The following is a 144,179-nucleotide window of genomic DNA, read 5'->3' on the forward strand; positions in this document are numbered from 1 at the left end:
GGGTAAAAAAAAAACATGGTGTTTTATTATATATATATATATATATATATTTGTTAATACTGCTCTACAGACAATACATTTGGAAAGTAGTCAGACCCCTTGACTTTATCCACATTATTTTACATTACAGCCTTATTTTAAAATGTATTAAATAAAAAATTATCCTGAATCTACACGTAATGACAAAGCAAAAGCAGGTTAGACATTTTTACAATTACCTTATCTAACTATTCAGAGGTTTGCTATGAAACTCAGAATTGAGCTCAGGTACATCTTGTTTCCATTGATCATCCTTGTAATGTTGGAGTCCATTTGTGGTAAATTCAATTGATTGGGCATGATTTGGAAAGGCATACACCTGTTTATATAAGGTCTCACAGTTGACAATAGCAGTCAAAAGTTTGTTAAAGGGTCTGTTAAATTGTTAAAAAAAAAAAAAAAATACATTGTGAAGATGTGTTATTTCATATTTGACATGTGAAATCATATAGTAACCAAAAGTGTTAAATCAAAATATATTTTAGTAGCTTCAAAGTAGCCACCATTTGCCTTGATGACAGATTTGCACACTCCTGGAATGAGTAGATGTGTTCAAACTTTTGACTGGTACTTTAATATATAAATAAAATGACATTGCTCGTTCTAATATTGCTTAATTTATTGGAAACCGAACATGCTGTTTTATGGTGTGATATTGTCATCATTATACAATATATGGCTCACATAAGAGCTCAAGTAATAAGAGTTTTTAGCATCACAAAACATATACATCAAACCAAAATAGCAAGCACTAAATGCCATTTTCCTTTGAATATTTAATGGGCTGAGTAATGATTGAAACCTCCACAGTGAAACTACACAATGAAACTTTAAAACAAATGAGATTTTTACATTATTTTTTACTTGCATTTATGAATTATATACACATTACAAAAGCATGCAAAAATACAATTAAGAAAATAATTTATCAAAAAACATTTCTAACTAGCCTATTATTTGAACCATTTGTTTCAACATAGTTTTACTAGACACACCTTTAAAAAGACACCCCTATCAGTGAGTGATACATTGTGTGTACGTGCATGTAGATGACAGCAATGAGTTCACACTTTTCAAAAATACTTCACTTTTTTTTTTCCCCCTCACCGAGCTGACGGTACAATTTAATTGTCATTAACTGAATTTCAGGATCACCACTTTTAATGTCAATTGCTTTCAAAAAGAAGTTCAAGGCATCATCAAGTTTCCCCTCAGAGAAAGATTGTTTTCCATTTTCCACATGGTTTTCATAAATCTTTTCTTCAGTCATAGCTGAGGAATCACAGCTGTTGACACATTCCACAGTCTGTAATGTGGCATCTTTTCCACTGGCACATTGGTCCATTCTTTCACTAGAAACAAGTTCATGATCACCGGTAGATTCCTCCAAAGAACTTTCTTCCTCCTCTCCCATTTCAGATTCTTCAACATGCATTGGCTCACTTCCACCTTCCTCACTTTCCTCTTCATTCTCAGTGTTTAAGGTTTCCCCTGTGGGTTCCTCTTCCATGAGAGACTCATGAAATCCAGTCACCTCACAAGATCCATTCACCTCACTTTCCTCATCAGTGTGCACCAGTAAAACCTCAGCTTCCATGTCCTCATCAAGGTCCTCTACATGCTCAATCACGGAATCCACAAAGGAACGTCTTGAGGCCACAGAGGTGTTCACTCCCAAGCTTTTCCTGGTTTTAAAGGAAATGGATCCAGATTTAACAGATTTTGGTGTGGAGGAACCAACACCATGGAATTCTTCATCCAAGTTCCTGTTCATCAAATGAGGCGTCTCATCTTCGTCAATGTCATCCTCCTCACTATTGTAAATTAAAGCTTCTCTTTTTTTCTTGAAAGTAGTAATGTATGAGTTTTCAGAAACAGGGGAATTGACATGAACATCTGCTCCATTCTGTTCAACAGCTCCAGTCACAGAAGGCTTGTCATCTGCATTGAAGCTGACATCCATCTCTAACTGGAAACCTGAATTTCCCACAATGGACTCGGATTCCTCTTCTGGGAACATATCACTAGCGCTGTCCTCTAACTGTAGATTGAAATTTCCTCCAAAAGACTCAAGTTCATCAACTTTGGAGGATGTTTCTGCATGACTTTCTAGGCTCTTGTTGGACATCTGTAGTAGCATAGAAAGTCTTTGATTCTTCTGGGATTTGACAGGTGAGATCTTCTGGTCCATTGTCAAGTCTTGGTGAAGTGACAAGTTCTGCCATTGTGGGGAACCATTGCCATTTGGCTGGTTGTCTTGTTCCACTTCAGAGGTAACATGTCCTACGGCAACAATATCATCCTTTGCTTCTGATGACACATCCAAAATCTCTTGAGCGGAAATGTAAATTGGCTCACCATCCAACAACACCTCAAGAGACGTGTCTATGGGAGAAAGATGGTTGCGCTTTATGAACTGTTCCTCAGTCGCAAATGCCACAGTGGGCCCTATAATCTCAATGCTTTCATCTACAGCTAGATCAATGAATTTGTTACTCAGATTGTGGATATCTTCCTCGTCACCAGACCCAGAATGGGTAAGATCCACCAACACAGGGGAGTTGAAGTTGTGGTTATGGCTAGAATAGGAGGGGCTGGGTTTTTCATTCTTTGGCTTCTTCTCAGTTGACCCCACTGTATAGTGTTGAGGGCGTTCCCGCAGATGTGCCGGCTCAGTGTTTGACTCAATGCGGTCAGCAAACTGCTGTTGCAACTCAGATTCCACCTTCATCAGCTCCTGAGCTTTCTGCACCCTGTTCTCTATGTACTTGTGAGCTTCCTGATCCCCAGGGTCATCTTCATTGTTTGCTACTTCATGCGAGAACATGAGGTCATGATCAGATATTCCAAACATCTCCATGGAGTGAAGGTGGGCGATGTGTTCATCCAATTTAGGATCTGTGAGTCTTTGTCTCGAGTGCAGTGACTGCAGCTGCAGCTGTGTTGATGAGGATCGAGTGTCTTGTAGTGTGAAGAGTTCTTTCAGGTCTTGTTTGCTGAAGTACCGGAATGGATTTTTCTTGTCCCCGGTGGTCTGTCTGATCAAGGAGTCTTTGAACACCTGCCGTCTGTAGATCTTCTCCTCCACTGTGCCACAAGTGATCAGTCTATAGATGACAACGTTCTCCGTTTGTCCAATGCGGTAGGCCCGGTCAACGGCCTGGGCATCAGTGGCTGGATTCCAGCTGGGGTCAAAAATAACTACTCGGTTTGCTGCTGTCAATGTGATGCCAACTCCTCCCACTTGGGTGGTCAGGAGAAAGACTGAGTGTTGCTTGTTGGTCTGGAACATTTCGATGCGCCGCTCTCTTTCTGCGAGGTGTTTTACTGTGCCATCAAGTCTCACCACCTTGAAACGCTTGTTCACTAGAACCCGTTCAAGAATGTCCAACATCTTCCTTGACTGAGAGAAAACAAGTGTGCAATGGCCTTCTTCCTTAAGCCTTTCCAAAAGTGCAATGAGAAACATCATCTTTCCAGATTCTGATATTAGTGTTTCATCAGATATGTTGTCGATTCTGTGTGCAGCAGATTCATTTTCATCACCATGATAGTTTGCACTTGTTCCTTCTTCTAGGCCTAACTGAGCAACAGCCCTGGCAGAGAGAAGTCTTGGGTGGTCACACAATTTCTTCAGGATATTCAGTTCAGCCAACGGTGACCTGGTGGTCATGAGTAGCTCCTTGATGTTATCTAGGGATAAGAACTGATTGTAGATTTCCTCCTGAACTGAGCTCAGGTACGTCCAGATAATTAGATCATTCTTCCTGGTGAGGTTCGGCATTTCTGCACCACCACCACCACCAGTACTACTACTTGGGACTTCGTTTTCAAGGTCCTTTTCACAGGCTTTCACACGGTTTTGTGTTTTTCTCTGTACTTCTGCCTTTGTCCTCCTTAGGAAGTATGGATTTATGATGGCCATGAGGTTCTCTGACATCTTGAGCCCCAGGGCCTTCTCACCTGGGGTGGCATCCTTCTCTCTTGCACGGGTGATGGGACTTTCATACTGTGTTTTGAAGGTTTTAGAAGTACCAAGAAGTGCCCCTTGACAAGCAAAATCAAAAAGAGCCCACATTTCTCTCAGATTATTCTGTACAGGTGTGCCTGTAAGAAGTACACGATTCCTGGCAGGAATTGCATGTGCACTTTTGGCTGTCTTGGTTGAGGAGGTTTTGATCTTGTGTGCCTCATCTAGGATTACATAATCCCATTTGAATTCTCTACCATTGTAAGACGAGAGAAGTTCCCAGTTAGTGATCAGCATTTGGTATGTAGTGATTATGACACCACCTCTTCTTTGAATCTTCTCCAAGTTCCTGTTGCGTTCCACTTTGTTTGTGCCATGAAACTCTTTGACTCTCATTCCAGGAGTCCATTTGGCAAATTCCTTGGTCCAGTTCTTGATGAGTGAGGTTGGCATGATGAGCAGGGTATGCTTTACCAAGTCAGCATCATACATACCAGAGAGAAACGATATGACCTGAATTGTCTTCCCTAAGCCCATGTCATCAGCTAGGATTCCTCCTTGACGACCATCTCTGTGGAGACCGTACAAAAAAGCAACCCCCTCTTGCTGATGATCATACAGTTTGTCATACATTTCTTTGAAAAGCATTAGACCACTGTTGTTGACATTGACAAAATCTTCATCCTCACTCTCTGAGCCTTGCTGTGTCATCTCTTTTATAGCCTCCTGAAGTTTCTTTATCCTGCTCCAAAGTTTATCACCAGGGTGGATGTCATGGGCCAGCTTGAACAGTTCCAATGATTTTGACATATTTCCTTGTCTGGCAGCATCTTTTCCACCCCTGATGTACCTTTAAAAGAAAGAAAACACTTGTAAATGTTTGTTTTTTAAAGTAATAGAATTAGATAAGTCAGTAATCTATATCATAATAGGATATCGTGTATGATACAGCTGTTGAAAAACAGCACAAAAAGCATTGCGACGCAGCAGTTCAAATCTTGGTATGAAAGAATGTATGACAAAATGTCTGCAGTGCAGACATTTCCATCTTGTCATTAAGACCAGTTTCCACTTCTCAGCCTAGAGCCAGAAGGGTATACCGTAAATTACCGACATTGCCTTCCTCTTACCTAAGCAAAATGGTTCTGATCTGTAATTTTCGTTCATTATGCTATAGAAAGCTCTTGCAGGTTTGTTTGCTCAAAACACATTATTTGGTCACCAGTAGCCTTGTGCATCATATTGATTCCTGCTATGAAATTATCTGCCTGTCGAAGGCTAAATTAGAATTTACATTGAAATCGCAATATTGACATGTAATATCTATATAGCAAGAGATTCAAATTCCATGCAATATTTTGAAACACCACCAAGCAACGTGTGACAGTATAGTTTACTCCGTATGTCAGTCCTCTCCTCTTGAGGCTGCTTCCCACACACACACCAAGCCCCACCCCCTGTCAATCAAGCAGCACAGTTCCTTCTCCTTGCTATTAGATTCACTATAAATGTGCATGCTGTTAGGTCAAATCCAGTCAAAAGATTGTTCCAAACAAGAACAATGCTGCATTCCACCTAGCTTCCTAATATAAATGATTCCAACAGTGCACCCAAGTGTTTTGATCTATATCGCAAATAAAAATCTCAATATATTTTGCCCTTATCATGCCCTAAGCTGGTCCCTGTTCCACTGCTGTGTGGGCGAGGTGCTGTGCGCACAGGGAGGGAGAGATACAACTACTGTTGTTTTTGTTAGAGGTACATATATGCCTTCGGTGAGTATATGATTTATTTCTCAACATTAAGGAAAATGGCACCACCTTACAATCTGAGTAGGCTTGTTTTGCAGGACATTTACGGTGACTACATCTAGTAACACAGGCCTAGCGCTGGAAAGCTTTTGTAGGACATTAGAGATTAATTAATTACATGGTTCATAAAGTTAGCAAAAGTTCCCACTTCCTCAGGCGGTTAATTATGTAGCATAGCCCTACGCCTTATATGCACAAAAAGCAATCTGACCATTCTGGATACTATTTTGACATGTTGACAAACAAAATATGAATCACGCATTCCCTTGATTATGTTAGATGAAATAGCTATATTTTTCAGTTGTTTTACCTAGCAATGGGGGGGCCTTACACTAATGTCCCCCTTCCCCCTATTATATATATATATATTTTTATATACGACTGAAAATGTCCTCCGAAATGCTGCGTTCTTTTTTAATTATAATGCAAAAATATTCTAAGTAGTAAAAAGATATAAATGCATATTCATTTTCAGTATTTGATTACCCTTATTTTATCAGGTAAGTTGACTAAACACATTCTGATTTACATCAATGACCTGGGGAATAGTTAAAGGGGGGGGATAAAAGAGCCATTTGGAAGCTGGGGATGATTAGGTGGCCATGATTGTATGAGGGCCAGATTGGGAATTTAGCCAGGACACCGGGGTTAACACCCCTACTCTTACGATAAGTGCCATGGGATCTTTAGTGACCACAGAGAGTCAAGGCACCCGTTTAACGTCCCATCCAAAAGACTGAACACTACACAGGGCAATGTCCCAATCCCGGGACCAACCAGGAACAACCCTGCTTAGCTTCAGAGGAAAGATAGCAGTGGGATGCAGGGTGGTGTGCTGCTGGCTCACTTGTCTGATTCGCACCTGTGACTAATCCATTACGTAAACCATGACACAGTCAATCATTCTAAGACATGTTATACTGAAATTATATATGGTTATATGTCAAAATAATTATAGCAGTAGCGTAAAAGAGGGGTTGATGGGTGGTGGGACACAATGCAGATAGACCGGTTAGCCAATGTGCGGGAGCACTGGTTGGTCTGTTTAAAAATGCTGATGCTCCAGATACTCAACTAGTCTAAAAAAGGCCAATAGTCCAACTGTTAAATGTGCCTGGCTTTATAAATAATCTATATACAGTACCAGTCAAAAGTTTGGACACACCTACTCATTCAAGGGTTTTTAGTTTTTACATTGTAGAATAATAGTGAAGACATCAAAACTATGAAATAACATTTGGAATCATGTAGTAAGCAATAACAAAAAAAATATGTGTTAAACAAATCAAAACATACACTATCTTTCAAACGTTTGGGGTCACTTAGAAATGACCTTGTTTTTGAAAGCAGCAAATTTTTGGTCCATTAAAATGCAGGGTAGACATAGTTAATGTTGTAAATGACTATTGTAGCTGGAAACAGCTGATTTAAAAAAAATTGAATATCTACATATGAGTGATGGTTGCTGATAATGGGCATGTGTTCCAATGGCAAGTTGTGTTAGCTAATCCAAGTTTATTATTTTAAAAGGCTAATTGATCATTAGAAACCCCTTTTGCAATTATGTTAGCACAGCTGAAAACTGTTGTGCTGATGTTAAAGAAGCAATACAACTGGCCTTCTAGAATGGTTGAGTATCTGGAGCATCAGCATTGGTGGGTTCGATTACAGGCTCAAAATGGCCAGAAACTAAGCATTTTCTTTTGAAACTCGTCAGTCTATTCTTCTTCTGAGAAATGAAGGCTATTCCGTGCGAGAAATTGCTAAGAAACTGAAGATCTCATACAACGCTGTATACTACTCCCGTCACAGAACAGCGCAAACTGTCTCTAACCAGAATTGAAAGAGGAGTGGGAGGCCCCGGTGCACAACTGAGCAAGAGGACAAGTACATTAGTGTCTAGTTGGAGAAACAGACACCTCATAAGTCCTCAACTGACAGCTTCATTAAATAGTGCCCGCAAAACACCAGTCTCAATGTCAACAGTGAAGAGGTGACTCTGGGATGCTGGCCTTCTATTCAGAGTTACAAAGAAAAAGCCACGCACCATTGGAACACAGGAGTGATGGTTGCTGATAGTGGGCCTCTGTACGCCTGTGTAGCTACAATAGTCATGTTCAACATTCGCAGTGTCTACACTGCATTTCTGATCAATTTGATGTTATTTTAAATGAAAATTTTAATGGACATTTCTAAGTGGGACATTTCTAAGTGACCCCAAACTTCTGAACGGCAGTGTATAACCAAAATAAGCCATTCCGCAGATGCTTTCATCCATGCGTGCATACATTTTACCCATTGGTGGTCCCAGGAATTAAACCCACCATCCTGGCCTTGCAAGTGCCATGCTCTTCCAACTGAGCTACAGAGGACCACTATCTTTGTTGCTTAAAAAAAATGTCCGACAGCCATTTTTATCTCAATATCAAATAAATTCTGCTAGGACTGTCTGGGTTTGGTTTGAGTGAGGGGAAAACTGAAACCTAGCCTCGATTGGCAGAGAGGTTTAGAACTTTTTCTTATTGGTCTGTTAACTAATTTACCGCCGGGTGATATCATCAGGCAGACCAGAACTCCATCCCACCACAACAGGCTGAAATGTCAGGTGGTCTATTACTCTAAAATTGCATTATCATATTTTTCAGTATTATTCCAACCTCAGGAAATATATATAAAACACAGGAAACTCACATTTGACTACACTGGGCCTTTAACAATGCTTTTTATGTCTGTACCTGACTTGTTGCCCCTACCCTGGGTGTAGTTTACTTCAAAATCTTCACCACTGAGGAGGTATGAAGAACCCAGATGTGAAATACATCAGTGATTCGTAAAAATAGTGGAATTAGCGGTTTGCCTACAAAATACGCCTGCCACTGAAACTGATGCAAAAAGATACAAATAGTGGAATCATGCCACAATTGGGCTCACTAGAAAATGCTAAACAGGGTCAGAATGGCGTTACATAATTAATGCACTAATTTTACAATAAAGCCATGCAAAATGTATTAACTGTAACCAATTTAAGGGCTCCTGAGTGGTGCAGCGGTCTAAGGCACTGCATCTCAGTGCAAGAGGCATAACTACAGTCCCTGGTTCAAATCCAGGTTGTATCACATCCAGCCGTGAATGGGAGTCCCATAGGGCGGTGCACAATTGGTCCAGCGTCATCCAAGTTTGGTCGTCATTGTAAATAAGAAATTGACCTAAACTGACTTGCCTAGTAAAATAAATGTCATTTTTTTGAGCTGTGGGGCAAGCAAAAATACTAATTATAGCAGAATAAATTAAGTTGGACCCTTTGTAAGAATACTAAACTTTAGTAAAACATCTAGAGACCCCACCAACAAATGTTTGCCTTTTGGTATTGAAGCAAACAGGGAAGGGAATAAAACCCAAGTCACTGGTGCGAAAGGCAAACACCCTCCATATCGCACCAATAGGGTTGACATACTTGGTGGGAATAGTAACGGTGGCTCAGAATGGTACCATTACCCCAACTGATACACCAAGAAGATTTAACGAAAGCTAGTTAAGTAACCTGTCATTTTCATCCTCATGCTAACATGTGTTGAGCAACAAAGGAGCTGATTGGAATTGCAGTTTCAGTCAAAATGGCTGCTGTGGCTTCTGCTACCTAGCATGATGACAGTTTTTCGGAGAAACAGACAGCTGTGGTTTGAGATGTACACAAAACGAACCAGCAAGACGGACATAATTTCACTTGTGTTGCCTGGATGTTGCATTGGGATTTCCTGTTCGTCTGTGCTTTGAATGCGTAACAGTTCTCTACGCCACATATTTCAAACAAGTCACGTTTCGATTTTGAACATGCGCTGTGTATTGTCAAATGGAAAGAACAACCTGCCAATGGAGAAGAACTTCCCCAAAAATCAGCCAAGAGACAAAGAAGAGGCAAAGCAAACTCCCACTACCATACAAAGGCTTCGACAGGTGAAGCAAGCCCACATTTTCTCCAGGAAATGTGCATATTCTATTTTAGCCAATTATAGGGCCCAATATATTATCACCCAAATTCAGTTTGATTGGCATTTTTCGTAGTGTTTTCAGATTCACTTAATTTCATTTAACAATAACAGAAGTGGATGTTCTAAGTACACAATAAGTATTTAACCACATCAGGAGACCAGTTAAAGTATGGGAAAAATATTTGGGGAAATTATGGAGGGTGTAGTTCCCTTTAATTCAACTGTGCACCTAGCAAGAGACCATTGCGTTACTAGCAGTGTTTCTGTACTGCACATGCAATGCCATTGTTTGCTAAACAAATGTGCACCCAACTGATAGACATCATGATATCATTCTGCCAGGTAGGCCTATTTTGCAGTCAACATTTAATTGGGAAGTTCTTGGTAGACAACCTTTAGAAATTACTGTTTCAGCATGAGTTTCTGCATCACAGATTTGTATAGGTCCCTATTTGTCTTACTTTAGAAGTGTTTACTTTAGGCTGACTATTAGCATATATTTAGTTGCAGTGTCCAATCAATTTAATGTCCCAATCAACTTAAAATATCTACAAAATAAGTTTTGCGATGACACACTCCAAAAGGCTACAGCTAACATTTTTTCCTTTTACTGTTTGCAATTCATAAATTATTATTTTGATTCCCATGATTTGATTTGATTTGGGCCCTACACCCAAACAAGGGCACTGCGTTCATTCACCTCTGGCCTGCTCGCCTCCCTACCACTGAGGAAGTACAGTTCCCGCTCAGCCCAGTCAAAACTGTTCGCTGCTCTGGCCCCCCAATGGTGGAACAAACTCCCCCACGACGCCAGGACAGCAGAGTCAATCACCACCTTCCGGAGACACCTGAAACCCCACCTCTTTAAGGAATACCTAGGATAGGATAAAGTAATCCTTCTCACCCCCCCTTAAAAGATTTAGATGCACTATTGTAAAGTGGCTGTTCCACTGGATGTCATAAGGTGAATGCACCAATTTGTAAGTCGCTCTGGATAAGAGCGTCTGCTAAATGACTTAAATGTAATGTAAATGTTGATTCACCACGATTGAACCGAACCCCAACTACTACAATGGCAAAGTGAATCATTCGGTTTGTAAAAAAGAACCGATTCACATTAATTAAATCATTGTTTTACAATTTTCAGAAATGTGAAGCGGGGCATCTGTTTTACAGTAAATTCAATGTATATAGTCTAAACTGTTAAATGTATTGAATTCTCACTGTGGACATATTGGAGGACTGCATAATTGCAAATGGAAGATTCATTCAATGCGTATAAAAGGCTCACGAGAGAGGTGATTTCCCATAGACAAAGTAAGAGCTACAACACGAATACGTGTAAACTCTTCAGAATTGTGTTCTGTGGGTGTCACTGAGTAGACTGACTCAATTCAATGTATACACAATCCATAGGTAATGCTGTACAGTGCAATATGAATGTTCAATGCATATAAATTAAGACTAATAAGAGGTGATTTTCCACTAATAGTCCCAAAATAAAGCACTACTACTAGACTAACATTATTTAGCTTTTCAGAATTGTGTTCTGCGGGTGTAATGGAGACAGTGATACCCCATTTCATAGATCCACGATCCATAGGTAAGGCCATGTGTGTACAGTGCAATATGAATGTTCAATAATTAATAGGCTGACTAGTGAGGTGATTTCCCCACACTCAAAGTCCTGCAATAAAAGCTACCACAGTAATATTTGTGTATTTTTCAGAATTGTGTTCTTAAGAGATTAACATGATAATCTTCCTCCCACATACCTCTGGTAGGTCTCCGTCTCCTCAGTGTCCATTGACAATGACCTATAAAATAAGCATAATATTAGCACCTTAGTAGGGATGTGCATCTTTCCATTTAAAAACGATTGGATACTTATCTAGATACATGGACCCCGATACAGGAACAATACGTTTTATTGCGATATGGTTTTATTTGAATATGAATTGATGTGATTCGATGCACTAACATTTATTTCAGAAACATTTACTTTGTTTACGCTACCTAACTAATTCTACTAGGAATACAAAATGCCGCTCACATTTCCACATTTTTATTAGCTTTGTAAAGCGAATTCATGTTCAGGTTTGAAATCGCGAAAATCTGTCGAATATCCAACTTAAAACTGTCTTTACCTCGGTTAGTGAATCGGCGATTCGTAACATTTGAATGTATTTTCTGACCAATGTATGCTACATTTGGGTCGGTTTGGGGTCCGCGGACAGATGCAGTATCTCAAACGTTTGAATCCGGGACCGATGCACGTCGCTGAAACATTACATCCCAACACCTTACTCTGGATTTAGCCAGCACATCTGTCCTGCTTGCTTAAAACTGCACTAGGTTTCTACAGGCCTTATTTGTAGATTAAGACAGTCTGGAAAACGTACCTCAATTCGGGAATAAGAAATGTGTTGTACTCGAATTGTGCCATTATCCCAACTGTTACACAGAGAATATGTAATTACTTTTTTTGTTGTAAACTATAGTTTTCGTCCTCATGCTAGCTAGCAGTAGCCATTAAGGAAAGGCACCTGGTGTTGAACAACAAATGATTCAAAACGGCTGCTGTGGCTTCTACCTATAAGATGACAGCGAGGTCAATTTTCGAGAATAAACTAGCAGTCGTTCAATCTTCCCAAATGGCACAGTTGGGATAAATGGGAAAATTCGGAGTACAACACATTGCTTATCCCTGGATTGACGCCTCAGTTGTGCCGGGTTAGCAGTGATGTAGTTAAGCTACACAGGAAGCCTGTCTGATCCTAGTGCAGCTGTAAACATTTTTAAAAAACTTTCAAAAATGTAAATGTAAACAAGTGGTCGGCCATGCTGGCAAATAGGTGGGTTGGTCAGCTTTACAGTACTATCCGGATATTTGACTTCATGTGGCTATAGTGTAAAAAAATATGATTTATACTGGTTTCGCCTCTTCCTCCCTGGCTAACGTATATAGCTAGCTAAGCAGCTAAAATTTACGTTACAAAACCATTTGGCCGTATTGAATTATTCAATACTTAGGTTAAACCAAAACAGTTAATTATCTAGTAACAACTACAGTAGCTAGCAAGTTAGCAACATAATTGCTAGTGAGGGTGAACTTCTCTAGCTATAGCTAACATTGTATTGGACAGGATGCTAAACGTGCAGTAGTTAGCATTCAGCAGGCTTTTTTCTTTAGAAACTTACTTCTCCAATTTCTCCGACATCTTCGCAATTAGGTGATTTGAGTTGTCCATTGTTTTTGTTGGGATTATTTCATTTGTGATGCATTGGGACTCGCCTGTGCTTCGCTTTGCCTGTGCTTCGCTTTGACTGCGCAACGCCAACGGATCTCCCCGCCAAATATTTCAAACGAATCGCATGTTTCGATTTTGCACATGCGCAGTGTATTATCAAATGGAAAATATTTTAAGTGGGAGGAACCAGCCAATATAAAGGAATTTCTCTATGAAAAATCAGTCAAAAGGTAGGTTTCCATTCAGTTGGCGAATTGATTTCCATGCGAATATTCTAGAAGCTGCATATAGAAAATATGCCAATATTCCCTTTAGTGGCCAGGTCGCAATTGTAAATGAGAACTTGTTCTCAACTTGCCTACCTGGTTAAATAAAGGTGAAATAAAATAAAATAAATAAAAAGTGGTGTTTCCACCAAATAAAAACCAGTGCCTGATGACGTAGTGCACACAACTTTAACATTTTCGCTTAAATGTTAATTTACCAAATACAAATCTAAAGTTCGTGTTTCCATCGCATTTTCAACCCTACTGATTGTTTTGTCACAAAAACTGTTGCATTAAATAGCAGTGGTGCCTAATCTTGTCTTTGCATGTGAGCTAAAATATCTTAATAGCCAACAACTCACAGACACAGTGCTGGTATGGCAATGCTGGTGGGCTAGTCTACATGATCAGATTATTATGGATAAGAGCGATAATTATTATTATTATATATTATTATATTATAATATTTTTATTTGTCAAAGGTGCACTTTACCACCCTGTGAAAAGTATTTGGTTTTAAATATACCAAAGTATCAAAAGTAAATGTAATTGCTAAAATATACTTAACTTTCAAAAGTAAAAAAGTATAAATTATTTCAAATTACTTATATTAAGTAAACCAGGCGGCATAATGTTTATGCATTTTTAATTTACATTTACATTTACATTTAAGTCATTTAGCAGACGCTCTTATCCAGAGCGACTTACAAATTGGTGCATACACCTTATGACAACCAGTGGAACAGCCACTTGCATCTAAATCTTGTTGGGGGAGAAGGGGGGTGAGAAGGATTACTTACCCTTACTTACCCTATCCTAGGTATTCCTTGAAGAGGTGGGGTTTCAGGTGTCTCCGGAAGGTGGTGATTGACTCCGCTGTCCTGGCGTCGTGAGGGAGTTTGTTCCACCATTGGGGGCCAGAGCAGCGAACAGTTTTGACTGGGCTGAGCGGGAACTGTACTTCCTCAGTGGTAGGGAGGCAAGCAGGCCAGAGGTGGATGAACGCAGTGCCCTTGTTTGGGTGTAGGGCCTGATCAGAGCCTGGAGGTACTGAGGTGCCGTTCCCCTCACAGCTCCGTGGCGAGCACCATGGTCTTGTAGCGGATGCGAGCTTCAACTGGAAGCCAGTGGAGAGAGCGGAGGAGCGGGGTGACGTGAGAGAACTTGGGAAGGTTGAACACCAGACGGGCTGCGGCGTTCTGGATGAGTTGTAGGGGTTTAATGGCACAGGCAGGGAGCCCAGCCAACAGCGAGTTGCAGTAATCAAGACGGGAGATGACAAGTGCCTGGATTAGGACCTGCGCCGCTTCCTGTGTGAGGCAGGGTCGTACTCTGCGGATGTTGTAGAGCATGAACCTACAGGAACGGGACACCGCCTTGATGTTAGTTGAGAACGTCAGGGTGTTGTCCAGGATCACGCCAAGGTTCTTAGCGCTCTGGGAGGAGGACACAATGGAGTTGTCAACCGTGATGGCGAGATCATGGAACGGGCAGTCCTTCCCCGGGAGGAAGAGGAGCTCCGTCTTGCTGAGGTTCAGCTTGAGGTGGTGATCCGTCATCCACACTGATATGTCTGCCAGACATGCAGAGATGCGATTCGCCACCTGGTCATCAGAAGGGGGAAAGGAGAAGATTAATTGTGTGTCGTCTGCATAGCAATGATAGGAGAGACCATGTGAGGTTATGACAGAGCCAAGTGACTTGGTGTATAGCGAGAATAAGAGAGGGCCTAGAACAGAGCCCTGGGGGACACCAGTGGTGAGAGCGCGTGGTGAGGAGACAGATTCTCGCCACGCCACCTGGTAGGAGCGACCTGTCAGGTAGGACGCAATCCAAGCGTGGGCCGCGCCGGAGATGCCCAACTCGGAGAGGGTGGAGAGGAGGATCTGATGGTTCACAGTATCGAAGGCAGCCGATAGGTCTAGAAGGATGAGAGCAGAGGAGAGAGAGTTAGCTTTAGCAGTGCGGAGCGCCTCCGTGATACAGAGAAGAGCAGTCTCAGTTGAATGACTAGTCTTGAAACCTGACTGATTTGGATCAAGAAGGTCATTCTGAGAGAGATAGCGGTAGAGCTGGCCAAGGACGGCACGCTCAAGAGTTTTGGAGAGAAAAGAGAGAAGGGATACTGGTCTGTAGTTGTTGACATCGGAGGGATCGAGTGTAGGTTTTTTCAGAAGGGGTGCAACTCTCGCTCTCTTGAAGACGGGAGGGACGTAGCCAGCGGTCAGGGATGAGTTGATGAGCGAGGTAAGGTAAGGGAGAAGGTCTCCGGAAATGGTCTGGAGAAGAGAGGAGGGGATAGGGTCAAGCGGGCAGGTTGTTGGGCGGCCGGCCGTCACAAGACGCGAGATTTCATCTGGAGAGAGAGGGGAGAAAGAGGTCAGAGCATAGGGTAGGGCAGTGTGAGCAGAACCAGCGGTGTCGTTTGACTTAGCAAACGAGGATCGGATGTCATCGACCTTCTTTTCAAAATGGTTGACGAAGTCATCTGCAGAGAGGGAGGAGGGAGGGGGGAGGATTCAGGAGGGAGGAGAAGGTGGCAAAGAGCTTCCTAGGGTTAGAGGCAGATGCTTGGAATTTAGAATGGTAGAAAGTGGCTTTAGCAGCAGAGACAGAGGAGGAAAATGTAGAGAGGAGGGAGTGAAAGGATGCCAGGTCCGCAGGGAGGCGAGTTTTCCTCCATTTCCGCTCGGCTGCCCGGAGCCCTGTTCTGTGAGCTCGCAATGAGTCGTCGAGCCACGGAGCGGGAGGGGAGGACCGAGCCGGCCTGGAGGATAGGGGACATAGGGAGTCAAAGGATGCAGTAAGGGAGGAGAGGAGGGTTGAGGAGGCAGAATCAGGAGATAGGTTGGAGAAAGTTTGAGCAGAGGGAAGAGAAGATAGGATGGAAGAGGAGAGAGTAGCGGGGGAGAGAGAGCGAAGATTGGGACGGCGCGATACCATCCGAGTAGGGGCAGTGTGGGAAGTGTTGGATGAGAGCGAGAGGGAAAAGGATACAAGGTAGTGGTCGGAGACTTGGAGGAGTTGCAATGAGGTTAGTGGAAGAACAGCATCTAGTAAAGATGAGGTCAAGCGTATTGCCTGCCTTGTGAGTAGGGGGAGGGTGAGAGGGTGAGGTCAAAAGAGGAGAGGAGTGGAAAGAAGGAGGCAGAGAGGAATGAGTCAAAGGTAGACGTGGGGAGGTTAAAGTCGCCCAGAACTGTGAGAGGTGAGCCGTCCTCAGGAAAGGAGCTTATCAAGGCATCAAGCTCATTGATGAACTCTCCGAGGAACCTGGAGGGCGATAAATGATAAGGATGTTAAGCTTGAAAGGGCTGGTAACTGTGACAGCATGGAATTCAAAGGAGGCAATAGACAGATGGGTAAGGGGAGAAAGAGAGAAAGACCACTTGGGAGAGATGAGGATCCCGGTGCCACCACCCCGCTGACCAGAAGCTCTCGGGGTGTGCGAGAACACGTGGGCGGACGAGGAGAGAGCAGTAGGAGTAGCAGTGTTATCTGTGGTGATCCATGTTTCCGTCAGTGCCAAGAAGTCAAGGGACTGGAGGGAGGCATAGGCTGAGATGAACTCTGCCTTGTTGGCCGCAGATTGGCAGTTCCAGAGGCTACCAGAGACCTGGAACTCCACGTGGGTCGTACGCGCTGGGACCACCAGGTTAGGGTGGTCGCGGCCACGCGGTGTGGAGCGTTTGTATGGTCTGTGCAGAGAGGAGAGAGCAGGGATAGACAGACACATAGTTGACAGGCTACAGAAAAGGCTACGCTAATGCAAGGAAATTGGAATGACAAGCGGACTACACGTCTCGAATGTTCAGAAAGTTAAGCTTACGTAGCAAGAATCTTATTGACTAAAATGATTAAAATGATACAGTACTGCTAAAGTAGGCTAGCTGGCAGTAGCTGCGTTGTTGACACTACACTAATCAAGTCGTTCCGTTGAGTGTAATAATTCTACAGTGCTGCTATTCGGGGCTAGCTGGCTAGCTAGCAGTGTTGTTTACGTTACGTTGAGTTAAAAGAACGACAATAGCTGGCTAGCTAACCTAGGGAATCGGTCTAGACTACACAATTATCTTTGAAACAAAGACGGCTATGCAGCTAGCCACGATCAAACAAATCAACCGCTGCACTGCAATGAAACGAAAATGTGAAACCACCTGACCGGGTTGTTGAATTCAAAACAGCAGACGTTGGCTAGCTGTTAGCAGTTAGCTAGCTAGCAGAGTCTCCTACGTTAAGGACGACAAATAGCTGGCTAGCGAACCTCAGTGAATTAAGATAATCACTCCAAGGCTACACACACTAAACTACACAATTATCTTGGAAACAAAGACAGCTATGTAGCTAGTTAACACTGAACTAATCAAGTCGTACTGATAGCCAGGGGGACACTCATTAAGTATTTGTGCTTAGTGAGTCCACCAGATCAGAGGCAGTAGGGATGACCAGGGTTGTTTTCATTTTAATTTATTATTTCACCTTTATTTAACCAGGAAGGCTAGTTGAGAACAAGTTCTCATTTAAAACTGTGACCTGGCCAAGATAAAGCAAAGCAGTGTGACACAGGCAACAACACAGAGTTACACATGGAGTAAACAATAAACAAGCCAATAACACAATAAACAAGTCAATGACACAGTAGAAAAGAAAGAAAGTCTATATACAGTGTGTGCAAAAGGCATGAGGAGGTAGGCAATAAATAGGTCATAGGAGCGAATAATTACAATTTAGCAGATTAACACTGGAGTGATAAATGAGCAGATGATGATGTGCAAGTAGAGATACTGGTGTGCAAAAGAGCAGAAAAGTAAATAAAATAAAAACAGTATGAGGATGAGGTAGGTAGATTGGGTGGGCTATTTACAGATGGACTATGTACAGCTGCAGCGATCGGTTAACTGCTCAGATAGTTGATGTATAAAGTTGGTGAGTGAAATAAAAGTCTCCAACTTCAGCTATTTTTGCAATTCGTTCCAGTCACTGGCAGCAGAGAACTGGAAGGAAAGGCGGCCAAATGAGGTGTTGGCTTTGGGGATGATCAGTGAGATATACCTGCTGGAACGGGTGCTACGGGTGGGTGTTGTTATCGTGACCAGTGAACTGAGATAAGGCGGAGCTTTACCTAGCATAGACTTATAGATGACCTGGAGCCAATGGGTCTGGCGACGAATATGTAGCGAGGGCCAGCCGACTAGAGCATACAGGTCACAGTGGTGGGTGTTGTTCTCTTGATAAGCGAGTGAATTGGACCATTTTACATTCGAAATGTAACAAGTACTTTTAGGTGTCAGGGAAAATGTATGGAGTAAAAAGTACATTATTTTCTTTAGGAATATAGTGAAGTAAAAGTAAAAGTAGTCAAAAATATAAATAGTTAAGTAAAGTACAGATACCCAAGAAAATGACTTATGTAGTACTTTAAAGTATTTTTACTTAAGTACTTTACACAACCGCAAATTAAGCATGTGTTTAGTGACTCCGCCAGAGCAGAGGCAGTAGGGATGACCAGGGATGTTCTCTTGATAAGTGTGTGAATTAGGCAATTTTCCTGTCCTGCTAAGCATTCAAAATGTAACGAGTACTTTTGGGCTTCAGGGAAAATGCATGAGGTAAAGAGTACACCATTTTCTTTAGGAATGTAGTGAAGTAAAAGTAGTCAAAAATATCAATTGTAAAGTACAGATACTCAAAAAAAACGACAAGTAATACTTAAGTATTTATTTATACTTAAGTACTTTACACAACTGGTAAAATACTACTGGGGGAAAAGTCTAAAAGTATCTGGTTTTAGATTTACTGAAGTACAATGATGAAAAGTACTAAATTGACATACTTGAGTAAAAGTAAATGGTATACATCAAATTCCTTATATTATTTTTTATTTATTTTATTTCACCTTTATTTAACCAGGTAGGCTAGTTGAGAACAAGTTCTCATTTACAACTGCGACCTGGCCAAGATAAAGCACATTAAGCAAACCAGATTAAACAATTTTCTTGTTTTTTTATTTACAGACAGATGGATCACTCTAACACTTTGACATAATTTACAAATTCAGTATTGTGTGTTTATTGAGTCCGCCAGATCAGACCCAGTAGGGATGAAGATGCATTATATTGGTATGTGCGTGAATTGGACCAAATTGCTGTCCTGCCTGAGCCTTCGAAATGTAATGAGTACTTTTCTGTGTCAGGGAAAATGTAATGGAGTAATAAGTACATATTTTCTTTAGGAATGTAGCAGAGTAAAAGTAGTTAAAAATATAAATATTAAAGTACAGATACCACCCCCAAATAGTCAAGTAGTACTTCAAAGTATTTTTACTTAAGTACTTCACACCACTGATTTCATCTGTAGCCTAATAAACTGAATGGTTTCCCAATCCGACCACACACACCATATCATCATGTGACTCCAAGTTTACTTGGATATGATGGTTATTATATCAATTTCTGTGCATAAAAGCATTTCCACCGCTATTTCTAGGATTTGCACAAGTTGATTGAGGTGCTTAAAGTACTTGCATTTGGCACTCTGAAATGTAAATATAGGAATACCTATATTTGAAAAGTACTTACTTGAAAAGTACTTGAATTAAAACGAGGAGAACAGAAAATAATCAAATATGTTAATTTGAAAAATATTAGAATAATGGTCCAGGTTGGGTGGTGTAACACGTAATGATGTCATTTATTTGGAACCGTTTTCCTGTGTGTGGGTGGCAGAAATATTCACAATTCATCATATTGTTGCACTGTGCGCTTCCTCTGCATTTATAGCTACCATTTGGTAGAGGGCGTAAAAGAGCTGGCAGTTGGCAGTTGGCATGAACCAATTTATCGCGTAAATTGCGACCTCTCCTATACACAATACGTGGTGGATATTTACATTCAGCCGGCAAAACTGGGTCCGATGATAAGATATGCCAGTGTTTCTTGACCACACCTCCCACTTCAAAAATAACCATATAGAGGTTAGCATAGCTCGGAGCAAATGTAGAGCATCGATGTTCCATTCGTTTGGAGGTAGTTTTCATCATCAAAACAGAAATAGTTATACGTCAAAACATATTCAGCCAACTCTAGAATTAAGTTTGTTGGTGGATATTCATTAGCATCTCTGTCTCCCAAATAGTGTGCTAGTGCTGCCAGCCCCCCCTAGCACTGTTGTTTGGTTAGCAGTGTTTCTGTAGCACACGAGTTGGGAGTTTGAAAAATAAATGGCTACTGGATTGATGCAAATAATTCTGATATCATTCTGACAGGTTGCTAGGCTGCTTTGTAGCTACTGTAGCTAACATTTAACAGAGAAGATTTTTGGGAAAGCCTTTCCATCTACCAGAAGATGGTTAGGCCTACCATTATCATAGCTGTATTTTTTATATTGCTTAATTATTTGAAACCTGGACGTTTTACTTCATATTATGAGGCATGTCTTTCTTTACTTGAATGCAGCCTATAGCAAGAATCTCACCATAGAAGCAAGGATTTTTTTATAAAGACTTACTCATATGCTTTCTCCTGGTCTATTGATTTTCTTTCAACTTTCTTTCATTGTCTAGCAGCCAAAGTTATTATCGTAGTCATATTAGCAACCCATGATAGTTGTTGCATATTTAAATCTCCCCTCTTCCTAAATTTCTAACGGATATTTCCATCTCTGTTCATGAAACCGCTCGCATGTGCAGTGCACATTTTAAAACAGCGTTTTCCCGCAAATTGCATTTTGGAACATTCCCTCGAAGTTCTACCGCCGCTGCTACATTGCTGCGCGGAATAGTTTATAGAAATGACAAGCTAAACATTCTGATCTGTTCCAACAGCCTTATTAATTGAAACTGCGTATACCTCCACTACACTACTTTGGTACGTATCAGTGGGTATTAAGAAGTGAGTATACGCAATGCCCACGGAAAAATATGCCCTGATAGTTATAATGTCGGGAAAATATATATATTTTTGTTTTTGTTTATTTGTGTTTAATAAACAAAAATAAACAAATATTTGTGTGTGTGTGTATATATATGTATATATTTTTTTGTTGTTTTTGTTTATTTGTGTTTAATAAACAAATATTTATATATATATATATAAGTAAATGGCGTTTACTCGCCTTTTTGTTTTGTTAATGATCGTTTAGACAGTTATTGTGGCGTTCCCAGCGTTGTTCAACGTTCGGAAGGCTTCTTGAGCTGAGTTCTAATCGCGCCTACATCTGCGAACGAGTGGAATCATGAACAATTCATGTGTGATCGTTATGTTCGCCTGTTACAGCGGATTTGCACTTTTAGCAGCGCGTTCATTACAACACTGGGAAACTCCGACCACGACAAAGACGGAGAGGTGAAACGAACTAAGTCTAGAATAATGTCTAGGACATTTTAGATTCAACTAAGGGCCTTTTACACTGTCAGAATTTACTTTAATGTGTTGGGACAGACTGTGGGACCTAAAATGTTGTGAAATATAAATACAATTTAATAATATTACCATGTACACTGAACAAAAAGATAAACACAACAATAAAACAAATGTTACTGAGTTACAGTTCATAAAGGAAATCAGTCAACATCACATGTATTATTGACTATAACTTGTAAGGTATTGATGAATATAAACTCAGCAAGAAAAGAAACGTCCTCTCACTGTCAATTGCGTTTATTTTCAGCAAACTTAACATGTGTAAATATTTGTATGAACATAACAAGATTCAACAACTGAGACATAAACTGAACAAGTTCCACAGACATGTGACTAATGGAAATTGAATACTGTGTCCCTGAACAAAGGGGTGGTCAAAATCAAAAGTAACAGTCAGTATCTGGAGTGGCCACCAGCTGCATTAAGTACTGCAGTGCATCTCCTCCTCATGGATTGCACCAGATTTACCAGTTCTTGCTGTGAGATGTTACCCCACACTTCCACCAAGGAACCTGCAAGTTCACAGACATTTCTGGGGGGGATGGCCTTAGCCCTCACTCTCTGATCCAACAGGTCCCAGACGTGCTCAATGGGATTGAGATCCGGGCTCTTTGCTGGCCATGGCAGAACACTGACATTCCTGTCTTGCAGGAAATCACATACAGAACGAGCAGTATGGCTGGTGGCATTGTCATGCTGGAGGGTCATGTCAGAATGAGCCTGCAGGAAGGGTACCACAGGAGGGAGGAGGATGTCTTCCCTATAACGCGCAGCATTGAGATTGCCTGCAATGACAACAAGCTCAGTCCGATGATGCTGTGACACACCGCCCTAGACCATGACGGACCCTCCACCTCCAAATCGATCCCGCTCAAGAGTACCGTCCTTGGTGTCACGCTCATTCCTTTTACGATAAACGCACATCCAATCATCACCCCAGGTGAGCTAAAACTCGTCAGTGAAGAGCACTTTTTGCCAGTCCTGTCTGGCCCAGCGACGGTGGGTTTAGGCCTACAAGCCCTCAGTCCAGCCTCACTCAGCTGATTGTGGACAGTCTGAGCACTGATGGAGGGATTATGCGTTCCTGGTGTAACAACAGTTGTTGTTGCCATCCTTTACCTGTCCCGCAGGTGTGATGTTGGGATGTACCGATCCTGTGCAGGTGTTGTTACATGTCGTCTGCCACTGCGAGGACGATCAGCTGTCCGTCCTGACTCCCTGTAGCACTGTCTTAGGCGTCTAACAGTACGGACATTGCAATTTATTGCTCTGGCCACATCTATATTCCTCATGCCTCCTTGCAGCATGCCTAAGGCACATTCACGCAGATGAGCAGGGACTCTGGGCATCTTCCTTTTTGTGTTTTTCAGAGTCAGTAGAAAGGCCTCTTTAGTCTCCTACGTTTTCATAACTGTGACCTTAATTGCCTACCATCTGTAAGCTGTTAGTGTCTTAAGTACCGTTCCATAGGTGCATGTTCATTCATTGTTTATGGTTCATTGAACAAGCATGGGAAACAGTGTTTAAACCCTTTACAATGAAGATCTGGGAAGTTATCTACATTTTTACAAATTATCTTTGGAAGACAGGGTCCTGAAAAAGGTTTAGTATTTGTTTTTTTCTTCTCATGAGTTTGTGGCGATGTTCTACCATCTGGTGGCGACTAGAAACACTTGCATTATAGGAACTAAAGTATTACAAATTCATGGTCCTTGAAAATAAATATTAGTGCTTAAACATGTACTTGAAGCTCCTTGAATTTGATTGCGAACCCTGGATTTTGTGCCTAATTATTTTTACCGACACAGAAAGATCCCACTATGTCGAACAAACAAATGATCAGTCGGCATTTATAAAATTGTACTGAAACTTCTTGTTTCCATCACAGCTGTAGTGATTTTTAAAAAGACTTTACTCGCATACAAACTGGATGGAAATGTGGTTAGTGACCCACTCAACAAGAAATCTAACAAACATTTGACAAAGTCTTTGTTACACAGTACACAGTCCGCCTCTTGGCTAACATCCGAGACGATACTTCCCATATAGGTATTAATTATAGTACTTCCAGGAATCTCTGGCTAATCTAGCCAACTGCTTACTGGTAAACACAATGTTTTGACTTTGGAACATCTGGCCAGCTATCCCAACTGACTGCAAGATGACTCTATTATTTATTGTTATGGTATGACATTGATTTCTCTTTCTCTCTGTCTCTCTGTCTCTCTGTCTCTCTCTGTCTCTCTCTCTCTTACTCCTATACCCGTGGTCCTGTGCCATGACATGAATTAGGAGTCATGGAGAAGCTGCTGTAAATGTCAAATAAAGTCTGTTTGTTCAGGGTTATTGCAGTTTCATGAGGAAGATTAGTCTCTCTGATGCCAGTTTCTTAAGCACACTTCCTGTTATAGCTGCTGTGATGAGAGGGCCATTGTCACAGGGATGAGGCTCACCATCCCAAGCAGGTGGCCAGATTACAGTACCCATTTCTTACTCGAACCTGTTAGTTCATCTATTTGAACTATTCTCAGACTTTGGGAATAATTATTGAGTTATTGTATAAAGTTACTGTATTAATTTACTTCCTTACCAGCAGTTGTGAGGTTACAACACTTGTTCATAGTTCTGACTTTATGTTTGATTATTTGGTTAGAGTCAACATGCAGGAGTAATACGTGTCAAACAGCCATTGTCTTTCGTAAAATGTAAACAATTGACTCTAGCTGACATGTGATGTATGTAATACAGTTTATTCAGTATCATCAGGTAAACCTGTCCGGGCACATTTTTTCATTGGGACCTGTGACGCGGCATAACAGAGAAACGATTCCTTTACTGTAATCCTTTGGCTTCAGTTGTTTGTCTCCACCTCTTTGTCACAGCTAACCTGTATAGCTGTTCTGGAGTTAAGAGAGGCCAGACACAGATGTCATGGCAGACAATGTAAGTTATACTGTACATGTATGTGTGGGTGTGTATGTACTACTTGAATGTACTATTTGCCTCTTCTTGTGTGTGATTACAGATGTGTAGAGCGATTGAGTGTTGGGCGTTTATGTTAGCGATTGTACACATGCCAGAGTTATTTTTGTACACAAGTTATTAAAGTGTGAAGGATGATATTTTTATCCATTGTTTGCATTTTGTATTCTGCACCATAGGAGGATGCATTGCGGGCCATGCAGAACTGTTTCCACAGTCAGTTTAGTGTGGATGAGGCTGAGTACGAGGACATTGAGGAAAACAGGTGTGTTTCTGTTGAACTGTTTTACATGCGAGTTTGTGTGGGAAGCCTTCGTCGACATGTTTTTGTTATTGCAAACATGATGAGACAAGGGGAACATTCATGTCCTTGCTGCTTATGTGGGTGTCTAATATCTCAGGAGAACATCTGTTGATGAAGACAGTATCTATCTTGGCTGCACACTGTCACAATCCTTCAACCCTGATTTTCACCACTCACCTGTTATCAAGATGGGCTGGCTGCACAAGACTCCGCCTCAGGGGTAAGAGAGAAGGGTTTGTGTGCTTGTACATGCATGTGTGCATTTGTGTGTTGGTTCATGCATGTGTGTGTGTATGCATGAGAGTGTAAGTAATCTCTGTTTTATCTGCAGGACCCTTGTTTTCCAGAAGCGTTGGGTGATGTTGGATGCACAATACCTTCGATACTTTCAAAATGAGAAGGTCCAGATGTCTTCCATAGAGCCACACATAGGTTCACAGATCACACTGTCTACTGTTTAATACCTTACTTATTACAGCCCCTCCTCTTCTTCCTCGTCCTCTCTTCTTTTCATCAGGAGGTCTACTCAAAGCGGATCATAGCCATACTGTCTGTCACTAAAGTGCTTAATGTTGGAGGACAGAAGTTTGAGGTGGTGACAAGGAACAGGACTTTCTTGTTCCGTGCTGAGAACAACAGTAAGTGTTCAGCCTAAAGTAACAATGGTCACAATGAGGAAATATGAGTCATTTGTGGGCGTTATTGATGTGAAGTCTACACCAGTTGTATTCGGTGCATGTGATAAATACAATTTGATTTGATGTGTGTGTTTTCAGCCGTCAGGGAGGAATGGGTGTCAGTACTGAAAGAGACTATTCAGCAGCAGTGTAACAGCATGGAGAAGTCCCTTATGAACTTCAGTGATACATGTGGACAGCGTGCTAGTAGAGTCCCGCTCATTAGTAAGCAAGGATACCTGGAGATGAGTGGACTGCGCTCCAAGCTCTATGTAGTCATCTGTGCCGACAGTGTTTTCCTCTATAGGAACGCTGAGGTGTGTATCCATGGTGCATGTGTGCATGCATTTGTTCTGAAATATATATTTTTTAAACGTGCATGAAAGTCCTTTATGTATTCTTAAAGGTGACAGGCAAAGGTATCCATATAAATCATAACACTTAATAATAATGCTAATTTAGGTTTAATTTAATTAGTAATTAAGCCTCAACAACATTTTTGTTTATCACAACATTTTGTCTGTCATTTCTACTTTTTGATGAAGATGTGATCTCTTGTCTGTACAATTCAAGGATGACATAGCTACAGATATGGCTTTTATGAGTAATTTTCTGGATCAGAAATGAAACAAATTATACTGTGAGGAAACACTTATATATTTGGGGAATAAACATTGATATCAATAATGATTACTCATGCAGATAAGGATATAGATGATCTAGCTATAGCCAGTCAGTGAATTCACAATTTATATGATGAGGCTGCCATTCAAACAGCTAAGACTAGCTACATTTTTGAGTTGATAAGACATTTTTAAAAACTGTGATGTTCATGTCATCAGGAGCACAGCCAGGGTGTTGGCATCACCTCCATTGAGATGAATTTGGGTACTGTGAAGGGCACAGACAAACGGTCCTTCAACCTCACCACCATCTACAGGACATTCAGGTGAGTGAGACTGACCTATGACCCTTTAATGGCATCCCACAGTGAAACCCCTGTGAACTCTTTTCTGTGTGGTTAGTTTTGTGGCCGAGTCGGAGCAGCAGAGGGAGCAGTGGGTTGAGGCCCTGCAGGCCTGTGTCAGTCACTCTCTGTCCAGCAACGCGGTGGCCCAGAAGATCTGGTCTGAGGAGGCCAACCAGCGCTGTGCAGATTGTGGCGCCCCCCACCCAGACTGGGCCTCTGTCAACCTGTGTGTGGTCCTCTGCAAATGCTGTGCAGGTACAGAACCATTTCCAGAGGTCAGTCCAGCCTCGGAAACTAATGGATCAAGACTCAAAAGCTTTGATTAGATTCTATAATGATCATATTCAAATATGTCAGGTTAACAAAAATTGTATCACATTGGTATGTTAGATAACAGTGCCTGGTAGAGGATATTGACATCTAACTCTCTTTAATCCATTTCTCTGTGGTTTAGGGGTGCACAGGGGCCTGGGCCAGAGTGTGTCCAAAGTCCGCAGTCTGAAGATGGATGAAAATGCGTGGACTGAAAATCAGGTAGGTACAGTTTCTCATTTGTATTCTATTATATTATTACATGGATTAGTAACATTGCATTCTCACCACCCATATGACTGGCTTCCTCTGTTTATGTTCCTCACACTATGCTTTCTATCTTATTTGTATAATTGTATTATACACGTATGTTGTCTTTGAAAATTAGATTTTGTCATTGTTCACCCTGTTAATAAAATTACTAGTGTTTCAGGTCAAGGTTCTAATGTCACTCCCTGTTCACCAGCTGTTCCTGTTGCTAGGTAACGACAAAGTAAACCTTTTCTGGGCAGCTAACATTCCACCAAGTGAGATGCTCTGTCCATCAAGTGACAGTGAGGAGCGCCAGCGCTTTGTTACTGCCAAGTACTGCCAGGGGAAATACCGCTGCTACCATGCACTGTTTGGCCAACAGGAAGCCCTCAACAAAGTGAGGCACTCAGATTTTCTCTAATTTGCTCTCTCTCTCTCCATCTGTTGCTCTCAAAAGTTCAGACTTGTCTTCTCTGCTCCTTGATTCTCTCTCTACCTCCCCCTCTATCTCTCGCTCTCTCTCGCTTCCTCCTCTCTCTCCCCTCTCTGTCCTTTTCCCTATCTCTCAGGCTCTGTGCAACACCATTCAGACAGGTGATGTATTGGAGACTCTGTCGCTGGTGTTCTGTGGAGCAGATGTGAACTGTTATACAGGTGATCCAGAGCTACCCAGCCCTGTGTCCGTGGCCCAGCACTATGGACAGACACTTCAGGTGGAGTTCCTCACTCACAACCACAACACAGGTAGGAGCAATGAAACCAGCCTCATTCATCAAATTCTCTGTAATCCATGCCTGCAATGTTACATCAATCATATAGTTGTGTGGAACACAAATGTATGGGTTGTATTTCATTGTTCAGTAGAGGTGACATCATCAGTATTATATGTTTTTCCTCTCTCCAGAGCTCCCAGGGTCAAGGACTGGAGATCACACAATCTTAGAGGCTGCTCTCCCCATCTCACACACTGGTTATCTGTTCAAGACTGCCTCCTCAACACGAGCCGTTACAGAGCGCAAATCTAAAGGAGGTGGGTCATTCTTGATATTCTGTTTGTAAACTACATTTTTTGTGAATTGTTTGGACATGCTTTAGATCTGAATTTCAGATGAACTAGTGCGCAACTTGCATATTTCGAACTTGATATTCCTTTTTGGTAAGTGACATTGTTTTAATGTAAATTCAGTTACCGTAAGCTAATTGTAGCATTTTGGAACATGTAGATTTTAGTCGTCGCTGGTGCTCTTTGAACCAAGGTAACTTCAGCTACTATGAGAGTGAGAAGAGCTCCAGCCAGAGTGGACAGATGAAGATGAGTGATGTCCTTTGTCTGGTGGTCAATCCCCAAGGGAAACATGGGTAAGACAACACGATAGATAGTGTTTTAATCCAAAACATTGTGAGCTTCAGAAGAATGTTTATATTTGTACAGTATATATTCTATTTGTGTTTCCTGCTGAGTCAGTTATGGTCATTCCTTTGAGCTGTACCATGACTCTGGGAGAGTCTACCTGTTTGGAGAGGATTCCCCTGACACGGTGAGGGAGTGGATCAAGGTCATTGTCAAGGTAACCACACCTTTTTAAAACTAGATTTCAATTCGTATTATGATAGATTGGTAAATGGTAGTTTTATGTATAGCTGCTGCCTTGTCTTGTTGTGTGTCAGGCCCTGGTCCCCCCTGTAGCAGAGGACCTGGTGGGCTGGTCCTTTGAGCGGGTGGGCCGGCTGCACTACACTGTGGGCCAGAGCTTCCATTGTCCTTGCCTGGGCTGGTTCTCCCTGGGGGGCTCCAGACTGCTCCTCCTCCTCCACGGAGAAGACCAAGTGGATAACATCGACCTGCGAAAACTACAGGAGCTCTGTGAGTGACACCTGAACCTGGCACAGTGAAGCATACGGTGCATTCAGAAAGTATTCAGACTCCTTGACTTTTTCCACATTTTGTTACTTTACAGCCTTATTCTAAAATGGACTGAATAGTTTCCCCCCTCATCAATCAATATCCCATAATGACAAAGCAAAAACAGTTTTTTAGACATTTTCTTAACCAGCTTCACCTGGAATGCTTTTCCAACAGTCTTGAAAGAGTTCCCACATATGCTGAGCACTTGTTGGCTGCTTTTCCTTCACTTTGCGGTCCAACTCATCCCAAACCATCTCAACATTTTTTGGTTGACACTTTTTTTGGTTACTACGTGATTCCATATGTGTTATTTCTTAGTTTTGATGTCTTCACAATTTTTTTACAATGTAGAAAAAAGTTAAAATAAAGAAAAACCCTTAAGTGAGTAGGTGTGTGTAGGTGTGTCCAAACTTTTGACTGTTACTGTAAGTATTCAGACCCTGTACTCAGTACTTTGCTGAAGCACCTTTGGCAGCAATTACAGCCTCGAGTCTTCTTGGGTATCACGCTACAAGCTTGGCACACCTGTATTTGGTGAGTTTCTCCCATTCTTCTTTGCAGATCCTCTCAAGCTTTGTCAGGTTGAATGGGGATCATCGGTGCACAGCTATTTTCAGGTCTCTCCAGAGAAGTTTGATCGGGTTCAAGTCCGGGCTCTGGCGCAGTCACTCAAGGATATTCAGAGACTTGTCCCGAAGCCACTCCTGCGTTGTCTTGGTTGTGTGCTTAGGGTCGTTTTCCTGTTGGAAGGTGAACCTTTGCCCCAGCCTGAGGTCCTGAGCGCTCTGGAGCAGGTTTTCATCAAGGATCTCTCTGAGAGTGTTTAGGTGCCTTTTGGCAAACTCCAAGCGGGCTGTCATGTACTGAGGGGTGGCTTCCATCTGCCCACTCTATCATAAAGACCTGATTGATGGAGTGCTGCAGAGATGGTTGTCCTTCTGGAAGGCTCCCATCTCCACAGAGGAACTCTGGACTCTGTCAGAGTGACCATTGATTTCTTGTCACCTCTCTGACCAAGGCCCTTTTTCCCCGATTGCTCAGTTTGGCCCGGGCGGCCAGCTCTAGGAAGAGTCTTGGTGGTTCCAAACTTCATCCATTTAAGAATGATGGAGGCCACTTGTCAGGACCCGGTTACGAACCCGGGTCTCCGGAGTGAGAAACAGTCACTTAACCAACTGAGCCACGAATAGTCGGCAGAACCCAGAAGATGAGGCAGACACAGCAGTACTTGAGACGGTATATTTAATGAAGTAAAAAGTGAAGTTCTTCAGGAAAACATGTAACTCCACAACCTCAAAAGGAATTCCACAAGAACAAAGGTAATCCTCCAAGACAAAAAAAGGTAAATCCACAAGGTGGAAGGTATAGCACAAAAAGCCTCAAAAGATACTCAAAAACAAACAAACAAGAACAAAAAACAGAATTCCACAAGAGAGTCCACCGGGAACAACAAGAGTTCACAGAGTACTAGGGCTGGGTGCTAACATACAAACACAGAGCAAAGAACTGAGGAAAACAAAGGGTTTAAATACAATCAGGGGAAACGAGGCACAGGTGCAAATAATAATGGGGATCAAGGGAAAACAAAAGGTCAAAAGGCACAATGGGGGCATCTAGTGACCAAAAACCGGAACAACCCTGGCCAAATCCTGACACCACTGTGTTCTTGGGGACCTTCAAAGCTGCAGAAATGTTTTGGTACCCTTCCACAGATCTGTGCCTTGACACAATCCTGTCTCAGAGCTCAACGGACAATTCCTTCGACCTCATTGCTTGGTTTTTGCTCTGAGATGCACTGTCAACTGTGGGACCTTATATAGACAGGTGTGTGCCTTTCCAAATCATATCCAATCGATTTAATTTACCACAGGTCGACTTTTATCAAGCTGTAGAAACATTTCAAGGATGATCAATGGAAACCGGATGCATCTGAGCTCCATTTAAAAATAAAAAAAATAGCTATAAAAAATGTAACGATTTTTGCTTTGTCATTATGGGTTATTGTGTGTAGATTGAGAGAAAAATGTTTATTTAATACATTTTAGAATAAGGCTGTAACATAAGAAAATATGGAAAAAGTCAAAAGGTCTGAATACTTTCCCTAAATGTAGGTTAAGGAAGTACTGCAGAGGGAGAAGTGTTTTTATTTTGGTGGACCAATAATGTTAGTGACATATACATAACTTTTTAATAGAGCTACTTTGGTTGACAATTGATGTAGACAGTGTGTGATGTAATGTGATGTGCTGTCCCAGCCGTGGAGCAAGAAGCTGCTGCTGTGGTGCTGGTGGACAGAGGCAGGAGGCTGCGTTTGGAGGGGGACAGGAGGCCTGACTACCAGGGCTGGCTGAGTGGCATCCAGCAGGGCTTAGGGAGAGGAGACGGCCCCCTGGACCAGCAGCAGCTTACTGAGACAGAAGTCCCTGTCATCGTGGACCGCTGCATTAGCTACATCACACAACATGGTACTGGACCTAGCATGGCATCGGTTGGGACAGATACCTAACAAAAGATGTGCTCTTACCAGCTCCATTATTCGATTCTATCAGTGTCTTTGTAAGCCTGTGTTAATGATATTGTGGTTATGTGTTTGTTTATGGGGGGGGGGGGGTTCCTCCCCCTTTCCAGGTTTGAAGTCAGAGGGCATCTATCGGAGGTGTGGTGTGAACTCTAAGATTGCCGCCCTGCTGCTCTCTCTCCGCCATGACGCCCGTCAGGTTCGTCTGAGTGAAGGGGTGTGCCAGGTGGATAATGTGGCCAACGTCCTGAAGAGATTCCTCAGGGAAGTGGGAGAGGGGGTTTTCAATGGCCATCAGGCCTCTCTGCCATGGCTCCATACCACTAGTGAGTCTGGCCTACCCTCATTCTAATACAGGTGGACCACAATGACCACAACACTGCTTTTCACTGCTCGTCTTGGTAGTCGTGTCATTGGTAGCCCCATGACAAGGAGTTTTGTGCTGTAATGTGTAGGTGTTTTTCTATTTTGTCCACCAGCTGTCAGTGAGGGAAGAGAGAGAGTGTCCCAGTACAAGGCCCTCCTCCACAGCCTCCCCCCAGTCAACAGAGCCACTCTGGGGGCTGTCATCAACCACCTCTACTGGTTAGCCTCAACACTCCACCTCTGTCCGCCTGTCCTCTTCTCTTTTCTCTCTTTTTCTTCCCTCCATTCTGGTTTGTCTCTTTTGTAGAATTTTTATTGTTTATATATAGATAATTGGCTAATTTGTCTTTGAAAGTTCAAGACATGCATCGCTGTTGAGAAATCTCTTGTACAAATCTGTCGATTCTGTTCCCAAAGCGTTCAGTGCTTTGCAGATGAGAATCAGATGAACATGCACAACCTGGCCATTGTGTTTGGTCCCACGCTCTTCCAGACGGACGGCACTGATAACAGCGCAGGACAGGTGGTAGAGGAGCTCATCCAGAACTACCAGGATATCTTCAATGTGAGTGGGTCTGTCTCACACTGATGTCATCACTGATTTATAGAAGATAAATGGAGGGAAATGTACTGTGTTGTCACAAGAAGCTAAATGAAATGTTCTGATCAATTGGATGGATGTGTATGTCTGTGTGGCAGGTGAATGCTGAGCAGCTTCAGAGGCAGCTGGACATGATCTCTCATGTCATCAAAGCACAGGAGGAACACGCCGAGGAGGTGAGCATACACCTATGGCATGATGACATTTTCAGAACCCCTTGCAGCAGTTGTTTCCCACCCAACTGAAATTATTAAATCCTTCCATGACCTGTCTATCTCTTACTATTTGCTGGATTGAGGATGGCTGTTAGCCTGATGTGTCTTTCTCTTCAATCTGCTCTGTAGGGGACCCCCTCACCTCTCACCATCTGTGGGATTTACCTGGAGAGGAAGGAGGAGGGCTCTGAGCTGCTGGTTCAGGTCAGCTCCATGTGCACTCTCACCTTTCACCTTAGAATCCAAATGCGACAGTATGGGGTGTTCTTCTGCAATGCTTTGTGCCCAGATGATCATATAAGTTCACTTGCTTGCTAACGCTAACCCTGTCCCCTCCTAACGCTAACCCTGTCCGCTCCTAACGCTAACCCTGCCCGCTCCTAACGCTAACCCTGCCCGCTCCTAACGCTAACCCTGCCCGCTCCTAACGCTAACCCTGCCCGCTCCTAACGCTAACCCTGCCCGCCCCTAACGCTAACCCTGCCCGCCCCTAACGCTAACCCTGCCCGCCCCTAACGCTAACCCTGCCCGCTCCTAACGCCAACCCTGTCCGCTCCTAACGCCAACCTTGTCCGCTCCTAACGCCAACCCTGTCCCCTCCTAACGCTAACCCTGTCCCCTCCTAACGCTAACCCTGTCCCCTCCTAACGCTAACCCTGTCCGCTCCTAACGCTAACCCTGCCCGCTCCTAACGCTAACCCTGCCCGCTCCTAACGCTAACCCTGCCCGCTCCTAACGCTAACCCTGCCCGCCCCTAACGCTAACCCTGCCCGCCCCTAACGCTAACCCTGCCCGCCCCTAACGCTAACCCTGCCCGCTCCTAACGCCAACCCTGTCCGCTCCTAACGCCAACCCTGTCCGCTCCTAACGCCAACCCTGTCCGCTCCTAACGCCAACCCTGTCCGCTCCTTACGCCAACCCTGTCCGCTCCTAACGCCAACCCTGTCCGCTCCTTACGCCAACCCTGTCCGCTCCTAACGCCAACCCTGTCCGCTCCTTACGCCAACCCTGTCCGCTCCTAACGCCAACCCTGTCCGCTCCTAACGCCAACCCTGTCCGCTCCTAACGCTAACCCTGCCCTCTCCTAACGCTAACCCTGCCCTCTCCTAACGCTAACCCTGCCCTCTCCTAACGCTAACCCTGCCCTCTCCTAACGCTAAACCTGCCCGCTCCTAACGCTAACCCTGCCTGTTCTTCTCCCTCAGATCTCCCAGGCAGTGAGTGCTGAGGAGCTAGTGTGTGAGGTCCTGAGACGCGGGAACATCCCTCCACAGCAGGGGGACTATTGGAGCTGCTTCCTGGTCAACGACAACCAGGAGATGGGTAATTATAACACCTCAGTTACAGTTGCCAAGTCCCTTTTTAAATGTATAAGCTGAAGTAGGACAGCGGTTGTTAATGAAGTGTGATATCTTTATATTGATGATGAACGCTAATGCTCAACTGCAAACTCGTGGTAAAATACAATGTGTCTTCTCTGATTCCCCCAACAGAGCGTCCATTGCACTACCAGGAACGAGCGCTGGCCATCTATTTCTCTCTGGGTAAAGACTGTCACCTGGTGGTCAAGCGGAACTGCTACATGGAGGCCATGTTAATCTGCATAGGTAAATGGATGATTACCGATGTATATATTATTATTCCAGTCCAGTCAAGAGCACTTTTGAATAAATTACATATTGTAGATACTTTCTGTGAATAATAGAATTGACAACAGAAAAGGAATCCGAAGGGAGGGAAGGGGGAAGGCAACGTGTTAATTAATGATAGGGTTGAAAATCAACACAGTGAAGTGAATTAGAGTTGTATGTCCCCTCTCACAGCTGCCATGGTAGACGTGTCCAGAAACAGCATGATTAAGTTCAGTGATGAGAAGGGTCAGAGGGGGAAGAGAACCTTCAGCAGACGCCTCTGTGTACTCGATGGCACCTCTCTCAGGCTCTACAAAGAAGTAAAGGTAACAGAGGATGGAAGGAGGATGTGTGGGCCTATTCTGTGACTGTATGAAGTACCTACAGTATGTGTCCATTTTTACTCTTTACTAGAGTACTCAGCCTGAGAGGGAATGTCAAGTCCATGCTCTGAAAGTCTACTATGGCATCAAGAAGAGGCTACAGCCACCATCATGGTGAGAGTCAACCAGCAACCCTCCAATGACTCCTGGTCTATTTTCTTAACCATTTGGCTATTTGTTGTTCCATATCAGCTGTCAATACAATGTAAGTTCCCTCCTCTTCTTCTAGCTGGGGGATGACTGTAGTGTGTGAGCAGGCAGAACGAGACAAACAGCAGTGGTGAGTATCTTTAGTAGCAACTAAAGATGGGTAAACCGTAGGTACTAGTGCACTGAGGATCATGGTAAAGGTATAGCCTCTCTAACCCCGCCGTCTTCCCTCTCGCAATCTTCTTAGGTACCTGTGCTGTGAATCAAAGAACGAATTGATCAAGTGGCTGGCCACTTTTATGAACCTCCAGGTAGTGTCCTTTTGTGTGACTGAAACATATTCTACTTTCCTCAGCTCTTTATTTGATTTATTTTTTCATTTTCTTTTTTCATATAGCACAATAGTGACCTGTGTCCTGCAGCTTCCAGGCCAGATTCCTGATCTAAGGCAGAAGGGGAAATAACCTAATCCTGGTTTTCCATCACAGAAGTATCTTCCAGATACTTTTTCGCATCTTCAATTCTTCTCAAAAATATTTTTGAACGTGTTATTTTAAGTTAATAACCACAAATAATGTCTTTCTCTGTTATAATGGTTGATTTGACCCTATTTCTAACCCACAGCTACAGTATAGCCCTCACACACACTCATTATACCTAGCAAGAGCAGAGACAGTTTCATTCTACAGTATAGCCCTCACCCACACCCATTATACCCAACAAGAGCAGAGACAGTTTCATTCTACAGTATATTGAAATGAAAACATACAGACCTTAGGGTAATAGTAGGGGAAGCAGTATAGAACTACACTACAACAACAACAAACTCAAACAATATTAGAGGCACGTGAGAAAAATAATCTAAATGTCATGTTGACTTTGAAGCTCCTTTGATTGGGACATAATGACAAGGTTGGAGAGCTGCAGTCGTAAAACCATCTAAGTTTAGACACCGAGCATTCTGTTCATGTCATTATGGTAACAGTGGTGGTCAGTAATTATTGGAGAGCAGGATTTCAACCCTGTCATTACTCAAGACCACAGCTTGTTGCATTACAGTGATGCGCAGTTTATCACTTTTATTAATGGACTAATCCTTTAACAGTACCTTAACATAAAAAATGAATCTGAGGGAAGGTTAGCTAGAGCAGGGAAAGAAGACTGAGCAGGGAAAGAAGACTGATCTTGTTGCTGTTATCCAGTGCCTGGCTGGTCAAAGCCCAAGAGGTTTCTCTCTCTAGGCTGATTATGAATTGGTATCTGAAAACCTTATTGTGATTAAGCAATGTTGATATCATTGTATGTCATTCAACATTTAAACTGTGTCTTTTGAATACAATGTGTATAGTTTTTATATTTCTTAAAATCATTATCCTACCATTCCTTTGATGTCTGAAGTCAGGATGCTTTGGCACTTCAAACCTGCTCGACTTGTTTGGTTGATTTTTCTATTGTGTTATTGACTGTACGTTTGTTTATTCCATGTGTAACTCTGTTGTTTTTGTCGCACTTATTTGCTTTATCTTGGCCAGGTTGCAATTGTAAATGAGAACTTGTTCTCAACTGGCCTACCTGGTGAAATAATAAAAAGCCAAAGCATTGACGATTTAATATATCCAGTCCTACTGTAGAAGATGCTCAGAAATAAAAGGGCTGTCAGATAGTTTTTGAGGATTTCTCCTTCAGAGCTGTATCACCATAGAAACACAAAATTAGATTATTGGCACACCCGAGATCTCTGTTGGCAAATTGTTTGTTTTAGCCTTTGATATGTCTATGTGTGGAAATATGGCTTGCCTAAAACACTGTACTAGATAGTCATTATAATATTATTCTCCTAGGTTATATTGTAATGTTAATGTACCTTAAAGGGTTTAAGACTGGATCTCTGGCATGTTGCCCCCCCCCACCACCACCACCACCACCACCACCATTCTCAATCACCCATAAAGTTTTATTGGTGCTCTTGTGGGGCTAAGTGCCTCTCGCTCAGTAAAAGGGCTTTCTAATATCCTTTTATTTTTCAGCTGTATGTCGTTAGACATGAGGCTGTGTGGGTAATGGCTTTACATTAGGAACTCAGGGCTGGTGAAGTGGCTCAGTCACCCCTGGTAACAACCATGCACTCCCATTCACCCCCAGTTCTTACATCACCACCCCCATTAAGCTTCAACGTTACCATAACCTGCACATACTTGACACACAAATGCTACGTTCATTATGGAATCTTAGATTTTAGAGCAACTTTTCTCACTTCCTCATCCTGCAGACATGTAGATCTTGCTGACTGGTCTGTCATTTAATTACCTGACATTGATTTAAAAATGTCAATGTTTAATAGAAGCCCCGCATGCCAATTGCAGGTCCAAAATGTTTTAGAATAACTTTTTCAGTGGTCATTCATGGGGCTAGATTAGAAACCAAGAAGGAATATATTTCTCTGGTGGTGTTCTGGTGTCATGAATCTTTAAAGGCTATCTGAAGGACAAAATACGAGTGAGGTGTTTACCTAATGACATGCTAACCATTTCCGTTACAATACTGACATATTCCACTCAGTTTCCACTCATAACAACGTACTGTCCAGAATAGAGAGACAGTTAAATGTAATACTGGTAGATGAAGAAAAACATTTATAAAATGTTTTCTTAGCTTTAATAATAATTTGTATTGCTTGTCTAAATCTCATGTTTGGTCATGTCAATAAATTGCTTATTGCTCAAGTGAATATTTGTATTAACTCTCTGCTAGTCAGCTCTCATTCAGGGGTAGTTGGTTTATTTTATTCATGCACATAATTTTCACTAAACCATTTAGAGATATGGGCCTTTCTATAAACAATGGGGCTAATGTGTGACATTGAGATAAACATTTCAAAATGGTTTGAAATCAAAATAAAAATGATTTTCATGCAGTTCCACATGTGTACCCAGAGGAATAAATGTGAGTATATGCAAACTGGCCTCACCTATATAACAAACATATACAGTGACTTGCTGCAAGTCTCTTGGAGTATGTCTGTAAGCTTGGCACATCAAGCCACTGGGATTTTTGCACATTCTTCAAGGCAAAACTGCTCCAGCTCCCTCAAGTTGGATTGGTTCCTGCTGGTGTACAGCAATCTTTAAGTCATACCACAGATTCTGAATTGGATTGAGGTCTGGGCTTTGACCTGGCCATTCCAAGACATTTTTTTCTGGCCACTCTTCCATAAAGCCCAGCTCTGTGGAGTGATTTATTTGCCTGTCATCCAGGCAAAGGGTGGCTACTTTGAAGAATCTCAAATATAAAATACATTTTGATTTGTTTAACACTTCTTTGGTTACTACAAAAATTGTTTTATGTCACACGATTTTGGACAAATCCGCCAAGACACCAACCATGATAAATTGTTAAACAGGTTTTAAATCAACTTGTGAATTTAATTGAATATAGCTATGATCCCCCCTTATGTCTTAATGTAATGACGTGAAAGAAATTGTCAGATTGTTATCAATTACTTATCAACAGCCATAAAAAGTTGTCCAGTGTAGGAAATCCTCACTGGTACACTAGTTTATAGAAAGACCCATATACTGTAATTCAGTTTTTATGCTTGATGGGAGATTGAGTTTATTTTATTCAGAGCTAATAGAATCACACGAGCCTATAAAGTTTTATTTGTCTTATTATTATTCCCCCTTTTTCTCACAATTTCAATTATGATCTTGTCTCATCACTAAAACTTCCAAAAGGGCTCGGCGAAGCGTCAAGCTTACCCGCCAAACCATGCTCCTTAACACCTGCCCACTTAACCAGGAAGCCAGGTGGACTAATGTGTCAGGGGAAAACTGTTCTACTGACAACTGAAGTCAGCCTGCACCCGCCCGGCCCACCACAAGGAGTTGCTTGAGCTCAATGAGCTACATAATGCCCCCCCGGCCAAACCCTCCCCTAACCCAGACGACGCTGGGCCAATTGTGGACCATCCTATAGAACTCCTGGTCATGGCCGGTTGTGACACAGCATGGGATCGAACACAGGTCTGTAGTTACGCCTCAAGCACTGCAATACAGTGCTTTAGAACGTTGAGCCACTCAGGAGGCCCTTCTTTGTCTTATTATCTGTGTCTCATTTCAAAGTTATGCCAATTGCACATGCTGGTGGATTTACTGTGCTTTTCAGTAGGTAAGTGAAAATCTTTTCAGTAACTCTTGACAGGGGACAGGCCCGTTATGATATCAGGGTCTTTGTTATTTGCCCTCATTATCATATAAAAGGACATTGTGTTGCATATTATTCCCCCAATGTTCTGTGTTCAGCCTTTGCCTATCATTAACCAAACCTTTTATCTGGAAAGTCAAATGATGCTACCTACCACCTCTTGACTGTTTTGTTGCTAATATGACTCAGAGTCAATTGGATCTTGTGTCAATAGAGATGCCTCATCATGGGACCAAACATCATCATTGATGTCACATTGATGTAACAATCATCCTCCTTAATTTAATGACATTTAAAACCAACTAGTTATCATAGGCTACCTACGGTACTCTACAGACCAACCTGACAGTGCTATTGTAAGCTAATAGACTTGTGTGTGTGTGATAGAATGTTGCTCCATGAAGCCTTCTGTTACAGGAGCTTGCACAAAGGCAACCCCCACTGAGCCAGCAAGCCTCTCTGACCCTGGTCTGAAACAATATCTCTCTCACTCACCGGCACTTAAAGATCAATATCACTGTGTGTGTGTGTGTGTGTGTGTGTGTGTGTGTGTGTGTGTGTGTGTGTGTGTGTGTGTGTGTGTGTGTGTGTGTGTGTGTGTGTGTGTGTGTGTGTGTGTGTGTGTGTGTGTGTGTGTGTGTGTGTGTGTGTGTGTGTGTGTGTGAGCGTGCATGTGAGTGAGAGAAAGAGTGAGCGAAAGAGAGGGGAGAGAGAGAGATACTTCTGAAGGTATTTCCTCTTTGCTCCTCTGTCTGTTTTTGGAACCCTGCAGTTGTTCTGGAGCAGGTGGGGATGACATTGGGGATATTCACAGACATTCACACAAACATGCAGTTTCCATACAAGTGTGCACATACGGATTGCCTAAACCCCACACACACACACAACATAATAACCCCACTCACAGTATTATTATGACAGACAAGGGGGGTGGGGCTGAGTGGAGAGAATGTTGGAGGGGAGGAGATTTGAAGAGAGTCTTGAGAGAGAGACAGAGAGAGTGTTAGACCGAGAGAGAAGCCTGGAGCATGCACAGAAATGTGTAGGCTTGTTTATGTACTGAGACTGTATCCACTTACTCTGACAACCAGGAGAGTAATAGATGAAGAGAGACAAAGAGACTGATAAAAAGATATTATTAGTGGCTGAAGGACAGAGACAAATAGAAAACGAAACACAGAGATAAAGAAAAAGAGACAGAGAGATAGGAGGAAGCAATAGAAACACAGGCATTATGCTGCGGTGGGTTCTTATTGCCCTGTTTCGCTTCTTCAGGAGAGCAGGACGGCAGGTGTTCCCGCCAGTGGAGGAGAGAGGGGCGTACTCAAACTCCGTACAGGTAAGACTCCTTATCTGTCCCAGCCTCACACCGTCTGTCTCCTGCCACAAGTATCTGTACTCCACAAACTTAAGGACTGGCTTATGTCAGTCTCTTAGAGATATGATCACTCACCATAGTGACAGATGTCAGTCAAGAGCAGTGTGCTGATTTCTTCTTTTTTATAATGTTTCAACTAAAATCCGTTGCATGCAGTAGTGAGTAAATCTATGTTAGAGAAAGATGATTCCCACCAGCTCAGAGTTGGAAGTGTTTATAATTTCCATGCTCAGCTGACTGGTAGAGGCCTCTGGTATGGCTGTGCTGTTTAAACTTGTCAAATGCAGGTGGACTTTCCGATTCAACCAAATGGTTCATGTGTTACTGGTGGCAATGTGGAGTGTTTGTGTATCTGTGTCTTAGTCTGTGTGTCAGAGGTACGATAGCCACCTGTTAGCCCCCCACATTTTGCCATCGGGTAAGGATAACAATTTGCAGTTTTATAGTTAATCTCATGCTATTCTACATGTTTTGCAATGATTGTAAAAGAGTCGTGCATTTTTAAGCTAATTTCCTGCAATTCTACACATATTGCCATGGGGCACTGAGGAACATGTGCAGTTTTATAGCTAATCCCATGCTATTCTACACATTTTGCAATGAGGCAGAGATAATTGAGCATTTCTAAAGCTATTTTCCTGCTATTCTACACGTTGCCATGATGCTGAGAGAACATTTTGCAGTGTTACAGCAATTGTTATTATATTTTTACAACTGTTCGGGGAGGGGGCCTACCATAGAAGTCCTATTCAAATACTAGAGAGGCTATGTCATAAACCCTTAAAATTCCAGAATGGGGTGAAAATGGCAGCCATATTGGTCAGGGAGAAATCCAACCCAGTCTAATTGGAATAAATGGCAGTAGAGGCATAATCCGGATTTGACTTATGCAGGAAAGTAAAACAAAGACCATAAATGTCCACATTTTTATATTCTTGGAAAGCTGAGAGTTATTATATGATACAATATCAGTACTTGTCTAAGTCCTGTCATCTACTGATTCCAGCCAGTGTATGGCTGTGGATTGACTGCATTGTTTTAATGGAATGTTGTCATAATGGCACAATATCTTATCACAGCACTGGCAAACCATGGTTGAACAACTACCTGACCAAAATGGCTGACCTTTATCCCATCATTAGAAGTTTCATTGCCATTCTAGTATTCTAATTCCTAATTCTATGGGGGAGACCTTCAGGGGGCCCCCAACCCCAAATGTACAGAACCAATCAAAAGTTTGGACAGACCTAATCATTGCAGGGGTTTTCTTTATATTCTACATTGTAGAATAATAATGAAGACATCAAACTATGAAATAACACATATGAAATCATGCAGTAACCCAAAAAAGTGTTAAACAAGTCAAAATATATTTTATATTTGAGATTGTTCAAAGTAGCCACCCTTTGCCTTGATGACAGCTTTGCACACTCTTGGCATTCTCTCAACCAGCTTCACCTGGAATGCTTTTCCAACCGTCTTGAAGGAGTTCCCACATATGCTGAGCAATTGTTGACTGCTTTTCCTTCACTCTGTGGTCCGACTCTTCCCAAACCATCTTAATTGGGTTGAGGTCGGGTGATGCAAAACCATCATTCTCCTTTTTGGTCAAATAGCTCTTACACAGCCTGGAGGTGTGTTTTTGTTCATTGTCCTGTTGACAAACAAATGAGTCCCACGAAGCGCAAATCAGATGGGATGGCGTATCGCTGCAGTATGCAGCAGTAGCCATGCTGGTTAAGTGTGCCTTGAATTCTAAATAAATTACTGACAGTGTTACCAGCAAAGCACCCCAACACTATCACACCTCCTCCTCCATGAATCACGGTGGGAACCACACATGCGGAGATCATCCGTTCACCTACTCCGCGTCTCACAAAGACACGGTGGTTGGAAACAAAAATCTCACATTTGCACTCATCAGACCAAAGGACAGATTTCCACCAGTCTAATGTCGATTGCTCGTGTTTCTTGGCCCAAGCAAGTATCTTCTTCTTATTGCTGTCCTTTCGTAGTTGTTTCTTTGCAGCAATTCGACCATGAAGGCCTGATTCACTCAGTCTCCTCTGAAGAGTTGATGTTGAGATGTGTCTGTTACTTGAACTCTGAAGCATTTATTTGGGCTGCAATTTCTGAGGCTGGTAACTCTAATGAACTTATCCTCTGCAGCAGAGGTAACTCTGGGTCTTCCTTTCCTATGGCAGGCCTCATAAGAGCCAGTTTCATCATAGCTCTTCATGGTTTTTGCGACTGCACTTGAAGAAACTTCCAAGTTCTTTACATTTCCGTATTGACTGGCCTTCATGTTTTAAAGCAATGATAGACTGTCAATTATTTTTGCTTATTTGAGCTGTTCTTGCCATAGTATGGACTTGGTCTTTTACCAAACAGGGGTAACTTCGGTATGCCACCCTTTCCTTGTCACAACACAACTGATTGGCTCAAATGTATTAAAAAGGAACGAAATTCCACACATTTCCTTTTAACATCGCACACCTGTTAATTGAAATGCATTCCAGGTAACTACATCATGAAGCTGGTTAAGAGAATGCCAAGAGTGTGCAAAGCTGTCATCAAGGTATTGGGTGGCTACATTGAAGAATCTCATATATGAAAGGTGTGTTCAAACTTTTGACTGGTACTGTATCTATTTTTTTTCTTCTTTTAACCCCAAAGCCTAGATCCAGCTCTTTTACAGCCACAGAAGAGTATTAAAAAAAAGTTTAATTTCTGTTAACTTTCAGTGTTGGTAATGTTTTTCGTCATTTATTTCAGCTTTTTAAAACTTGTTTAATGTCGTCCTTCTCTCTTTCTGGTACATTTAGTGTAGAAGCTGCCCCTCCTCTTCCATATTGACTGTCTGCATCATTAGCCTGGTCCTTATTGCTGTGCTGAGGAAACTTGTTTGGCTAGAGGGCGTTCATAGCGGTCAGATAAGAAAGTGTTTATGTGTGTCTGCATGGGCGATTGTGTTTATTTTAGCTTTATTCATGGTAAACAGTGGCTGGTTGAAATGCAGCGGTCAGTGTGATGAGGGATATTATTTGTTTTATAAACAGTGATAGTCAGGCGGTGATAGCAGCCTCAGTCCCTGGGGTCCCACCAGGCAAGGTGAAATCAACACTTAATTATCCATGACTGGCTGACAGGCTGTTATTATGACTCTCCCTACAGGATAGAGCTCATTGTCTAGGGAAGGACCATTTGTATAGCACAGAAGCAAGGATATTAGCATGAGAACCACTTACACATGAGATATCTATCTGTGATTGAACTGGGTATCAAACCCTGAGAGCAAATATGTATTTACTCATGAAAGGGCTTACTATATATTGATTCTGTTTTGAAGTATCCTAGTAAGTCAACAGAGCAATGGATTCATCTGTTCCCAGCCTCATTTCTAGCCTCGCAAGCCTCTCAATCTCACAAGCTTACATGAATGTTCACTGCACAGTCTTGTAATTACAAGGCTACCTCATTTGGGCAATTATAATCATAACCTTTCCAACCCACCCCTGTATTACAATCTTTTAACTGGTCTGTCTGTTTTCTTGTTTTGGGAGTGTACACTGTTAAAATAGAAAGACTCACAACACCGTCATTGTGTAGTAAAACCATAAAAAGTAGTGTGCCTATGGTGAGATCTGCTGTTTTAATGTAAACCCAATGTAAATGTTATGATACACTGAATGTATTTAAAAATAGACTGGAAGTACTCTGAAACACCCAAATTGGTTCTTTAATCTGAATATTATTATTATTATTATTATATATTATAATTGTGTTCTTAAGTGAGTGTTGGGAAAACACTTTTGGTGTTTCAGTGCATTTAAAAGGCAACATTAAAACATTAAAATTATGTTTTGGCAGACTGTCTCCCATACAATCAAATGGTTTTCAATTGTAAATGGTTTATAGCATAAATATTGATTGAGTATTTTCATTAAATATTTTGATTAACATGTTAAAGACACTAGGAATTGAATAATTTTTCCAGGGTAGACTTTAGCACTAATTATAGGCTACAGTTGCCAAGCCCATTGTGAGATTATAAATAATGTTACAATCAAAATGTTTAGGGCTATGCAAGTTATAGCAGAGATCACATGTGTATAGTGGGCCTTCATCAATGGCATTCATGGAAGAAGGTGGATGTGAAACCGGGTCTCCCACTTGTCAAAACACTGCCTTAGTGCACTCAGCCAGTCTTCAATACTAAACTGGTGTGCTAAACCACCCTTGTTACACTGAGCACTGGAGCCCCTTCCAGACTTGAGATGAGTAGACTTAACATGGACTCAAGTCATGTTAAATCATCTTATCTCAAGTCTAGGGCCTAGAGATAATATATTTTTGTGAAATTCCACCTTTATTATGGAGTGAAATGTAACCCCTGAATGCTGGGGCAGTAAGATGGCAAATGTATTTGAAATTTTACCCACAACCACACAGCCACATACCGTATGAGAAACTTGGTCCACCATATCAGAATACAAATGTTTAGATTAAGGGAACATGTCAATTTCAACCATTGTGCTGCCATGCTGTTCAGAATTCAACACACAACAGTTTATTGTGAAAAAGACACAAATTACTTTTTGAAATTCATGACAAGCACACAAAAAAGTCCATTGTGTATTACACAATTGTCTTTCTTCATGACGTATGTGTACATTACACAAATTCCAATTAGTTGAAGCTAACATTAGCTAAGCTAGCTAGGTGGCTAACGTTAGCTAGGCTAAGGGTTAATATTAGGGTTAGGGGTGAAAATTAGGGTTAGGTTTAGGGATTAGGGTTAATGGTTAAAGTTAGGGTTAGGTAACATGCAACAGTAGCTAAGTAGTTAAAGGGTTAGGGTTAGGAGTTAGGTTAAATGGTTAAGGTTAGGTGTTAGGTTAAATGGTTAAAGGTTTAGGGAAAGGGTTAGCTAACATGCTAAGTCGTTGCAAAGTAGATTTTTTAAAATGTTTAAATTTTATTTCACTTCACCTTTATTTAACCAGGTAGGCAAGTTGAGAACAAGTTCTCATTTACAATTGCGACCTGGCCAAGATAAAGCAAAGCAGTTCGACAGATACAACGACACAGAGTTACACCTGGAGTAAAACAAACATTCAGTCAATAATACAGTATAAACAAGTCTATATACGATGTGAGCAAATGAGGTGAGATAAGGGAGGTAAAGGCAAAAAAAAGACCATGGTGGCAAAGTAAATACAATATAGCAAGCAAAGTAGAAATAAAAATAATGGGGTGCAAAGGAGCCAAATAAATTAAATAAATACAGTAGGGAAAGAGGTAGTTGTTTGGGCTAAATTATAGGTGGGCTATGTACAGTACAGTAATCTGTGAGCTGCTCTGACAGTTGGTGCTTAACGCTAGTGAGGGAGATAAGTGTTTCCAGTTTCAGAGATTTTTGTAGTTTGTTCCAGTCATTGGAGGCAGAGAACTGGAAGGAGAGGCGGCCAAAGAAAGAATTGGTTTTGGGGGTGACTAGAGAGATATACCTGCTGGAGCGTGTGCTACAGGTGGGTGATGCTATGGTGACCAGCGAGCTGAGATAAGGGGGGACTTTACCGAGCAGGGTCTTGTAGATGACATGGAGCCAGTGGGTTTGGCGACGAGTATGAAGCGAGGGCCAGCCAATGAGAGCGTACAGGTCGCAATGGTGGGTAGTATATGGGTTCTTTGGTGACAAAACGGATTGCACTGTGATAGACTGCATCCAATTTGCTGAGTAGGGTATTGGAGGCTATTTTGTAAATGGCGTCGCCGAAGTCGAGGATTGGTAGGATGGTCAGTTTTACAAGGGTATGTTTGGCAGCATGAGTAAAGGATGCTTTGTTGCGAAATAGGAAGCCAATTCTAGATTTAACTTGGGATTGGAGATGTTTGATGTGGGTCTGGAACGAGAGTTTGTAGTTGTCCACGTATTCTAAGTCAGAGCTGTCCAGAGTAGTGATGTTGGACAGGCGGGCAGGAGCAGGCAGCGATCGGTTGAAGAGCATGCATTTAGTTTTACTTGTATTTAAGAGCAATTGGAGGCCACGGAAGGAGAGTTGTATAGATTTGTTTTAAAATAGTTGCAAAGTTGCTAAATCTGCCCATGATGATATTCGAACACCCAACCTTTGGGTTGCTAGACATTCACGTTATGCGCTCGACCAACCTCCCTCCCTCCAAAATCTGTCCACGAAAATAAGCCCACGAAGTGAGGAATTTTTGTATGGAGGTCAATGAGAGAGTGTTTTAGTCCGTTTAGGGGGGACTTGCTGACTTGCTTCGGGATGCTTATTTCATCGAATATATACGTTTTGTAATGGTTAGGTTGTTACAAATGCACTGACATAAGAGGACGCATGTAGCATTTTCTCAACTTACCCCAAAGCAACTTTATATCGGAATTGTGCTTGTTGTCATAGATAGACTCATCATTGCTCATTTTAGCATGGACATGGCTTCACAGTTTTAAAGTAGTCAACTGGGTGGGGATTCCTATGAGTTGGGAGCAATCAGCCAATGAAGGAATTGACTACTTTAAAATAGAGATAGCCTCAATGACACAGACATAAAGATGAGTCCTCTATCTATTTCAATTGCCTGTTGTTGACACACATATCTGCACTCTCATTGACTAGAATGGTCCCACCTGATCTTGCCTCCTCCCGCCTGCCTTCCATCTTCGAGGACATGTTTTTCCATTGTTAATAGTAACACGACTATCTTGTCAATATAATAGAAAATCTTCGATGCTCAGATAAAACTGTCCACAACAATCCATGTATGTGTCAATGAAAACGTGAGTACAATGTTTCAAATTGAGAAAGGAAACGGTAAAGGAATTCACATAAAGGCATTTCAGCCACCAATGCTAATAATCCAAGTCAAACAGCCATTTTAATTCATTGATCAGTTTTCATGATGCTACATGTAGTTGTTAATTGCCAAATCCTTGCTTGCACCTTTTGTGCACCTGTTTTAAATTAAGGCCTGCTTTTTAGTTAATACTGCCGGCTTGTTTGCCTACTAACTTTATGAGCTGTATCTATTGTTTGATGTATGTATGTAAATAACCACTGCCAATTTAGCCTGCTCTAGCATTGGCCTACCATACCACACCATGTTATTGCATCATACTATTGACAATTCATATTGTTATCTTGTTTCTATATTTGCATAGCTTAATAATGTATGCATTTTGCATATTGCTATTGATATGTTTCATAATTGTAAATTCATATTGCAATTGATTAATATTACAATATTGAGAACCTAATTATGTATTTATGTCCTATCATTATTATTTGTTATTGTTAGTAATTTATGTCTCCCTGCAGAAAAACATACTGAGTGCTGATTTACAACGATGTGGTTTAATATTCATAAACCACCATCAACAGAACAATACAATAAATGGGTCAAACAAAACCCGGTAAATACCAGCATACCGTTGCATAAGCACTACAAGAAACAATTACCAACAAACCGCGGCCCCAGCTTCCGGCAGGGCAGGCGGAGGGGAAAGTTTTGGGTTGAGAGCCAGACCCGGTCCCCCGGTGTGAACACCAGGGCCTCACTGCGGTGGCGATCTGCGTTCTCCTTTTGGCGCGTCACGGCCTGCTGAAGGTGAACATGGACAGCTTCCCATGTCTTCTCCGCACGCCTGAACCAGTCGTTCACCGCAGGAACCTCGGTCTGACTCACATCCTGGTTCACTCTCCACCTGCCCATTACTCTCGGGGTGAAACCCTGAAGTAAGGCTGATCGAGAGCCCCAGACATTCCATGAACGCCTTCCAGACCCGAGACGTGAACTGGGGACCCCGATCAGACATTATATCCTCAGGCACCCCGTAGTGCCGGAAGACGTGTGTAAACAAGGCCTCCGTGTAGGGAGACCGGGCATTGGGAGGAGATGACAGGACTTAGAGTGTGGAATATCAGTCAGAAAATCCACCGACAGGTGCGACCAAGGCCGCAGTGGAACGGGTAAGGGGTGTAGCTTACCTCTGGGCAGGTGCCTAGGAGCCTTACACTGGGCACACACCGAGCAGGAGGAAACATAAACCCTCACGTCCTTAGCCAAGTTGGGCCACCAGTACCTCCCGCTCAAACAGCGCACTTTCTGACCGATCCCAGGATGACCAGAGGAGGGTGACTTGTGGGCCCAATAGATCAACCGGTCACGAACAGCAGACGGGACGTACAGACGCCCAGCAGGACACTGAACGGGAGCTGGCTCTGCACGTAAAGCCTGCTCAATGTCCGTGTCCAGCTCCCACACTACCAGTGCCACCAGGCAGGAGGCGGGGAGTAATGAGAGTGGGATCCATGGGCCGCTCCTCTGTGTCATACAGCCGGGACATTGCGTCTTCCTTCACGTTCTGGGAGTCTGGTCTGTAGGAAAGGTTAAACACAAAACGGGTGAAAAACATGGCCCACCTTGCCTGGCGAGGGTTCAGTCTCATCACTGCTCGGATGTACTCCAGATTGCGGTGGTCAGTCCAGATGAGAAAAGGGTGTCTAGCCCCCTCAAGCCAAAGTCTCCACGCCTTCAAGGCCTTGACGACAGCCAACAGCTCCCGGTCCCCCACGTCATAGTTTCGCTGAGCTTCTTCGAGATGTAGGCACAGGGGCGGAGCTTCGGTGGCGTACCCGAGTGCTGAGAGAGCACGGCTCCTATCTCAGCCTTGGACGTGTCCACCTCCACTATGAATGCCAAAGAGAGATCCGATGGGCCAGCACGGGAGCCGAGGTAAACAGAGCCCTCAGGTGACTAAAAGCCCTGTCCGCCTCAGCTGACCACTGCAAGCGTACCGGGCCCCCCTTCAGCAGTGAAGTAATGGGAGCCGCTACCTGACCAAAACCCCGGATAAACCTCCGGTAGTAGTTGGCAAACCCTAAGAACCACTGCACCTCCTTTACCGTGGTGAGAGTCGGCCAATTACACACGGCTGAAATGCGGTCACTCTCCATCTCCACCCCTGAGGTGGAAATGCGATACCCTAGGAAGGACATGGACTGTTGGAAGAACAGGCATTTCTCAGCCTTGACCTACAGGTCATGCTCCAACAGGCAACCAAGCACCCTGCGCACCAGGGACACATGCTCGTTGCATGCAACGGAGTATATCAAAATGCAGGTCCCTGAACATCTCGTCTACAAAGGCTTGGAAGACTGATGGCGCATTCATCAACCCGTACGGCATGATGAGGTACTCATAGTGCCCTGAGGTGGTACTAAAAGCCGTCCTCCCGGATACGCACCAGGTTGTAAGCACGCCTGAGATCTAGTTTAGCGAAGAAGCGTGCCACGTGCATTGACTCAATCGCTGTGGCGATGAGTGGTAGTGGGTAACTATACATCACAGTGATCTGATTAAGACCCTGATAGTCAATACACGGGCGCAGACCTCCCTCCTTCTTCTTCACAAAAAATAAACTCAAGGAGGCGGGTGAAGTGGAGGACTGAATGTTCCCCTGACGCAGGCAGACATATGTTTCCATAGCCTCCGTCTGTGAGAGGGGATACACGTGACTCCTGGAAAGTCACCTTCTTTTTGGAGAAGGCTAGAGCCAAATCTGCATATTCAGGGGAAATGCGCACGGTGGTGACCTCGTCTGGACTCTCCACCATTGTAGCACCAACGGAAACCCCTAAACGCCTACCTGAGAACTCTCGCGACCACCCTGTGAGAGCCCTCTGTGGCTAAGAAACAGTGGGGTTATGATAAGCTAGGCCCAGCACCACGGGAAACACAGGAGTCAATAAGGAAGAGACTAATTCTCTCCTTGTGACCCCCCGGGGTCACCATGCCCAAAGGAGCGGTGACCTCCCTAATCAACCCTGACCCTAATGGTCGACTATCTAAGTTGTGAACGGGGAAGGGCACAGCCTCGGGAACAATGGGGATCCCTAAACTATGAGCTAACGCTCTATCAATAAAATTCCCAGCCGAGCCAGAATCGACGAGCGCCTTATGCTGGGAATGCGGGGAAAACTCAGGGAAAGTGACATACACAAACATATGTGCAACAGAGGGCTCTGGGTGAGAATGGTGCCGGCTCACCTGGGGTGACGCCAGAGCGCCCTACCTGTTGCCTCGATCCCCAGAGGAACCTCCCAGCTCCATGGGTATTGGAGAGGGGGTGCGGGAGGATGGAACCACCAGACCCCGATCTGATCGTCCGCGGGTAGCCAGCAGGTTGTCCAGCCGGATGGACAGGTCCACCAGCTGGTCGAATGTGAGGGTGGTGTTTCTGCAGGCCAACTTCCTAAGGACGTCCTCGCACAGACTGCAGCGGTAATGGTCGATCAGGGCCCTGTTCAATCCTGGACATCATCTGAATATCTGAATACATTAGCATAAAGTGTCACTGGCCACTTTAAGAAATGGAACACTAGTCACTTTAATAATGTTTACATATTTTGCATTACTCATCTCATATGTACAGTATATACTGTATTCTATTCTATTAAACTGTATCTTAGTCTATGCCACTCTGACATTGCTCATCCACATATTTATATATTCTCAATTCTCTTTACTTAGATTTGTGTGTATTGGGTATATGTTATGAAGGTGTTAGATATTACTTGTTAGATATTACTGCACTGTCGGAGCTAGAAACACAAGCATTTCGCTACACAATAACATCTGCTCAACATGTGTATGTGACCAATACAATTTGATTTGATTTGGTGGATTGTATTGAGCGATCGTATTGAGCCCTGGGTTGAAGTTATGTACAAGTTTTGTATAAGTGTTACTTCTAGCAGTCTTTGCCTGTATTTTTTTAAGGATGTTAATATGATAAATACATCACAGATCTTTGAACTGTCTTACTTCATCAATATAAATATTTTAGACTTGTTAATGTTTTCATTTGATAATTTGTCAATGAAATATAAAGCATTTGAAGCTTCAAAATGATTTATTGAAAAGTAATTTTGTACTCATTAGTTATTATTCTGGACAAACTGAGTTTTGTGAAAACCAATTAATACATTTTCTGGTGTCCTTTGTTTGAGCATAATAATTAACATTTTTGACCTTTTGGAATTACTGATGAGTTTGTAAATGCACCATATAAGGTCAGGGAATATACACTGAGAAAGGGACTCCCATTTACAGTATTTGGAAACTCCAGAAGACAGGATCTAACTCTGCACTAGACAGGATGTAAAACACCACAATAGTGTTTAGAAGCTTTAGAAAAAGGAAACAGCACCAAAAGAGAAGGGATCTAATTCTGCACTTAACAGAACTCAAAACTCAAATAGTGTTTTCAACCTTCTCAGTGTTCGTGCTCCCAGTCTCTGACAAGGTGCTGCACATGTTTTGATTATTTGGTGTTACAAAACACCATGTCATGTTTCAGAACACCTCAGGATGAATGTTTCAGTACACCTTAAATCTGTCCCAATACCCTCACAACCATATGTTTAAATACTCCAGTAAAGTTCATGTTTAAGGTGGTGGTAGCTCATTTGCCACTCGTTGAAGTGTTACGAAACACTTCATTTTATTTGTGTAGAACTTATATCAGCGACTTCTCTTCTTTCCACTCAGCACTGTAATTGCTGAATATGTCCACAGCATCCTCCCATGAGTCCTCTGACAGTTTCAGTTGATCTTCTATGCAAACTGACAGACAGACAGACAGACAGACAGGCAGGCAGGCAGGCAGGCAGGCAGGCCTGTGTCTGTGCAAGGCATCAAGGCAGCTCAGCTTCAGAGATAGTCAGGGATGTTGTTGACCACAGAGCCCCATGATGTCTCTGCCCATTAGTGATGCCACAGTGGACTCTTATCTCTGTGATGCGTAGCTGTCTCTCCACAGAACTTGTCAGTGGGGTGCCTTTCTACGTGGGTGATGCTCAGCTCTAACTATGATCCTCCAGAGCCTTGTTTGCTGATGGAGACAGGCCTGCTGGGAGGCTGGCGTTGGCATTTGAGCTGCTCGTCAAAGCACAGTTAGGGTGAGGACAGCGCTCTGTGTTTTTGACTGTCACTGTCAGTTCTCTGACGTACTGTGTGCGCATGCAATGGGATAAAAATAGGGAAGGTATTTCTGGGTCACAACTAGCATGCTGCAAATCAATATGGACCAATTTACATCAGCAACCATCTGTCAGATCCCTGGTCTTTACCCTCAAACCCCTCTGCTGTTTACAGACAGCAACAAACAATGTTTCTCTGACCACAGTGGAGGCTGGAAGCACTCTAATGTCCTGTCTCACTGTGTACATGTCACACCCTGACCATAGAGAGCCGTTTTATTTCTCTATTTGGTTAGGTCAGGGTGTGATGTGGGGTGGGCATTCTACGTTTTGTAGTTCTGCGTGTTTGGCCGAGTGTGGTTCCCAATCAGAGGCAGCTGTCTATCTTTGTCTCCGATTGGGAATCATACTTAGGCAGCCTGTTTTGCCACCTTAGTTGTGGGTAGTTGACTTTGTTAGTGGCCTGTATAGCCCTAGTAAGCTTCATGGTTGTTTTTGTTGGCGACATTCAAAATAAAAAGAAATGTACGCTTACCACGCTGCACCTTCGTCCAGTAATTTCCCTGACGACGTTCGTGACAGTACACCTCTCTTCTGTCTTCCCATTAAGCCCTCTACAACGTTGTTTACATACATTCAGACTTCCCTGTTAAGATAAAGTTCCTAACTCTGCATCGCTCGAGCACTGATATTTACAGTATACTGTACCAGTCAAAGGTCAGGACACACTGAAACATTCCAGGGTTTTTATTTATTTTTTACTATTTTCTACATTGTAGAATAATAGTGAAGACATCAAAACTATGAAATAACACATATGGAATCATGTAGCACCCCAAAAAGTGTTAAACAAATCAAAATATGCTTTATATTTCAGATTCTTCAAAGTAGTCACCTTTTGCCTTGATGACAGCATGGCACACACGTGGCACACTCTTCTCTCAACCAGCTTCACAAGGTAGTCACCTGGAATCCATTTGAATTAACAGGTGTGCCTTGTTAAAAGGTAATTTGTGGTATTTCTTTACTTATTAATGTGTTTGAGCCAATCACTTATGTTGTGATAAGGTAGGGGTGGTATAAAGAAGATAGCCCTATTTGGTAAAAGACCAAGTCCATATATTGGAAAAGAAACAGCTCAAATAAGCAAAGAGAAATAACAGTCCATCATTACACTAAGACAAAGGTCAATCAATCCGGAAAATTTCAAGAACTTTTAAAGTTTCTTCAAGTGCAGTCGCAAAAACCATCAAGCGTTATGATGAAACTTGTTGTCATGAGGACCGTCACAGGAGAGGAAGACCCAGAGTTACCTCTGCTGCAGAGGATAAGATCATTACAGTTACCAGCCTCAGAAATTGCAGCCCAAATAAATGCTTCATAGAGTTCAAGTAACAGACACATCTCAACATCAACTGTTCGGAGGAGACTGAGGGAATTAAGCCTTCATGGTCGAATTGCTGCAAAGAAACTACTACTAAAGGATACCAATAAGGAGAAAAGACTTGATGGGGCCAAGAAACACGAGCAATGGACATTAGACTGGTGGAAATCTGTCCTTTGGTCTGAAGAGTCCAAACTTGAGATTTTTGTTTCCAACCACCATGTCTTTGTGAGACGCGGAGTAGGTGAATTTATGTTCTCTGCAGATGTGGTTCCCACTGTAAAGAATGGAGGAGGGGGTGTGATGGTGTGGGGGTGCTTTGCTGGTGACACTGTCAGTGATTTATTTAGAATTCAAGACACACTTAACCAGCATGGCTACTGCTGCATACTGCAGCGATACGCCATCCCATCTGTTTTGCGCTTAGTGGGACTATCATTTGTTTTTCAACAGGACAATGACCCAACACACCTTCAGGCTGTGTAAGGGCTATTTGACCAAGAAGGAGAGTGATGGAGTGCTGCATCAGATTACCTGGTCTCCACAATCACCCGACCTCAACCCAAATGAGATGGTTTGGGATGAGTTGGACCGCAGAATGAAGGAAAAGCAGCCAACAAGTGCTCAGCATATGTGGGAACTCCTTTAAGACTATTAGAAAAGCATTCCTGGTGAAGCTGGTTGAGAGAATGCCAAGAGTGTGCAAAGCTGTCATCAAGGCAAAGGGTGGCTACTTTGAAGAATCAAAATGTATTTTATTTGTTTAACACTTTTTGGTTACTACATGATTCCATATGTGTTATTTCATAGTTTTGATATCTCCACTATTATTCTACAATGTAGAAATTAGTAAAAATATAGAAAAATCCTTGAAGGAGTAGGTGTGTCCAAACTTTTGACTGGTTCTGTATGTATCCACAGTACATTCTCTCACAATTATATTTTATTCACATGGAATGAGGCTGAAAACCATTCAAATGAGCTACTTATGCTTTTACTACTATGCTATTTCTATAGGAACACCCTCAGATTACTCAGTCCCAGTGCTTTCAAGCAGTCCTCCAATGGCAAAATGCTGAACCAAAGGTCTCAACACCCCATATTAACACTAACATTTTAGCAGCAGATAACACTATGTGTAATAAACTGTGGCTGATGAAAAGCAGTTTGTGAGTGTAAGCTACCTGTCAAAGGGTAAAATACAAGTGTTGATGTCCAGGGATGAGTGCATCTGGCAAGCAAATGAATACAGGCCAGAGTCATAGTGTTGACATTCCCAATGAGGATGGTGGCGAGGTTTTGGCATGTCTGTGTGCCACTGTTATTGTCTGTATGTGATGGAAGAGGTCTTTCACCATGTATACACTATACATCTGGTTTACAACTTCCCAGTGGATTAAGCTAGTATCCTACGTAGGCAGACTGTGGTATGGTGAATTTCCCCTCGTTTATCCTCCTGATGGCGTATTTAGATATAGGTGTAATGCACTCAAATAACTATAAAATTATATTATCATAGCCATGTATATAATACTGGACAGTGTCGTGTCTTTGGCTATGCCGGATTAAGTGATATGACATGCTATTCTATAAAATAATTTATCCGTAATTAATATTACCTGATTGAGCTAATCATGTAAATATAATTAACTAGAGAGTCGGGGCACCACAAAATAATATTTATAGAGCTGTTATCTTCCGAATAAACTCTTAAAGACCTAGTCTACCTAGTTTACCTAATATTTTACATCAATAGCAGTCAATATTAATCATCACCTTAATTCAGTCTCATCTGAAAGTTGTAAATTCTTCGTTATCTTCACGAACCCTGGCTATCAATTTGAATCAGCAATACAAAAATTGGGTTTAATTATTTATTTAGTGAATACCTAACTAATCACACAGAATTACACATACACATAATTAATCATAACTTGATTACAAATTACGTCATAAAGGAAAACGTCCCTAGCGGGCGGAACAGACATGACAGCTTGTTACACAAAATAACAGGGTCTGGGTTTGAGTGAAAGAGCGGGAAGACTGAGGAACAAAGGGCGAAGCCGTGCTATCGTAAATACAGTATCTTATGCATTCTAAATTACCACCCATTTGGAAAAGGAAAATGCAATAAATATTTACTCTGAGCTGCGCTTCGGTAGGTTGGTGGTAGATGGAAGACTGTGGTGCCAAACCGAGTCCTTTGTCCTTTGAAGAATGTCTCTGGTGGTCAATTGAATACTTGTAGTAACGTCGTTGTGTGATAGACGGGATACTCTGTCTGTTCCTTCCTAACCCTCGTTTGCAGCTGCTGTTGCTAACTCAACGGCTAGGAGGTATCACTGTAGTGAATAAGAGTTCAAAGTTCATACCATTCGCATCCAAAGCTCACGCTGATGTTAGCCTCGTTCTGTAGTTATTATCTGAAGCATTCTGACATTGGACCGTCGTCCTCACATCCTCGGAACAGGAGGTTATATTGTCGTCAAGGCTTTTATATAGGAAGGGAGAGGAGGGCATGTTTGAAAAGTTTTATAGCCCATGTCCCTTCACAGGGGCCACTGATTGAGCATCTTATGAAAACCCAAATCTCACATTTTAGAAGCTAAAAATCACATTTCATCCCATCACGAATAATTTCATATTCAAACATTTAAATTGAACAACAATTCCATGTGAATCTGATAACTCTGATGTGTCGACTTTTCACTGTAGAGTTTATGCCATCTTATCATTGATGAGAATGTCTCAGATGACAACCGAACTGACATCGTATTCATTAAGTACCACCGCATATGTTCAATTGGTCGGATTACCAGAATATAGTTCATTTCCCCCCACCTTCTGATGTTCCCAGAATCTCTGTTAACCAAGGGGTTTGCAAATGTAACATCAGTAGGGTAGAGTGAGGAAAAAGGGGGAAAGAGGTATTTATGACTGTCATAAACCTACCCCCAGGCCAACGTCATGACAACAGTCTTTCTCTCTCATCCTAACGTAGTCTTTTTTAACAAATTTACATTTACATTACATTTAAGTCATTTAGCAGACGCTCTTATCCAGAGCGACTTACAAATTGGTGCATTCACCTTATGACATCCAGTGGAACAGCCACTATACAATAGTGCATCTAAATCTTTTAAGGGGGGAGGGGGGGTGAGAAGTATTACTTTATCCTATCCTAGGTATTCCTTAAAGAGGTGGGGTTTCAGGTGTCTCCGGAAGGTGGTGATTGACTCCGCTGTCCTGGCGTCATGAGGGAGTGTGTTCCACCATTGGGGAGCCAGAGCAGCGAACAGTTTTGACTGGGCTGAGCGGGAACTGTACTTCCTCAGTGGTAGGGAGGCGAGCAGGCCAGAGGTGGATGAACGCAGTGCCCTTGTTTGGGTGTAGGGCCTGATCAGAGCCTGGAGATACTGAGGTGCCGTTCCCCTCACAGCTCCGTAGGCAAGCACCATGGTCTTGTAGCGGATGCGAGCTTCAACTGGAAGCCAGTGGAGAGAGCGGAGGAGCGGGGTGACGTGAGAGAACTTGGGAAGGTTGAACACCAGACGGGCTGCGGCGTTCTGGATGAGTTGTAGGGGTTTAATGGCACAGGCAGGGAGCCCAGCCAACAGCGAGTTGCAGTAATCCAGACGGGAGATGACAAGTGCCTGGATTAGGACCTGCGCCGCTTCCTGTGTGAGGCAGGGTCGTACTCTGCGGATGTTGTAGAGCATGAACCTACAGGAACGGGCCACCGCCTTGAGAACGACAGGGTGTTGTCCAGGATCACGCCAAGGTTCTTAGCGCTCTGGGAGGAGGACACAATGGAGTTGTCAACCGTGATGGCGAGATCATGGAACGGGCAGTCCTTCCCCGGGAGGAAGAGCAGCTCCGTCTTGCCGAGGTTCAGCTTGAGGTGGTGATCCGTCATCCACACTGATATGTCTGCCAGACATGCAGAGATGCGATTCGCCACCTGGTCATCAGAAGGGGGAAAGGAGAAGATTAATTGTGTGTCGTCTGCATAGCAATGATAGGAGAGACCATGTGAGGTTATGACAGAGCCAATTGACTTGGTGTATAGCGAGAATAGGAGAGGGCCTAGAACAGAGCCCTGGGGGACACCAGTGGTGAGAGCGCGTGGTGAGGAGACAGATTCTCGCCACGCCACCTGGTAGGAGCGACCTGTCAGGTAGGACGCAATCCAAGCGTGGGCCGCGCCGGAGATGCCCAACTCGGAGAGGGTGGAGAGGAGGATCTGATGGTTCACAGTATCGAAGGCAGCCGATAGGTCTAGAAGGATGAGAGCAGAGGAGAGAAAGTTAGCTTTAGCAGTGCGGAGCGCCTCCGTGATACAGAGAAGAGCAGTCTCAGTTGAATGACTAGTCTTGAAACCTGACTGATTTGGATCAAGAAGGTCATTCTGAGAGAGATAGCGGGAGAGCTGGCCAAGGACGGCGCGTTCAAGAGTTTTGGAGAGAAAAGAAAGAAGGGATACTGGTCTGTAGTTGTTGACATCGGAGGGATCGAGTGTAGGTTTTTTCAGAAGGGTGCAACTCTCGCTCTCTTGAAGACGGAAGGGACGTAGCCAGCGGTCAGGGATGAGTTGATGAGCGAGGTGAGGTAAGGGAGAAGGTCTCCGGAAATGGTCTGGAGAAGAGAGGAGGGGATAGGGTCGAGCGGGCAGGTTGTTGGGCGGCCGGCCGTCACAAGACGCGAGATTTCATCTGGAGAGAGAGGGGAGAAAGAGGTCAGAGCACAGGGTAGGGCAGTGTGAGCAGAACCAGCGGTGTCGTTTGACTTAGCAAACGAGGATCGGATGTCGTCGACCTTCTTTTCAAAATGGTTGACGAAGTCATCTGCAGAGAGGGAGGAGGGGGGAGGGGGAGGAGGATTCAGGAGGGAGGAGAAGGTGGCAAAGAGCTTCCTAGGGTTAGAGGCAGATGCTTGGAATTTAGAGTGGTAGAAAGTGGCTTTAGCAGCAGAGACAGAGGAGGAAAATGTAGAGAGGAGGGAGCGAAAGGATGCCAGGTCCGCAGGGAGGCGAGTTTTCCTCCATTTCCGCTCGGCTGCCCGGAGCCCTGTTCTGTGAGCTCGCAATGAGTCGTCGAGCCACGGAGCGGGAGGGGAGGACCGAGCCGGCCTGGAAGATAGGGGACATAGAGAGTCAAAGGATGCAGAAAGGGAGGAGAGGAGGGTTGAGGAGGCAGAATCAGGAGATAGGTTGGAGAAGGTTTGAGCAGAGGGAAGAGATGATAGGATGGAAGAGGAGAGAGTAGCGGGGGAGAGAGAGCGAAGGTTGGGACGGCGCGATACCATCCGAGTAGGGGCAGTGTGGGAAGTGTTGGATGAGAGCGAGAGGGAAAAGGATACAAGGTAGTGGTCGGAGACTTGGAGAGGAGTTGCAATGAGGTTAGTGGAAGAACAGCATCTAGTAAAGATGAGGTCGAGCGTATTGCCTGCCTTGTGAGTAGGGGGGGAAGGTGAGAGGGTGAGGTCAAAAGAGGAAAGAAGGAGGCAGAGAGGAATGAGTCAAAGGTAGACGTGGGGAGGTTAAAGTCGCCCAGAACTGTGAGAGGTGAGCCGTCCTCAGGAAAGGAGCTTATCAAGACATCAAGCTCATTGATGAACTCTCCGAGGGGACCTGGAGGGCGATAAATGATAAGGATGTTAAGCTTGAAAGGGCTGGTAACTGTGACAGCATGAAATTCAAAGGAGGCGATAGACAGATGGGTAAGGGGAGAAAGAGAGAATGACCACTTGGGAGAGATGAGGATCCCAGTGCCACCACCCCGCTGACCAGAAGCTCTCGGGGTGTGCGAGAACACGTGGGCGGACGAAGAGAGAGCAGTAGGAGTAGCAGTGTTATCTGTGGTGATCCATGTTTCCGTCAGTGCCAAGAAGTCGAGGGACTGGAGGGAGGCATAGGCTGAGATGAACTCTGCCTTGTTGGCCGCAGATCGGCAGTTCCAGAGGCTACCGGAGAATGGGAACAAATGGGATCCCTCTGTCACCGCATGGTCGTGTTAAAATGGTTTCATCCGACACCTCTACCATCCAACTCAGTCTCTAGTAGCAGCAGTCAATAAATATGATTAGGCTTTGATGTGAATGTGTTGAGATGGAGTTTTTTTATTCGCTCTACCTCTTTCATGAATGATTTGAAATTTGTTTTCCAGCAATGATAGTGTTTATGCTACCTATGAGAGACTTCAATTCTGCTCAAACTCGGACAGAGGTAACCTCCAGGCTGGCCTGCCGTAGCCACAGGTTGAAAGTCAGACGTCAATTACCTCAGATGAGGCAGCTCAGGAGTTGAAGCAGGACTGTATTGTAAAGAAGAGAGGCCTGCCATATAGTGTAGGTGGAGTCCTATTCTTTCCAGGTGATGTGATTACTCAGTGCTTATATTCTCCATAAGGTTACTGTGACCTTTAGCATAGATAAATTCACCCAGCAGACACATGACTCCAGATGCAATGGGTGCTCCGCTCCACATCCTCCCTCCCTCCACACACCCACCCTACTGGGGTAGCTCTAGGAAGAGTCTGGGTGGTTCCAAACTTCTTCCATTTAAGAATGATGCAGGCCACTGTGTTCTTGGGGACCTTCAATGCTGCAGACATTCTTTGGTACCCTTCCCAAGATCTGTGCCTCGACACAATCCTGTCTCGGAGCTCTACGGACAATTCCTTTGACCTCATGGCTTGGTTATTGCTCTGACATGCAATTTCAACTGTGGGACCTTATATAGATAGGTGTGTGCCTTTTCAAATCATGTCCAATCAATTGAATTTACCACAGGTGGGCTCCAATAAAGTTGTAGAAACAGGATGCACCTGAGCTCAATTTCGAGTCTCATAGTAAAGGGTCTGAATACTTATGTAAATAATGTTTTTGCTTTGTCATTATGGGGTATTGTGTGTAGATTGATGAGGAAATGTTTTTACTTAATCCATTTTAGAATAAGGATGTAACATAATAAAATGTGGACAAAGTCAAGGGGTCTGAATAGTGCACTGTGCCTTAACTCACTCTGGTTTAGGGTTGCAAAGCTACCGGTCATTTACTAAAGTTACTGGAATCTTCAGTCATTTTGGTAATTAACAGGTAATCTATGGTAACTTTGGAAATGTATACTTGAATAACTTTTAAAAAGTGTATTATGGTTCAAGAGAAAATAACCTAATGAATGAAAATAGCATCTAATTAACAATGGCATTATTTTCAATTAACTTTGCCAAATATAGACTTTTTTCACAAATGCCACCAGTTTGGCGCCAAAACATTTACAACAAAGAAATATTGAGTGTGTCAAAATGTATTATATATACACTACCAGTCAAAGGTTTGGATACACCTACTCAAGGGTTTTTCTTTATTTTTACTATTTTCTACATTGTAGAATAATAGGGTGTCTGTGGAGGCCAGGTCATTTGATGCAACACTCCATCACTCTCCTTCTTGGTCAAATAGCCCTTACACAGCCTGAAGGTGTGTTGGGTCATTGCCCTGTTGAAAAACAAATGATAGTCCCACGAAACGCAAAACAGATGGGATGATGTAATGCTGCAGAATGCTGTGATAGCCATGCTGGTTAAGTGTGCCTTGAATTCTAAATAAATCACTGACAGTGTCCCCAGCAAAGCACCCCACACCATCACACCTCCTCACGGTGGGAACCACACATGCAGAGATCATCCATTCACCTACTCTGCGTCTCACAAAGACACAGTGGTTGGAACCAAAAATCGCAAATTTTGACTCATCAGTCCAAAAGGACAGATTTCCACCAGTCTATTGTCCATTGCTCATGTTTCTTGGCCCAAGAAAGTATATTCTTATTATTGGTGTCCTCTAGTAGTGGTTCCTTTGCAGCAATTTGACCTTGAAGGCCTGATTCACTCAGTCTCCTCCGAACAGTTGATGTTGAGATATGTCTGTTACTTGAACTCTGTGAAGCATTTATTTAGGCTGCAATCTGAAGTGCAGTTAACTGTAATGAACGTATCCTCTGTTAGGTGATAGACTAGGAATGTCTTGGAGATCCGGATTGACCGGTTGGTGACCACTGTTTTACATCTTTCTCCTTCTATTATTGTAAAATAATCATTGTCATGGTGGAACAGCAGTTCAAGACAAGTTGAAGTTGCCATCTAGTGAAAGATTTAATCACATACGGGTTAGTTATATATATTTGATGTATTAATGTGCTTATTTTCACACTGTATTGTTGAGTTCATTTTATATTGGTTTAAAAAAATGAAGTGATATTTTCATTTAGATCGTTCTTATTTAGATTTCCCATCTGCTCCTGTTTTGGCCTTGGAAAGATATGTCTTTAAGTAGGTACATGTTGTTTAAGTGTTTAGCACATGCTTTCCTTAATACAAACTGTGATTTCTGTCAGCTTCATGTATTCACATCTTTGTTAAAGCTTTTAAGTTCGCAAATGTGCTAAGCGAACTGAGCTAACAAATCGCCATACACTTTATAAAAAAAATCTAAAATTGTATTGGTCACATACACGTGGTTAGTAGGCATTATTGCGAGTGTAGCGAAATGCTTATGCTTCTAGACCCGACAGACAGTGCAGCAGTATCTAACAGGTAATATCTAACAAATTCCACAACAAAACCTAATACACACAATCTAGTAAAGGAATGGGATGAGAATTATTACAATGTAAGTATTAAATATATGGGTGAGCAGTGACAGAGCAGCTAAGATGCAATAGATAGTAAAGAATAGATAGTGAATGATACAGTATACAGTATATACATATGAGATGAGTAATGTGAGATATGTAAACATTCTTAAAGTGGAATTAATAAAGTGACCAGTGTTCCATTTATTAAAGTGGCCAATGATATCAAGTCTGTAGGTAGGCTGCCGCCTCTCTGTGCTAGTGGTGGCTGTTTAACAGTCTGATGGCCTTGAGATAGAAGCTGTTTTTCAGTCTCTCGGCCCCCGCTTTGATGCACCTGTTCTGACCTCGCCTTCTGGATGATAGCGGGGTGAACAGGCAGTGGCTCGGGTGGTTGTTGTCCTTGATGATCTTTTTGGCCTTCCTGTGACATCGGGTGGTGTAGGTGTCCTGGAGGGCAGGTAGTTTGCCCCCGGTGATGCATTGTGCAGACCTCACTACCCTCTGGAGAGCCTTACGGTTGTGGGCGGAGTAGTTGCCGTACCAGGCGGTGATACAGCTTGACAGGATGCTCTCGATTCTGCATCTGTAGAAGTTGGTTAATGTTTTTGGTGACAAGCCAGAGTTTCTTCAGCCTTCTGAGGTTAAAGAGGCACTGCTGCGCCTTCTTCACCACACAGTCTGTGTGAGTTGACCATTTCAGTTTGTCAGTGATGTGTACGCCGAGGAACTTAAAACTTTCCACCTTCTCCACTACTGTCACGTCAATGTGGATAGGGGGCTGCTCCCTCTGCTGTTTCCTGCAGTCCATGATCATCTCCTTTGTTTTGTTGACATTGAGTGTGAGGTTGTTTTCCTGGCACCACACCCCGAGGGCCCTCACCTCCTCCCTGAAGGCAGTCTCGTCGTTGTTGGTAATCAAACCTACCACTGTAGTGTCGTCTGCAAACTTGATGATTGAGTTGGAGGCGTGCATGGCCATGCAGTCATGGGTGAACAGGGAGTACAGGAGAGGGCTGAGAAAGCACCCTTGTGGGGCCCCAGTGTTGAGGATCAGCGGGGTGGAGATGTTGTTTCCTACCCTCACCACCTGGGGGCGGTCCATCAGGAAGTCCAGGATCCAGTTGCACAGTGCGGGGTCGAGACCCAGGGTCTTGAGCTTAATGACGAGTTTGGAGGGTACTATGGTGTTAAATGCTGTAGTCGATGAACAGCATTCTTACATAGGTATTCCTCTTGTCCAGATGGGTTAGGGAAGTGTGCAGTGTGACTGCGATTGCGTCGTCTGTGGACCTATTGGGGCGGTATGCAAATTGGAGTGGGTCTAGGGTGTCAGGTAGGGTGGAGGTGATATGGTCCTTGACTAGTCTCTCAAAGCACTTCATGATGACGGAAGTGAGTGCTACGGGGCGATAGTCATTTAGCTCAGTTAGCTTTCTTGGGAACAGGAACAATGGTGGCCCTCTTGAAGCATGTGGGAACAGCAGACTGGGATAAGGATTTATAGAATATGTCCATAAACACACCAGCCAGCTGGTCTGCGCATGCTCTGAGGACGCGGCTGGGGATGCCGTCTGGGCCGGCAGCCTTGCGAGGTTTAACACGTTTAAATGTTTTACTCACGTTAGCTGTGAAGGAGAACCCGCAGGTTTTGGTAGCGGGCAGTAGTCAGTGGCACTGTGTTGTCCTCAAAGCGAGCAAAGAAGTTGTTTAGTTTGTCTGGGAGCAAGAAATCGTTGTCCGCGATGGGGCTGGTTTTCCTTTTGTAGTCCGTGATTGACTGTAGACCCTGCCACATACCTCTCGTGTCTGAGCATGGGTGCTTCCTGTTTTAGTTTCTGCCTATAGGAGTGGAGCAACAAGATGGAGTCATGGTCAGATTTGCCAAAAGGAGGGCGTGGGAGGGCCTTGTATGCATCGCAGAAGTTAGAGTAGCAGTGTTCGAATGTGTTACTCGCTCGTGTACTGAAATCAATATGCTGATAGAATTTAGGTAGCCTTGTTCTCAGATTAGCTTTGTTAAAATCCCCAGCTACAATAAATGCAGCCTCAGGATAGATGGTTTCCAGTTTGCATAAAGTCCAGTGAAGTTCCCTGATGGCCGTCTTGGTATACACTTGCGGGGGAATATACACAGCTGTGACGATAACCACTTAACATTGTGTGTTAGCATGCTAGCTCCCATTCCGTGATGAAATGTTGCTAGCTTCTTGTCTTTGTATGTATCTGGCTAATTTCAGTGCTTAGTATGTTACGAGATTGTATTATTTTAATTACATTGTATGTGTACATAGTTGTGTGTACTGGGTTTCAGTCATTTTATGCATATGTTCCTGTCATTAGAATTGTCATACTTTCTGCAAGTCATTTTATCCTTGCTAGCTAAGCTAGGCCCTATTCCTTGTTAGCTCGGGATGGTAAGTTCACGGATTCATTGGTTTATTTCTAAATCATTATTTGTATGCCTTTGTGTTTGCTTGATGTGAATGGATGCAGAACATGTTGTGATACATATTTTCTCGTATTGCAGTTTTACTATCATCCTTACTAAAGAACCCAAATGGTATTCCTGCCTCCTGGATCTTCATTATTATTAGAGTTGTTAGCTATCTGTCGATTTTGTGGTGGAGACACACACATTACTTTCCAGTAATATACCCTCCATTTGCAACGCTACTCTGGTTTCTGGGATTAAGGATGATCACTGTGTATGATGAAGTTGTTTCTCCAGACCTGTTTGTAACTTAGACTAACGCAAGTGAAGGTTTCCTGTGTGGCAAGTATGTTTGTACCACAGGCGGCTGGTTGCACCTTATTTGGGGAGGACGGGCTCATAGTAATGGCTCGAACGGAATTAATGGAATGGTATCCAGCACATCAAACACATAGTTTCCATGTGTTTGCTACCATTCCATTCACTCCATTCCAGACATTATTATGAGCCTTCCTCCCCTCAGCAGCCTCCTGTGGTGTGTATGTATGTGTGGAAGATTGAAATTAATTATCACTTAACTATAAATGTTAATCATCCTTGGTGTTCTATATTCATCTGGCCCAGAGAGCTGATAAAAGTCCAAGTTTATGAACTTCAATAAATGATCATGCATTATAAAAAACAGGGACCCTCTCCAGGTGCATTCCCCATGCGTGTGAACATTAAAGTGTTGTTGATATTGCTAAAAACACAGCTATAAAACAATATTAAAACTAGCTTCCATTTTAATTGTGCAAAATTATGAAGGCACGGATAAAGCCACATGTTCTTTGATAATGCAATGAAAAGGAAAATACAGCCACAACAGAAATGATTTGTCACACTTGTCGTAGTGAGGAGACCAAAGCGCAGTGTGATGTGAATACATACTTTTAATGTAAGACGAAATAACACGAAACAAACAATAACAACACGACCGTGACCGCTATCAACACTGAGTGCAAAACATGCAACATCCATTAGACATAGATAATCACCCATGAAATACTCAAGTAATATGGCTGCCTAAATATGGTTCCCAATCAGAGAGATTGATAAACAGCTGCCACCTAATTGAGAACCAATCTAGACAACCATAGACATACAAAACCCCTAGACTGGTAACAACCCCATAAACATACAAAAACGTATAATCACCCATGTCACACCCTGACCTAACCAAAATAATAAAGAAAACTAAGGTCAGGGCGTGACATGATTGGCATAAAGTTAGCAAAAAAGACAAATAATGAGCTATATGGTATGCTCAAACAAAATTATATTATACTAATAGAAAAGTAAAAAAATAAAATCTAAATAAGATATGTGTCAAAATTATTGGCTCCCCTGTTTTCAATACGTTGTGCATCCTCCCCTTGGCACTTAGCCTTTTTCCATAATGTTTTATGAGATTAAAGAACACATTGGGAGGGATCTTACCCCATTCATAGATACAGTCTTTCCAGATCCTTGATATGCTTCATTCTGCGCTTACAGACTGCCCCCTGCAATTCAAATCACAGGTTTTCAACAGGGTTCAAGTCTGGAGACTAAAGATGGCTATTTTGTGGTTCCATGGTGAATTTTGATGTGTGCTTGAGGTCATTGTCTTGCTAGAAAATCCACCCGTGACCAAGTTTCAGCCTCCTGATAGAGGCAATCAGGTTTTTGACTAAAATGTCCTGGTACTTGGTAGAGTTCATGATGCCGTTAACCTTAACAAGAGAAAAACAGCCCCATAATATCAAGGATCCACCACCATATTGTACAGTAGATATGAGATAATTTTCTTATATGCATCCTTCTTTCAAACCCACCACTGGTGTGTGTGGCCAAAGAGCTTTATTTTTGTCTCATCTGACCATAGCACCCGGTTCTAATCCAAGTGCCAGCGCCATTTAGCAAACTCCAGAGGAGTGTCCTATGAAGCAGGTTTAAGGAATTAGCAAGGTAATTTTGGTCAACTCTGAGTTCAACTCGGAACCAGTGTTACGAAAGTGGCTCACCTGAGCCGAGGACCAATGAAATCAGATTCCCTCCCTCTTGCAAAGATTGCATCATCATCCCCATGGGGGAGACAGGTAGCCTAGTGGTTAGAGCGTTGGGCCAGTAACCAAAAGGTTGGTGGATCGACTCCCCAAGATGACAAGGTAAAAATCTGTTGTTTTGCCCCTGAACAAGGCAGTAAACCCACTGTTTACACTTCTAGTGACTCTCACTGACTCCACACTTTCCTCCAACACATTCCAGATTTTCCTGGAGAAGTTAAACAGATTTCCTAAGTAGCATTGATCCAAAACCCTGACTCCGACTAAAAACGAGTCTAGTGGTTTCCTATTTTCCAACATAGCTTTACTTCTCTTGTTTCCCCTTTTTTTTCGCCAATGGGTCCCACTCATTCTCACTTTCTGTACTAGCTTCATGGGTCACTAGCAGTTTCAAACAAAACCTCAGTTTCCTCCATCTTCCGTCACATTCCCCCAGGCAAATGTACCACTGTTGCAGTGGTTTTAAATTTCTTAATTTGATCACTCTGTTGTGCGGAGAATTTTCCTGTACAACAGGAAATGCAAAATGTAGTGTATTCAAGGTTTAAAAAGACTTGATTTGCCGTAACGAAAAATGTATCAACCCCTACAAAAAATGCCCATTAATTATAATCCACATAATAATTTACATTTCCTGTTGATGCAGGATTATTTTCCTGCTGTAGCAAACTGGCTCAAATTAAGATCCTACATCTGTAATTGGTGCCCTAATAGTGGTAAGCAGTATTTGGTTTATCAGTTGTTTTTCTGTACCCATTGCCTGATTTATAAAAGTCAACAACAATTTCTCTTAATTTGTGAGTTCTTTACTTTTCCCCTTGGTGATGGATGACAAATGAATTTATATGCTTTATCTCGTTTTTGTACCCCAGTGAAACAGGAAGCCATACAAGGCCACAATTGAGAGATTAATTTAAAAACAAAGAATGTTAATTTAATTTAGTTTATTTTGTCACGCCTTGGTCATTGTATCTTGTGTTTTTGTTATGTTTGGGTAGGCCAGGGTGTGACATGGGTTTATATGTTGTATTTCGTATTGGGGTTTGTATTAATTGGGAGTGGGTATTATTAGGGGTGTGTCTAGTTAGGCTTGGCTGCCTGAGGCGATTCCTAATTGGAGTCAGCTGATTCTCGTTGTCTCGGATTGGGAACCGTATTTAGGTAGCCTGAGTGCGCGTTGTATTTCGTGGGTGATTGTACCTGTCTCTGTGTTAGTCACCAGATAGGCTGTATTAGTTTCACTCGTTTGTTGTTTTTGTATTTTCAGTTATTTCATGTACCGCATTATCTTTATTAAAAGTCATGAGTAACCTACACGCTGCATTTCGGTCTGACTCTCTTCAAACAACAGACGAACTTCGTTACATATTTATTCATAAGAATCTTTAGGGGTGCCAAAGATTTTGGCACGTATCTTTTTTAGATGTTTTAATTATTTCTCTTTAATACAATTGAATTAGTATAAAATTATGTAATTTCCATTTTTTTTTGCATACAATATACACCGAGTATACAAATAATTAGGAACATTTTCCTACTATTGAGTTGCACCCCCCTACTTTAGCACTCAGAACAGCCTCAATTGGTTGGGGGTATGTACTCTACAAGGTGTTTCGAAAGCATTCCAGAGGATGCTGGCCCATGTTGACTCTAATGCTTGGCTGAATGTCGTTTGAGTGGTGGACCATTTTTGATACACATGGGAAACTGTTGAGCATGAAAAGCCTATCAACTTTGCAGTTCTTGACACAAACCGGTGCGCCTGGCACATACTACCATACCCTGTTCAAAAGCAGCTACTTGCCCATTCACCCTCTGAATGGCACACATATACAATCCATGTCTCAGTGTTCTCAAGACTTAAAAATCCTCCCCTTCATCTACACTAAATGACATCCATAAGGGATCATAACCTTCACCTCTGGATTCACCTGGTCAGTCTGTCATGGAAAGAGCATGTGTTCTTAATGTTTTGTACACTCAGTGTTGTTCAGTATTTGTACTATTTATTTTATATAGTATTTTTTGTTCATCTTTATCAAGCGATCCATTAATTTTGGTTATGACTGTAACTTACTGTCATTTGGGGTGCAGGTAGCCTATCGGTTAAAAGTGTTGGGTCAGTAACTGAAAGGTCTCTGGTTAAAATCCCCTAGCCGACTAGGTGAAAAACCTGTCGATGTGCCCTTGAGCAAGGCACTTAACCCTAATTGCTCCTGTAAGTCGCTTTGGATAAGAGTTTCTGTTAAAAGACAAAAATATTCTGACTTACAGTTTTTGGAGGCTGAGTGTTTGGTTGCCAGTCACAGTTTGACAGTTAGAGAATTGACCCGGCTACATCCTTTGAGATATATCCTAATATTTAGCATTGATTGCTGTAATAGTGAGTGTGTTGTATGCGTCACCGGTCGGTCTGGCTGTATTCTACAGTGCATGTGTCTCCAGTGAATATGAGCTACTGGAGAGGCAGCTCTGTGTGAGTAACATCCAGAGCCCATTCCTGCTCCTTCTCCTCTGTGTACCTTTGCATCAAAGTCACCATGATATAAATGATTATTTCCCTTTACTTTATTTCCCAGGATGAATTTCTCCGACTGGCCTCAGTCACAGACTCCTCTTCCCTGCGGGATGCCATCAGAAAGGCTCTCCAGGCTGTCCTTTCTGAAGTGGTGTGTTTCTACTGTCTCTGTCATGATTTATATCTAAAGTCTGTCTCCATCCTACTCACCAACATACTGTATTCTCCCTTGGGTAGAGCTTACAGAGAAACAGGAAACCAAGTGAATGACACAAAACAGGCCAAATACCATCCACTTGTACATGTTTGACCAAGTACTGAAGAAAATGTCATATTCCAACCATATTTTCTCCTGCTTGGTCTTAAGGCATACATACACTCCCCTCCATATGTATTTGGACGGTGAAGCTATTTTTATTTTATTTTGGCTCTATACACCAGCATTTTGGAATTTAGATAAAATTTTTATATCAGACAACAGTACAGAATGTCACCTTGATTTCAGGGTATGTTCATATATCTGTTTCACTGTTTAGAAAGGAATGTGTACAGTATCTACGTCCCGTGTCATAAGTATTTGGAAAAAATAGCTTACAGGGTGTTAAAGAAGTCAAAACTTTAGTATTTAGTCCCATATTCCTTGCACACAATGACTACATCAAGCTTGTGACTACAAACTTGTTGGATGCATTTGCGGTTTGTTTTGGATTATGTTTTGCCCAATAGGAACTGAATGGTAAATGATGGCTGGAGTCATTTTCTTTCTAAGTGAGTAGATGAGATGTTTCCAAACACTAAATTAACCTTGCCATGATTAAGAAGAAGAATGAACAGTGAATAATGATGAGTGAGAATGTTACATGCTAACCTTAGCATTTTATATCATACCAAGAAGACATGCTAACCTCTCACCATTACCACTAACAGGGTAGGTTAGCATTTTATATCATACCCCCAAGATATGCTAACCTACATTTACATTTAAGTCATTTAGCAGACGCTCTTATCCAGAGCGACTTACAAATTGGTGCATTCACCTTATGACATCCAGTGGAACAGCCACTTTACAATAGTGCATCTAAATATTTTAAGGGGGGTGAGAAGGATCACTTTATCCTATCCTAGGTATTCCTTAAAGAGGTGGGGTTTCAGGTGTCTCCGGAAGGTGGTGATTGACTCCGCTGTCCTGGCGTCGTGAGGGAGTGTGTTCCACCATTGGGGAGCCAGAGCAGCGAACAGTTTTGACTGGGCTGAGCGGGAACTGTACTTCCTCAGTGGTAGGGAGGCGAGCAGGCCAGAGGTGGATGAACGCAGTGCCCTTGTTTGGGTGTAGGGCCTGATCAGAGCCTGGAGGTACTGAGGTGCCGTTCCCCTCACAGCTCCGTAGGCAAGCACCATGGTCTTGTAGCGGATGCGAGCTTCAACTGGAAGCCAGTGGAGAGAGCGGAGGAGCGGGGTGACGTGAGAGAACTTGGGAAGGTTGAACACCAGACGGGCTGCGGCGTTCTGGATGAGTTGTAGGGGTTTAATGGCACAGGCAGGGAGCCCAGCCAACAGCGAGTTGCAGTAATCCAGACGGGAGATGACAAGTGCCTGGATTAGGACCTGCGCCGCTTCCTGTGTGAGGCAGGGTCGTACTCTGCGGATGTTGTAGAGCATGAACCTACAGGAACGGGCCACCGCCTTGATGTTAGTTGAGAACGACAGGGTGTTGTCCAGGATCACGCCAAGGTTCTTAGCGCTCTGGGAGGAGGACACAATGGAGTTGTCAACCGTGATGGCGAGATCATGGAACGGGCAGTCCTTCCCGGGAGGAAGAGCAGCTCCGTCTTGCCGAGGTTCAGCTTGAGGTGGTGATCTGTCATCCACACTGATATGTCTGCCAGACATGCAGAGATGCGATTCGCCACCTGGTCATCAGAAGGGGGAAAGGAGAAGATTAATTGTGTGTCGTCTGCATAGCAATGATAGGAGAGACCATGTGAGGTTATGACAGAGCCAAGTGACTTGGTGTATAGCGAGAATAGGAGAGGGCCTAGAACAGAGCCCTGGGGGACACCAGTGGTGAGAGCGCGTGGTGAGGAGACAGATTCTCGCCACGCCACCTGGTAGGAGCGACCTGTCAGGTAGGACGCAATCCAAGCGTGGGCCGCGCCGGAGATTCCCAACTCGGAGAGGGTGGAGAGGAGGATCTGATGGTTCACAGTATCGAAGGCAGCCGATAGGTCTAGAAGGATGAGAGCAGAGGAGAGAGAGTTAGCTTTAGCAGTGCGGAGCGCCTCCGTGATACAGAGAAGAGCAGTCTCAGTTGAATGACTAGTCTTGAAACCTGACTGATTTGGATCAAGAAGGTCATTCTGAGAGAGATAGCGGGAGAGCTGGCCAAGGACGGCACGTTCAAGAGTTTTGGAGAGAAAAGAAAGAAGGGATACTGGTCTGTAGTTGTTGACATCGGAGGGATCGAGTGTAGGTTTTTTCAGAAGGGGTGCAACTCTCGCTCTCTTGAAGACGGAAGGGACGTAGCCAGCGGTCAGGGAACCTCTCACCATTACCACTAACATGGCAGGTTAGCATTTCTGGGGGGTATGTTTGTGCCCCTGTAAAATTTCTCACTCATCATTATTGACAACCCATTCGTTTTTATCCATACTCATGGTAGCATACACATGAATGTAGAAGTGTTCAGAAACACATTTGATTCTTACTCACAATAAAAGTGACTACAAAATGACACAAGACATTATTCATCATTCAGTTCCTATTGGGCAAAACAAATGCATCCAACAAGTTTGTAGAGCCACAAGCTTGATGTAGTCATTGAATGCTAGGAATATGGGACTAAATACAAACTTTTGACTAAACGTAATACACTATAAGTGAATTTGTCCAAATAATTGTAGACTTGCTGAAATGGGGGCACTAGAAACAGAAAGTGCTTTCACAACAGATATGTATGAAAATACCCTCAAACAAAATCTGACATTCTTTACTGTCGTCTAATATGAAACATTATATCTTGAATGAGAATACAGGAGTTTTTAGCTTTACTGTCCAAAAATACATATGGAGGGGAGTGCATGTGGTTTTTAATCCCCTCATTAACAGTCTGCATTCCCCCCCTCTCTATTATAGGACAGTGTATACATCTATCTATTAGATGCAGAGACAGGATGCTTGTGGTGTGAAGAACCACCTCATGAGCTACAGAAGGAGGGGAAACTCAGGTAATAGGCTGATGTGGTGCCCAGTTGACCTGTACTTCAGACAGTCATAATTTAGTCTTCATTCTCCCTCAAGTGACATTGTTTGTAATGTAATATATCAGCCAAATGCATTGTGTCTTTTTATAAAGACTACCTGTCATTTATGACATACAAGCAATATTCTATAATATAGGAAATATCTCTAATAATATGTTATATTATCTAGATGGCTTTGGTTGTTACCTACCTGGCTAAAAGTGAATTAGCTAGCTAGCTTACCAATTGACCTAGATAGCCAGCCAACTTTTGGTATACTAATTTGGCAGACAATATTGGAAGAACATTTTAGGTGCTCAACTTTTGGCGGACAACTTTTGGTATGCAATGCAATGATATTGACCAAATTTGGTGGGCAATTTTGTATGTACCTGGAAGGTCGGTAGGAAACAGGTTGCAGGCTTCACATTCACACTCGGTGCAGCACCTGGTTTCAGTCGGAGTCTCCTTACCGAATCCTGTCTTCCACTGGTTATAGCCATCGAAATCCTCTTGGGTGAAATAAGTACAACATACAGTAGACATGCCCCCGGTTCCCTTACCCCAATACGCTCGCTTCAACCGGACAAACCAGTCACACCTCAAAGCTAGCTTCTTGTTTTTGGGCCACAAATAAGTTGTAACCATGTCCTTGTGGGTATTACTGCACCCAACAACACACCTACTTGGAATATTTAGCTTCTCAAAAACCTGTTGGGTTGCACTTTAAAAAAAGCTGTTGGGTCTGAAATGAAAAGGAGCACTAGCTACGGACAAAGGAAAAAACTTCAACACTTACTAGCTCGCTCGTCTACTACTACCAAACGCACAGGAGAAGAGCAGATCATTTTTGGCATTCATTTATATGTTTTATTCTGCGTGGATGTACATAGTAGCTCACTAGCGCCAACACTTGGTTTGGAATGTAATTACATGCTAGCATGGCTAGTAGCTAACGTTAGCCAGATGGAACTAGCTAGGTAACACCGGTTCTCCATATGACGTTGAGAAATAGTGCGTTGTGGGTAGTTCTGAAGATATCCAGAAATAAGTTAATAAATATGTAAAAACGTAGTTATAGGTAACTAGATCGTGACTACAACTAAGTTACTAAGTCTTTGACCACTTTGTGTTGTTACTTTGATGAGTAAAAGCTCATGCTTCCTACCCTTTAAATCAATTGGCAATACTTTATTTGACTATCAATAACATTTCAACGAACTATCTACTTACCCTAGCTCTAATCCTAACCTTAACCCTTATCCTAAACCTAAATTTAAGCTTAGCCGTAGCCCTTACCGTAACACTTATTCTAAACCTAACCGTAACATGATCAAGCAGTTGCTCATCAACAGATAGTTTTCTGATAGTATGACCATCTGTAAGGGCATCTGTAGATGGAAAATCCGGACTATCCAAATAAAGTGTGACCAATCAATAAAATCTTTGTCTCTCTCAGGAATGTGGTTGTCCAGCAGAGGAGAGTACAGTGTGAGGGTCTTCCTTCCTCAGAGCTGCAGGAGCAACAGAGAGAGAGACTAACAGAACCACTGCAGCAGGACAAAAGAGGTGTGTGTTTGTTTTTGTCTATCTGTCATAATAATTTGGTGGGTGTTTATAATTGTCCTATTTCACACGTGTAAATTTAAAATATGTTTTTTGCATATTCCAAATCTACCTGAGAGACCCTCTGAGAGGGTGACCCTGGAGCAATTAGGGTTAAGTGCCTTGCTAAAGGGCACATCTACAGATTTGTTCACATTATCGGCTTGGGGATTTGAACTAACAAGCGGTCTGTTACTGGTCCAATGCTCTAAACTCTAGGCTGCCTGCCTCCCAGTATCAGTATCTGTGTGGGTTGCAGCGTGAACAACAGCAACTCTACTCTAAATGATTTGAGAGAGTTCAAGGAGAGTTCAAAAGAGTGCACAGTCCTCCTCCAGGCTAATACGTCCCTCCTCTCCACCCTCTCATTTTCTATAATTTTCTCTCCATCTTCTCCACCTCCACCCCAGTGTTGATCATTCCAATTCTGGACTGGGACCAAGGAGTAGCTACCGCCCTCCTCTTGGTGAGCATGCTCCACTGAACCCTCTCACCTCTCTGCCTTACAGTGTGAAAGATAATACTTTCTAAAAACTCTGTGTCTTCTCTATTCTAAAAGGTTTGCTGTGCACTGCCCACTATAGCTCAGGAACAAAGCCTTGATGTCCTGGAGAAACATGTGAGTCTGAAATGCCTTCTCCAGACCCACCGGTCCTTTCATGGGATCATATTTGGGGACAGCAGGCCTGCTCTGAATGTAGCTGACATTTGCTGGTATAACTCTGATTGTCTCTCACAGGTCACCATAGCCTGTAAGAGAGTCCAGGCTTTGCAGGACCAAAGGCTCACCCAGGGGTCAGAGGTCAACAGGACACCATTTCTCTCCCTGAACAGGAGGACAACACCTGATGTGGACTACAGTGCACTGGATCATCAGATCCTGAGGCTTTGCGGTATGATAGTGGGATGGGAGACATGCACCTGTATTTTGTTGTCGATACAGTGGCAAGAAAAAGTATGTGATGCCTTTGGAATTACTGGTATTTCTGCATAAATTGGTCTTCATCTAAGTCACAAAAATACACAAACACAGTCTGCTTAAACTAATAACACACAAACAATTATACGTTTTCATGTCTTTATTGAACACACCGTGTAAACATGCAGTGTCGGGTGGACCCTCCTTCGGCAGCACTAATCTCAACCAAATGTTTTCTGTAGTTGTGGATCAGACCTGCACAACGGTCAGGAGTAATTTTGGACCATTCATCTTTACAAAACTTTTTCAGTTCAGCAATATTCTTAGGATGTCTGGTGTGTACCGCTCTCGAGGTGATGCCACAGCAATTTAAATCGTGTTGAGGTCAGGGCTTTGACTGGGCCACTCCAGAAGGCACATTTTCTTCTGTTGAAGCCATTCTGTTGTTGATTTACTTCTGTGCTTTGGGCCATTGTCCTGTTGCATCACCCAACTTCTGTTGAACTTCAATTGGCAGACAGATAGCCTTACATTCTCCTGCAAAATCTCGATAAACTTGGGAATTAATTTTTCCGTTGATGATAGCAAGCTGTGCAGGCCCCGAGGCAGTAAAGCAGCCCCAAATCATGATGCTCCCTCCACCATACTTTACAGTTGGGATGAGGTTTTGATGTTGGTGTGCTGTGCCTTTCTTTCTCCACACATAGTGCTGTGTGTTCCTTCCAAACAACTCAACTTTAGTTTAATCTGTCCACAGAATATTTTGCCAGAAGCACTGTGGAACATCTAGGTGCTATTTTCCGAACTTCAGATGTGCAGCAATGTTTTTTTTTGGACAGCAGTGGATTCTTCCGTGGTGTCCTCCCATGAACACTATTCTTGTTTAGTGTTTTACGTATCGTAGACTCATCAGCAGAGATGTTAGCATGTTCAAGAGATTTCTGTAAGTCTATAGCTGACATCCCAGGATTCTTCTTAACCTCATTGAGCATTCTGCACTGTGCTTTTGCAGTCATCTTTGCAAACGGCCACTCCTAGAGAGAGTAGCAACAGTGCTGAACTTTCTCCATTTATAGACAATTTGTCTTACCGTGGACTGATGAACATAAAAAGCTTTTAGAGATACTTTTGCAACCATTTCCAGCTTTATTCAAGTCAACAATTCTTAATTGCCTCTTAAATTCTCTGCCTGGCCGGTTCCCCTCTTTCCACTGGGATTCTCTGCCTCCAACCCTATTACAGGGGCTAAGTCACTGGCTTACTGGGGCTCTCTCATGCCGTCCCTGGAAGGGGTGCGTCACCTGAGTGGGTTGATTCACTGATGTGGTCATCCTGTCTGGGTTGGCGCCCCCCTTTGGGTTGTGCCATGGCGGAGATCTTTTGTGGGCTATACTCAGCCTTGTCTCAGGATGGTAAGTTGGTGGTTGAAGATATCCCTCTAGTGGTGTGGGGGCTGTGCTTTGGCAAAGTGGGTGGGGTTATATCCTTCCTGTTTGGCCCTGTCCGGGGTGTCCTCGGATGGGGCCACAGTGTCTCCTGACCCCTCCTGTCTCAGCCTCCAGTATTTATGCTGCAGTAGTTTATGTGTCGGGGGGCTAGGGTCAGTTTGTTATATCTGGAGTACTTCTCCTGTCCTATTCGGTGTCCTGTGTGAATCTAAGTGTGCATTCTCTAATTCTCTCCTTCTCTCTTTCTTTCTCTCTCTCGGAGGACCTGAGCCCTAGGACCATGCCCCAGGACTACCTGACATGATGACTCCTTGCTGTCCCCAGTCCACCTGGCCGTGCTGCTGCTCCAGTTTAAACTGTTCTGCCTTATTATTATTGGACCATGCTGGTCATTTATGAACATTTGAACATCTTGGCCATGTTCTGTTATAATCTCCACCCGGCACAGCCAGAAGAGGACTGGCCACCCAACATAGCCTGGTTCCTCTCTAGATTTTGGCCTTTCTAGGGAGTTTTTCCTAGCCACCGTGCTTCTACACCTGCATTGCTTGCTGTTTGGGGTTTTAGGCTGGGTTTCTGTACAGCACTTTGAGATATCAGCTGATGTACGAAGGGCTATATAAATACATTTGATTTGATTTAATCTTCTGAGATCACTTTTGTTCGAGGCATGGTTCACATCAGGCAAAGCTTCTTGTGAATAGCAAACTCAAATTTTGTGGGTGTTTTTTATAGGGCAGGGCAGCTCTTACCAACATCTCCAATCTCGTCTCATTGAATGGACTCCAGGTTAGCTGACTCCTGACTTGGAAAAGTCATCAGCCTAGGGGTTCACATACTTTTTCCAACCTACACTGTGAATGTTTAAATGATGTATTCAATATAGACAAGAAAAATACAATAATTTGTGTATTATTAGTTTAAGCACACTGTGTTTGTCTTGTTGTGACTAAGATGAAGATCAGATCAAATATCATGACCAATTTATGCAGAAATCCAGGTAATTCCAAAGGGTTCACATACGTTTTCTTGCCAATGTAGATACATCAATGCTGAGTATTGGATAATGGTAGATAAGAATATATTATAAAATAATATAAAGTAAGGACTTCATGTTGATTCTTTCACCTTCTTACTATAGGAGAGTTGTATGACCTGGATGCTGCCTCTCTCCAACTAAAAGTCATCCGTTATGTGAGTCTAGACCCAAAAATAAACTGTGAATTATCAGAGCTGGTTGATTGTTTTGATTGATATACAGTGACTGTTTGACTGAATGGGTTGTATTGTTGTTTTCACAGCTGGAGGAGCAGACTCAATCATTGTGCTGCTGTTTACTTCTGGTATCAGAGGATAACCAACAGCTGTTCTGTCAGGTACACATACACACACAATATTCAATATTCTAAAACAAAGCAAAAGATGCAAAAATAAACAAACAATAACAAGTTTGTTGGATGTCTTTGTTATTCCTCAGGTAGTTGGAGACACGGTTCTGAAGGCAGAGATCAGTTTCCCAGTAAGTTACACAACACAGCCCTTCTTCCCCTCTGACATTACCACCTGTGCCCCTGCTGCTGCCCCTTACTCAGCCTGACCCTGTCTATCTGTCTGGGGTCCAGCTGACGTTTGGCCACCTTGGTCAGGCTGTGGAGAAGAGGAAGAGCACCTCCCTGCAAGACGTCACTCCAGTAAGAACACTGAAATGTTCCTGATCAGTATTGTGGTGTTTTGTAGTCTTGCAGTAAGTAGTAGGTTTGGATGTGTTTGATGCTCGTGTTCTCTACATCTCTGCCCCTTTCCCTTCTTCTCTGGGCTGATACTGTAGGAGGAACACCAGCAGCTGAACAGCACTCTGGGATTTGAAGTTCTCTCTATGCTGTGTGTTCCTGTTGAGTGTCGGGCCACCACCAATGTTGTGGCCCTCGCCTGTGCCTTCAACAAAAAAGGAGCAGACAGGTATTTATCTATGTGTGTTTGCATAAGCATGCATCCTGCTGCCTGTGAGTGTATGCCTGTGTGCATGGATAGCTGCATCTGTGTGTGTCTTACTGTAAAATACTGTGTGTGTGTGTGTTTGTCATCCTTCAGACACACAGAGCTGGATGAACACATAGTGCAGCACTGTTTCCGCTACACATCCTCAGTACTGACCAGCACACTGGCCTTCCAGAAGGAACAGAGACTGAAGTATGAATGTCAGGTAAGGAGACGCTACCTGACTGCATTCATTGACCACTGAGCCAATACTGTACTGTGCTTGCCTTGCTCTGCTCAACTTTGTCCATAACAATCCCTAACCTGGTGAGAATCTTTAGCATACCCACAAATACACTTCTGGTCTTCAACTGTTACCTGTGTCTGTTTGGGTTCATATAGGCACTGCTTCAGGTCGCCAAAAACCTCTTCACACATTTGGGTGAGTATCATACTTAACCTATTTTTAGTGGCGCAATGTCAGTTGTTATAACAAGAGTTATTTACTTCTGTCTCCAGATGATGTATCAGTCCTGCTGAAAGAGATTATTGCAGAAGCCAGGAGTCTCACCAGTGCAGAAATGTAAGTACTGTATTACCATAAGGCTATCACAAAGATGCTAACAAAAGCGTTAGTAACATTGATTAATATGACCCTTCTATCTCTCCTCCAGTTGTTCTGTGTTCCTGTTGGACAGTGTCAGTCATGAACTAGTTGCCAAGGTGTTTAATGGAGGAGTGGTTATCGATGAGGAGGTGGGTCATCATCCAAAACTCACTCCCCCCAAATCTCAAATCCACAGACTTTTATCTTAGACAAAATGGTATTGTATATGACTGTTATTTCCATAGTGTAATGGCCTCTTTCTTGTCATCTCAGACAGAGCTGCGTATCCCTGCTGACCAGGGCATAGCAGGCCATGTGGCCACCACAGGGAAGATCCTCAACATCACAGATGCCTACTCCCACCCTCTCTTCTACCGTGCCGTGGACGACAGCACAGGCTTCAGAACACGCAACATCCTCTGCTTCCCCATAAAGGACGAACATGGAGGTGTGTCTCTCCGTCTCTCTTTTTTTCTGCCCGCCTTTCTTTCTTTCTCTCTCCATTTCCCCGTCTCCCTATTTCTGATCTATCTACTGATAATTGTACATCTCTCATCTATCTCTCTCTCTTTCTCTCTCTCTCTGTTCAGAAGTGATTGGCGTGGCTGAGCTGGTCAACAAGACGAATGGACCATGGTTCACCCGTCTGGATGAGGACTTGGCCACAGCCTTCTCCATATATTGTGGCATCAGCATCGCTCATGTGAGTGCACAGACATCCCCTTTGCTTATCCTATTGACCTTATAACTGATTATTACCTGACATCATGTTTTTTGTATAGATTAAAGGGTCATCCACACCAAGGACAATAACTATAAAGATAACTATAATAATAAATTATACATAACTATATTTTGAGCATCCACACCAGTGGACCGCTAATCGTTCTGCAGTACACTTGTCGATCAGCTGATTAACGCATCCTACTGCACGCTGTAGGCCTTGTAATAAGGTAGTAACACAAGACCATTCAGTGCTTCAATGTACACTACCGTTCAAAAGTTTGGGGTCACTTAGAAATGTCCTTGTTATTGAAAGAAAATACATTTTTTTGTCCATGTCTCAAAAATATAAGATTAAGATGGGCAAAATAACACAGACACTGGACAGAGATATGGATTTTTCTTTTCAACTCTGACTAGAAGGCCAGCATCCCGGAGTCGCCTATTCACTGCTGACGTTGAGACTGGTGTTTTGCGGGTACTATTTAATGAAGCTACCAGTTGAGGACTTGTGAGGCGTCTGTTTCTCAAACTAGACACTCTAACGTACTTGTCCTCTTGCTCAGTTGTGCACCGGGGCCTCCCACTCCTTTTTCTATTCTGGTTAGAGCCAGTTTGTGCTGTTCTGTGAAGGGAGTAGTACACAGCGTTGTACGAGATTTTCAGTTTCTTGGCAATTTCTCGCATGGAATAGCCTTCATTTCCCAGAAGAAGAATAGACTGATGAGTAGCAGAAGAAAGTTCTTTGTTTCTGGCCATTTTGAGCCTGTAATAGAACCCACAAATGCTGATGCTCCAGATACTCAACTAGTCTAAAGAAGGCCAATTGTATTGCTTCTTTAATCAGAATAACAGTTTTCAGCTGTGCTAACATAATTGCAAAAGGGTTTTCTACTGATCAATTAGCCTTTTAAAATGATCAACTTGGATTAGCTAACACAACGTGCCATTGGAACACAGGAGTGATGGTTGCTGATAATGGGCCTCATTAAAAATCAGCCGTTTCCAGCTACAATAGTCATTAGTCTGATCAATTTTGTGTTATTTTAATGGAAAAAAAGTGCTTTTCTTTCAAAAACAAGGGAATTTGTAAGTGACTCCAAACTTTTGAATGGTGGTGCACATGTAATATTGAAACTCATATTTAAATGTAGTAATTCAACAACAAACGCTGTTTAGCCTGCACATCTAGTTATTGGTCTATTCTCAACCGTTTACAAGGTCCAGAAAGGCATATTAGCAGGCCAGTCATAGTGTGTATTTTGTCAGAATGTATTGTAAAATATGGTACAAACTTGTAAAATATGGCCTTCTCATGCGCTGTTTGTCGTGGATCATCATTCTCCCAAGTCGTCCTATAATTAATGTGGCCACCAATATGCTCACACATGCCCAGTTATTCAGGCAAGCTTACCATGCACTCAGCCGTCTCTCTTCCCCGAGCAGCCTCGCGCACCTAGAACAAAGAAAACTTCAAGAGAATGCTTTTTCGATTGGTTGTCAATTTTTATCATCAAAGGGATATGGAAAAGAAATCGCTTTGAAAGTGATCCAAACGATAGCTCTTGTAATCGTTCCCCACTCTTTTTGTAGTTGTCGTTGTACTATGAACGCTCCTGTTCACTTGAATTAGAACAATAATAAATGCCAAAAAGTTAAAGTTATCGTCCTTACTGTGGATATTGATAAATAGTTTAACAATAATTTGTCATCAACAATATTGTCATCATGCTGAATGACTCCTGTGCTTTCTGTTCCTCCTTAGTCCCTCCTGTATAAGAGGGTTGATGAAGCACAGTTTAGGAGTCAGCTGGCCAATGAGATGATGAAGTACCACATGATGGTAAAGCATCCAATCAGAGCTCTTCTTCAACCTATTCAACTTATCTCTTCAATCTATGAATGCAGATCCAGCCATTTTGTTATATTTGGCAGTTAATGTCCTGACCTTTGACCCGGTCTCTCAGGTGTCAGACGATGAAGTGACCCGGCTACTGACTGTGGGCATCCAGGCTGTAGGGGAAATACACCCCAGCTTCTCCAGCTTCACCTACACACCTCGCTCCCTGTCAGACGATAGCACACCCACAGTGAGACAGTCAACACACAATCTTGGAGAAAGACACTGGTAGTGTGTATTATTTCTGTTTTCTCATGTCTCTCGATTATGCCTCCTGTTCCTAGGCCGTGATCAGCATGTTTGAGGACATGGGCTTCATAAACACCTACAAGATCAACATGAACACGCTGGCCAGGTTTTGTCTGATGGTGAAGAGAGGCTACAGGGACCCTCCATATCACAACTGGATGCACGCGTTCTCAGTCTCTCATTTCTGCTACCTCCTCTGCAAGAACCTGGAGCTATCCAACTACCTAGAGTAAGAACACACAGAGAAATGCATTTAAAAACGTTGTTACGATAAAGTGAAACACCCTCATGAACACTTCAACTCACACTGCAGCGTCCTCTTTCAGGGACATCGAGATGTTTGCTCTTTTTGTGTCCTGCATGTGTCATGACTTGGACCACAGAGGGACCAACAACTCCTTCCAGGTGGCATCGGTAAGATCCCTCATACCACAAACACACAGACAGACTGTTCTATTGCCCACTAAGCACAGTTTGACGCCGACATCTTTTGGATGTCTTTTTTTGGTCCTGTCCGGACCAACCGTCTTTATTTTGTATTGTTTTTGGTGCGGTCCCGACAAGCCTTGATTTCAACATCCACCAAAGTAGATCATAGACGTCTATGTTTGGTTCAGATTTGTTCTGGTCCGGACTAGCCTTCAATTCAACATCCGGACACGTCCGGTCCGAACTGGCCTATATTTGGCCCAGCCATAGATTTTGTCCTGTCTGGCACATTACAGTAGAGCACAGTAGAGTACAATACAGTAAAGTAAGGAAAAGTAAAGTATAGCTAAGTACAGTAGAGTACAGTTTAGCACAGTATAATGTAGTGTATTGTACCCTACTTTACTCCAATGTACTCTACTAAACTGTACTCTATTCTACTGAATTAAACTGCACTGTACCCTACTCTACTGTGCTCTTCTGTACTGAACTGTGCCATACTGTACTATGCTGTTCAACTTGTGAAACATGGCCTACATGTCTAGGATCTGTTCAGATTTGGTCTGGTCCAGACTGACCAAATTTGTACTTATTTGGGGACTGAGCTCATTATAATAATATCCAGGAGGTGTTTGTTTCTACATTTATGTCACGTTCTGACCTTTATTTCCTTTGTTTTGTCTTTATTTAGTATGGTCAGGGCGTGAGTTGGGGTGGGCAGTCTATGTGTGTTTTTCTATGTTGGGGTTTTGAGTTCAGTCTAGTATGGTTCTCAATCAGAGGCAGGTGTCGTTAGTTGTCTCTGATTGAGAATCATACTTAGGTAGCTTGGGATTCACTTTTGGTTTGTGGGTGATTGTTGCCACACGGTACTGTTTCGTTCATGTTCACATTTATTGTTTTGTATTTCATCGTGTTCAGTTGGTCTTAAAATAAACGTTATGGACACTTACCACTGGTCCTCGCGCATTGGTCCTCCGATCCTTCTCGCTACTCCTCCTCAGAGAGGAGGAAGAATGCTGTTACAATTTACATTTAGTTCATTCATCAGACGTGCTTATCCAGAGTGACTTACAGTCAGTGCATTCAACTAAGGTAGATAAACAACATGTCACAGTCAAAACAAAATTCTGTAACCGTTAATGAGAGTTATTGTATTTCAAGTGGTCTGTTGGTTTATTTTGTAGCTTGGACTACTTTGAACATCATCGCTGCCACTTTTAGTTGGCTCCTCTTCAGTTGGCTCCTCTTTCCTATATTAAATTGATTTAAACATTTATTGTGATATAATTCTTACGTCATTCAGAATGTATTTGCAGTTTGAAGGACAATTCCACCACTTTATAACCAGTTATTGTGCTGTAAGTACCTGTATACACTGAGTGTACAAAACATTAGGAACACCATCCTAATATTGAGTTGCACCCCCTTTTGCCCTCAGAACTGCCTCAGTTTGACGGGGCATGGACTCTACAAGGTGTCGAAAGTGTTCCACAGGGATGCTGGCCCATGTGGACTTCAAAGCCTCCCAAAGTTATGTCAAGTTGGCTGGACGTCCTTCGGGTGGTGGACCATTCTTGATACACATGAGAAACTGTTCAGTGTGAAAAACACAGCAGCGTTACAGGTCTTGACACACTCAAACTGGTGCACCTGGCACCTACTACCATACCCTGTTCAAAGGCACTTAAATATTTTGTCTTGCCCATTCACCCTCTGCATGGTACACATCAATTGTCTCAAGGCTTACAAATCCTTCTTCAACTTGTTTCCTCCCCTTCATCTACACTGATTGAAGTGGATTTTACAGGTGACATCAATAAGGGATCATAGCGTTCACCTGGATTCACCTGGTCAGTCTGTTACGGAAAGAGCAGGTGTTCTTAATGTTTTTAAGCTTCTGTTTTGCCCTCATGTACCGTATACTACAATTCCCAGGATGCATTTCACCTCCCAGGATGTAATGCATTGCCCAGTCTGCAGTTAGCTTAGCTGGCTAGCAAGCTCAGACTAAAAGGCTATGAATGGTCAATCCATCATCTGCAGTGGCCTTACAGCATTTACTGAGATGCAGCCTCCGCAGAATTCAAAGCATTCATACTTCTTGCGCTTCAGAGAGCTCTTCATACGTAGCCAATAAATTGGTCTGCACTGCACCACTCCTAGTGATTCAGGGCTAATCTCTATAGCCATCCAGCTACAAGCCACTAGCTAAACGAAAAGACCAGACCTTACCTCTTCTGAGATGTTGGAGTCCGTTTCCCAGTGCTTGACACAGGAGCTCAGTCAAGATAGCATGATGTAAAACGACTGCACCGTTTCCCCCCACAAATCTCCTCATTGTTCCACAGCAAAATTATTCTACATTTAGGCTATTGTTTATATGTGTATTCCACACTATGTTGGGGTCAGAATCTGGGCAACCTCCCGGAGGCCCCGCAATTGCAACACTCGTGCCGCCAGATCACATTTTCAGATCAAGCATAAATTGGCTTTAAGCTTATGTTATAAATTACGAGTGCATTTCACATTACTTTTGTGTTGTAATCATATTATAATGCTTGCATGCATATCATGCCCAATATATGTTTATGTATTGTCACCAAGTTTATTTATTTTTATTTATTGCCATTCAAATTTAGATGCAAACAAAAGCTAACAATACGTTACTGTATCTGATGGTTAGCTAGCATGCTAGCTCGACTGCTACACCCAAAATAATAGTGTTTGCAAACAATAACAGCCAAGCTTAAGCTTAGTGACTGTCTTAAACAACAGTCCAAACAACATTTAGGCCTGTTAGAACACAACATTTATCATGACATTTACAGGCTAATTACTACAGAATCCTAGTCTCTAATGATTGAAGCCTGTATCTTTGATGTTAACATTAGCAATGCTAGCTAGCTAAGTAAAGTAGCCAACCTTGCTGCATCTAAAGTATTTTCAACATTAACAGCCAAATACAACACTGTAGAACTAATAAAAAGTATGAAGTTAACAAGTAATTCACTACAAAAATATAGGCTATTTGGAAAGAATGCAATGGCTGGAGTTGCAACTTTATTTGAGATCATGGGAGTGGTCTTGCCAAATGGAGTCATGGGAGTTTGCTGGAGGAAGCTGACTATAAATATAATATCTATAGGTTTTTGGATGAAGACAACCAGAGCAACATATAGCAGGCTGTTCCAATATGATCAGAAAACTGCAGATGAGTTATATAAATAGCTGAAAATGACTGTCCGTAAAAAACTTTTATTAGTCATCTCAGAGATTCTACTTGAAAACTTCACAAACAATTTCCAATTTTGCTCATCATTAAACAGTCAATAGACATGAAATCATAATACTGCACACTGTGTAAGACATTAATAAATACTTCTTAATAACAACCCAAATGTTAAAAGCGGCGGAGTTTCCCTTTAAATTTAGCCATAGAATCAATGACCAACAAATAAGCATAATGTAGCTTACTGGAGTCACACAAACTGCCACAGAAGCATGCATTACAAAATCAGTTTTGTCTTCTCTTCTCCAGAAATCTGTGTTGGCTGGCCTGTATAGTTCTGAGGGATCTGTGCTGGAGGTAAACACAAAGTATCATGAACATAAATGTATTATGTGTGTCCTTCATTTAAAGGTAAAAGGTAAAAACATGAGTTGATTTCGCACTGGGTATTTGCTGTCCTCTAGTGGATATAAAATGTAATTGCAGCCTCACCACTGACAATTGGCTTTCATTTCCAGAGACACCACTTTGCTCAGGCGATCGCCATCCTCAACACCCAGGGCTGCAATATCTTTGAGAAGTTCTCCAGAAAGGTAAGACAAAAGCAATGTAAGAACATTCCTCTTTTCTAGTTGGTTTTGTACTATTTTGACTCTGTTTCTGTGTTGTGTTTTTGGTTGCCAGGACTACCAGAGGATGCTTGACCTGATGAGGGACATCATCCTGGCCACAGACTTGGCTCATCACCTACGGATCCTGAAGGATCTACAGAAAATGGCTGATGGTAAGTCATCCCCCGGCCCATACATCCTGTCTGAGTGTCTTGTGAGCGGTAGGAAGGTAGATCTTCATTTCTACAGCTCTTACATTTCTTATTAGAGCTCCTGAGTGGTGCAGTGGTCAAAGCATTACTACAGACCCTGGGTCGATTCCAGGCTGTATCACAGCCGGCCGTGACTGAGAGTTCCATAGGGCGGGGCACAATTGGTCCGGGTTAGGGTTTGGCCAGGGTAGGCAGTCATTGTAAATAAGATTTTTTTCTTAACAGACTTGCCAAGTTTTAAAAAATATAATTTTACCTTTATTTAACTAGGCAAGTCAGTTAAGAACAAATTCTAATTTACAATGACGGCCTAGGAACAGTGGATTAATTGCCTTGTTCAGGGCCAGAACAACAGATTTTTACCTTGTCAGCTCAGGGATTCGATCTAGCAACCTTTCGGTTACTGGTCCAACACTCTAACCACTAGGCTACCTGCCACCCCACTGTTAAATAAAAATGAAATTAGATCATATTGTCTGTTTTGTCTTCCAGTGGGCTACAACACCAAAGAACCTCAGCACCATAACCTGCTACTGTGCCTGATCATGACCTCATGTGACCTCTCTGACCAGACCAAAGACTGGAAGACCACCTGGAAGATCGCAGTAAGTACCCACTCAGATCTGACTCCTCTAATAAGAATTTTGGGGGTGCTTATATTTGTCCTTTTATACTCGTGTGTAATGGAAATGTTTTTTGGGGGGATATTCAAATTCCCCCTGAGACACCTGCAGGAAGTGGGGTTGCACCCCTGGAGTCATTAGGGTTAAGTGCCTTGCTCAAGGGTACAGCAACAGATTAAAAACATTCTTCACCTTGTTGGCTCCGGTATTCAAACCTGCAACCTTTCGGTTACTGGCCCAATGCTCTAACCTTGAGGCTACCTGCTGCCGCTAAACCAACTGTGTTCACCCCTCCTCCTTATTGCATTTACATCTATTTTATTATTGTTAGTAAGATGGTCTCCATGTAGTATGCTAACATGAAACTCATGTTTGTTTTTGTGACAGGGACTCATTTACAAGGAATTCTTTTCTCAAGGAGATCTGGTATGTATGTCATTTTTTATGAATGCCAAAAATGGTATCCATCATATTGTTCTCTGTGTCCATGTAGTACAGGAACCTTTACAATGTCCTGTGTGTGTGTGTGTCCCTGTGCTTGTGGCTGCAGGAGAAGGCTATGGGGAACCGTCCCAGTGAGATGATGGACAGAGAGAAGGCCTACATCCCAGAGCTACAGACAGGCTTCATGGAGCACATAGCCATGCCCATCTACAAGTGAGCCTCTGACTGATCTGTAACCCCCATATCTAGGAGATGAGTGGTGTAATTGTTAACTCAGACAATAACAACTGTTGTGTGTTGTATATACATATTAGTGGTCCCTCCTTAGCTTGAGTCTGACTATACTTTCCTCCCGGCTTTGCTCCCTTCTCCTGCAGACTCCTCCAGGACCTGTTCCCCAGGTCGGCAGAGCTGTATGACACCGTGGCCAGCAATAGAGAACAGTGGGGCAGGGTCTCTCACAAGCCGGGAAACCATTCTCTGGATTATCTAGATGCAGAGTTTGAGCAGCCACAGGAAGAGCAGAATGGATAGGATGGAAAGACAGAGCAGGGACGATGAGACCAATGGTAGCCCTCTGGCCCAGCCCTAGGACACAGCAAGACAAACTAACAACTACATCATCAGTAATGTATTACCTCCCCCTGAAAATACACCTATTTTACAGGTTGTGGTGTGGTGTTGTTGCTGATACAGAAATCTAAATGATCATTAGAATGTGTCACATTGCAGCAGGTATAGAGCAATACAATGCAGATAGCAGGGGGAGGCAGAAAAGGATTGATTGCACATCATTGTAGAAGACAATACTGATGGCTTTGATCTCATTTTTCAAATGATTTTTTCCCCCTTTGCCTGGAGTTTCTATCAATGATATTTGAACTTTGTGTGAATCTTTACAGGTAGGTATTGAGTGTTACCAGGTCAAAACATGTATATTATAAGCAGAATGTTACAAGCTTGCCTTACTTTGTCTAAGTTGCCTTCAATGTGAGAAACTGCTGGATTGATAATATATACTTTGTGATATTGTGTATATAACAATGTTAGTGATTGGAATACATAACACTGTAAAACTGTATATTTGTTGTTATAAATGTACTAGTTGATAGAGCACAGATTTTTCTTAACATGTAAATGGTTTAATTGGCGTTACCACCACTTTGGGGATTCCTTGTATTGCCTGTAGAACTCCAAACGTTGTTTTCAGGGTTTGGTCTAAATCTGGGACTGATCATCTCACCCTTTGGACATTGATTTTTGAATGTGTGACAGCTACAAATGGCATAGGGTCTATATGCTTTTTGTTTTTGGAACAGCTATATTCAGTTATGTTGATGTACTGTACAGTATGTATGTTTGCATTTTCCTATTTCCAAATAATAGAGATAATTCTGTGAATTCTGAATCTACATGTTAACATCATGCACTGGATATTTGCATTTGTTCTTAATTGATACTTGTGGACAAGTAAAATATTGTTCACCCAATGTATTGAGTACGTGTCCTTTCTCAATCCACATCTTCACCTTCTCTCCACATATTTATCTTTAAAAATCTTTAATCTGAAGCATGTTGCTGTTGTTAATGATGAAGATAGTGTTGGGCTACATGTAATAACCAGTAATGGCGGCAGGGGGCGCTACCCCCAACTCCAAACACCACTCCCTTGTTTATTGTGGATTGGGGGACTCTGGGAAAAGATGGCAGCTTCCTGTCTGTACCTGGGATTTACTTTTCACCAAGGACGCAATCAAAACAGTTGCATGTAGATATCTGCCCAATCGCCTCAAATTCATATATTTGAAAACTTTACTAAGATTTACCATGGAGAAGAGTGGAAGCATCGACAGTCTGGGCTCGAAGCAATCCTCGTCAAGGCAGGCCAGCGTTGATTCATTGTCCAGGTGGGGCTCGTTCAACTAGCTCCCTGTGTAGTCGATTGACAGGAGCTTTTATAGTTATCTAACTACATGCTATCTAAATATGGCGAACATTTGTCGACAGTGAAGATATTGAATTATACTAGTGTATTTCAATGAAAGTTGTTGAAGTATCAGCTAAACTTTACTGGGAGATTCGGGTTACAAAAGTCGCTATAGCAGGCAGCCCGAGAAGGTAAACAGTTGGCCCAAGATAGCAGCCTTAGTTTATACGACTAACGTTATCTAGTTAGCTAGACATAATGTCAGATTCCACAGCCATCTAGTCTGGGTACAAATAGCCCATGGGACTGGAAATCAGAGAGGGTCTGTAACATACAGAGTGGATCTATTCTCCAGTCCCCTGGGCTTGGTGCCAGCCATTTAGTTTCTGCTTTGGCGAACACGGCTGTCAAATGAACAAGCAATTTTGGTATGGTATTATTTCTCACTGGTCATTATCCTATAGTAAACGTATTCTGCAATTCTGTTGACAGTACGTCCACGTCTCGTTCTGACCGGTCCACTCACGCTGCCAAGACCCCCTATGCGATGTCTTCTGACAATGTGTCCACCTCAACAGAGTTCTCCCCAGAACTACGGGTTGGTACATGGCTTTTCACCTATAACTTTACATAGATTCAGTTCTACTAATGTAGCAATAGCATCTTAAACATGTCTGCGGTTAACCCTCTCTCTTTTCTCCTAATGATTTCAGGGCAGACCTAAAGCTACTGCCAAGGTATAGTCTTCCATCCCTCTAACCTCAAAGATTTGCGTTGGTGTTTAAGTAAAAATAATGAACTTGATTTGTGCTGTTGGCTACTCTGTATGTTTTACCTCAACATTGGATATTGTTTTTTATACAGGTGCTCAGGGATCCAAACAAAGAAGAACCACAGTTACTACCAAAGGAAAGTGTGCAAGACATGGGTAGGTCATCTCCCCCACCCCCCAGCTATGGGTTATTCTGGCTTTAATGGAATGACCTGCTTAAACTTTTGTTTGTATTTTCTAACAGCCAAAGACGTCACTTACATCTGTCCTTACATCGGTGCACTGAGGGGGACATTGACTGTCACCAACTATAGACTGTTCTTCAGATGCATGGACAGGGTATGCTTTTCAGCTTTCCATTTGTCTCCATTCCACTCTTCAGGATGTCAAATCAGTGTTCATATTATTTCCTTTGTCTCCTAGGAACCAGCGTTTGTGCTGGACTTGCCCCTGGGGGTAGTGAGCCGTGTGGAGAAGATAGGAGGTGCATCTAGCCGTGGTGAGGTCTCCTACGGGCTGGTCTGCAAGGTGAGCAGTGACCACCAAAAAAATGTCTGGAACATCCCTTACCTGCTGTTTATACTAATATATCATCTCTTTGTTGCTCTCAAAGAGAACAGGCATTTTTCTTATTTTTCTTATACTTCAGACTCTAATCACTGCATTCTAGTGCTTCTTCTTTCTCTGAGTGTAAATGACAATGGTTACAGTGACCTGTCACTCTGTCTCCTCAGGATATCCGTAATCTGCGGTTTGCACACAAGCAGATGGAGGACTCACTCAGGAAGTCCATTTTTGAGATCCTGATGAAATTTGCCTTTCCTGTTTCCAATGGTTTGGTGAGTGAGTCACTAGGTCTGTTGCCCATGGTCTGCTACTGTGTACTATAAAGGCCCAGGGCCAACTGACCGACTGTGTTTTTCCCTCTGTCATCCACAGCCAATCTTTGCCTTTGAGTATGGGCAGGTCTATCCTGAAAATGGCTGGAAAGTGTATGATGCTCAAGCGGAATACAAAAGACAGGTATTTGGAAGATTTCAAAAATCTGGGCTTTAGGTATAAATTGTTTTAAAATGTTTTTATACTCGTATGTGTGTGTAGGGAATACCCAACGAGAGCTGGAGGATAACTAAAGTGAATGATCACTACGAAGTGTGTGACACTTACCCATCAAACCTGGTGGTGCCTGTCAACATACCAGATGAGGAGTTGAAGAGAGTGGCTGCCTTCAGAGCCAAGGGCAGGATACCTGTGAGTTAGCATTTACACTACACACTGTCCCCACTCTTTAACTGTCTGCGGTACCTCTGTAGTAGTACGCTGATGTAGTACCACGCTGATGTTGTACCTGCGGTCTTGTGTTACTGTCCGTGCCAATGCCTCTGCTGTGGCTCTGCAGGTGCTGTCATGGATTCACCCAGAGAGCCAGGCCACAGTGACCCGCTGTAGTCAACCCATGGTCGGGGTCAACGGCAAGCGTAGCAAAGACGATGAGAAGTACCTCCAGGCCATCATGGATGCCAACGCTCAGTCCCACAAGCTCTTCATCTTCGATGCCAGGCCTAGCGTCAATGCTGCCGCCAACAAGGTATGTAGTTAGTAATAATAATCATGTTTTATTTTGCGTCAAAGTGCATTTCCCACACACGGTGCCTATACAGTTCAATGCTCAACCCATAGTGTTGTTTTCTTTGGATTTGATTTTGATCTCCTCTCACAGATAATTACATTCTGTAAGTATGAAAACTATTCAGAGTATATTCAATTCTAAGAGATGATGACTACATTCCCTGCGTTCTCCTCAGATGAAAGGGGGTGGCTATGAGAGTGAGGATGCCTATCAGAATGCAGAGCTGGTGTTCTTGGACATCCACAACATCCATGTGATGAGAGAGTCACTGCGCAAGCTGAAGGAGGTGGTCTATCCCAACATCGAGGAGTCCCATTGGCTCTCCAACCTCGAGTCCACTCATTGGCTGGAGCACATCAAGGTGAGGACAGAAGGGAGAGAAAAAAAATCAAGGTTGAGATTATTTGTTGAACCTGTCTGTCTGTTCCCTGTGTAGCTGATCCTGGCTGGGGCGCTGCGTATTGCAGACAAGGTGGAGTCTGGGAAGACTTCAGTGGTGGTTCACTGCAGTGATGGATGGGACCGTACTGCCCAGCTCACCTCCCTGGCCATGCTGATGCTGGACGGACACTACCGCACAATCCGTGGCTTCCAGGTGCTGCTGGAGAAAGAGTGGCTGAGCTTTGGCCACCGCTTCCAGCTAGTAAATAAGCCTTTACTCCCTCTCACTGTGTAGTGTTCCTTATACCAAGCTAAAACACTTGGGACACATTCTCTTGATTATTCATTTACGTTTTGGAAATGCTTGGGACATTCTAATGCGGTAAGAGAAGTTCAAATGGTTTGAAATTTCCTCATTTCCTGACTCACATGGGTCAACCATCGCCATGGCACAGCTTTACCCTTCTTGTGTTTTGTTCAGCCATTACGGTCACTTGACTTTCTGTTCTTCTCCCTCCTTCCCCATTCTCCTTCCAGAGGATCGGTCATGGGGATAAGAACCACACAGACGCAGACCGCTCGCCTGTCTTCCTGCAGTTCATTGACTGTGTGTGGCAGATTACCCGACAGGTGAGGGACATCACTGGTAGGGGGTGTTGATGGGTAGTCATGTGACCTGAGCAGAAAAAATTCCAGGCTTAGTAATAAAGTACACATTACACACGGGATGATTTCCTGATGTACATAATCCCTCCGGATTCTCCTGATCGTATATGGATTATAATTGAACTGTTCCTGTCTAGTTTCCTGCAGCCTTTGAGTTCAACGAGTACTTCCTGGTCACCATCCTGGACCACATGTACAGCTGCCTGTTTGGGACATTCATGTGTAACAGTGAACAGCAAAGGCTGAAGGAGGTGAGAGTGCAGACTATGTTAGGTTTAAACACCACTTGGATGGAGTGCAATTCAGAAAACCTGAAACTAAACTCAATGTTTATTTGACTGTCTCTCATGGATGACATTTCATACACAGTTGTCATAACAGTGCTAATAGGAATATGCTAATGGATATGTTTTATTTGCTAATGTTAAATGCAACATCTCATACATCTAATTGTTCTGCAGGAGCTGCCTAAGAAGACAGTTTCTCTGTGGGCCTACATCAACAGCCAGCTAGAGGAGTTCACCAACCCTCTTTATGTCAACTATTCCAACCATGTGCTGTTCCCAGTGGTCAGCATGCGCCACCTGGAGCTCTGGGTGGGATACTACATCCGCTGGAACCCTCGCATGAGGCCACAGGTCTGGGCAAACTACCTCACTTTCATAGTAGTAGTAATGATGTTGATAGTAGTAATACTGTCCCTCTGAATGAAATTGAGGAGGGGATTATGGATCTCTCTCTGCCCGTTAGTATGTTAGTCACACGCAATACCTCCTACAGCACTGGCCCGATTTCAGGTCTGCGCTCAGGTCTGTTGAACGCTGGTCCGACCAATCTGATTCCATGCTTCAAGATTGCTTCGATCACGTGGATTGGGATATGTTCCGCATTGCGTCAAACAACAACATTGATGAATACGCTGATTCGGTGAACAAGTTTATTAGCAAGTGCATTGGCGATGTCATACCCACAGCAACTATTAAAACATTCCCAAACCGGGCCTCCCGGGTGGCGCAGGGGTTAAGGGCTCGGTACTGCAGCCCCAGCTGTGCCACCAGAGACTCTGGGCTTGCGCCCAGGCTCTATCGTAGCCGGCCGCGACCTGGAAGCCCGTGAGGCGACGCACAATTGGCCTAGCGTCGTCCGGGTTAGGGAGGGTTTGGCCAGTAGGGATATCCTTGTCTCATCGCACACCAGCGACTCCTGTGGTCGGGCCGGCGCAGTGCATGCTAACCAAGGTTGCCAGGTGCACGGTGTTTCCTCCAACACATTGGTGCGGCTGGCTTCCGGGTTGGATGCGCGCTGTGTTAGAAGCAGTGCGGCTTGGTTGGGTAGTGTATCGGAGGACGCATGACTTTCAATCTTTGTCTCTCCTGAGCCCGTACGGGCGTTGTAGCGATGAGACAAGATAGTAGCTTCTAACAATTGGATACCACGAAATTGGGGAGAAAAAGGGGTAAAAAAATTATAATTATTATAATAATAATATCCCAAACCAGAAACTGTGGATTGATGGAAGCATTCGTGCGAAACTGAAAGCGTGAAACACTGCTTTTAACCAGGGCAAGTTGACCGGAAACATTACTGAATACAGTGTAGATATTCCCTCAGCAAGGCAATCAAACAAGTCAGTATAGAGACAAAGTAGAGTCGCAATTCAACGGCTCAGACACAAGAGGTATGTGGCAGGGTCTACAGTCAATCACGGATTACAAAAAGAAAACCAGGCCCGTCTCGGACCAGGACGTCTTGCTCCCAGACAGACTAAACTTCTTTGCTCACTTTGAAGACAATACAGTGCCACTGACATGGCCCGCTACCAAAACCTGCGGACTCTCCTTTACTGCAGCCGACTTGAGTAAAACTTCTAAACGTGTTAAAACTTGTTGTGGATAGGGGGCAGTATTTTCACTTTGGATGAATTGCGTGCCCATAGTGAATGGCATCAAACTCTGTCCTAGATTGCTAATATATGCATAGTATTATTACTATTGGATAGAAAACACTCTGAAGTTTCTGAAACTGTTTGAATTATGTCTGTGAGTATAACAGAACTCATAGGGCAGGCAATCTTCCAAACAAGTTTTGAAATTCTGAAAGTTGGGGCAACATTGAGGTCATCGCCCCCTCCCTTCCCAACAAGTTATGGATCTGGAAACACGTCCTACGCCTTCCACTAGATGTCCTCATTCAGTAGAAAGTGTAATAGAGCATTTGCTGTGAACTTTGACCTAATGGGAGGGAAAATAGTCGGTTTCGCAACAGAATGCCATTTTGCTGTGGCGCATTTCTCTGTGAGTGCTACGGCTGTTCCAATCAGCCCCAGATGAAAACGAATGATCCGGTTGGAACGTTATTGGATATATATGATTATAACATCCTGAAGATTGATTCTGTACTTAGTTTGACCAGTTTATTCGACCTGGAATATGTCTTTTGGAAGTTCTTGGACCAGCAGTCAGTTTTTGGGCACGTGAGCTGAAAGTGATAGCAAATGCAGCTTGGACACTAGTATTGGACATTATGGAACAATACAAATTTGATTTGCCATAAAGATCCGGCATTTACAAAATTACAATGATTGGCCCAAGGCGGGTTTTGTTAGTCACACACGGTATCTCAATTGGCCGGGGGTGGCTGCATAATTTGTGGGGGACTACATTTTTACTGTTGCATTGTTAGTATGAGTATAAATGGCAGTTTATATGCTTGTTTTAGCATAGTTATGTTCTAGTGTTGACCACTACTGTTTGTGTACCTTCTTCCCAGGAGCCTGTTCACCAGCGCTACAAGGAGCTGCTGGCCAAGCGGGCGGAGCTTCAGAAGAGGGTGGAGGAGCTACAGCGAGACGTGACCAATCGTTCTGCCTCCTCCACTGAGAGGGCTGGCTCGCCCACCCGCTCCATCACTCCCGTTCAGACCTTTGTTTGACAGGGGGCTTATAGAGTAAGGCTAAGGACTGAGGCCTCACAACGATAAGGTGCCATGCCCATAACTAATAGACTGCACTGCAGGGGACTTGCTGTGTCACACATTCCTGCTTAACATGACACACTCCTGTAGAAAGCAACGCAACCACCAAGTGTCTGTAGAAACCATGTATTGGCCTTTGGATGTTCCATCTCACTGCTACTCCAACAGCTGAGTTCGTACAGGGTCAGACCCATAGAAATAGAATAAGAATATGAATGTATATGTCTATGGTCAGAACCCTATGTTGTCTATGCATCAAAAAGACGTGCTGCCTCTGTTTCAGACCACCCATAGACAATAACAGAGGCCTCTAGTGGCCAAAAGGCTGTTTAGCTTGGGCAGCATCATTAAGGGCTTCCACCATGCTTCTGCCATTTTAAAGTAATCAACGTTTTCAAAAGGGTGGTGATTCCTATGGGTTGTAGCCTCAATGGCACTGCCCATGCTGTCACACATGCTATAATGGCACATATATAAATGAGTCCTCTATTTATCTCTGAGACCACCTCACTATAGCCATACTTTACTTCACTGACCTCTGCTACCAGGGTCAAGAGTACTGTAACATATAATGATCATCAAATAATCCCTCACAAGTATGCTATTGCATATCGGCTTAACTACATTATGCTATTGCATATCGGCTTAACTACATCCAGTATTAATGCATTAGTTTATTCTAAAGTAATAAGTACACTAAATTATTAATAGGATAAAACAAGTAGCTAATATGCTCAATGAATTTCTTCGTTGTGAAAGCGAGGTGGAGAATTGAAAAAGAAAAAAAGACATGCTATTTAAGCAATTTTCTGTTTATTTCTACTTGACATATTCCAAATAGGTTTTGAAGTCAGAAATGTCTGCAAATGGTTTTGAAGCTGAGAAAATAGTTACATGTGTATGTGACAAATAAAATTTGATTTGATTTGATTTGGATGGACACATTTTGACCAAATAGGTATGAATGAATGTGGGTGTATAGTTATGTATGACATTCCATCTGATCAGTATGTTGATGTTTTTTTTACTAGCAAGTTAACTACATATTATTTCCATTCTCTTAGCCTAGGTTGTGTGTACAGTTTATACCATAGACTTTTAGGTTAATACTGAGCTCTGAGTCTCAGTTATAATTAGGTGATAACTTGAGGGCTTTGGTGATGATGTGTACGTCACGTTGCAGACTGTTTACCCAAAACAGATCAGTAAAATTGACAATGTGCATGACATGGTTTAGTTGAAAGGTCATACCCACAGGTTGTTAATAAATGCTGCATATGTATCGAATAACAAATTCTACAGAAACTAGAAACTGAATGCCACAGATGGCACCAACCATTCCTCCATGGAAAATGTTAAGAATCGCCAACAACATGCATCTCACAGGCACAGTGATGTAGAGCTTTGCACTGTTGTTTAAAATAAATAGTCACAACAGGATTTTGTCTTTGAACAGTGATCTGATTTACTAACCAGAGGAAAAGTAGTGAGGCTCATTCCCCACTAGTGAAGTGGCTTTTTTCATGGCCTCGCAAGGGCACATCCTTAATCAATATAAATCATTAACTGTTTATCTAATATTTATGTGTTAGTAGAATAATTAATTTGGTAAGAATGTTATGGTCAATTTAATTGCGGGCCATTAACTTAGAACAAGCTGACTACCATGGACTGTAACCCATGCCTGTCAACAATACACGTTTGACTGCAATATTTTGATAATTTATTTGTTTTTGTTTAAATGTTAATTTGCAAAATTGGAAATAAAACTATTTCTTGTCCTTATATATTATGATCACCAATATATTGTTAGTAGGTAGGTAGATACAACATGACAAAGTACTTTATATTGCCTGTGAACCACAGCATATGGCCCAGCACATCAGCAGTTTATCCAGCCTGGATTTACTTTGCTCTTTGATCCGGGATTGACCCCGGTTGCTGTTGACTTCATTTAATGATAAATAAAAGACCACCACAAATTAAATGTGTGTTGTGAACACAATCTTCAACAGAATTCATAGTACCATTGCATTGCCTAATATTTTCAGAATGACTCTGACAATGTACACAACGGTATGAATATATTGTTCTCTTTTATCCCCAGTCACCTGACAGTGACATTTAATTACATGTAGCAGCGAGCTTTTAGAATTAAAAGATCTAACAGTAATACAGCATATGTACATTCTAGTTACTTTGTTTCCATATTCCTCTTATCACAGTGATACAAATTGAGGCAGTTTAATGGAACTTAATCGCTGTGTTGTTTTGCACTGTGATTGGCTTCTGTGTTTCAAAATACAAAGTCCCGCGCACTAATGATGTGTCATGATTGGCTTCTCTTTCTTCTGTCGTTGGCCGCATCCGGTTTGAATGACGACGCTGCGGATACAAAAAAGAGAAAGGGAAAATAGGAATAGCTAGCTAAGAACAGCGAAAAAACTATTTACATTTTACTCTTGTTTATACATTTTGCGGATGCTAGATCAGTATTTTTGACTAACTATGTCAAGTAACTTATGTTAGCTAGCCAACGGAGAGAGATGATAGATATTTAATAATATTTAGCTGTTTATTTAGCATTAGCTTAGCTATTATTGGCTAGCTACAGGCTTAGTTAGCTAACGTTAGCTACCAAGGAAATTGTTTGACAACACATTGTCTGGGTGACTAGCCATTTCACTCTATTTGTTTTTATCTTTGACTTTTTCTTGATCTTGGTGATAATGGCAACATCGGCCCTGTACGCGTGTACGAAGTGTAACCAGCGGTATCCTTTCGAAGAACTGTCGCAGGGACAGCAACTGTGCAAGGTTTGGACTGGAAGTGTTTGGGTGATAGCTAGCTAGTTAACTAGCACCACATTTTGCAATATGAATAGATTACAAAGCAACTGCTACAGGCTCATAAGCATTTCGACTGCTCCCTGGATGTTTAATTATAAGGTCTCTGGCCACATTCAGCACTTATCGCAAGCGATGGCTTTGATGATAGATTATGTAACAACTAACTATTATCCTTGCAGCCTGTCTGGGACGCAAATGGCCACCTTGTTAGATAATGTCACGCAGGACGATATAATTTATTCGCGAAATGTTTTTTCTATTCATGCAGTCTGCTGGATGTAGCAGACAAAATAACGTCAGATGAACATTGGTTAACTAGCTAGCTAGATATTTTAACATTACGTCTCCCATGACCTGTTCATTTAGCATTTGTTTACACTTCATGCCCTTTACAAATAATACAAATTGGATTTATCACCGATGTAGCCACAGCGCCAGTGTATTTTACCTACCGGCAGCTACGAAATTGAATTCTAGGAGGCACAGTGTAGCATCCCTCTTCGCCCAGTAGTGTAGGTTATGTTCCACATAAATTCTTCATGCAATGTCAAAAATCAAGTTGAAATTTGTGACAAATTATCACATTCTTGTATTCATGCGGATGCGTTGGAAATGCATATTTCACATTGCCATAATAAGCATACCACACACACATACTGGGCAGAAGGCTTGAAAACCTGTGTCTGAATAAAAGGTAAGAGCACTATTCCATGCATGGTTAATTATTGTAAACAAATGCATAACACTAAATAACCCCATACAAAGGGGTTTTGACATTTGGGACAAACCAAACTCTCTGATTTAGATTTTAGTGAACTCTTCAAATGTTATGTCCTACACTGTATCTGTTTGCATTTATTTTTAAGCAAATGGCCTTGAACGGCTTTGTTTCTTGTGTCAACAGGAGTGTCGCATCGCTCATCCCATCGTCAAGTGTACATACTGCAGATCAGAGTTTCAGCAGGAGAGGCGAGTTTTGCTCCATCACCTTTACTGTGTATGGTATTGTTATTCCAAAGGCTCCAAAGGCATCACCATGTAATATAGTGATAACATTGGTTCCAGGATGTTGATGCGATTTCTTTTTCACGTTCTCTATTCCAGCAAAACAAACACAATTTGCAAGAAATGTGCCCAGAATGTAAAGCAGTTTGGGACGGTAAGTTTTGACTTGAATTGACGCCTCTGTTATAATTTTACAACATGTATTAACTTCGTTATGGTTATGTTTGCCAAATCTTCTGTTCCCCACTCAGCCTAAACCCTGCCAGTATTGTAACATCATTGCTGCTTTCATTGGAACAAAGTGTCAGCGTTGCACTAACTCAGAGAAGAAGTATGGCCCTCCACAGACCTGTGAGCAATGCAAACAACAGTGTGCATTTGACCGCAAGGAAGAGGGTAGGAGGAAGGTAGGCACGCACACCCGCTGCATTGATACCCTAACACATTTTGTCCAGCACTCATGAGATTGCGTATTTTCCACTTTCCTGTGTGTGTGTTGTCAGGTGGATGGGAAGCTGCTGTGCTGGCTATGCACTCTGTCCTACCGCCGTGTGCTGCAGAAGACCAAGGAGCAAAGGAAAGGTTTCAGCTCCTCCCACTCCAACTCCTCGCTCAATGAGAAGGACCACCACTCCAGGCAGCAGCATCATCAACACCACCAGCAGCACAGACACAGCAGCTCACATAAGTAGGCCATGGTGCCACAGCCCTATCCTCTAACTGTTAGGCCATTACTTCCTCTGTGATGCGGGTCTTCTGCAGGTCTCTACTCTGTCACAATACTGTACATCTATTGTGCTGAACGAGCACTTTTTGGAAGGATGTTGTGGTCTCTGAGTAATGATGCATGTGTCAGATATTTGAAGGAACACGTTGAAAAAATCTCTGATAACTTGGTGTTTGTTCTTTATTGTCTTTTTGTAGACTCAGTGGGAGCCTAAGTCCAGAGCAGGAGCAGGGACTGTGGAAGCAGAGGTAAGACGTACCCCCTCCCGTCTTGATTGACTGTTATGACAAGTCTTTTAGCCTAGTTATACAACTTAGTTGAACTATGGTATACTCTGGGACACTTTACAGGTCTGATGGAGAGCCTCAGTGGCTAAAGTTGTGTGTTGGTTCTCCCCTCAGCCATAAATCTTCTTCGATCCAGAAGGAGACCCCAAAGAAGAAGCCAAAACTAGATGTGAAGCCATCCAACGGGGACAGGTACGAGAGGAGTTTCAATCACATGTAAGGAGTTACAAGCCAGCTCTAACTTTTGAAGTAACCATGGAAAACATCCAGTAGGTTCCTACTGACACTTTTTTGACCTCTATTGTTCTAACACACATCTCTGTGATAGATGCCATCAAGGTGTGTTGGATTAGGTAATGGTACAAAGTGGGTCAGTGTGAAAGATCTGAGTTAAGGTACTTTCCTTTTTCTGACAACTTTTCTTCCCTGCTCTCTGTCCTCTCTCCCATCAGTAGTTCCATTACCCAATCTATGGATTCTGGAGGAACGGACAACTTTATTCTGATCAGCCAGCTGAAAGAGGAAGGGATGTCATTAAAGAGAATGCTTCAACAGAGGGATCAGACAATACTGGAGAAGGACCGAAAGGTACACACCTAATTGTATCGTCACAGTAATTCATGCCCCTAAACGACCACTGCTGAGACGGGCTGCTCCCAGGTGGTAATGGTAGGCAACAACACATCTGCCACGCTGTTCCTCAACATGGGGAACCCTCAGAGGTGCGTGCTTAGTCCCCTCCTGTACTTCCTCTTTCACCCACGACTGCGTGGCCAAGCATGACTCCAACATCATTAAGTTTGCTGACGACACAACGGTGGTAGGCCTGATCACTGACAATGATGAGACTATAGGAAGGAGGTCCAAGACCAGGCAGTGTGGTGCCAGGACAACAACCTCGTCCTCAATGTGAGCAAGACAAAGGAGCCAATCGTGGACTACAGGAAAAGGAGGGCTGAACACGCCCCCATTCGCATCAACGGGGCTGTAGTGGAGTGGGTCGAGAGCTTCAAGTTCCTTGGTGTCCACATCACCAACAAACTATCATGGTACCAAGAGAGTTGTGAAGAGGGCATGACAAAGCCTATTCCCCCTCAGGAGAAAAGATTTGGCATGGGTCCTCAAAGTTCTACAGCTGCACCATCGAGAGCATCTTGACCCGTTGCATCACTGCCTGGTTGGCAACTGTTCTGTATTTGACCGTAAGGTGCTACAGAGGGTAGTGCGTATGGCCCAGTACATCGCTGGGGCCAAGCTTCCTGCCATCTAAGACCTATATACTAGGCGGTGTCAGAGGAAGGCCTCAAAATGGTCAGACTCCAGCCACCCAAGTCATAGACTATTGTCTCTGCTACCGCACAGCAAGCGGTACTGGAGCGCCAAGTCTAGGACCAAAAGGCTCCTTAACAGCTTATACCCCCAAGCCATAAGACTGCTGAACAATTATTAAAATGGCCACTCGGACTATTTGCATTGTTTTTACACTGCTGTTACTCACAGTTTATTATCTATGCATAGTCACTTTACCCCTACCTACATGTAGAAATGACCATGACTAACCTGTACCCCCGCACATTGACTCAGTATCCCATTTCATATTGCCTCATTATTGTTACTTTAGTTGATTTAGTAAATATTTTCTTAACCAACAACGCAGTTAAGAAAATCTAGTTAAGGGTTTGTCAGTAAGCATTTCACAGTAAGGTCTACTACACCTGTTGTGTTCGACACACGATTTGATTTGACAAACTGTCCGTTTTGCTATGTTCAATGTGACTTCTGGTCATGTTGTATTCACCAGATCGTCTCCCTCTTTGTTTTGTCCTTCCAGCTCACAGAACTCAAGGCAGACTTCCAGTACCAGGAATCTAACATGAGGGTTAAGATGAACAACATGGAGAAGGTGCACAAAGAAGCCATGGAACAGCAACAGGTAGAGTAAAAATTACCATATAGACATGAAAGAACAAGACATCTTGTGGGCCCCTAGCTAGGTTTCCATCCAATTGGCAACACAGTTTCATGTGAATATTCTAAAATCTGCATAAAAGTAATGCGTACAATTTCCCATCCAAGATGTTTCCATCAAATTGACTTGTTGGTCATAAAAGGCAGTGCGTGATGACGTAGTGCACGTAAAAATATATTTTGCGGTTAAATTCCCATGTACCGAATAAATATACAAGTTAAATGGGTATCCATTGCATTTTTAACTCTACTGATCGTTTTCTCTCAACATTTTGCACTCTATAGTGAATGTGCCCACTCTGGTATTGGCACGTGCACTCTAGCCAACAGCTTGCAGATACAGTGCAGGTATAGCCTACATGATTTGTTATGGACAAAAGAGCAAGAATTTTTATTTGACAAATAGTAAGACTCTTGACGTTTTATTGGAGAGGAGCATGAAGCTCATCACCGTGCGCTTTCACCACCCTGTGAAGTTCATAACTTATTTCATCTGTAGCCTAATAAACTGCATGCTTTCCTGAGTTGTCGTTGGAGGACCTCATATTGCAACATACCTGTTGCTTCTCAAGCAGATGGGATTCAAAAAACTTTCCTAAAAAGTTAGACACAGTAGGATGAACCATACCTTGAGAAAGTATTCATACCCCTTATTCCACATTGTTGTTACAGCCTGAATTCAAAATTGATTAAATATATTTTCTACACACAATACCCCATAATGACAAAGTGAAAACATGTTTCCACATAAGTATTCATACCCCTGAGTCAATACTTTGTAAAAGCACCTTTGGCAGCAAGTACAGCTTTGAGTATCTGGGTAAGTCTGTAAGAGCTTTGCAGACCTGGACTGTGCAACATTTGCCCATTATTTTCAATATTCTACAAGCGCTGTTAAATTGGCTGTTGATTATTGCTAGACAACCATTTTCAGTTCTTGCCGCAGATTTAAGTCAACTGTTACTCGGCCAATCAGTCTTCAGGGTAAGAAACTCCAGTGTAGAATTTGGCGTTGTGTTTTAGGTTTTTGTCCTTCTGAAAGGTGAATTAATCTCCCAGTGTCTGGTGGAAAGCAGACTAAACCAGGTTTTCCTCTAGGATTTTTCCTGTGCTTACCTCCATTCTGTAAAAATATTTTCCTGAAACTCCCCAGTCCTTAACGATTACAAGGATACCTATAATATGATCCAGCCACCACTATGCTTAACAATATGAGTGGTACTCAGTAATGTGTTATATTCAGACAATGTCAAAGACTATAGACTCACCTTCATGGCATACAGCTTCCCTTCATCGTGACCACTGTTCTTTCTGACCAGAAACACTTTCCCATAGGCTAGACAGAGAGGAAACATTGGGAAAGTTTATCACATTTGATTGTAGCCCCTACCACCCACCACATTTACAATCTTAACTTTTCATTCTAAATGTTCCACACAAAAAAATAGACAGAAATATAGGTATCCAGGTCTCCAATAATACTATGGCGCTATCCTGAGTGGTGCAGTGGTCTAAGGCACTGCATCTCAGTACGAGGCGTCCCTACAGTCCCTAGTTTCGAAACCAGGCTGTATCACATCCGGCTGTGATTGGGAGTCCCGTAGGGTGGTGCACGATTGGGCCCAGCTTCGTCCAGATTTTGCCGGAGTATGCAGTCATTGTAAAAGATAAATAAAAATTGACCTTTTTTATTTAACTAGGCAAGTCGGTTAAGAACAAATTCTTATTTTCAATGACGGCCTAGGAACAGTGGGCAGAACGATAGATTTGAACCTTGTCAGCTCAGGGGTTTGAACTTGCAACCTTCCGGTTACTAGTCCAACACTCTGCCGCCCCAGGGTAGCCTTAACAATTTGTCCTTAACTGACTTGCCTAGTTAAATAAAGGTTCAATAAAAAATGTAAATAAATAAAAATGGATTTGCCCCAAACATAACTTTGTATTCAGCCTGGCAAGAGTGGCCAAAGGGGTGTTTAGCATCCCCAGTGGCTCTGCAAGTGTGGAGAGGATATTCTCAGCTGCTGGCCTGCTCACCAGTCATCATCACATGAGCCTGAAGCCATAGACTGGCGTAACAAGTTTTTAATACGATTTTTTTTTTTTTTTTTGTATTTCATTCTAAGTAAGTCACAGCCTATATGCACAATTTATAGATTCATTATTTAATACAACAAAATGTTTGTCCCTACCAGCCTATTATGTCGCAAATGCTTCACAATGTATTTTTTTGTAGGCTATAGCCTTGAAATAATGTCTTTTAAAAATTCATTTTAGTTCCTTCTTAGGCTCCCTGTCTGGCTACTGGCCTATTTAGTGTTTATATGCTGTTTAATATGACATTTAGTATATTTGAAATGTTAGCTTCTTTTCATGTTTATTCAAATACTTTTCATTAAAATCCACATGGTTTGGTTGCAATACTTACAAACCAATTGGTAGGTCTAGGCGGTCACAAAAATAGATGGGTGTTGGTTAAATTGTGATTTGATTGGAGGGAATTTGGAGCGGCAGTTTGTTTTTCTGTGAGCGCGGCGTGGTTTTTAGGGAAAGACCTGGAGCACCGGTGTGGTGCACCACTCAATGAGTGGGATTTCCAACCGCTCAACTCTCCTCACATGCTCTGGTGGGGACCAGAGAGTAGTAGTCATTTAATAACAATGTGAAACACATGTTGCACACAGTGAGCCCATGTGACTTGTTAATCACATTTTGCCATAGCTAAAGGGTTGAATACTTTTTGACTAAAGACTCAATTTAATCCCTTTTTTTAAAATTCAGGCTGTAACACAACAAAAATGTGGAGAAAGTCGAGGGGTGTGAATACTTTCTGAAGGCACTATAATCAAACGCTCCTAGGTTGTGGTAAAGGCTTTCATTAAGCATAGATGGTCACATACTCACTTTTCTTTTACTACAGGCCAAAAACCGGGAGCTGCTGAAACAAGTGGCCGCCCTCTCAAAGGGTAAGAAGTTTGACAGGACAGGGAGTTCACTGCTGTTACCGTAACGACAAGCCCACCCAACCACGGCTCAGTGGCTTCGTTGTTTTAACACTGAAAGCCTGATGCCATTCTACCTTTCCCTCCCTCCTTCCTGTGTTTTCTCAATCATTTTGATCTTTTCAGTTATGTTATTTGTTGGAAAACAGGTGACCATGCTATACATGGAAATCCTCTTTCATGTTGGCATGAAAATAAGGACACATCCTCAATTTCAACATGTTTTAAATGTTCTAACCCTAAGTTTTTTACTCTGCCACTGGATGTGATGTGACTGTGGATGAGGAGAGAACCTCGTTAACACTGCCCGGGTCCAGCAGCATGTTTTGCGCAAGGTGGATACGATTCTGTCAACATCACAGATCCCACTTGATTTTTTACGGATGTCATGCAATCTTATTTATTCAATTACATTTTGTAGCTTTTGGTCTTTTTCTCACCACATACTCAGAGCATTGCCCAGGTTTGGGAAATGCTTTTTCTTCAACAGCAACTTTCTCGTAACATATTAATTATATTTTTCTAAATGGACGTAATTATGGAAGAGAAACTCCTCCTTATTGGAGACCCTTCTCAACTTACTATGTATGCAAATGTCAAAAGGGTCACTGACAACAGCATTGCTGGCCAGTAGCAGAGACCTCTAGACGTTAAAGTCCAAAAACCATCAACTCTATGAGAGATTTTTAAACTTTGTTTTGTAGAGACACTTCCCGGCTGCCCTCTTTCTCACTGTGACAGCTGTAGTGCTTTGCTGTTTTTCTGTAGTGGAACGATTTGTAATACTGCATGACTTACTGACATACAAGTTAGCATTGTGGTCTCCTGTACTATAATGTAGGGTTTCTCAAATTGGGTTTCACGGGCCCCTGGGGAGGTAATGCAGGAGGTCTGCGGCCAGATCTCAAAATAACAGTTTTTGTTTTAAATTTTTAAAGAAAATCATGAATATTACTAACAGATTAATTATTAAATTAGGTGTGTTGAAGGAATCCGTGGATTAAGTTTAAGAGGGTATAATTCAATTTAATATTATTAATCTACGGTTTGTTCTTAACTTTGGGCAGAATGGCCCTGGGAGGCTCACAAGGATATTGGTATCCACAGTACTCCACCAGTTATCTATTTTTCAACTCATTACTTGTCCCCCTCTCACCCAAGGAAATGCAGAACATGAATGCACTGTAATTAAAGTTTTCTCTGCCTCGTAGAAAAATGTGTAGAATTGCAGGACATTGGCTTGTAGGGTATTAGCTTGTATGCTACTTCTTCTCACTGGAGTTGTGTTCTGGTTAAGAGGGGGTCCCTGATGAATTTGGTATGACGAGTCCCCGGCCCCAAAAAGTTGAGAACCCCTGCTGTAATGTACTTTTTCAGCCTTTAAAAAAAAAAAGTTTTTTTTTTATATGTGTAAAGGTATTACAGGGATCAGTCTATGTATTTAAAATGTGTAACTTGTATCGGTTTTAGTGAGTGTGTGTCAGGTAAGGCTGGTTAATTATATAAATACATCTGTAGAATACACTTTTTAAAGGAACGTACCATTTTAGCTCTGCACCAAATTGAGCTGGTTTCATACTGTGGCGTACAGATCACATTTGTACTTTTTCCAAACCCAATGTTTCAAAAAATATTAAATCTGTTTAAACATACGTAGTGTTTTTATTTTACTACCATTATCTCAAGGAGTGGCTCTTTACTATTGGGCCTTTGTAGCAATCCTTTATAATAGTGTCAACCCCACACAAACACCATTCTAGCCTGGATTTTGCCGGTACTTTTACCTCTTCCACCAGTTGGATTTTTTTGTCAACGGCTATTCCATGTTTAACCACTAGGTAGCACTCGTTAATTTGCTTTACTCTAAGATCTGACACGCTGACTCAAAGGGCTCGTTTGAGTGGTAAGAATGAAGCACCTGAGTAGATAAATGTCGGGGGAGGTGCATCTGCGACAGCTGAGCGTCAGACACTGGTATTTCAACAGCAAGGGTCAGATCAACATGGCAATGTTTTCTTTAGAATGTCAGAATAAACATGCCTCTAACCCCCATATCACATTCAAACTGAAATCAAATGTGTGTACGTTGCGCAGTCAATTAGTGAGTATCTCATATCACATTAATTTGGATATGTATACATGAATGGTGGCAAAGTTGGTTTCAGTCAAGTCTTAGGTCACGTTTGTATACAGTACCAGTCAAAAGTTTGGACACATACTCATTCAAGGGTTTTTCTAGATTTTAAATTAATAATAATAATAATAATATGTTTCTACATTGTAGAATAATAGTGAAGACATCAAAACTATGAAATAACATATGGAATTACATTTACATTAAGTCATTTAGCAGACGCTCTTATCCAGAGCGACTTACAAATTGGTGCATTCACCTTATGACATCCAGTGGAACAGCCACTTTACAATAGTGCATCTAAATCTTTTAATGGGGGGGGTGAGAAGGATTACTTTATCCTATCCTAGGTATTCCTTAAAGAGGTGGGGTTTCAGGTGTCTCCGGAAGGTGGTGATTGACTCCGCTGTCCTGGCGTCGTGAGGGAGTTTGTTCCACCATTGGGGGCCAGAGCAGCGAACAGTTTTGACTGGGCTGAGCGGGAACTGTACTTCCTCAGTGGTAGGGAGGCGAGCAGGCCAGAGGTGGATGAACGCAGTGCCCTTGTTTGGGTGTAGGGCCTGATCAGAGCCTGGAGGTACTGAGGTGCCGTTCCCCTCACAGCTCCGTAGGCAAGCACCATGGTCTTGTAGCGGATGCGAGCTTCAACTGGAAGCCAGTGGAGAGAGCGGAGGAGCGGGGTGACGTGAGAGAACTTGGGAAGGTTGAACACCAGACGGGCTGCGGCGTTCTGGATGAGTTGTAGGGGTTTAATGGCACAGGCAGGGAGCCCAGCCAACAGCGAGTTGCAGTAATCCAGACGGGAGATGACAAGTGCCTGGATTAGGACCTGCGCCGCTTCCTGTGTGAGGCAGGGTCGTACTCTGCGGATGTTGTAGAGCATGAACCTACAGGAACGGGCCACCGCCTTGATGTTAGTTGAGAACGACAGGGTGTTGTCCAGGATCACGCCACGGTTCTTAGCGCTCTGGGAGGAGGACACAATGGAGTTGTCAACCGTGATGGCGAGATCATGGAACGGGCAGTCCTTCCCCGGGAGGAAGAGCAGCTCCGTCTTGCCGAGGTTCAGCTTGAGGTGGTGATCCGACATCCACACTGATATGTCTGCCAGACATGTAGAGATGCGATTCGCCACCTGGTCATCAGAAGGGGGAAAGGAGAAGATTAATTGTGTGTCGTCTGCATAGCAATGATAGGAGAGACCATGTGAGGTTATGACAGAGCCAAGTGACTTGGTGTATAGCGAGAATAGGAGAGGGCCTAGAACAGAGCCCTGGGGGACACCAGTGGTGAGAGCGCGTGGTGAGGAGACAGATTCTCGCCACGCCACCTGGTAGGAGCGACCTGTCAGGTAGGACGCAATCCAAGCGTGGGCCGCGCCGGAGATGCCCAACTCTGAGAGGGTGGAGAGGAGGATCTGATGGTTCACAGTATCGAAGGCAGCCGATAGGTCTAGAAGGATGAGAGCAGAGGAGAGAGTTAGCTTTAGCAGTGCGGAGCGCCTCCGTGATACAGAGAAGAGCAGTCTCAGTTGAATGACTAGTCTTATGTAGTATCTAGAATTATGTAGTAACCCAAAGTGTTAAACAAATCAAAATATATTTGAGAATTTTCAAAGTAGCCACCCTTTGCCTTGATGACAGTTTGCACCCTTGGTATTCTATCAGCCAGCTTCACCTGACATGCTTTGCCAACAGTCTTGAAGGAGTTCCCACATATGCTGAGCACTTGTTGGCTGCTTTTCCTTCACTCTGCGGTCCAACTCATCCAAACCATCTCAATTGGGTTGAGGTGGTTTGATTGTGGAGGCCAGGTCATCTGATGCAGCACTCCATCACTCTCCTTGGTCAAATAGCCCTTACACAGCCTGGAGGTGTGTTGGGTCATTGTCCTGTTGAAAAACAAATGATAATCCCACTAAGCGCAAACCAGATGGAATGGCATATCGTGGCAGAATTCTGTGGTAGCCATGCTGGTTAAATGTGCTTTGAATTCTAAATAAATCACCAACAGTGTCACCAGCAAAGCACCATCACACCAACTCCATGCTTCACGGTGGGAACCACACTTGTGGAGATCATCCGTTAACTTGCTCTGCATTACACAAAGAAACAGCGGTTAGAACCAAAAATCTCCAATTTGGACTACAGCCCAAAGGGCAGATTTCTTCCAGTCTAATGTGCATTGCTTGTGCTATTTAGCCCAAGCCAGTCTCTTCTTATTGGTGTCATTTTAGTAGTTGGTTATTTTCAGCAATTCGACCATGAAGTCCTGATTTTGAGATGTGTCTGTTACTTGAACTCTGTGAAGCATTTATTTGGGCTGCAATTTCTGAGGCTGGTAACTCTAATGAACTTATCCTCTGCAGCAGAGGTAACTCTGGGTCTTCCCTTCCTGTGGTGGTCCTCATGAGATCATTTCATCATAGCACTTGATGTTTTTTGTGACTGCACTTGAAGACACTTTCAAAGTTCTTGAAATGTTCCTGATTGATTGACCTTCATGTTTTAAAGTAATGATAGACTGTCGTTTCTCTTTGCTTATTTGAGCTGTTCTTGCCATGATATGGACTTGGTCTTTTAAAAAATAGGGCTGTCTTCTGTATACCCCCCCCCCCCCTACCTTTTCACAACACAACTGATTGCCTCAAACGCATTAAGAAGGAAAGAAATTCCACAAATTAATTTTTCAGAAGGCACACCTGTTAACTGAAATGCATTCCAAGTGACTACCTCATGGAGCTGGTTGAGAGACTGCCAAGAGGGTGCAAAGCTGTCATCAAGGCAAAGCGTGGCTATTTAAATGATCTCAAAAGTAACATATTTTGATTTAACACTTTGGGTTACTACATTCCATGTGTTATTTCATAGTTTTGATGTCTTCACTATTATTCTACAATATAGAAAATAGTAAAAATAGAAATGCTTGAATGAGTTGGTGTTCTAAAACTTTTGACCTGTAGTGTACATATGTTATCTTTTAGTCATTAAAAATGGTATTTGCAAACCAGTGGTGGTCGGTGCCATTTAATAAGGATCGGTGTCCTGCTAGTGGGACAACCTCCGGTGAAACTGGAGGGCTCGCAATTAAAATAAATTCTAAGAAATATTATGGTTTTTAAACATTTAGGTACATATAAGTGTCTTATATTGACTGAAAGCTTAAATTCTTGTTAATCTAACTGCACTCTCCAATTTACAGTAGCTATTACAGCGAAAACATGCCATGCAATTGTTTTAGGACGGCGCCCCAGAACAAAATATATTTTTGCCGGCACAGGTTACATACATTCTCATATAAAGATGAAATATTCACTTACTTTTTGAATATCTTCCTCTGATTTGTCATCCAAAGGGTCCCAGCTATAACGTAGTTTTGTTAGATAAAATCCTTCTTTATATCCCAAAAGGTCTGTTTAGTTGGCGCCATAGATTTGAGTAATCCACACATTCAACTTTCAGAGAATGGAATCCAAAAGTCTACCCCATAACTTTGTTTCAACAAGTAAAAATATGTTTCTATTTACTCAGCAGATCCCCTAAAATGTAATTAAAGTATATTTATTTAGGAAAGAAGTATGTTCAATAGGAAACCGATTTTAGCTGGTGCGTAATCTCTTCATGGCATTCGCAAACACGGATTTCCAAGACTGTCCTTCTACTAAAACTGTTATTTCTTATTCGTTTTTGAAGTTACAAGCCTGAAACCTTGAACATAGGCGGCTGATACCCTGTGGAAGCTATAGGAATTGCATCAAGGGAGAATTTACAATATTACCTTTCTCTTGCATTTCTAAGAGGATAGTCTCTCTCAAAAACAAAATTCTGGTTGGTTTTTCTCCTATCATATCTATTGTGTTATATTCTCCTACATTATTTTAACATTTCTACAAACTTCAACGTGTTTTCTTTCCGATTGTACCAATTATAAGCATATCAGGGCCTGAGCTACAGGCAGTTTACTTCGGGCATGTCATTCAGGCGGAAATTGAGGAAAAAAGGGGCCTAGCCCTAAGAAGTTAAGATGAGCGGGGATGTTTTTTTTAATGAGTATGGCCTTATTTCTATTACAGCATATTGGATGACTGTCATTTATATTCCATTCACCCAGTTCAATATAACATTCATTAGTTTAGGCTACTACTTGATTCTCAAATGTTCCCTATACCCCATCATGAGGGTGCTACAACCTAGCTTTTGAATGAACGTTTACAACGTAGGTGAACAGGTCGAGAGACATTTGAGTAATCAAGGTGACCGACATTGACACATTTAATACCGTCTTGCACGCTCTTGCCTGCATCTAGCTGTGCTAGGGCGTAGTCATTAGTCCAACAGTTGCAAACTAGAATTTCTAGTGGACAAATTCAATTATGTTTGTCCCCATTTTGTTCTATTGCGTGTGATCCCTGATCACATGCAAACACAGTTTCATAGCAGCCACATACAAACAGCATGATCCCTTTGATTGTTGTATGATTCCTTTTCGCATCGATGCATTCTCCTCCTCTGACCTTTTCCCATTGCTTGTGGACTTCAGTGCACCACATCAGATGTCTGTGACCAGACGAAAAAACCTTTCCAGGCCAAACCTTAATATCATAACCTCTAACCGTACACACAGACAACATCGTTGTCACCATATTAGCTAAAGTCATAATCAACATAGCTACTAGAATTAATGCATTAGTAAACCCACTACAATCATACAGTCAGCAAGCGGTTTAGTAGTTAACCTCTGAACCACCCATACCGGATTCGGGATAATTGTCATCAGCAACGCTGAATAGCATAGCGCCACAGTCAAATAATATTACTAGAAAATATTCATATTCATGAAATCACAAGTGCAATATTGCGAAACACAGCTTAGCCTTTTGTTAATCAACCTGTTGTCTCAGATTTTTAAATTATGCTTTACAGCAAAAGCAATACAAGTGTTTGTGTAAGTTTATCGATCGCTCGACAAAACAATAAGTACACTTAGCATCAGGTAACTTGGTCATGAAAATCAGAAAAGCAATCAAATTAATTGTTAACTTTGATCTTCGGATGTTTTCACTCACGAGACTCCCAGTTAGACAACAAATGTTTTGTTCCATAAAGATATTTTTTATATCCAAATACCTCCATTAGTTTGGTGCGTTATGCCCAGGAATCCACCGGAAAGAGCGGACAACGCAGACAAAAATTCCAAATTATATCCATAATGTCCACAGAAACATGTCAGATGTTTTTATAATCAATCCTCAGGGTGTTTTTCAAATGTGTATTCGATAATATATCAACCGGGACAGTTGGCTTTTCACTAGGACCGGGAGTAACAATGGCCACCTTTCTCATTTGCGCACAATTCACTCTGAGAGCCCCCACCTATCCACTTACGCAATGTTAACGCTAATTCTTCAAAATAAAAGCCTGAAACTATGTCTGAAAACTGTTGACACCTTGAGGAAGCGATAAGAAAAGGAATCTGGTTGACATCCCTTTAAATGGAGCAATGGGAGGCTATGGAACATGGAGTTTTCAAAATAGAAGCCACTTCCTGGTTTGATTTTTCTCAGGGTTTCGCCTGCAATATCAGTTCTGTTATACTCACAGACAATAGTTTGACAGTTTTGGAAACCTTAGAATGTTTTCTATCCTAATCTGTCAATTATATGCATTTTCTAGCATCTGGTCCTGAGAAATAGGCTGTTTTACTTTGGGAACATTATTTTTCCAAACATAAAAATAGTGCCCCCTAGCTCCAGGAGGTTAAACCGTCGGCCCTGGTGTTAATAAATTAATAAAACAAAAAGCTTACTTTGACTTAAAAGAGTTCCAGTGTTGTTGAGCCATAGCCAGCTAGCTAACATAGCGTCCCTCTCTGTTTGAGCTCTGAGTTTGAGTTGGCTAAACTAGCTAGATGTGAGGGGAGGCTGCTGAGGGGAGGACTTTTCATAATAATGGCTGGATCAGAGCAAATGGAATGGCATCAAACATAGGGAAACCATGTATTTGATACCATTCCACTTAAGGTACCACCAACCTCCTGCGCTCGATGGATTTGCTAGTTAAGTAAGTGAAAGTGAAAAACACAACAAAATATAGCTAGCTATCTCTTTCTCTTGCACTTAATTTTTTATGCAAAATGAATTTGTTCAAAACTGTAACTATTGTGTTTCTCTCACTTTGAGTCAACTACTCATCACATTTGATGCACTTCAGTGATAGATAGCTGTAGCTTATGCTTTCAGTACTAGATTCATTCTCTGATCCTTTGATTGGGTGAACAAGTCAGTTCATGCTTGAAAAGCTCTGATAAGTTGGAGGACATCCTCTGGAAGTTGTCATAATTACTGGTTCAGTCTATGGAAGGGGGTGAGAACCACGAACCTCCTAGGTTTTGTATTGAAGTCAATGTACCCAGAGGAGGACAGAAACTAGCTGTCCTCTGGCTACAACATGGTGCTACCCTACAGAGTGTTGTTGAGGCTACTGTAGACCTTCATTGCAAAACAGTGTGTTTTAATCTATTATTTGCCCGGTTGAAGGACATGAAGGCTTCAGGAGGGTCAGCTGGGCTGAAATAAGGGTCAACAGCCTAGAATGTTGCTCAATGCAGGTATGAATGTGGAACAATGCATAATGGTTTGCACCTGGGTCCTCTTGTATGCAGTAGTATTATCTCTATGGATGGTTATCTCTTCTCCCCTCTTTCCTATTCCTCCTGTCAGAATTTATTGGTGATGTCAATGGCACATTCTGTGATGAACATGATAATATCATCTAAATACATTGGATTTTAGGAGTTTTTTTTTTCTTTGGGCGTCTTAAAATAAATAAGTTACATTTTATATAAAGTATATGTATATAGTGGGGGGTATTTGATCCCCTGCTGATTTTGTACGTTTGCCCACTAACAGAAATGATCAGTCTATAATTTTAATGGTAGGTTTATTTGAACAGTGAGAGACAGAACAACAACAAAAAAATCCAGAGAAACCCATGCCAAAAATGTTATAAATTGATTTGCATTTTAATGAGGGAAATAAGTATTTGACCCCCTCTCAATCAGAAAGATTTCTGGCTCACAGGTGTCTTTTATACAGGTAACGAGCTGAGATTAAGAGAACACTCTTAAATGGAGTGCTCCTAATCTCAGTTTGTTACCTGTATAAAAGACACCTGTCCACAGAAGCAATCAATCAGATTCCAAACTGTCCACCATGGCCAAGACCAAAGAGCTCTCCAAGGTTGTCAGGGACAAGATTGTAGACCTACATAAGGCTGGAATGGGTTACAAGACCATTGCCAAGCAGCTTGGTGAGAAGGTGACAACAGTTGGTGCAATTATTCACAAATGGAAGAAACACAAAAGAACTGTCAATCTCCCTCGGCCTGGGGCTCCATGCAAGATCTCACCTCGTGGAGTTGCAATGATCATGAGAACCGTGATGAATCAGCTCAGACCTACACGGGAAGATCTTGTCAATGATCTCAAGGCAGCTGGGACCATAGTCACCAAGAAAACAATTGGTAACACACTACGCCGTGAAGGACTGAAATCCTGCAGCGCCCGCAAGGTCCCTCCTGCTCAAGAAAGCACATATACATGCCCGTCTGAAGTTTGCCAATGAACATCTGAATGATCCCGAGGACAACTGGGTAAAAGTGTTGTGGTCAGATGAGACCAAAATGGAGCTCTTTGGCCTCAACTCGCCGTGTTTGGAGGAGGAGGAATGCTGCCTATGACCCCAAGAACACCATCCCCACCATCAAACATGGAGGTGGAAACATTAGGCTTTGGGGGTGTTTTTCTGCTAAAGGGACAGGACAACTTCACCATATCAAAGGGACGATGGACGGGCCATGTACCGTCAGCCAGGGCATTGAAAATGGGTCGTGGATCGGTATTCCAGCATGACAATGACCCAAAGCACACGGCCAAGGCAACAAAAGAGTGGCTTAAGAAGAAGCACATTAAGGTCCTGGAGTGGCCTAGCCAGTCTCCAGACCTTAATCCCATAGAAAATCTGTGGAGGGAGCTGAAGGTTTCGAGTTGCCAAACGTCAGCCTCAACCTTAATGACTTGGAGAAATCTGCAAAGAGGAGTGGGACAAAATCCTTCCTGAGATGTTGGCAAACCTGGTGGCCAACTTCAAGAAACGTCTGACCTCAGTACTTGGTGGCAAAACCCTTGTTGGCAATCACAAAGTCATGTTTTGCAGAGGTGTCAAATACTTATTTCGCACATTAAAATGCATATCAATTTATAACATTTTTGACATGTGTTTTTCTGGATTTTTATTTGTTATTCTGTCTCTCACTGTTCAAATAAACCTACCATTAAAATTATAGACTAATCATTACTTTGTCAGTGGGCAAACATACAAAATCAGCAGGGGATCAAATACTTTTTTCCCTCACTGTATGACTTAGACCTAAATAGATGTGGTCCCACATTTATGGTTTTAGATGCTGTTTTATAATGCCCTTTACAATTCCAGGAATCCCCCCTTCCCCCTGTGTCATTTCACACTTTTACAATGGTGCTTGTGCAATTTACTGTTGATAAGATCATACACTATTTTCTCTTTCAGCCTTCTAATAATGTAAGAATAATAAGATAATTACTGGCAAGGAATTCACATAATCACGTTGACAAAACCCATAATGTTTTGGAAGATTCTAAACACAGCTTGAACAAGAGAGCCTGTCAGGGGAGGTTCTCTTCTGCACTGTTCAACCAATCCAGTAAATATGGAGGAGGAGTTAAGATGGAGTGTCTCATTTTTAAAATCCAAAAGTGGAAGTCGCGTCTGGGGACTGGCCACTGAGGTATAATAAGACCTGCAACCAATCTGAACTTCCTCTCTGTGTCACTGTCAAGCAATGGGGGAAAAAATATTATTTTGGTTTAAAAAGTTATCTTAATCAGCGGTTAGGTATGGTCACTGTACTATATATCTGTGGGGCAGACTGTAAAATGCATAAACGTGAATTGCAATATCGCCAAGCCATTTCCATATAACCTCAGAACACCTAGTTAGAAGGGACTGGGAATCAGTCTGTGGCTTTAGCCACAGCCAGGAAAGTAAATCAGCTACAAAGGAACTGGAAGAAAGGTGGACAGATAATACCAACCTTTTAGAAGCACATGTGTGCTATAGGGACAGGGTAAAAGGACACAAAGGCACAAACTAGATTCAATGCCAGAGGGGTTATATTAGACAGACAGCCGTATTGACCATATAGAGGGGTTATATAGTGTTGCACACATCTTAAACACCAGACAGGTTTATATTGGAGTCTTGAGGTAAAGATAGAAATAATCTGGATGTTTCATTTCTGGAGGATAAGTACAGATACAAGGTACACTCCATTGCAAAACTGTGGAAGCCAGTACTGTGTATGTAATACTCTATTGGAGGAATGCGACATCATTCTTCCACAAGAAATTCCATAATTTGGTGTTTTGTTGATGGTGGTGGAAAATGCTGTCTCGGGCACCGCATCAGAATCTCCCATAAGTGTTCAGTTGTACTCAGATCTGGTGATAGACGGTCATGGCATGTGGTTTACATTGTTTTCATGATCATTAATTAAAACATTCAGTAGAAAATTAGTGCTGAGAATAAAGACATTTTACTACTATAATTAAAGCTAGCAGTGGTGGAAAAAGTACTCAATTGTCATACTTGAGAAAAAGTAAAGATCACCCAGTAAAATAATACTTGAGTGAAAGCCTAAAAGTATTTGGTTTTAAATATACTTAAGTATCAAAATAAATGGAATCGCTAAAATGTACTTAAATATCAAAAGTAAAAGTATAAATAATTTCAAATTCCTTATATTAAGCAAACCAGATGGCACACTTTCTTCTCTTTTTTTATTGACAGATAGCCAGGGGTACACTCCAACTCTCAGACATTATTTGCAGACGCAGCATTTGTTTAATGAGTCTTCCAGATCAGAGGCAGTAGAGATGACCAGGGATGTTCTCTTGATAAGTGTGTGAATTGTCAAAATGTAAGGAGTACTTTTGAATAGAGTAAAAATAACATTATTTTCTTTCGGAATGTATTGAAGTAAAAGTTGGCAAAAGTACAGATAACCCCCCAAAAATATTATGTGAGGATTATATATAGATTCAATCAATGAGATGTGGGGGGAGATTCTCCATATAGTCAATAAAAGGTTGCCAAATTCTGTAAAATGTCTTTAACTTATTCCTCAAGCAGTAAGTGATTTTCTCCAAAGGGATACAACTATTAACTTCTGAAAGCCACATTGCAACTGGCAGGGAGGAATCCAATTTCCATTTCAAGGCAATACATTTCTTGGCAATCGCTAGCAATATTTCTGTTAGCTTTATAGTATGGCTTTGCCTAAGATTGGTGTTAGTAAAGTTACCCAGTAGACAGACCTCCGGGTCTAAAGGGAATGCAACCCCGTGAATTGAGGATATGGTATCGCATACCCCCTGCCAGGAACCGTGTAGTTTTGAACACTGCCAAGTGGAATGGAGGAATGTTCCTTCATCTGAGCCACATCTAAAACATAGGGAGGAGATATCTGGGTTGAACCTGTGCAGTCTAGATGGGGTGATACAGAGCTGATGGAGGAAATTAAACTGGATCAGTCTGTATCTGGAGTTCAATGTGGATGTAACCCCATCCCTGCATAGGTCACTCCATAGATCCTCATCAAGATCAATACCCAGATCTCTCTCCCATCTAAGTCGGGGTTTATCTAGCCCAGGCAGTGTTGGTCCTGACATATGAGCATTGTAAACACGGGAAATGGTCTTGAACAGTGGTTGGTCTGCGTGGCAGAGTTGTTCAATAGGAGACATCTTAGGTAGGTTCCATTGTCCCTTGAGAGTCACCCTAATAAAGTTTAGTAGTTGTAGGTAGCTAAAGAAGTCCCTGTTAGGCAAGTGGTATTTCTGTTTCAGCTGATCAAAAGACATAAGAACTCCCTCCTCGTAACAATGTTCCAGAAGAGTGATCCCCTTATCAGACCATGGTCTAAGGTTACTATTCTGGAAAAACATAGGGATCAATCTATTGTTCCATAAAGGGGTTCTAGGGGAAAGGAATCCCCCTCGTCCGAACAGCTCATGCAGTTTGCACCATGCCAGGACAGAATGTATGATTAAAGGGTTGTCTGTGATGGTTTTTATAGATTTTCTGTCCCATTTGTAAAACAAATCTGCCCCAGTGTCATCATTTACCTCAAGCTTTTCAATGTTCAACCATGAGGGAGAGGGACCATTGTCAAACCTCTGAGCCAGAAACCTAGACTGTGCAGCCCAGTAGTACATTCTAAAATTGGGGAGGTTTAAGCCCCCTTGACTGTAATCAAGGGTCAGTTTATCCAGGCCAACCCTAGGGGTTTTGCCGTGCCAGATAAACCGTCTGGTCAGCTTGTCGAGAGAGGGAAAAAATGCTGCTTGAACAGGGATAGGGAGAGATTGAAACAGATATAGAAACCTGGGCAGGACATTCATTTTAATTACATTGATTCTACCCAGTAGAGTGAGAGGTAAGTCCATCCATTTACAAAGGTCAACCTCCACCTTTTGCAACAAACTGGCCAGATTGAGTTTATAGAGGTTGTTCAGATTACCATCCACCATTATGCCCAAATATGTGAAGCCCATAGGCGACCATCTAAAAGGAAACTTGTGCTTGATGGTATGATGGTCAAAGACAGACAACGGTAAGATTTCGCTTTTATCAAGATTGACCTTATATCCAGAGAAAGAACTATAACACTGTCGTAGGATCTGCAAGTGAGAGAGGGAGTGTTCTGGGTTTGTTAGGAATAAGATAAGGTCGTCCGCAAAGAGTGATAATTTATGGGTATGGGGGCCCACCTCAAAGCCATGTATGTCAGGGCACGTTCTAATAGCCTCAGCCAACGGTTCGATGGCGAGGGCAAAGAGGTGGGGGCTAATTGGGCAACCTTGTCTGTTCCCCCTATAAAGAGGGAAAGAGGAGGAAGTAATCCCATTGGTAGCAATCCTAGCTTTAGGAGATTTGTAGAGTGATTTTATCAAATTTACAAACACAGTACCTAAACCGAACTTTTCCAAGACGCGAAAGAGGTATGGCCATTCAACCCTATCAAAGGCCTTTTCAGCGTCGAGGGAGACTGCGACACCAGGTATTTTGTTTTTGTTAGCAAGGTGAATTATATCAAAGAACCTTCTGAGATTATTGGAGGACAATCTATTAATTATGAAGCCAGTCTGATCTGGGTTGACCAACAGGGGAAGACATGACTCCAGTCTCTTATATAGCATCTTGGTGACCAGTTTACAATCTGTGTTAAGGAGAGAGATTGGTCTATAGGAGGCGCACTTTAGCGGGTTTTTCCCTTTCTTGTGGATTACAGTAATCACTGCTTGAGAGAAGGACTCTGGAAAGCAGTTGTCTTCTTTGGCTTTTTTAAGTACCTCCATAAGGTAGGGGACCAACAGCCCCCTAAATTCTTTATAGAACTCTGGAGGGAAGCCATCCTCCCCAGGAGATGTATTAGAAGGTAAGGATTTAATGGCCTCCAACAATTCAGGGACTGAGAAGTGTTCACTCAGGCGCTCGCTATCTTCCCCTGACAGGCATGGGAGGTTGAGAGAGGAGAGAAAGGAGTCTATCTCTGATAGATCATCGCTTGATTGGGAAGTGTAGAGGTCTTCATAGTATTTCTTAAAAGTATTGTTAATTTCAGTAGGGTCGAAAGATATCTCTTTAGTGAGAGTTTCTATGGCATTAATTGTCCTCTTACTTTCCTCTGCTTTCAATTGCCATGCCAATACTTTGTGAGCTTTCTCTCCAAGCTCATAATAACGCTGTTTTAATTTAGTGATGGCCCTCTCAGCTTGATATGTGTTCAGAATATTATATTTAAGTTTTTTATTTACCAAAAGCCTGTATAGATCTTTAGTCGGGCCTCTTTGGTAGGTTTTCTCTAGCTCTGTGATTTCAGATTCAAGAGCACTCAGTTCCGCACCGTGTTTTTTCTTCAGCCCTTTAGTATAGGAAATAATCTGTCCCCTCAGATAGGCCTTCAATGTGTCCCAAAGAATGAAGCTGTCAGGAGCAGAGGGTTTGTTTGTCAAAGTAAAAATATTGATCTGCTCTTTGATGAATGCACAAAATTCAGGTTGCTTTAGAAGTGTAGAATTTAGTCTCCATCTATATGCTCCATTTACCTTGGTAGGAATGGAGATTGATAATACCAGAGGAGAATGGTCACTAAGCAATCTGGGGAGATACTCGACATCTAACACTCTATGAAACAGTTGGGTAGAAAATAAAAAGTTATCTATGCGTGTGTGTGTCTTGTGTGGGTGTGAATAAAAAGAGTAGTCCCTATCCTGTGGGTGCAAATGTCTCCAGATGTCTAGTAAATTGAGATCTTTCATGAATGACATGGTGAGCTTGCCGGCTTTGGTAAGAAGTGAGGGTTTATCAGAAGACCTATCAAGAACTGTATCTAAGCAAAAATTAAAATCTCCTCCAACCAGTAGCCATCCTGGTGGTGCTTGAGAAACCTGAAGGAAGACATTCTGAATAAACATATGGTCATCGAAGTTAGGAGCATAAATATTCAATAGGGTCCAAGACTCTGAAAACATATGCCCCTGCACCAAAACAAACCTGCCAGAGGGATCAGAGATGGTGTTGTTGACGCAGAAGGGGATGTGTCTACTTATCAAAATTGCAGTTCCTCTTGCTTTGGAGTTAAAAGAGGATGCAAAAACTTGTCCTACCCATTCCCTCTTCAATTTCTTGTGTTCACTGGCTGTAAGATGTGTTTCTTGTAAAAACACAATGTCAGCCTTTAATTTCTTAAGGTATGTATATACTATTTTCCTTTTAATCGGGCTGTTAAGACCTTTTACGTTGAATGTGACATATTTTAGTGGATTAAGCATAGGTTGGGTTTCAAATATGTAACTGAATAGAAATCTATCATATGCAGATAATTAGGAAATGTTTCAACTTTGGTTTGGGCACAAAAGTGACCTGTGTGTCTCTTTAGGGAGGAAACAATAAACATAGAAAAAAGGAAGAAAAAAATAATAAAAATCCTGCCCACCCCGATTGTCAGACTAGAACAACAGTCCCAACAATCAAACATGAATACACTTGTAGAGATACGTTGCTGCTCGCTTTCCATTTTGCTCTTACTAGCTAAACCTTGGCGTAAACTAAAACCTGCGAGCTCTCTAAATTGAAAACAAATGTGAATAGATATTTATGGCTGAATATTTACTGCCCACGGTAAGGGCTGCTTGAGTCTCTTTACGAAAGATTAACATAAATGAGGGGGAAAGCAGTGGGCCTAAACCCACTTATTGCTTCGCCCAGTAGATATGGACTAAACCAAAATATACTCAAATCAAATCAAATCTAATTTTATTTGTCACATACACATGGTTAGCAGATGTTAATGCGAGTGTAGCGAAATGCTTGTGCTTCTAGTTCCGACAATGCAGTGATAACCAACAAGTAATCTAACTAACAATTCCAAAACTACTGTCTTATACACAGTGTAAGGGGATAAGGAATATGTACATAAGGATATATGAATGAGTGATGGTACAGAGCAGCATACAGTAGATGGTATCGAGTACAGTATATACATATGAGATGAGTGTGTAGACAAAGTAAACAAAGTGGCATAGTTAAAGTGGCTAGTGATACATGTATTACATAAGGATGCAGTCGATGATGTAGAGTACAGTATATGCATATGAGATGAATAATGTAGGGTAAGTAATATTATATAAGGTAGCATTGTTTAAAGTGGCTAGTGATATATTTACATCATTTCCCATTATTAAAATGGCTGGAGTTGGGTCAGTGTCAATGACAGTGTGTTGGCAGCAGCCACTCAATGTTAGTGGTTAACTGTTTTTCAGTCTCTCGGTCCCAGCTTTGATGCACCTGTACTGACCTCGCCTTCTGGATGATAAATCAAATCAAATCAAATCAAATTTTATTTGTCACATACACATGGTTAGCAGATGTTAAATGCGAGTGTAGCGAAATGCTTGTGCTTCTAGTTCCGACAATGCAGTGATAACCAACAAGTAATCTAACTAACAATTCCAAAACTACTGTCTTATACACAGTGTAAGGGGATAAGGAACATGTGCATAAGGATATATGAATGAGTGATGGTACAGAGCAGCATACAGTAGATGGTATCGAGTACAGTATATACATATGAGATGAGTGTGTAGACAAAGTAAACAAAGTGGCATAGTTAAAGTGGCTAGTGATACATGTGTTACATAAGGATGCAGTCGATGATGTAGAGTACAGTATATACATATGCATATGAGATGAATAATGTAGGGTAAGTAACATTATATAAGGTAGCATTGTTTAAAGTGGCTAGTGATATATTTACATAATTCCCATCAATTCCCATTATTAAAATGGCTGGAGTTGGGTCAGTGTCAATGACAGTGTGTTGGCAGCAGCCACTCACTGTTAGTGGTGGCTGTTTAACAGTCTGATGGCCTTGAGATAGAAGCTGTTTTTCAGTCTCTCGGTCCCAGCTTTGATGCACCTGTACTGACCTCGCCTTCTGGATGATAGCGGGGTGAACAGGCAGTGGTTCGGGTGGTTGATGTCCTTGATGATCTTTATGGCCTTCCTGTAACAACGGGTGGTGTAGGTGTCCTGGAGGGCAGGTAGTTTGCCCCGGTGATGCGTTGTGCAGTCCTCACTACCCTCTGGAGAGCCTTACGGTTGAGGGCGGAGCAGTTGCCGTACCAGGCGGTGATACAGCCCGCCAGGATGCTCTCGATTGTGCATCTGTAGAAGTTTGTGAGTGCTTTTGGTGACAAGCCGAATTTCTTCAGCCTCCTGAGGTTGAATAGGCGCTGCTGCGCCTTCTTCACGACGCTGTCAGTGTGAGTGGACCAATTCAGTTTGTCTGTGATGTGTATGCCGAGGAACTTAAAACTAGCTACCCTCTCCACTACTGTTCCATCGATGTGGATAGGGGGTGTTCCCTCTGCTGTTTCCTGAAGTCCACAATCATCTCCTTAGTTTTGTTGACGTTGAGTGTGAGGTTATTTTCCTGACACCACACTCCGAGGGCCCTTACCTCCTCCCTGTAGGCCGTCTCGTCGTTGTTGGTAATCAAGCCTACCACTGTTGTGTCATCCGCAAACTTGATGATTGAGTTGGAGGCGTGCGTGGCCACGCAGTCGTGGGTGAACAGGGAGTACAGGAGAGGGCTCAGAACGCACCCTTGTGGGGCCCCCGTGTTGAGGATCAGCGGGGAGGAGATGTTGTTGCCTACCCTCACCACCTGGGGGCGGCCCGTCAGGAAGTCCAGTACCCAGTTGCACAGGGCGGGGTCGAGACCCAGGGTCTCGAGCTTGATGACGAGCTTGGAGGGTACTATGGTGTTGAATGCCGAGCTGTAGTCGATGAACAGCATTCTCACATAGGTATTCCTCTTGTCCAGGTGGGTTAGGGCAGTGTGCAGTGTGGTTGAGATTGCATTGTCTGTGGACCTATTTGGGCGGTAAGCAAATTGGAGTGGGTCTAGGGTGTCAGGTAGGGTGGAGGTGATATGGTCCTTGACTAGTCTCTCAAAGCACTTCATGATGACGGAAGTGAGTGCTACGGGGCGGTAGTCGTTTAGCTCAGTTACCTTAGCTTTCTTGGGAACAGGAACAATGGTGGCCCTCTTGAAGCATGTGGGAACAGCAGACTGGTATAGGGATTGATTGAATATGTCCGTAAACACACCGGCCAGCTGGTCTGCGCATGCTCTGAGGGCGCGGCTGGGGATGCCGTCTGGGCCTGCAGCCTTGCGAGGGTTAACACGTTTAAATGTCTTACTCACCTCGGCTGCAGTGAAGGAGAGACCGCATGTTTTCGTTGCAGGCCGTGTCAGTGGCACTGTATTGTCCTCAAAGCGGGCAAAAAGTTATTTAGTCTGCCTGGGAGCAAGACATCCTGGTCCGTGACTGGGCTGGGTTTCTTCTTGTAGTCCGTGATTGACTGTAGACCCTGCCACATGCCTCTTGTGTCTGAGCCATTGAATTGAGATTCCACTTTGTCTCTGTACTGACGCTTAGCTTGTTTAATAGCCTTGCGGAGGGAATAGCTGCATTGTTTATATTCGGACATGTTACCAGACACCTTGCCCTGATTAAAAGCAGTGGTTCGCGCTTTCAGTTTCACGCGAATGCTGTAATTGTAATAGAACTCACCCCGGGAAGATACGGTTAGTTGAAAATGTACAAATCAATCGACCGGGAGATACCAGCAGTTCAATCCGGATAAGAGAAAACAAACTAACTGCATTTTATACCCCAGAGAGACCGTCCTGGCTCAGACTCAGACGCTGCTCAGTTCTTTGAGAAAAGTGTGCACTTCTCCCGGTGTGTTGAAGAGATGGCTTCAGCCTTTGTACTGAACTTTCATCCGCGCAGGGTGGATGAGGTAGCCGGTGATGTTCTTCTCCTTAAGTGAAGTGCTTTGGCGGCAGGTCTGAACTGCTTGCGGTGTCTGGCGAGGTCCGCGCTCATATCCGGGAAAAGGCTCACTCTTGCCATCGATGGCGATGTCCCCTATGGCTCTTGCGAGTTGCAGTATCTTCTCTCTGTCTTGGAAACGGAGGAACCTGATCAGGACGGCTCGTGGGGGCTCATCTGGCCGGGCTTTCGGCGTTGATGTTCTGTGGGCGCGTTCGATTTCCAGCGGCTTGGTGAAGTTGGTTATGCCTAGGACCTTCGGGATCCATTGAGTGAAGAAACGGACCGGGTCACGGCCCTCGCTGTCCTCTTTCAATCCCACCACACGGATATTACTACGTCTACTCTGGTTCTCCATCTGATCTACTTTGTTTTTGAGGTAGGCATTGTCCTTTTGCAGTTGTGTCAAGGCCTGGTCATGTCTAGTGATGGTATCTTCAACTGTGCTAATGCGCAGCTCTGCCTCAGTCGTTCTCAAAAGGAGATCTTTCATGGAGGATTTCAGGTCGTCAATGGAAGAATGGAGTTCAGACGATTTCTTATCGATTTTCAGAGAAAGACCTCTGTTACCATCCTGAATTTCCCGGAGGAGAGTAGTCAGCATGTCGGCAGGCTCGCAAGAGGCTGCTGAGAGCAACAGTCTGGAACTGTCGTCTGAGTTATGAGGGCTAATGCTAATCTTGCTAGCTGTAGCGTTATCGTTATCTTGGGAATCAACAACGTTTTGGTCGTCCTTCTTGCCTCTCGGTCGGAGGTCCATGGCTCTTTGGGAAGGTAAGTACTTGACAATTTATCAGCCGATGTTAGAATATTGTTTCAACGTTGTTATTTAGGTAAAAATAGAATAACTTTGAAGAGCTCGGTTTGTCAACGTCTGCTCAGCTCCGCGGCATCACGTGTCTCCTCGCATGAAGCCTCTTTAATCGTAAAAGGGGCAGCATGGTCATACTTCTTGGGCCTTTGCAGAAGTCAGGGCCTTCATCCTCATTGGGCCTTTGCAGAAGTCAGGGCATTCATCCTCATTGGGCCTTTGCAGAAGCTAGGGCATTCATCCTCATTGGGCCTTTGCAGAATCAGGGCATTCATCCTCATTGGGCCTTTGCAGAAGTCAGGGCATTCATCCTCATTGGGCCTTTGCAGAAGTCAGGGCATTCATACTTCTTGCGCTGACAGGAGTACTGCAGAGCTGCTGTGAAGGAAGTTGTCAAGCCCCCACATACCATCAACCAATCATGTCAATGCGGAGCAATATGGAGCCCTCTGCATTGTTACAAAATTTGAGGCGCACAGCTATGCGGTCCTGTGCTCAATTTGGCCTCTGTGTGCCTCCAGAGACTCCGCTTTTCCTCACATGATCCATACCGCGCCTCCGATCACATTTTCGGATCAAGCGTAAGAGTCACACCTAGTCTACAGATACAGTATTTAGGATACCTCATGAGCTCTCCTAACTAGTTCAAAGTTACCTGCAGGTGTCTTGACAATAGAAAAATACAGTGAATCAGTGGTTCCTGCGCCATAGACAAGCAATTGCTTTGAAGTTGTTAAAATACGTTTTGATATTTCTATAGCCTTGTGGTTAAGAACTTTTAGCCAGTAACCAAAGGGTCGCTGGTTCGAATACCCAAGTCGACTAGGTGTAAAATCCGATGATGTGCCCTTGAGCAAGGCACTTAAGCCCAATACTCCTGCAAATCACACTGGATAAGAGCATCTGCTAAATGTCTAATATGTAACATGTAAATCAAACCATAAATAATCGAGACCTCTTGTGCCTTTGACAATGATGTCACGTAAGGTCTATTTCACATTTTATGCCCAAAATACATATAACCACTGGGCTAATAAATGAACATGTTTTTCTTTGGATTATTTAATTGCCTACATTGTTATTTCAAGTTATCCCATTGGAGCGCAATATCACGTTGTTAAAAAAAGATGCCAACATTGGGCATGCCTATAAATTAGGCAATTGAAGGCATCTAAGGCATATGTTAACTTTGATTGTGTTTGATGAAAATTATAAACCTTTCAAACTGTGTTTCCTCCGACACATTGGTGCGGCTGGCTTCCGGGTTGGATGGGCATTGCGTCAAAGAAGCATTTGTTGTGTTTCGGAGGACGCATGGCTCTCGACCTTCGCCTCTCCCGAGTCCGTACGGAAGTTGCAGCGATGAGACAAGACTGTAACTACCAATTGGATACCACGAAGCTGGGGTGAAAATACAAAAAAATTGAACCATATCACAACCCTCATACCTCTAAACAAAAAAGTACAAAAAATTATATTTATCCTAAATCACAAATGTACCTAATTTTATTGATAAATAGGAAGTCGTCGATGGAACCTGGGAGTTTACTTTCTCACATATTAAGTATGAATAATATTTAGTCGTTTTTTTATAGGTGTGTGTGGCACTGGGCTGTAACTATGGTCTTCAGACTACATTTCTTTAGTTGTTTCTATGTGACAAATAGCCTTCAGTAAATGAAATTTGGGAAAAAAGGATTTTACTCACAAAATACTTAATTGTTCCAGTTAGAAATAGTAGGCATCAAATAATTATTTTCATCAGAAAAACCAACCCTCAAATGCACTATTGTAAGTTGTCTGCAGATGGCTTGTTGTGAATGCACTCAAATATCAAGTCATTATGGTTATGGAAACTGCGTTCTAATCCTCAACGTTGAAGGATTTGTCTTAATGTACAGTATATGAAAGTGATGCTATGAAAATGATTATTTCACCTTATCAAGCTCACTCTGACTGACAGATCACAGCCTATTACTGTGATTAAAAAGAGCATATGAAACATTGTTTTTCATGAGGCCTACCTGTGCACCTTCCTTTAAGCAACTCTGTTCCAACACCTCTCTTGTCCTTGATCCATACCACGTACATTCATTTGCGGATCTTTTCAGTGTCCATGTGAAAGATAGTTATTGCGAGGCTGGAACATTTGTTAACTTCAATTTGTTTAACACCCATGTGAAACAAAGGCCTGCAAAGCTTACAGATTTAAGTCTAATAGCATGAGATGAAAGTAGACAAACATCAGAGTGTGCGATATGATGGTATAGACAGTGGACATTCTGAACCTTGTTTGAAGTCCCTAGGTCACATCAATAGGAGCTATTGAAATTTAAAAATTTAGAGAAATTCATGTAAAATCATGTGAGATAAAAATGTAACTACACTAAAGAGTGTGCAATGGGTAGGCCCACTGAGTGGACATTCTGAACCTTGTTTGAAGTCAGTAGGTCACATGACCAAGGAGCTATTGAAGTTTTACATTTAGAAAAATTAATGTAAAATCTTGTGAGATGAAAATGGGTGTGCAATATAGAAGGGTAGTCAGTGGACATGCTGGACCTTGTTTGAGTCCAGTAGGTCACATGACCAATGAGCTATTGATATTTGAATGTAAAAATATAAAAAAATAGATTTGTACTTTGTTTACGCTCCCTAACTAATTCAACTAGGAATACAAAATGCTGCTCACATTTCCACATGTTTATTAGCTTTGGAAAGCGAATTAATGAAAATAAGACCTGTGCAATGTTGTGCGCAATTTTTCCAACATAATGACACTTATTTGGAGTCTATTGCTCAAGTGGTTTGAAAGCTATTGAGGTTTGAAAGTGCAAATATCCATCTTGAAACTGTCTTTACCTCGGTGTTGATATATCGGTAATATTGTAAAAATTCTGATTTCAACAACTGTCATGACGTTGGCCTGGGGGTTGGTTTATCACAGTCATAAATACCTCTTCCCCCCTTTTTCCTCTCTCTACCCTACTAAGGTTACATTTGCAAAACCCCTTGGTTAACATAGAGATTCTGGGAACGTGAGAATGTGGGGGGAATTCACTATATTCTGGTAATCCGAACAATTGAACATATGCAGTGGTACTTAATGAATATGATGTCAGTTTGGTTGTCATCTGAGACATAAACTCCACCGTGGAAAGTCTATACATCAGAGGTATCAGATTCACATGGAATTGTTGTTCAATTTAAATGTTTGAATATGAAATGATTTGTGATGGGATGAAATGTGATTTTAGCATCTAAAATGTGAGATGTGGGTTTTCATAAGATAGGGCTCTGCTCAATCAGTGGCCCGCCCTGTGAAGGGACATGGGCTATAAAACTTTTCAAACACGCCCTCCTCTCCCTTCCTATATAAAAGCCTTGACTACAATATAACCTCCTGTTCCGAGGATGTGAGGACGACGGTCCGATGTCAGAATGCTTCAGATAATAACTACAGAACGAAGCTAACATCAGCGTGAGCTTTGGATGCGAATGGTATGAACTTTGAACTCTTATTCATGACAGAAGTGATACCTCCTAGCCGTTGAGTTAGCGACCGCAGCTGCAAACGCAGGTTAGGAAGGAACAGACAGAGTATCCCATCTACCACACAACAACGTTACCACAACGTATACAATTTACCAGCAGAGACATTCTTCAAAGGACAGAGGACTCGGTTAGGCAACACGGCCTTCCATCTACCACCAACCTACTGAAGCGCAGCTCAGAGTAAATATTTATTCCATTTTCCTTTTCCAAATGGGCGGTAATTTAGAATGCTTAAGATACTGTATTTACGATAGCACAGCTTCGCCTCTGTTCCAGTGTCTCGCTCTTTCACTCAAACCCAGACCCTTTTCCTTTGTGTAACAAGCTGTCATATCTGTTCTGCCCGCTAGGAACGTTTCCTATGATGTAAAGAATTATCCAGGTATAATTAATTATTTGTATATGTTATTCTGTGTGATTAGTTAGGTATTTAGTAAATACATCATTAAACGCAATTTTGTATTGCTGATTCAACTTGTTAGCCAGGATTCTTGCAGATAACCAAGAATTTACAATTTACAGATTATGAGACTGAAGTAAAATGACGATTAATATTGACTGCTATGGATGTAAAACAATTACTAATCTCTCAGAGTTTATTCGGAAGATAACAGCTCTATAAATATTCTTTCGTGGTGCCCAACTCTCTAGTTAATTGCATTTACATGATTAGCTCAAGCTCGGAAGATAACAGCTCTATACATATTATTTCGTGGTGCCTGACTCTCTAGTTAATTGCATTTACATGATAAGCTCAATCAGGTGATATTAATTACGGAGAAATTATTTTATAGAATAGCATGTCATAGCAATGAATCCGGCATAGCCAAAGACACGACACAACCATACAAATTGGCTCTATTCGGCGATAAATTAATAAAAGGCAAAGTGTCCGTGTCAGGCAAAATTATATCAAACGTTTTACCGTTGCATCGTTTGATGGACAGTCACATGGTTGTCTGAAGCTTGCTTATTTATTTATTTTGTTTTGGAAAAGTTTTATTAACACATTTCCTTTAAAAACAGCTCATACATTTTTTTACATCATTTCATACACATAAAAACGGCAACAAAGCATAAAACACAGCATTTGAAAGTTACATTTAAAGTTACATTTAAAGTTACATTTAAAGTTACATTTAAACAACCATGAATAAAAGTACTTTCCTTGTAAAAACATCAAATCTGTAAAAGCCATTTAAAATGTGTACTAATGATCTAACAAAGGTAAAACATTTTTAAGACATGAAAAGCATGTTAAAAAGCCACTTTGTTAAAAAGCTGTCTTCGGTCCCTTGTACAGGAGCGGGGTGAGTCCTTATCAAACTCGCCTCATCCTGCTCCTCTGAATAAATTACCATCCCTTCCTTCGGGGCCCAGAGGAGATCATATATGCCAGGTTCACGTGCTAGTTGGAACTAGGAATCTCTGAAATTTCCAACTTACTAACTGGTTGTAGTTATAGGCTACACGTGCCACATTGAACCAGTCGGACATTTCTGAGTTTCTGAGTTCCGACTAGAATTTGAAGACAGCAATTTAGTTCACAGCTGAGAAATTCCGACTAGCATTTGAAAACAGCAATATAGTTCACACCTGCGAAGGGTGTAATTGCAGAACTCAGTGAGGGGCGTTTTCTGATGTAGGCGACATCCATTGATGATCTCCATTTGTCCGTGGCCGTTTATTTCTTTACAGGACAACAGTTGTTGACAATTGTAGCTAAACCTAACCCTATTCCTAATCTTAACCTGCCACACTAATTAACCTAACCTGCCACATTAGTTATCCTAACCTGCTTTGTAAACAAGTCATCTGTGTCCAGAAACCATCAGTTCATAACACCGGAACTGACCAATGGCAGGTATCAATGGGTGTTTTCTGATATAATTGTTTTTGAACCTTTATTTAACTCTGAACACTCATCAAGTAACACCCCTAATTGCGGTCTGCAATTACACCATATTCTCACAGCTGGCAATGCTTCATGGCAATTGGTTATTCCCCATAATTTGCAACAATGTCAATGAGCATCATCCCCAGCTTTCCTTTGCAGTAGGCTACCTCAAACTGTTGTGATTACCAGCTGAGATAAACTATTATGAGTTGATTTTATTCCTGGCTTAGAGTTTGTCTGGGCAGAGGATTTTTTTTTATCTTAAAAATAAACAGTGTAGATTCTTGATATGATGAGAAATAGTGCATTGTGGGTAATACATTAAGAATTATGTAAAACCCCAACAACATAACTATGTTTGTAGTTATAGGTAACCAGACGGTGTCTACAACTAGGTTACTAAGCCACACTGTGTTATTACTTTGGTGATTAAAAACTCATGCTTGCTACCCTAGGACCTATTCTGAGATGCTTTGTTGATACGGGCCCTGGTATTGCCTGCTGAGACTCCCTGGTACTGAGGTGGACGAGATTGTCCCTAGATACCTTTTGACCTGTCTGCTTTTTAATCAGTTAAGTAAAAAAAACATTGTAGATAGTTCCAAAAAATATACAGTAATTTCAAGAGTATGTGAGGGAGAAGCTGATTTTTTAGCTTATTTCTTATTCTTATTTACAATGATGGCCTGCCACAACGCAAAAGGCCTCCTGCGGGGACTGAAGCTGGGATTAAAAATATAGGAGAAAACACACATCACGACAAGAAAGACAACATTCCAAAAGAGAGACCTAAGACACAACACAGCATGGCAGCAACACATGACAACACAGCATGGTAGTAACACCACATGACAACAACATGGTAGCAACACAACATGGTAGCAGCACAAAACATGGTACAAACATTATTGGGCACAGACAACAGCACAAAGGCAGGAAGGTAGAGACATCAATACATCATGTGAAGCAGCCACAACTGTCAGTAAGAGTGTACAGTGCCACTCATTATAAGATAACTAGTGTCAACTAGTAATTAAGATACATTTTGCAGAAGCTTGGTGGTAGTTGAACTAGATTCTAATTCAATAATGTCCTTTCTTTTTTGGTATCAGATCTGCCTAATTCTCACTTGAAACATTGGTTTTGTGTTTAAGAGGATAAATGACACATTCTGTTCATTGGCAATTTTAGCATGTAAATCTTGGTGGGGCAAAAAAATAAATAAGCGTGATGCATGCCAGCAAAGCCCCTACACAACACAACACTAAACAATACATTAATTGCACTATAATGGTGATAAACAGTGCCCACAAACTGTTAGGGTCTACATAAAGCTGTCCCAACAGCAGTCCCAACATCTTACCACTGCTACACCTGGCTATCAGCGGAGCCTTGTCTGGCAGCGAGAGTTCATTCAGCCTCATTTACTGCCTTTAAAAAAACATAGCTCATTTGACTGACTTGCTGAAACAAATGGGGTTTCTAATGACAATTGAGATGTACAAACTATGGCATAAGGGGACGACAAGCGGATGAGGCAATCCGTTATTTCAATTAAGACATTAAGGAGCGAGCTAGGAAGGACGTAGTCAATATAACTATTTGTTTAGCATTTGAAATGTACAGCGACAGAATTCAGAACATGGGCTGTTCTTACAGTGTTCTCCCTGTACACCAAGTCAGAACCATAAGATAACTAAAGGAGGCATATAAGTAGACAATTTGATGATTACATTTCTCTAAAACAGGTTATAGCCTACATGTGCACACCCAAGTCAGAACAGTAGGCAAAATTAAGAGGTGAAAATAGACCAAATTATTAGGGTGAGGCACATGGGCTACTAACAGCTTACTATACAACATACACTTAGTATTACTTTTTTATCTACAGTATACATATCTCCCTGGCATATTATATCATTTATGCAGCAGCATACAGGACATTTTTGGACTCTCCTTGTTGTGCTGTGCTCACTTGAACAGGAAGGTGGCACGGGGGTCCTTCTGGATTTATGGTGCTTTCAAGAGAACTGGGAACTCTTGAATGAAGGTTGAATGATGATGACGTCATTGATCTTCAGGTCGTAGCTCTAGAAAGAGGCCCGAGTTCCAGACTTACAATTCCGAGTTGGATGACCGTTCAAAACGTATTTTCCAGTCGGAGCTAAATTCCCAGTTGTCTTGAACTCACTGAAGTGAAGTTTTCACAGTTCCGAGTTAACAGTTGTTTTGAGCGCTGCACAAATCATGCTTCATTGACAGCATGGCCAATGTTGAATGTTTATCATTTTAAACTTGGAAATTAGACTCTTAATCCCAGATTTGGGACCACACAGCCACTTCACTGAATAGCAGGCTAGTGATTGCTTTGCAATGCTTGCAGTTAGCCCTGTCACTGATTCCTTCCAAACCACTCATTGTTGAATTTGCAATTTCCATCTTGTTATGCAATGTTTATGTCCAATGGCCGATGAGCACCGATACGTTTTATCTATAATTTCTCTATTATTTATCTTCATTATGACAAGGATTAAAAATGATTTGCCAGTAGATTGTTGACTTGATTCATGATGATGACTGCTAGCTAAGATTTTGAAAATATCAGTCCAATCAAAGCTACTGTAGATGTGATTTGACATAAATTTTATCTGTGGCCTATGACCTTGAGCCTTCTAATATAACTCTATGGCAGCACCCAGGTGGGTTGAATTTTAGAGGTCTACCCTTTGACTTGGCGGTGACGTACTGTCCCCACGAGTGACAGAACACTGAGCTAATTATTATTTATATTACTAATCATGGCGCAACTAGAGAACATTACCAATATCTACACTCCACATTTTTTGCTGGCTGCCCCACCACCACAGAAAGCACTGAGCTAGGCTGAAACACCTGCATTTTGGAGCTACCTTACTCATCAATAAAGCAAAAAAAAGACCATGTTTGTATGCTGCTTTATTAACTCAATGATTTTTATTTTTTGTGTACATTGTTTGCAAACTGATATGTGACACGTATTAATGCCAAAATAACATGCAAAAGAGGTAAGCCCCCCCCCCAAAAATTTTTTATTTATTTATTTTTGCTAAAAATGTGAGGCTCGCAGTGGTTAAGGGCGCTGTACTGCAGCGCCAGCTGTGCCATCAGAGACGCCTAGCATCGCCCGGGTTAGGGAGGGGTTGGCCGGCAGGGATGTCCTTGTCTCATTGCGCACCAGCAACTCCCGTGGCGGGCTGGGCGCAGTGCGCGCTAACCAAGGTTGCCAGGTGCACAGTGTTTCCTCCGACACATTGGTGCGGCTGGCTTCCGGGTTGGATGTGTGCTGTGTTAAGAAGCAGTGCGGCTTGGTTGGATTGTGTATCGGAGGACGCATGACTTTCAACCTTCGTCTCTCCCGAGCCCGTACGGGAGTTGTAGCGATGAGACAAGATGGTAGCTACTAAAACAATTGGATACCACGAAATTGGGGAGAAAACGGGGTGAAAATACACCAGAAAAAAAAAGAAAAAAACAAAACAGGTGGGACTCTGCCCCAACTGCCCTAACTGACGGGTTGCCACTGATTCTGTTAACATCTGACTACTGTGATCTGTTCTTGAAATGTGTATCCTATGACATTTCAGATTTAGATTATATTTCAGAAGGTAGTTTGGATGTAGTTTAGTACTTTTAATGAGCTAAGTAGCTTTAGTTAAGTAAACTATATTTAGGGTAGCTTTAGTGTAGCATAACTTCTTCCTGTGTGAAGTAATTGGCAGCTTGGTAAACTATATTTTCAGAGTAGCTTCCCCAACACTGAAGATGACATTTCAACATAAATGACTCACATCTTTGCTCACCCTCAGTGTAAGCTGCCGTTTGTTTCATACATAACTGCAAGAGGTAGTACATTAGAAAGGGCAGTGGTAAGAGATATCATAGAGATATTAAGAGAGTCAAATTACTATCCACAATTAGTTTAATCATGTACAGTATGTCAATACTCTATTTTCCAAATGTACTTGCACCAATGTCCAATGTAGAGAGAAACTTAACACAAAGAACACATTGTTTATTTCATGGAATATTGTAACTCCAGCCTGTGTCTATAAATGTATTGTATTGAATGTGCAAAACCTATTTTGTCAAATCACACTAGAAAGGCATTACTTGCGTGACTCTTGAACAGAAAATACTTCTGTGGTGAGTGAAGGGGATGTGAGAGGACAGTGTTTCAGCCATAACTAGGGAAACAACACTGAGCATTTTCGAGCTGATCATTTTTGTCAAGATGGTGAAGATCGTTGTTCCCCGCCGTTCAAAGTGTGTTGCATTATGGGGTTAAAAATTGTCCGACTTGAGCCTACAAATCGACTGCATGAACTTGACAAAAATCATGTGATCAAAGGTCATGAAGTTTCGACTGCAAAATTCTGCAGTTGCTCTTCACCAAATTCATCGCCTGCATTGTGGGAGACTCTATCGCAATCCAGTCGTTAGGGTGTTTTGTTTGGCCCACGCAAATGTGACCAAAGACATGACTGAAACCGTGAACCAACTTTGCCACGATGTATACAGTGTATAGTTCAAATGAATGTGATATTTTTGATGCCCTCTCTCACTTATTGATTGTACAATGTACACACATACGATTTCAGTTTGTGAGTGTGATGTGGGGGTTGGAGCCATGTTTATTTTGACATTATAAAGAACTTTTATAAATTATGGCAACACTGCCATAGTAATCTGAGTTTTGCTGTTGGAAAATCACATTAGTGTCTGACTTTTGGCTGTCGCAGATGCACCTTCCACGACTGCACTCTCCTTTCGTCTACATCGGTTGCTTACCACTCAAATGCGCCCACTACCCTGCGCATGCAGCCAGCTATCCAGCACTGTAATTGGTCACAGGATGCGTCTCAGCTGATACAATGTTGTTGTTGCTGGGTGAGAGGCATTTGAAAGGATAAAGAGAGATGAGGTGACGTCTTTGCATGTCTGTGGGTGCCGGTTTGGTCAGGATTTATTGCTGAGTGGTTCTGTTACCACCACTGCTCTCTTTCAGTTTGCTGACTCAATGTTGTGTTTGTATGCAGTTCATGTTTCCTGCTTCCTCTGAACTATAAATGCGTTTCAAATGAAAGAGAATTTACAGCACACCTGCAGAAAATAGGTGTCTCATTCCAGGCCTACCAGCACTACTATGGCCTCATACACCAAAAAAATCCTTCCTTTATGTCTTTGTTCATAGTCTTTCAGTATAAAGATATAAATAATGGTTGTTACCGTGAAGATCTAATGGGCTGAAGGCATATGTTGCTTTGCTCTGCGAATTACTTAACCTTTATCTTTCATCGTTTTTGTGTACAAACATTCACACACACAACTACATGAAAGTTTCTAGCACAGTTACAGTGCCTTCAGAAAGTATTTACTTTTTCCACATTTAGTTGTGTTACAAAGTGGGATTAAAATGGATTTAATTGTCATTTTGGGATTTTGGATGAAGGTGGAAGAAAAATTCTAACATTTGTAAAAAACAAAAAATATATATATAAAAAATAAAACACTAATATATCTTGATTAGACAAGTATTCAACCCTCTGAATCAATACATGTTAGAATCACCTTTGGCAGAGATTACAGCTGTGAGTCTTTCTGAGTCTTTAAGAGCCTCCCACACCTGGATTGTGCAACATTTGCCCATTATTCTTTTCAAAATTCTTACATCTAAAATTGGTTGTTGATCATCACTAGACAACCATTTTCAGATCTTGCCATAGATTTTCAAGCAGATTTAAATCAACTGGCTACTCAGGAACATTCACTTGGTAAGAAACTCCAGTGTAGATTTGGCTTTGTGATTTAGGTTATTGTCCTGCTGGAAGGTGAATTAATCTCCGTGTCTGGTGGAAATCAGACTGAACCAGGTTTATTGCACACAGAGTGAGTCCATGCAATGTATTATGTGACTTGTTAAATACTTATTGACTCAAGACATTTCAGCTTTTCATTTTTTATTCATCTATATTTAATCAATTTTAAATGTAGGCTGTAGCACAATAAAATGTGGAAAACGTCAAGGGGTGTGAATACTTTCTGAAGCCTAATAGTAAAACCAACCTTGTAGACCTGAGTATATTATATCTATCATGTTCTATCCAATTTAAATTACCTATGGCAAATGTAGGCTATTGCAATGTAACCCTAAAGACTAGTCTATACTGGGTGACACAAACAAAACTCATATGATAGTTTTTCTATTGCTGAAATGGTTTGCTTTATTGTTACGGATTCAATGTACTTTTTAGTTGTGTTGGGGCCTATTAAAAAGTTCCGTTTGTGGAACATTTTTGCTGTTCAGCAAACACACCCCTCTGGCGGCAATTGGCTGTTGGGCGTGACTACCTTCGGCAGAGCAAAATTAGAAGAAGTTCGCTCAAAAACTGCCTGGCGTTGTGTGTGGTGAGCGAGACTGGGGAGTACGGAGCCTATAATACTCTCGAGAAATGCTTCGTAATTTAACAGCTCTTCGGTCTCCCCATCTCCAACCCACCACCGCCGACCCACCTACAATCGAAGGATATACTGTAATTTAACTGTACAGAAAAAGTAACGTTACAGTGAAAACCTTTCAAAATACGGTGTCTAGGACTGTTAAAGTGGAAGCCAGTATGAACGTCAGCGCGGAATCTTTCACCTCCAAACCATTTCACATCTGTAACATCTGTCAGAAGGTGATAAGGAAAAAGGTAAGATGTTTCCTGATTTCATTTCTCCAAATGTTACTTTTACTAGTCGACCAATATCATGTTTCATCAAGGTGATCTGTCAGGCCTATTTATTATTCCTTCCAATTTAGATAAAATATCGTTGCATCTTATGAAGATGTCACGGAGATCCTGCAAGAGTAGTGGCCTAGGCCCTAGTATACTTTCATTTTATCTATTGATTCAGATTGCAGAACAAACATATTGTTTTTCACTGGTCTTCTCCTTGCCTTATTGATACTTGTGCATTCAACTGCATTCTGTATTTCAACATCATCTATAGAACTGCTTCAGAATCGTTTGTAATGCCATTTAGGCCTAGTTTAACCATCTCAAACCTAATAATGTACAGTTATCTGCAACAGATTGACCCATTTGGATTCATATACTTCCCAGGATGGTCGTCATTCAGTATTTGATAAGAACATGGATATCTCTCTCTAGTGCCCTGCTTTCTGAGTCTGACTGCTATTATTAGTAGCCATTAGTCTAGGTACATATGACCCAGTTTTTGATAGGGAGTCATCCATCGTAAGATGGTCTCAAGGCAGAAGAGGAGGTCCGTTTCTGTCATCTCCAGGGCATCATTGAGTTACACAATACATTTTTTGATACATTAGGATGATTTGGACATGAAGTGTGAAAATGCAAAAAAACATGGGGAAAAAATGTGACCAAATTCACTGAGAATATATTAAATAGGATGAAGAGACAATACTCTGAGCTGGAGCTCCATGCTACTAGTCAAATATAGAGAACTGATTCTATATATTAATTGTGGGATTGGCGTGAAGTGTGGGGTGTCCGTGGGGGACTTTTGACAATTTCTTTAGATTCCTCGCGTCTTACTCATTGTTTGAAAAACGTTTGGGCCAAATCGGATGTTAGGTACTACATATTATTTATTGAATTTTATATGAATTCTATAAATTAAAATGGCCAACTTGGATACAATCAATTAGCTTAATTTCAAATTCTATTTCCACAAAATAATGTTGCAGGAATGCTAATCTTATCTGTTTCCAACAACAGAAACTATTTCAGAGCAATCTGAGATGGTGAGTGTTGAAAACCTCTTTCTTGTGTTTTTTGACATGGAGCAACCCTGTAACAACAAAACATGAGGAGTGGACATCCATAGATTACAATGCGAGACATCTTTGTCTGTCTGCACACCAGAGTCCGCTCTTTCCTGACAAACATCAGTGACAGAAAAAAGCAGTGTTTTATGTCTACCGTCTACAGTTACCAATAGATACGGGTAAATACACAATGCCACGATCACATAGAAATATACTGGTAAAGGCAGAGTATAGATCATTCATTTTGTAGGTTGAATCTAAGAGGTTTCATACAGGCTGTTCTCAACAGAAACCCTCTTGGTTGGAAATGACAGTAGCGGAGAGAGCGATGACACTGTCAATTCATACTCTATCATTAATTATGATGTAAGATTATGGTTTTTGATGCTTTATTCCTTATCTATCACATACTAGTTCCACAATTACAACTTTCTTTAAAAAGCATTGTTGTTTTTATAAACTGGCTTTAGGCTATTTTCTTTTTGTGATGGAGATGATAGAGAGAGACGGGTCCAGGCTCTTCTTTAAATCTGCACAGGCAGGTAGAGAGGTACTGGAGCCACCTCTCTCTACTGGAGCCACCTCTCTCTACTGGAGCCACCTCTCTCTACTGGAGCCACCTCTCTCTACTGGAGCCACCTCTCTCTACTGGAGCCACCTCTCTCAGTTAACTGCATCAGCCACGTTGCCCCAACAACAGACATTCATCACCCAACACACACAAAGGGCCAGACAGACAGAGGGTGGAGAGGACATATGATAGGAGAGGAGGAGAGAGAGGAAAAGAGGGAGGGATTAATACCAGGGTGAAACTGTCTGCAGCCCAGGGCAGGTCTGTCTGTGTCACCGGTAGCAGTGGGAGTCACAGGGCTTAAACCCAATTAGCTAAATTCACAGGAAAAGGCCTGTCTGTTGACAGAGCGCACATTCAAACGTCTGTTATGTAGCAAGACATATGCCACTAGAACAGAGAAGGGGTCTCTGTCTGACTCTCTCTCATGCACACGCAAACACCACTTTCTCACACGCACTCATGCACACACACACACACACACTTTCTCACCCATAGAGAACTACAGTGTCTTACGGTATATTTTGGTTGTTTATGTAGCTTTGTTATCCATTCGTACTATAAACCTTCTTCCCACCTTTGAACTTGAGGTCCTTAACCATTATGTAATATTATTACCATGGAGATGTACTGTAAGGCAGCTAAATACACAGACAACCCCAGTCTAGTGTTTATTATACAACGGGTGGTTTGGAATTTCCATTGTTAGAGCCTATCTTGCCCATGATATACTAGACAACATACACATGGCCAATAGATTCATAAAAAGTGTCATCGTTTACTTCGTTACCTTGCAACGCACTACTACTACTACTGCTACTGCTGCTGCTGTTACAAATCCACTACCCAGCCATGCAATTTATAAACTTTGTAAACACTGTAAAAAATGTCATAACACATGGCCTCATGTATTATTGCTTAAATAACTGTCTAAGTTATTATAAATTAGTTTGATATACACTGAGTGTACAAAACATTAAGAACACTTTCCTAATATTGAGTTGCACCCCCCATTTTGCCATCAAAACAACCTCAATTCGTCAGGGGAAGGACTCTACATGGTGTCGAAAGCATTCCACAGGGATGCTGGACCATGTTGGCACCAGTGCTTCCCACAGTTGTGCCTTTGGATGTCCTTTGGGTAGTGGACCATTCTTGAAAAACCCAGCAGCGTTGCAGTTCTTGACACAAACCGGTACGCCTTGCACCTACTACCATACCCCGTTCAAAGACACTTAAATATTTTATCTTGCCTATTCACCCTCTAGATTGTGTGTTTGCAATTCAATGTCTCAATTGTCTCAAGGATTAAAAATCCTTCTTCAACCTGTTTCCTCCCCTTCATCTACACTGATTGAAGTAGATTTAACAAGTGAAATCAATAAGGGATCATAGCTTTCACCTGATTCACCTGGTCTGTCTGTCATGTTCCTAATGTTTTGTACTCTGTGTATATTGAATATACAATAAAATACACCCTAGCTGGCAGATTTTCCAAGCATCAGCTCACACTCCATATCACCTGCAAGCCATTTATATGTTCTAGCAGAAGTATTTTTATTACTGAAGTGACACACTTATAAAACACTAAAAAGTCAGGAATGTTGACTCTCTTTATGTAAAGTGTTTATGAGTGTTCTAATTCTAAAAAGGAAGTAGGGTGACCAAGATTATTTTGTTAATTTTTCTTATTTGACCACTTGTGATGTAATTCTCACTGTCCTGTAGACACAGCTGTGTTTTCTCTCCTCTTCTTAGAGATTTAGGTCAGACGATGTATGTAAGGTTGAAGTCGGAAGTTTACATACACCTTAGCCAAATACATTTAAACGCAGTTTTTCACAAATCCTGACATTAAATCCTAGTAAGAATTCCCTGTCTTAGGTCAGTAAGGATCACCACTTTATTTTTAAAATGCGAAATGTCAGAATAATAGCGGAGAGTGATTTATTTCAGCTTTTATTTCTTTCATCACATTCCCAGTGGGTCAGAAGTTTACATACACTCAATTATTATTTGGTAGCATTGTCTTTAATTTTTTTTTACTTGGGTCAAACGTTTCGGGTAGCCTTCCACAAGCTTCCCACAATAAGTTGGGTGAATTTTGGCCTATTCCTCCTGACAGAGCTGGTGTCACTGAGTCAGGTTTGTAGGCCTCATTGCTCGCACACGCTTTTTCAGTTCTGCCCACAAATTGTCTATAGGATTGAGGTCAGGGCTTTGTGATGGCAACTCCAAGACTTAGACTTTGTTGTCCTTCACTAGGGTAGGGGGTAGAGGTTGAACGATTACGATTTTTCAACGCCGATACCGATTATTGGAGGACCAAAAAAAGCTGATGCCGATTAAATCGGTCGATTTTTTATTTTATTTTATTTTTTAAATTAAACAATTTTTTTCAATGTATTTGTAATAATGACTATTACAACAATACTGAATGAACACTTCTTTTAACTTAATATAATACATCAATAAAATCAATTTAGCCTCAAATAAATAATGAAACATGTTCAATTTGGTTTAAATAATGCAAAAACAAAGTGTTGGAGAAGAAAGTAAAAGTGCAATATGTGCCATCTAAGAAAGCTAACGTTTAAGTTCCTTGCTCAGAACATGAGAACATATGAAAGCTGGTGGTTCCTTTTAACATGAGTCTTCAATATTCCCAGGTAAGAAGTTTTAGGTTGTAGTTATTATAGGAATTATAGGACTATTTATCTCTATTCCATTTGTATTTCATATACCTTTGACTATTGGATGTTATTATAGGCACTTTAGTATTGCCAGTGTAACAGTATAGCTCCTCCCTGGGCTCGAACTAGGAACACATCAACAACAGCCACCCTCGAAGCAGCGTTACCCATGCAGAGCAAGGTAATAACTACTCCAAGTCTCAGAGCGAGTGACATTTGAAACGCTATTAGCGCTCACCCTGCTAACTAGCTAGCCATTTCACATCGGTTACACCAGCCTAATCTTGGGAGTTGATAGGCTTGAAGTCATAAACAGCAGAGCTGCTGGCAAAACGCACGAAAGTGCTGTTTGAATGAATGCCTACGAACGTGCTGGTGCCTACCATCGCTCAGTCAGACTGCTCTATCAAATCATAGACTTAGTTAGAACATAATAACACACAGAAATGAACCATAGGTCATTAATATGGTCGAATCCGGAAACTATCATCACGAAAACAAGACGTTTATTCTTTCAGTGAAATACGGAACCGTTCTTTATTTTATCTAACGGGTGGCATCCATAAGTCTAAATATTCCTGTTACATTGCACAACCTTCAATGTTATGTCATAATTAAGTAAAATTCTGGCAAATTAGGCGGCCCAAACTGTTGCATATACACTGACTGCGTGCAATGAACGCAAGAGAAGTGACACAATTTCACCTGGTTAATATTGCCTGCTAATATGGATTTCTTTTAGCTAAATATGCAGGTTTAAAAATATATACTTCTGTGTATTGATTTTAAGAAAGGCATTGATGTTTATGGTTAGGTACACATTGGAGCAACGATACGCACCGCATCGATTATATGCAACGCAGGACACTCTAGATAAACTAGTAATATCATCAACCATGTGTAGTTAACTGGTGATTATGATTGATTGATGGATTGATTGTTTTCTACAAGATAAGTTTAATGCTAGCTAGCAACTTACCTTGGCTTCTACTGCATTCACGTAACAGGCAGGCTCCTCGTGTGCAATGAGAGGTAGGTTGTTAGAGCGTTGGACAAGTTAACCGTAAGGTTGCACAATTGAATCCCCCTAGCTGACAAGGTAAAAATCTGTCGTTCTGCCCCTGAACGA

The 144,179-nt window shown here is 42.3% G+C and overlaps 6 protein-coding genes across 9 annotated transcripts in view; 5 read left to right on the forward strand and 1 right to left on the reverse strand.

Moving 5' to 3' along the window:
* Positions 1-637: 637 nt before the first annotated feature.
* Positions 638-13,178, reverse strand: ercc6l (excision repair cross-complementation group 6-like). The gene is made up of 3 exons (XM_035780533.2): positions 13,011-13,178; positions 11,585-11,626; positions 638-4,859 (listed from the first exon to the last, which is right to left on the reverse strand). The coding sequence occupies exons 1-3, from the start codon at positions 13,058-13,060 to the stop codon at positions 1,124-1,126; spliced, it is 3,828 nt and encodes a 1,275-aa protein (XP_035636426.1). The 5' UTR covers positions 13,061-13,178; the 3' UTR covers positions 638-1,123.
* Positions 13,179-24,568: 11,390 nt separating this feature from the next.
* LOC118390200 (arf-GAP with Rho-GAP domain, ANK repeat and PH domain-containing protein 1) lies at positions 24,569-37,741 on the forward strand. Of its 2 annotated transcripts, XM_035780535.2 has the most exons (28): positions 24,569-24,689; positions 24,908-24,993; positions 25,130-25,252; positions 25,364-25,433; positions 25,550-25,670; positions 25,809-26,026; positions 26,552-26,658; positions 26,735-26,934; positions 27,134-27,213; positions 27,458-27,640; positions 27,813-27,987; positions 28,148-28,273; positions 28,467-28,602; positions 28,709-28,811; positions 28,912-29,107; positions 31,405-31,614; positions 31,778-31,993; positions 32,147-32,252; positions 32,451-32,598; positions 32,733-32,810; positions 32,979-33,053; positions 34,055-34,172; positions 34,343-34,456; positions 34,673-34,806; positions 34,895-34,977; positions 35,093-35,143; positions 35,261-35,324; positions 35,411-37,741. In XM_035780535.2, exons 1-28 carry the CDS (start codon positions 24,678-24,680, stop codon positions 35,453-35,455), a joined length of 3,378 nt encoding a protein of 1,125 aa, XP_035636428.1. In that variant the 5' UTR covers positions 24,569-24,677; the 3' UTR covers positions 35,456-37,741. The 2 variants fall into 2 exon arrangements, with proteins under 2 accessions (XP_035636428.1, XP_035636429.1); XM_035780536.2 differs by lacking the exons at positions 24,569-24,689; positions 24,908-24,993; positions 25,364-25,433.
* A 2,488-nt stretch (positions 37,742-40,229) lies between these two features.
* LOC118390201 (cGMP-dependent 3',5'-cyclic phosphodiesterase-like) lies at positions 40,230-89,354 on the forward strand. Its single transcript, XM_035780537.2, has 29 exons — positions 40,230-40,555; positions 69,716-69,805; positions 72,787-72,878; positions 74,353-74,462; positions 74,909-74,964; positions 75,058-75,117; positions 75,238-75,391; positions 78,007-78,059; positions 78,167-78,241; positions 78,343-78,384; positions 78,488-78,556; positions 78,694-78,824; positions 78,957-79,068; positions 79,245-79,284; positions 79,362-79,425; positions 79,517-79,598; positions 79,723-79,897; positions 80,040-80,152; positions 81,938-82,015; positions 82,140-82,262; positions 82,357-82,550; positions 82,648-82,735; positions 86,292-86,339; positions 86,501-86,575; positions 86,667-86,766; positions 87,298-87,410; positions 87,816-87,854; positions 87,979-88,085; positions 88,250-89,354. The coding sequence occupies exons 1-29, from the start codon at positions 40,451-40,453 to the stop codon at positions 88,404-88,406; spliced, it is 2,745 nt and encodes a 914-aa protein (XP_035636430.1). The 5' UTR covers positions 40,230-40,450; the 3' UTR covers positions 88,407-89,354.
* Positions 89,355-89,555: 201 nt separating this feature from the next.
* Positions 89,556-98,008, forward strand: LOC118390202 (myotubularin-related protein 2). The gene is made up of 16 exons (XM_035780538.2): positions 89,556-89,779; positions 90,292-90,397; positions 90,513-90,536; positions 90,664-90,727; positions 90,816-90,910; positions 90,995-91,099; positions 91,306-91,410; positions 91,511-91,594; positions 91,673-91,822; positions 91,971-92,159; positions 92,377-92,562; positions 92,638-92,844; positions 93,120-93,212; positions 93,386-93,499; positions 93,710-93,886; positions 96,018-98,008. The coding sequence occupies exons 1-16, from the start codon at positions 89,700-89,702 to the stop codon at positions 96,177-96,179; spliced, it is 1,941 nt and encodes a 646-aa protein (XP_035636431.1). The 5' UTR covers positions 89,556-89,699; the 3' UTR covers positions 96,180-98,008.
* A 584-nt stretch (positions 98,009-98,592) lies between these two features.
* Positions 98,593-107,708, forward strand: LOC118390203 (protein FAM76B). Of its 3 annotated transcripts, none has more exons than XM_035780539.1 (10): positions 98,593-99,037; positions 99,975-100,039; positions 100,175-100,229; positions 100,327-100,482; positions 100,579-100,763; positions 101,000-101,050; positions 101,153-101,305; positions 101,542-101,677; positions 102,921-103,022; positions 105,975-107,708. In XM_035780539.1, the coding sequence occupies exons 1-10, from the start codon at positions 98,951-98,953 to the stop codon at positions 106,062-106,064; spliced, it is 1,080 nt and encodes a 359-aa protein (XP_035636432.1). In that variant the 5' UTR covers positions 98,593-98,950; the 3' UTR covers positions 106,065-107,708. The 3 variants fall into 3 exon arrangements, with proteins under 3 accessions (XP_035636432.1, XP_035636434.1, XP_035636433.1); XM_035780541.2 differs by having other exon boundaries at positions 98,596-99,037; positions 101,204-101,281; positions 101,545-101,677; XM_035780540.2 differs by having other exon boundaries at positions 98,598-99,037; positions 101,204-101,281.
* Positions 107,709-138,365: 30,657 nt separating this feature from the next.
* LOC118390204 (sestrin-3-like) overlaps positions 138,366-144,179 on the forward strand; it is a 20,377-nt gene continuing 14,563 nt past the window's right edge. The window contains exon 1 of the mRNA XM_035780542.2: positions 138,366-138,686. Within this exon, the coding sequence (XP_035636435.1) occupies positions 138,609-138,686 (78 nt within the window). The 5' untranslated portion in view covers positions 138,366-138,608. The remainder of the gene's footprint in view (positions 138,687-144,179) is intronic.

This window comes from Oncorhynchus keta, chromosome 11, assembly GCF_023373465.1.
Source record: "Oncorhynchus keta strain PuntledgeMale-10-30-2019 chromosome 11, Oket_V2, whole genome shotgun sequence".
In the NCBI taxonomy this organism is placed as follows: domain Eukaryota; kingdom Metazoa; phylum Chordata; class Actinopteri; order Salmoniformes; family Salmonidae; genus Oncorhynchus; species Oncorhynchus keta.

Bases quoted from the DNA above. Each gene is read 5' to 3' on its own strand.
- ercc6l (XM_035780533.2), bottom strand. From the start codon at position 13,060: ATGGACAACTCAAATCACCTAATTGCGAAGATGTCGGAGAAATTGGAG. The intron at 11,627-13,010 runs GTAAGTTTCTAA...CTTATTTTATAG, and splicing joins ATGTCGGAGAAATTGGAGAA to GTCATTGTCAATGGACACTG. The intron at 4,860-11,584 runs GTATGTGGGAGG...TTTCTTTTAAAG, and splicing joins GAGACGGAGACCTACCAGAG to GTACATCAGGGGTGGAAAAG.
- LOC118390200 (XM_035780535.2), top strand. The intron at 31,615-31,777 runs GTACTGGACCTA...CCCCCTTTCCAG, and splicing joins TAGCTACATCACACAACATG to GTTTGAAGTCAGAGGGCATC. The intron at 33,054-34,054 runs GTCAGCTCCATG...CTTCTCCCTCAG, and splicing joins GCTCTGAGCTGCTGGTTCAG to ATCTCCCAGGCAGTGAGTGC.
- LOC118390201 (XM_035780537.2), top strand. From the start codon at position 40,451: ATGCTGCGGTGGGTTCTTATTGCCCTGTTTCGCTTCTTCAGGAGAGCA. The intron at 69,806-72,786 runs GTGTGTTTCTAC...TCTCTATTATAG, and splicing joins AGGCTGTCCTTTCTGAAGTG to GACAGTGTATACATCTATCT. The intron at 82,016-82,139 runs GTAAAGCATCCA...CCGGTCTCTCAG, and splicing joins TGATGAAGTACCACATGATG to GTGTCAGACGATGAAGTGAC.
- LOC118390202 (XM_035780538.2), top strand. From the start codon at position 89,700: ATGGAGAAGAGTGGAAGCATCGACAGTCTGGGCTCGAAGCAATCCTCG. The intron at 90,398-90,512 runs GTTGGTACATGG...TAATGATTTCAG, and splicing joins AGTTCTCCCCAGAACTACGG to GGCAGACCTAAAGCTACTGC. The intron at 90,911-90,994 runs GTATGCTTTTCA...TTTGTCTCCTAG, and splicing joins TCTTCAGATGCATGGACAGG to GAACCAGCGTTTGTGCTGGA.
- LOC118390203 (XM_035780539.1), top strand. From the start codon at position 98,951: ATGGCAACATCGGCCCTGTACGCGTGTACGAAGTGTAACCAGCGGTAT. The intron at 100,764-100,999 runs GTAGGCCATGGT...GTCTTTTTGTAG, and splicing joins AGACACAGCAGCTCACATAA to ACTCAGTGGGAGCCTAAGTC. The intron at 103,023-105,974 runs GTAGAGTAAAAA...CTTTTACTACAG, and splicing joins AAGCCATGGAACAGCAACAG to GCCAAAAACCGGGAGCTGCT.